The sequence below is a fragment of the Phaenicophaeus curvirostris genome, chromosome 18 (assembly GCF_032191515.1).
Source record: "Phaenicophaeus curvirostris isolate KB17595 chromosome 18, BPBGC_Pcur_1.0, whole genome shotgun sequence".
In the NCBI taxonomy this organism is placed as follows: domain Eukaryota; kingdom Metazoa; phylum Chordata; class Aves; order Cuculiformes; family Cuculidae; genus Phaenicophaeus; species Phaenicophaeus curvirostris.
Genome location: NC_091409.1, coordinates 11,298,917 through 11,443,095, shown reverse-complemented (window position 1 = coordinate 11,443,095; position 144,179 = coordinate 11,298,917). Strand labels below are relative to the sequence as shown.

At 40.6% G+C, this 144,179-nt stretch overlaps 1 long non-coding RNA gene across 1 annotated transcript; it reads left to right on the top strand.

Annotated features, from left to right (window-relative positions):
• The first annotated feature begins 60,118 nt into the window (after nt 1–60,118).
• LOC138728524 (uncharacterized) lies at nt 60,119–107,054 on the top strand. The gene is made up of 4 exons (XR_011338717.1): nt 60,119–60,289; nt 99,377–99,609; nt 105,014–105,111; nt 106,376–107,054. It is a non-coding gene; the product is annotated as an uncharacterized lncRNA (long non-coding RNA).
• The last annotated feature ends 37,125 nt before the right edge of the window (nt 107,055–144,179 follow it).

The window sequence follows — 144,179 nt, the reverse complement described above, 5'->3', positions numbered from 1 at the left end:
AACCCACAGCTCTCATTCAACAAGTCAGTCCTACCATCCTTCTTACCTCCAACTTGCGTGTTCCTACTCCATTTTCTGTGTCCATGGTCATTTGTGAGAGAAGCTGGGCTAAGGAGTTAAACTGGCTGAGAAAGATCACTTCAAAGAGACTAACTCTCTACCAGTGCAGGCTGTTGGATCCAAAAGAGGAATCTTATTTACCTTAAAGTGTACAAAGATGATTAGAATGGAATCTTTTTCTGCTTGAAGACAGAAGACTTATAGGCAAGATACAGTGAGAAAAATTGACAGCTCTCTCTCTCTGATCAGTAAGATTTCCAGAAACTTGTCCCATTTTTTTAGACACTGTGTGAAGCATCCTCCAACAATAGACCTCCTCCAGAAAAGGAACTGAAGGCAAACCCTTTTGAAGCTTCTTGATGTTAGCATTCTCATTTCTGAAAGGTTTGTAACACCTTTTAATGTCTTGAATAGAATCAGAAACATTAAAGAGAGGGAATAGGCTCAGAGGACAGGAACTGTCTTGATGCTCTTGGATGTTCAGTTGCCTTGTTGGTTCTTGCGTATGTTTAAGTCGATGTTTGTTTATGCCAGTTTCATCTCATTTCCCAAAAGTACTTCTCAAGCTGTGCTCAGTCAGAGACCATGGGAAGGGACCTTCTGACTGAAACGGAATCCCTCGTACAAAATGAAATAGGATTTTTTTTTTTTTTGGTAATCTGCTTCCTGGCAAGGTTTCCCTGTGACATTTGCTGGGAGGGTAACCCATTAAACTCAATCCAAGCACCAGCAGGAGCTAATCTGGATGACACTAGATCATGCTTGGCATTTGTTTCCCCACTGGTTAGGTGCCATGTGAAATATTTCCAGTGTTGACCCACGTTTCCAGCTTTGGAAGCTGTGCTGGAAAGTGCAGTTATGACAGAAGAGTTGTTTGATAATTTTATTTTATTTCTCTCTCTTTTTTTTTTTTTATGCATAGTCCAATGGAAATGGTAACCAGTTCACAGAAGATTCAGATGTAAGCACAATTTCACACCTGTGTCGGTATCCAGACTGAGGAGTTGGCACACGATTGTTGTCACTGGTTTTATTATGTTTATTGTGGAAACGCTTGACTTCCTAGTTAAATATTAAGATTTCACTCTGCTATATCTACAAGTGCAGCTTAACCTGCTCTTGAACCTCACAGAATGCCTTGCTGCAGCCATAAAGAACTCCTAGAATGATCTGTTTGAGTTGTGGTCCTTGGGGAACGTTGCATAGCTATGCCTGGAAATGGTGGGTCATGCTCAGAGCTGGCACTCTGCATAGCTCTGTGTAGATTTAAGAAGTAGCCAAGACTTACATACTGAGCAGGAAAATATTTTGATTGTTCTGTGTTCATGTCAGCAAGTAGCTGCTGGTCTGCTTCTCGTGGGCACTAATTAAGTTTCAGTGCTCTTCCCAGTAACAGAGTCAGGGTACGTGATGAGAGAAAGTTTTCAAATTATGTGGTTACATACCAGTTTCTTACTTGTTCTGGTACAGTGCAGACCAGTTTGGTTCTGAGGACATGATGTTAAGTATTTTTATGTATTCTAATTTCTGTTCAAAGAAATAATTATCAGAAATTTACCAGGGTGATAAAAGACAGGTGGAAGAGAAAATGGCTAAAGCAAAAAAAAACCTTGTTTGGACACTTCAATGAGCGTTGGCGTGCAAGTGTGGACTGTGAAGGTGTGATGTCTTCGGGAAGCATATTTTGTGTCTGTGCTCTCCATTTTGCAGTACCTAGCATATGGGGCTTTTATGTGATGCTGCGTTATAGATAATGAAGGACCACGAGAAGGAAAACTGGAGCAAGAATAACAAGGAAGTTGAGGCAGTTACCTGAGAGGGCTGTGTTGTTCTGGCAGTTGAGCATTGCAGAAAAAACAGTTTTCTCAGTGTTGGAGAATTGCCTCAGGTTGTGGACAGGACATGGGCAGAGAAGGGAGGCAGGAGGGATGCTTTCTTGTCTTAGTGGCTGTTATTTGTGTCTGGCAAGTGATACTGGCTCCTACATTTGAGGAACTGATTTATCTGGGCTCACAGAAGCAGGAACATTTCTCTGACGTGCAATCTTTTCACTACATTCTCTATTAAAAAAACCCCAAATATACCAAACAAAAAACCAACAAAAAGTCCCAAACCAACAACAAATAAAAGCTCCCCGGCCTCCTGCCCTTTCAGAGTGAAGCAGCTTTCCTGTACTCTTACTTTGGGAGGATGGAAGGAAGGAAAAGACTGAGGAAAACTTCCTGGGAGTACCAAGGCTGGAACAGACCAAAGCCCACTATAGGCATTCTGAAGTGGATTTTTAGCCTGCAGTATTCAGCCTCTGAATTTTTGTCTATGTAATTATCAAACCTAGACTGAAGAATATAATTTTATTTCTTGAAGTGTTATAAAGGAAAGATGTTGGGATTCCAAGGTGTTCTTGCATCCCAGGGTAATTTTCAGAGCAGAGTTAGATTTATGCCACTGCCAGTTTTGGGATCTGGGAATTCAACCTCCTTAGCTCTAGATGATTAGCCCAAAGTATGGTCAAGATTTCTGAGCGACAAGGTAAGCTTTAAAAAATGCTCATGAGCTTTGAAAGACGCTGGAGTCTGGATATAAAAGGATGTGCTTTTGTTAAAATAGAAGAAATCATGCAACTTGTTTTCCCTTGGAATTACTCCAGTTCTGAATTCATCCTCAGTTACAATCAATTGACTCCTAATACCAGCGGTTGCCTTAATTGTAAATTGAAACCTCTATTTTTACCAGATTTGGTTATCTTAGGCTTGATCTAATGCCTTTTGAGATTAGTAGGATTTTTTCCATTTACTTGAGTAGAAGCTGGGTCAGACCAAACGTTAGATGTCTGTTACATTGATACCTAAACATTTTGTAATACTAATGATACCTTAGGTTTGATTAAGAAATCTTTAGTAAGGTTGGTTTTGTGTTTAAACAGCCTATTTGTAAATGCGGCTTTCCCTGCAACAATAGTCATTGGATATCCTCAGTATCCAGTCGCTTCATTGCAAGATGTTTCACTCTAAGGAAATGATTTCCAACCAGTGTTTCTTTTCTTCTTTTAACTTAAAAGAGACTCTTCTCTTCTTTGTGGTCAGTGCAGTCCATTTGTAACTGACTGATACAAACTGAAATCTGTTAGTTCTTATCTCCCTTGCTTTGTTTTTCTGTACCAGACGTAAGCGAGCCCTGAAGTTTGTTGAGATTAGGGATCAAACACTGAATTTCTATTTCTTTTCTTGTAAATTCCTGGGGTGAGGGGGGGAGAAAATCAATATGCTAACACTGTTGCATCAAGCTTTCAAATCTATGCAGACATCAATAGGCAGCTGTTCTGTGCTTTTTAGCATTTTGGGCCAAGTTTCTGATTTCAAACAGATTGATGTAAAACCAGAACAACTCCATAGGAGCTTCTCTGATTTACTCTGCTCAGACAAAGTCAAGCTGGTAAACCAATCCCGGGTCAAAATTTTGATAATTGGCTATTAATATAATTAGAATTGGATTAGGAACTGGGGCATCCGCATGTTCATAGCTATTCCCTAGGGAAATTAAAACATAATTTTGTGACATTGTGTGCTGCCCAGTATATCTATAGCTATTATTATTTGGCACATGTATATGAAATAGTATTTGCTACTTCACCAATTTAATACAAAATACAATCCTTTGAAGTTGGAGTAATATTCTCTGCTTTATATTTGAAAAAAACAAATGAATCCCATGATACACTGTGATTTGCAATAAAGTTGATCAATGGGATCTGTTTCCACAAATTGCAGAACATACAATTCACATTCTTTTGAGTAATACTGTTGTTTTACCTTGCAGTACATTGCTGTTGTGCCTGGTGTTAAGTATAGCATCCTAAGACTTTTTAATAGAAAGAAACCAAATGAAAATTGATTGATAAAAGCTCCATCAGGGTGTTTATTGTTTTTGCCCAGGGGGAAAGTAGAAACTTTTCAAAGCAGTGCCATTTGTATTAGATACTTTTTATCAAAGTGTATGGGCAATGGAGGTGTGAACATAAAGTTAGGAAATTGCTTTTAATCATTAATAACTTGCACAGGGATCTTGTAGCATGAGGTATGGTGTCCACTTTCGTGATGGATAATGATTCGTTACAAAAATTGGTGTACAGAGGTGTAGTGGAAAATCATGTATGCAATTATAGTACTGATGCTGGCATCTGCAGAAGCCTGAAGCATATGCAAATGAAAGAGAAAATACCTGATTAACAAGGGACAATGTTATATTCCAGCTACAGTAGACAAATTACAGTAGTAGAGACAGGATGTGGTTTAGCAGCAGTTGTATGTAGGGCTTTTGAAATTCTTAACCCTTCGGAGCAGACCTGAAACAACCGCCTCTCCCTGATTCTTGGAGTATTCTGGTTTAATCGGGAAAGAAACAATCCCATTATAGCCAGTAAGAGAACTTTAGTAAAGGTAAGAACTGTCAATTGTTTTGTTATATAGGGAAATAACATCCAATTTGAGAGCCCAAAGTAAGAAGGACAATGATGTTAGTGGAAGGCATCTTAAGAGAATTGTGGGAAGACAATTGTTCTTGGCTGTTGTGAAGGGACATTGCAAATGCCTACTCCACACAGTAGTTTGCTGCATTACTGCCTTTTAACCCCAGCTGCCAAGGCAAACTTGAGTATCCAGCTCAGCTGTGTATGAGTGAACAGGCTTGAGCCAAACATGTTTATTTGTTAATTTTATGCTGTGGAGAGGAACATCTTTCCCCAAAGAATCACAAATTGAAGTGTCTCTAATTCTGAAGAACTGTGAGGTCAGAAACTTATTTCCTGCTCCCCATCACCTGTGGGGGCAGAGAAGCTCATCAAAGCTTCCTTCTTTGGCTGCTCACGATAATTTTGCACTTTCAGGTTTCCATGGGCCTTTTAGCTCTTCAGGATCATTAAGTGATTTGAGCTGTGCCCAGTCATTACATGTTCAAGGTAATTATTTGGAAGATAAAGAGCTGAAGTGGCTGTGGGTTTGTTGTAGTCAGATATGCAGAGAACAGCTCATGTTGTCTCACCCCAAACGTCATGCCAGCTACTGGGACCATAGTGGAGAGCTGACCCTTGTTAGTAGTAAATTCTGGGCACACAAGTCCTGACTTGAAAAGCAAAACCCAAGTAGGAAAATGTTTGGGAAAATGGCAGGTGATGTGACCTGCCTAAGACCTTGCAGAAAGGAGTTCTGGAATCCAGTACAATGGATTAACAGGCTGTATTCTTTACAACACTCTAGTTGAATTTCTCTACTAGTTTTACTCTGTTCTCAGATTGAGGTTGAAGAATATTCTGCATTGGTTCATGATGGTTTGAGGGTGTTTTTGTTTTTTTCTTGCTTGTGCACCATAGACACCTTAGAAGTGGCATACGTGCTAATACTGCTTCCTAGGACCTATTGGGAAGGTAACTATTAAAACTGACTAGGAAGTGTTCCAGCTTTCCCCTCTACTTAAGAAGAATTTCACTTTTTCCTTTTGAGTGGAAGAAAAAAAAAAAAGGCATTTTTCTGTGAATTTTTCTGTGAATTTTTCTGTGAATTTTTCTATGGAAAAATGAAAAAAATTCTATTGAACAACATGCTACTCTTTTTTTGAATTCAACTGATGAGTAATGTCATATAATTTTGGTTAAAAAAAACCCCAAACTTTAATTCTAGCAAGGACACTTGTGGTCATAACACTGTTTAAAAAAAAAAAATCGGTAATGTAAAAGTGGAAACATGAATTCTTTGTTTCCATACACTACATAAATCCACGTAGACTAATAGACTTATTTTTTTTATACTTGGAGAAGGAAGGAAGGAACAGTTTCATTGGAGAAAGTTCAAACACTGTGGTGATAAAATCCATGTTACTGTGTGCGCAAGCAGTGTGTGTATTTGTAATGTTGTTCTATTGGCTTTACTGTCAATGTGCATATGTGCTTGTTTAAGAAAGAATAAAAAGGATTTAACAGAACATTTTAGCTATGTTATACAATATATCTTTTATGATGGGATATCAAGTAAGTCTTTGAGAGATAGAAACTTTCAGGCATAATTGCTGTGTGTACAAGTAGTTGTATTGGCTGTGCACAAATTAAACAGGCAAGAACGCACAGTTCAGATTACACTCATCCAAGGTCAGGCCCTAGGAACACACTGTGTATCAGCTGCATGAAGAGTTGGCAATAGGACTCGAACTAAACATATGACAAACATATGGAAAATATATTCCTTTGCTTTGTATGTTTAAAAAATGGATCATACTCAATGTGCTACTGCCTTTGAGGGCTATAAGATGAAACGTTGAAAGGTTCAATGACTTTGAGATGGGAATCCTGGGTACAGACCAGATGGAGGCCTGATACAGAAAGCTGCTCTTGTCTTTGAACATTATTGGTCCCAAAGACTTGAAATTGCTTTTAGGTTTCCCTCCACACCCTTTAAAGCACGGTGTGTGCAAACGGTTTCCACTTGGTTTTGTCCCTCTGACAACCTGCGATTTAATCCCTGAGGAAAACTTATTTCAGGAGAGGAGTGGCTTACAAATCCTTGTGAAGTCAATGGCATGGACTATGAACTTTTCGAAAGTGTAAAAAGCTCATCTTAAACTGCTCTGAGGTTGCTACAGCGCAGCTATTCTGGTGCTTGGAGAAAAGATGATTTAAGATACTTGTGGCCCCCATGGCCTCAGTCTCAGTGCCATGCTGATGTTTCTCCTTCCTCACTCTGTCTGGGCTGGTGTAGTCATCTGATCCTTGAGTTAGATCTTGGAGGTGACCAGTACTAATATGTTTACTTTCCTCTTTTCATTTCATTAAGTTTATTTATATGTAGCATTTTTTCATACTGATATCTTAAAAATACTTGCATGAGCAACTGTGGGTGGAAGGGCAGGTGAGAGCATGGGCAGGGTGGTGAAAACCAACCCTCAGATAATCATCCAGTATTTTGTGACACTTTTTTACACTGTTTTGGAGATGTATCAGCTGTTAACCTTGTTAACTTGGCTGGTGTTTGAACGCAAGGTGTGTGTTGCTGTATGATGATGAGTGTCTCCAGAGATAAACTATGAGAGAGGCAGGGTATGGGAGGAGTGCACTGACTTCTAGGATCCACAAGAGTGTCATTGCTATACAGAATAGGGTACTGTAGGCATTGCAATCCAGGTGACCTAAAGGCCTGTTGGCATCAAAAGGAACAGCTCTCTTCCACCCCCTCTCCTGCCTCTCCTTTATGCTTTTCTATTTCCTCCATTGGAATTCTGAGCTGAGCTCATTCAGGTATAAAAATACCCTTTTTAAGGCTTATTTTCATATTGGCTTTTTTTCCTAGACTGCTCATTGAGGGGATTCTGCAGTTCATTACAGGGAACCATGAGCTTAAGGGGGAGCGAGACCTCCCTTTTTGGTGTTAAGGTTAAACTACATGATGGTTGGAATACCTCAAGCTTCTGTTCTGGTCTCAGTTCTTCTGGTGGTTAGAGCACAGAAAGTAAAAAGATGCCTTAAAATGAGCTTTTCCTTTCCTCCTTACAGTCTTGCACCGAATAAGGAATGGAGAAATTGGCTCAAAAGCCTTTATATTTTCCTGCTATTTTTCTGCTATTTGCTGTGTTTCTTTTAAAGTAGACTTCCAAGCTGAATGTGATTTTCCTGTGGGAGTAGATGCTGTGGTTTATCTCTTTAGTTGACAATAATAAAAATTCCAAACAGCTTCCCCTGCATTCCCTGTGTTGCTGTTGTCATGTTTTCTGCTGGTTGACAAAGTCACCTCTGTGGCCTTAGTATTTGGGTACATTTATTTTGCAAAGTGCTGGGAGCTGCACAGCTTGTTGATGTTTTCAAAAGCTTTCACAAAAGCTGTTGAAACACCACATGTTGCGCAGTTAAGAATTTAGGAATTTTCCACTCCCACTCCCCAACTGTTTTTTAGATTAGTGTTTGTGTTTCTCCAAAGCATCCTGCAAACACCTCCTGTCGACAGGGGATGGGAGAGAGCCTGAGGAAATTGGTCATGCAGTCTTTCTTTCTATGAAGTCTTACTCATCCACTGGTATCCAGTAAGAACATCCAGGGAGGACCAAGTACGTCATCTCTTCTTGTGTGCACAGCACTTTCAAGGGAAGTGAAATCAGAGTAGTTGGAATAGCCTCCTTTGTGGAGTTGAAGAGTTGAATCCTTCTCTTTTCCCATTCCCCCTTACCCATTTCCTCCTTCAACCACCGAAGTATTACTTGCCTAATCAATAACTTCATTTTACTTATTTGAAGATGGAAAATGTACCCAACAACAACGAAAAAAAAGAGTAGTTTGAGAGATATTGCTTATGGGAGCAACTGAGACAACATGGTTTGGGTTAACTTTAGCCTGCAGCTGATCTGTGGCCCAAAGAGGAGCTGAGTCTCTTCTGGCCAGTGGAGGGAAGGAAAAAGAGATGATTCTCATGCTTTTTTACAGAAGCATTGCTGATGCTATTGAATCTGTGGCCTAGGGTCTAATTGACGTTTAAATGGTTTATTGAAAGGCAAAGATTTTACGAAGCATGACCGTTTCTGACAAATGTTGCAGTCTTTCCCTTCTAAAAGATCTCTCCACTGTTAAATGATACAGCAACGTTACAGCATCCTCTCTACTCAGTTTTCAGTTGAGAAACCAACAATTTCAAATCTTATTATGAAGGTAAAGCAACCTATTGCTTGAAAACAATACAAATAACACAAAGTAGAATTCTAGAATTAAATCCAGGTCAGATGGAACTTTTGTTCTTCCAGTTCCCAGCCCTGTCCCAAGCAAAGGGAAAATTAACCTCAGAATACTCTTCCCATTTTCTACGTCTTCAGTAATCGCAGTAAAATTCATGAAGACCATTCATTTTTTAGGCAAACGTCAAGCGTGAATAAAAGATACTTTACACTAAAGAAACATTTCTGATACATGAAATTCCAGGCTGCGTGTGTATAAAGCGGCAGTTGAGAAATTCACTGCCCTTCATTTCTTCCCCATGCTGTATGAATCAAATTGTAAATGAAGCCTGCATTTGTTAGATGATGCCAGCCATCTGACAGGGAGATCTTGGCTGGCTGCTTCTCCTCTGTCTTAAGGGGATGTAGGAAATAAATATTTGTAATTTTTATTACTCTTTGAAAATACCATTTTTTTAATGGTTTGTAAAAACTACTGGATCAGTTTCCATCTTAAAGTAATTCTCACGGAACATTTTCTCTTCCTGCGGATTGTTAGGCTTTTGTCTCTCTGACTTTATCTTAACAACCACAAAACCTACAACCCCAATGACCCAGAATAGAATCCACTTTGTTCCTTTTTGTTTTATTCGGTGTAAAATTTAGAAGTGTCTGATTCTGAATGGAGCTGTGACTGAGCATCTTATAGGATGATCAGAGGCAAGGAGATCATGAGCAGAAAGCTCATGGTACCTTTTAATTTCCAATGAGGTCAGCAATTTTCCTTGTGTTCAGGACCTTGGGATGCAGTTTCATTTTGTGTTTCCTTTGATGGCTATACTGCTTGGACTTTTGTTGTGTAAACAAATACAGAGAAATATATTATTTTAAACTTGGATTTGGCCCTTATCTGTTTGGTAGTGCACCAGGCTGTTACTGCTGGGAAGAAGGAGCTATGAGTAGCAGTGGGCAGGGCAAGGTTGGTGGTTCATGTGCTGGCTGTGCTTCTGAGGAATGGAGTGTGAAACTGGGGCTTTCATGTCTCCAAACATTCTTGCTTTTCATCCTTTTAGGCCTAAAAAATTGTCTGAGTTGGAAGTAAAAATAATTCATATTGCATTAATTTCTGTTTGGTGTTAATGAAGGTGAATTACCACGACGATGAAACAGATATTGTGTATTAAATTTTCACTCAGCTTGTATGAGGAACAGAGATTGTTGGGTTAAACTCCCTTAATTTTTTAATTTTTATAATTCTAGGACCAAGTATATAATTTCCATAAATGGAGAATTACACTAATTATTAAATGTTTGCTTAGTGTTAAAAGTTTTCTCAAAGTGTGTGCCTGCCATATGCTGATTGCAAGCTGGTTAATATTATTTATTCTATCCTACATGTTTCCTAGGAATATGGATTTTTAAAAAGAATTTTTTGTGTGAATGCCAATGTGTATTCATAGCAAGTAATTTTTCAGTTTCCTGTCATCTCTTGGAACCTGGTTGGAAGAAATGGTGTGGCTAGCAGGTCCAGGGAGGTTATTCTTCCTCCGTACTTGGCACTGGTGAGACCGCTTCTCGAATCCTGTGTTCAGTTCTGGGCCCCTCACCACAAGACGGATGTTGAGGCTCTGGAGTGAACGGAGCTGGTGAGGGGGCTGGAGAAGAAATCTTACAAGGAGAGGCTGAGGGAGCTGGGGCTGTTTAGCCTGGAGGAGGCTGAGGGGAGACCTCATTGCTCTCTACAACTACCTGAAGGGAGGTTGTGGAGAGGAGGGAGCTGGGCTCTTCTCCCAGGTGACAAGGGGACAGGACAAGAGGGAATGGCCTCAAGCTCCATGAGGGGAGGTTCAGACCTCCCCTTATCAGAAATAAATTTTTCATGGAAAGGGTCATTGGGCACTGGAACAAGCTGTTCAGGGAGGTGGTGGAGTCACTACCCCTGGAGGTATTTAAAAGATGGGTAGACAAGGTGCTGAGGGACATGGTTTAGTGGCAGATAGGAATGGTTGGACTTGATAATCCTGGAGGTCTTTAAAAACCTGGTAATTCTGTGATTCTATGAAGAGCTGTGATCTCTTATTGTGCCTGTAATCCCTGTTTGCTGAGCTTATTATCCTAAATCCAGACACCCAGGTTATGTTCAGGTTTATGGATGACACCTTCAGTCAATCAGAGCTTGGTCCTTTGGATGCTTTCTAGCACAAAGAATCAAACGAGAAGGGTATGTAGCAAGCAAGAGTACTGCACAGCAGCACCACAGGACAGGATGTCTCCACAATGATTATCATTATTATCAATGTGTAATTAATCCAATTAGCCAATTCCATTAAACAGCTTTGACTGACTTTCTCCTGCCACATTTTAACATGTTTATATCTTGAACGAGTGAAGGGACGTATTGTTTGACATGACAGCTTTCTTTGTGTGTAGCTACCTCTTTATTTCAATCCAATGACTGACAGAAGATAGGAGTGGGCTTTTTTGATGTAACATAGGGAATTATTTCCTGATTTGACGTCCTAATTGATTGAGGGTTTCTTGTTATATTAAGGAATTTTCATCCTGAATTGCTCAGCAAAGCAGCATCAGTGCATTGCAACAGGAGGATAAAAATGAAGATGTCAAGATAAATCAAAAAGGAACTCTTCTGCACATGGTTAATAATCTTTTCCCCTCTCCTTTTATTATTCACTTCAACCCTATGCTTCTGGTCTTAAGTGGCTGCAGAGATTCTTTTTAAAGTATTTACAAATAGTGCCAGTTAAAAAATATGAAACACGTTCATGTAAAAATCTGACTATCTGCATCTTTTCGCTGCAGAGCTAAAAACAAGTTTTGAATTTTAGATTTTCCCTTCTCTTCCCATGGCAAATGGAAATGAAAAGAGTTAGGACGGTAAGTGATTGGAGGCAGAAGGAAGAGAGGGGAAAGACACTCAAAGGTCTTTAGTAGCCAAAGAAAGGTAATGGTCAAAGTAAACTTCACTCACTTGGCTGAGCAAAATCTGGTTTCTTAACTTTACTGTAGGTCTACGCTCTCTTCCACATGATCTAGGCAATCCTGAACATCAGCTTTTTCTAAAAACTGTGAGAAGTCCTAGCAGCCTTCAATCAAATTGGAAAGCATTTGATTAATGGGATGTGATGTGCTGCTCTGGTGAGCTTTTTTGGCACTCACCTCTTTCCACTGGGCCAGGCTGGCTGCTGAGACTGGCATGGTGAAAACCAGCTCGACTAGAGCAATTAGCTTTTGTATAGCTGCGCTCTCCTTGCCCAACCACTCAGACTTTTTTTGGTGCTTGAGTTGGCATTGCCATCAGAAGACATATTTAGGAAATTATGTCCTTAACATTGAAGTGAAGATGCAGCCAATATGTTTAACTATTGGGCGGAAATAGTAATATCAATGAGAGCTAAGGCTGGTGAGATGCAGGCACAGGGGAGCGGAGCATGGGCTGAGCACAATGACATCTTAAATTTGAATAAATGAAGTGAATTGCTTCTTTTCACAAATAACTTTCTTTAGGGAGAAAGTTGCTTTGATTTCTGGGAGGAGCTGGATATTCCATCACATCCTTATGTTTCGAGAAATGGAAAATACAGTGATGATGATGCTGATTGTTTTTAAAATGAAACTGTCTGTACTTATCTCTAGAGATAATAATCCCCTGCTGGTTTAGTGCTTCCTTGATTTCATTTGTATAAATCTGGAGAATGAAGCATCGCAAAGCTGCGTCAGCTCCCCAACACCGCCTCCAAGTACAGTGTCTCATCTCAACTGCGTTTCAAAATATATTTTCAGAATCAATTCTACAAAGAGTTGCTGGGATGCTTTTGTTCTCTCATTTTTTTCCATACTAGACTAAAAGCTTGAATGTAGCATTTTTTTTCCCACCCCAGATTTTATCTTTTTATTGGAAGCTAATTAACTTTGACCCTCTGGTATGCGTCGTGTGTTGAGAGCCTGTGGTGTGACTGTTGGGCTGGTTTAGCACCTCGGAGGATAGAATGGGTGTGCTGCCTGACACCCAGATATTCAATTACTGTGATTGGATGGTGCTGATTTCATAGTGCTTCTCATTTGCCTGAGTGCAAATGGCCACATGCAAAGGATAAGATTCAGAATTTCTAGGCTTATTCTGTTTTAGCATGCAGAAACTTCAGTAAAGCAGCTTTTGATTACTAATTTGAGAACTATTCCTTCTTAGGGGTCATTTGGTCTTATATCTACCTCTTCAATTCTATGCAAAGATCTGAAAGTACTTTTTGATTATTTAGATCCATTATTTACATTTTAACAATATAGAAATGGGGAAAAAATAGTGGAGAGAGGCTAAACCTGCAAGTCTCTTGCTTATAATGACCTCAGGATCTAGACCAAGTTTGTGTAGCTACCACTCTTGCACACTTACTTTGAAAAATTTGTTTCATGTAAGATATTTGTTTATTTCAGGCATTTCTGGTGGTTACCCCAGTCTGGTGTTTTTTGGAATTATCAGCTGAATATGCTGAAAAAAACTCAAGTAACAAAACATATAGGACTGCTTTACAAAAGAAAGATTTTGCTTTGATCGACACAATTTCATGTAAACAAAACCAAAACCCTGAACCCCTTGTTCACAGATTAGATGGACATTTATAAAGTTGGCAGTAGGGGAGACATAACATAGTGTGATGGACATTACATTAGCAAAATATATTGTTACCTCTCTTGGAGGCTGGGCCACCAGAGGATAACAATTTGCTGCTGCCACCAGCTGATGGAGTTGGTCCTTCAGCTGAAGTGATGGATGTCAGCAAAGCTGCACTCAAGCTGTGCATTCATGGATTTCTACTGAGGCAACGTGTATGTGAAAATGAAAATAATGTGTAAAGTGCAGCCGTGTATAGGACAGGTTAGAATACATCTGGAATGCGAGTAGGGTCAAGTCCAGTTAGACCACTTTTTTTTCCCAAACGATGTCAGTGTAACACAGCTGATTTTAGAGCCTAAATATGACAGTGTCTCTTTGGAAGAAACATTTTCTCCAGATATCAAGATAAAAAGAGTTTAAAGTGTAATGTGGGGGGATAGTCACGAGGAGGAAACCCTGCAGGAGTCTGATGTGTGATCCTCTCAGTTTGTGAAAAGCCACCAAAGGGTTAATCTTCCCCCACTGCATATGAAATGACAACAAGCTCTTGGCAGCTTTCCCTATTCTTTATATAACACTTCCAAGCGCTGAAGCTTGTATCCTCCTAGTAATGCTTTTAATTTGTGCTTTGCTGGGGAGAGGCCAAGATTTAATCGAAATCATTAGAATGTCTTTGCCTGAAGTAGCTGAGGGCTTGTAGTGAGATGGAGGAGGTTACTTCAGAATAATTAAAAGAAATACATAAGGTCGTCATTGGTGTCTGAGCTATTCCAGACACCAGGTTCAAGGGGGAAAGGTTGAGTTTAATGACAACTCCTCTTAACTTAAGTAGGACGCCTGCACAGCCGCATAGTTTTAATAATTAAACTTTGCCTTTTTCTCTTCCCACACACCTACCCAAGTGGACTTTGTTTCTAGCTTTATCTCAGTAAAGATGAGCTTGAACTAAAGCCTGGGAGCCAGATTTCCCAGGGCTTTGGGGGCTCTACTGCTTAGATAGAAATCTAAATTTTGTGATTTATCTTTTATCTGTAAAATGAGATGAATTTCAGTGTGCCTATAAGAGTGCATGCATATGTGTGTGTGAGAGAACATGGTTGTGTGTGTGAACAAGTGTGTGTTTGTTTACAGTCTCATTTGAGGTCTGGTCTTTAATTTTTTCTCTGTTTATTTAAATGGGACTACCAGGATGCTGGTGCTGTTGCTTTCAGTGTGATATTGATGTCTACATATAGATTTTAGTCCTATATGTGCCTGGAAGGCAGTGTTATGCTCTGAGTGTGTGCACAGGAAAATAAACTGCTGAGGTAATTTTGAGGCATGATATGTATATTAATAGCATAGTGTAAATTTGAACACACATTTTCTTCCTTTAGTTGTATATTAAACAAATCTACTCAAAGGAAGCTTTAAAAAACTTTATTTTGTATCTCTTGTGCTGTACAGTTCCAATGTTGTACTGACTGGACTGGCAAGTGATGAATTTGTTTGAGAAGCTTTCTTGAATGACTTTTTATGCCTACATTTGAATACAGCTTCTTACAGCAGAGTAGGTTCAAATAATGAACTAATAGCGGATCTTAAAGATTTAGGGAATTGGCTGTGAACTTTTGACCCTGGGAATATAAGGAGGCTTGCTTTTCAGGAGAATTAGTCTAGCTGGGCTAATGGGTGCCAATAAGGGCTGTAAGCAGTGTGTCAGGGACCAAATCTTTTAATTAACCGCTGAGTGAAAAGTAGTTTGGGAAATGCAATAAGTCAGATTCAGGTCAGATCAAGCAGAATAATATGTGGGCAATGATGAAATTAACATACTAGGAAATGCAAGCTGAAAATCCCCAAACTTTCTTTATTAGACTGATAGAAAATGGGATTTACTTTGACTGCTTCAAGAAAACATTGCACTTACTTCTACTGGCTCGTTCTAGCAAGGTTTAGACTGTCCTGGCCAACATCATCTGCAGATGAAAAAGATAAAACTGGATTAAACTGGCGACATACCATGGTCCAGCTTTGAAAAAAACACTGTAGTACAGGCTGGCTCAGAAGCATTGGTTGTGTTCCAATGGTTTTGTTCAAGGCTGGGATGCCCCCAAAGTTACAGTTAGGATTAAATTGCTAATATAGCAATTTATTCTTGACAGATAATGATGTTGTCTCTGAATTTCTTTGCACTCTGAATTGTTTTGAGTCTTCTTTTCTCTGTTGCTCTGACAATCATACCATAACTTCTTAGAGAAGAGTTTGTCTTTTGTCCTATACTTGTATCGTTCCCATCACAGTTGCTCTGGTCTGAGATGGGTAGCACTAACCATGAGCACAACATGGATAATGTTGTTATAATCCATGTTGTCCTTCAGCCATGAACTTCTCAATTTTAATTATACTTCATTAACAAAATGAGTAGGATCAGACCTATACCTAGAGAGTTTGGAAGGCACACTTAGTGTATATCAATGTATCGTTATAGTATAAAGTTCAATTTATTTAATTCACATCTAATAAAATTTCTATCCTATTTGGATTGTTCTCTATGCACATCAGAAAGCATGAATTTGAAGAAGGACCATACCTTAATGTTTGATGCAGAGGGCTTTGAAATTAATGGGAAATCTCCAACTAAGCTCAATGGGCTTTGAATCAATCAGTCTTGAGTTGTTTGTATCAAAGCTAAATATGCTTTGAGAACTTTGATTGTGGGTACTTAATTTTCAAAGAATCATTATCAACAATGACAGTGTGGTATCTAGTCTCTCAAATAACTTATTCAAACCTCTGCTAATGCCTCAGCTGTTACTAACTACTTGAGTAATTTACCTAATTGGAAACTGCACTAACTGAAGTGGTGCGTGTGGCGCAGAGTAGTGAAGGATCCCGTAAGATCAGAAACAGCTTCCCAATTCCTGATAACGTTTCATAGACTCATAGAATAGTTTAGGTTGGAAGAGACCTTAAAGATCATCTAGTTCCAGCCTCTCCTTCCATGGGCAGGGACACCTCCCACTAGATAAAGCTACCCAAGGCCCATCCAACCTGGCCTTAAACACCTCCAGGGAGGAGTTGTTTCCTTCTTGTCTCTGACTGGCTTGATAGTTGCAATGCTTAGCTAGAATAATATTTTCTTCCTTCATAGTTGTTGTGAGATGCACCTCTTGCCAAAAATCAAAGGGCTAAATTGCATTCACTGACTTAAAATCAGTCCTGCTGTCAACTACAATACATATTTAATTGTTCTCCCTGTATGTGGTTGGGCTGGAACAGTTTCAAACAATCTACCAATCATGAGCAGAAAAAAAAAATCATTAGAAAATCAATTTTTGCTTAATTGAAGATCCTTCTTCCAAATGGGAATGAAGCAAGATTTATAACCTCAGTTTCACTGACTGTATAATGATGGCACTTGAGCTTGTCAAGGTTTACATTTAGTAGCTGTGGCATGGAGAGCATTTCTTTTTTCCACCTGCTGTGGGTCAACACAGTGGGGGCCCTGGGGAGCAAAGGACTATGGTGTGTACCTGATAGAACACAAGAGGCTACATTTTCCAATCAAGGCTGGAATAAAAGGTGTTGTATAGAAGGGAACAAAGTAATAGAAGGGAATTTCAAATGCATTGTTTACTTATACGTTTGTTCTGAATGTTGTGAGTGTAAACTCCAGTGACTGACCCATGGAGACATCCCTCTGGCATCTGACTACTGATGCCAATATTGATAAAATCCTGTATCCCAGAGCCATTGGGTAATTTGCTTTCTGCTTCCAGAACAAGGATTCCCAAAGGTAAAATCCTGTCTCTGCTTGAGACAATGAGAGTTTTGCCATTGATTCCAATAGGGTCATATCTTTGCTTCAGCTCTTTTAAAAACTTGGAGCTTAATTTATTGAAAATTGAACAAGTCTACTGAATAATAATGTTCTTAAATGGTAGCAAGCTTAGGAAAATGGAAAACCGATAGGAAAATCAGACTTGTTATGATTTTAGTCCCTTCCCTCTCCCTGGTTTATCCTGCTGTGCTGAGAAAATGCAACACCATTCTCCTTTAAGTTTAAAATGAGTAGAAGAGGAAGTCATGATGTAAATATCAAGCAGTAGCTAAAAGTGAATTTACCAAAGTTCAATAAACATAAAAATGATGAATTTAGATGTCATGTAATTAACTCAGAATTACACGAGCAATAACCAAGTAATTACACCTTTAATAATGCATTAAACTTGTCAGGAATACTTAGTCATTCAACTAGAATTTAACAAGATAGCCTATAGCAAGTTACAGTAATTAGATATCACGACTGAAAACATTGACAGTTCCTAATTGATACCTTTTATTATAAAGTTAAATGCCAAACATTTCTGTGAGTGGATTAAGGAATAATATTAGCTGTGTTTAAGACCATACTGCCTACTCTTATAAATTGCATGAAGGTATAAAAAAGCAGCAACAACAAAACTCTAATTAAAAAAAAATATATACCAGCTAAACCCATCAATCACACAAATTTGGTTCAAGTCTTCACTCCTGTGATATAAATTACAACCGAAGAATTGTAAGAGTCTGCTCCCTGCCTGGTCTGTCAGCAGCAAAGGAGAAAAGGTGATGGAAGAGAAAAATTTGAGAAACAGGTAAAAAGAATAAGAATTGCATCATCTGAAAGGCACAGGTCTTCAGTGTGAGTAAAGCACATTGCAGCCTTTGCAACAATGCAGCAGGTTGAATAAACATGCTCAGAAGTTTGTAAAATAGATATTAAAGCAGGACTTGGGCTTGTTAACATCTCAATCAGATCGTTTAGGCTAGAAGAGAGGGTTTTTTTGGAGGAAGAGTTGGGATAGAATTGAAACAATGTGTTTACTTGCTGTTTCTAAATGTAGGAGCTATTTTTGGTGTTTTTATGTTGTTCAGTCTATACGCTGGGCAAATAATTATTTTGGGTTTTTTCTTGTTACCAAATCAAACATAACATTTATTCCAAGGAAAATAGGAAAAATAATGAAATAAATTTTTTTTGGCTAACTCAATGTAGTTTTTCTGAAATAAAAATGTTTTGTTGAATTATGTATTTTTTTTAAACTTATAAACTACTTATTTACAATAACAATTCCTATATTTGGCCTGATTTTGCAAACATTTTTGTTTTTCTGAAGTTCATCTTTTTAACAAATTTCTTGAGGGAGAAAGCGCAATCGTGTTCTGAATATGTACTGGAATCTCTGGTGTGTAGTGGAACCATCTGAACTTCAAGCTGAACTAAACACATTAATAGTGTCTGCATGAAACAGTAGAGATCAGCTGGAAGGATCACGTACTTCACATACTTATTTTGTCTTTTTTTTTTTTTTTCATCTGTATAATTACAGTGTTATCAGGCTTCATGCTGAGCTACATCTGAGTGTCAATAAGATCTCTTGATTGCATCTTATATAAATATTCCAAGTCAATCTGTAGGATACACTTTGAGGGTCCAAACAACTATACCTTAGTCCACAGACGCAAGGTCCTTGGCCTTTTCTTAAGACTGATAATCAAATTAATGCCTAAAATGTGGAGTCCCAGCTACCAAGTGGTTAATTCCCCTGCCCTTTTAGCGCTACTCCTCTGCTCTGATGTATGCTGGCTCTGCTGAGCCTTCTCTCCAGATACACAAGATTATTCATGAAAATGAAGCTACTGCATCTATGTTTATGTGATTCTCATCCAGTTGCATGGCAACTGGAATTGTCTTTACTTTTATGCATATTAAGACTCAATAGATACCCTCTCAATAATTAATTGGTAATGAACGTAGAGGCTGTAGAATGCTTTCTCTGATGTGTTTAGGCTTCATGCGGTGGTTAAACTGGCTAAAGAGCCTTGTTTTCTGTGTTAGGACTTCTTTAACAGGAGATGCCATGTGCTGTTCTTAAAAGTAATAGGCAGTAAACAAAGCCCTAGAGGAGCTGATTGACCTGAACAGCATCAAGGCCAGCCACGTACGTGTTTTTGCAACGCGCAAAGACAGAAACTGTGCATGTTGCAGAACAGACAGCAAAATCTAAGCTGTGAGGCAGACAGCAGCAATTTTCACTTTATTTTCAACACCTCTGATGCTCTTGACACTCACTCAGTATGCTACATCTCTCCTTGGACTTCCCTAGTTTGCCCTTCCAGTATGTGTCTATCTCCTCAGAATGGTCAATATGAGAACAGCAGTGCTGTGGCAGGAAACACCCTGCAGGACTTACTCTTTTCTTAGTTGAGTATGGAACAAAGGGTTTCAATTACATAGAGAAAGTGAGCGTTTGTAGACTCAGTAAATACATATTTATTATGTTCTTTCTTGCCTTTCTCCTGACTTGCTCCAGGAGGAGTGGGAAGAAAAGGCATCTGAGCTATGGCTAGACTTCCCCATTCAACTGCATCACTTCACCTAGCAATTTCACCTTCCTGTTGTACCTATAGGCCTCTTTTAATAGAGAAATGAGGATTCCAAAAATAGCAGTGGCTGGGACTGGCCACCATTTCCTCCTTATTGGAAATGAGAACAGGACCTCTTCTAAAGAAAAGGCAAGGAAGCAAATCTCTGCCTTCTCAACGGTTTTTAGAACTATTTTAATACAGAATGAGGTAAGGTTTCTTCGCTCTCCAAAAGTCTCCTGACTCTTTTAACTAGACCTAAGCACTGATGGATTCACATGCTTTGTAGGAAAGTTGTATACATGCTTGTTTGTCCTTGCTCTCCATGTTAGCACTAGCTTGGCATGGATGTTCATGCACTGCACTGTTTCTCCCCTTGTCTGGAGCATATCAGGAATTTAAGTGTCACCATTTCGCCTCAATGCGTATTTACTTATATATATATATGCACACGATGAGATGGAGGCACAGCAGTGTACGCACTGATCCTGTATGTCATAGCAGCATGTTGAAGGTATTTTCTTGATGCTTCTTCCTTACTGTTACCACTAATATAATAGAGTAACTTGTATTGTTTTGTTTAACTATGCATATGTGTGTATGTGTTTATGTATATGCAATGCACTCAAACCACTTTCCTGCTATGAAGGCTCTTCTGTAGAACATGGCTTTGTCATTCAAAGTTAAGTGAAAAAAGACACTTGCAGGATGCAGGGTAGGAACTCACCCAGTGGATACATATCCACGTATCTGTTCATGCGGTTCCTCAGGTGGGTGCACAGTTACCATGGCTGCAAGATGCAATCATGGTAAGTCATATAGATGAGCAATACTATTGATCGTTCATTTTTGCACACACCATTACATGCACTCACTTTTGAAAATAAGGCTTGGGGCATAATTGGTTGCCAATGGAGCTTCACCAAGTTGGATGCATACATTCTGTTTCTGTTATTTGCACATTTTGGAGATGTATTCGTGCTGATTCTTATAACCTTTCTTATGGCTTTGAATTTCCTCTTTGATGTGTCTCTCTGTATTGCTCTTATTATGCATCTGAAACAGCTGATGTGTTTAACCTTTCATATATGCTGGTTGTGTTCACCCTTATCGCTACAAAACAAGAAATTAAGTGTTCCCCAAAAAGCTCCTTAAGTTTGTTACCAGAAGCAAAAGTGTGACAGTTTGTTGAAAACCTGGGACGAGAAATGGGTGGAGGCAGATTGGACAAAATAGTTGGTGAGGCTACTCTTGCACAAGCAGCTGTGGAAAATCAGACAAATTCCCTCTTGAGATCCAAAGATTAGTGTCTTGAGATCTCTCCATATGGACCCTGAGGATGGACAGCTGCTGGCAGGTGCTTTCCTGGGCTCTCTGCCCTGTGGTGAGCACAGAGGAGGCACCTGTATTCTCCCAGGCTGCCAACTAATGAAGTGACAATGGGGTGTGATAACTCACCAGCCAGTGCTGGATTATATAGAGTCACTGCAGCCTATTAACACTTTGTAAAAATCCTGTATGGCTTAGCTTCACTGAATCTGAAAGGCATTAGAATAAGGACTAAGAAGCTGAGGCCCATATGAAGTCGTGAGTGTTCCTGGGACAGCAAAACTAGAGGCTTTGATTTTTTTTTTGAGCCAGTCAGAGACTAGGGGACGTGCTTAAACAATTTTCTGTATGAACATCCAACATGCTGTATATAAGGGTTTACATGAGGGCAGATCCTTTGGGTTGCTGTAAAAGTGTCCTGCTCATGTCCCTTGGTGCAGACAGAAGGGCTACAGTGAATTATTACCTAGATAATTCTGTACTAACTTTCAGCTCTCCAGGAGGCTGTGGAGTCCAGCCTGTCCTTGCTGGTCTTGATCCTGCGATGAGTCTGAACCCGATTTGCCTTTCCACTGACTTTCCTCTAGACTCCACTTCAGGGTCATGGACTTAAGGCACAGTTATTGAAGAAATGCTGATGATGTTTGCTGTTGCAGAAAGGAGGAATATATTCCCCAGAAAAGTTTCTTCTGGGCTAGTTAACCGCTAGCTCCTGAGTCAGTGAGCTCAGATAGCTCAGAGAAAAGTTGGGGTTGGGGTTGTGCACTTAGGAGAGAGGAAAATGGGAGGACAGCAAAATTCCTGCCCTTATGGTGACAGTGGAGTATAAGATTTTGTGGGCTGAGTAAGGTCACATATAGACCTCTCTCCTACTCTGGCAGGCAGTCTTTGTTCTAGGTGTTATCAGCTCTCTGGGCTGTCCTTTTCTTGTCGTAATCGTTCCATTAAAAAGTAATTTTAGTGATGCTTTCTTACATTTATTTTAAAACTAATGTGCTGTACACTCAAATAATCACAGGAATCATTTCCTAATTCCTACATGCAAGCCTACTCATGGCTTTACAGTGAGGGTTGTGGTGCCATAATACCAAATGCAGCATTTCCCCAGTCTGCTGTTTGTTTCCAGGTATTTGCTGCAGTGTGTTGACCCTTTGAGTTTGGTGATAGGTCTCTATGACCGTGCAGTGAATAAGGTGACTAAATATATTTGAGTCAAAAATAACCCTGTAAAAAGAGGCTGAGTTTAGTCTATCTAATTAGTTGCAGGCAATTAAAAAGTCAACATGAAGAAGGGAACAAGCTGAGGAAGTAAGAGAAAAATGCAGAAAGAATGTATAGTTAAGGCATTCTAACACCTCAATCATTACAATCTTGAAAATTGTGTAGAAGAGTTTCTCTAGAGCTAAAAAAGTTAGTCCATAATTTTTGTTGCATATTAACTGTATTCTTGCTGCTGCATAAATTGTCCATTAGTGATGTGTACCGTATAATAACCTAGATAGATAGATACACCTTAACTATTATCTTTCCCAAATGGTGCAGGAGCACTGGACCGGTGCATTACACCACAACTGCAAGCAATCACACCATAGATGTTCAGTCTGAAAAGGTCCACAGAATGTATTTCTCCTACTGCCTACTTGTCACAAAACACTTTCTAAAGACTTATTTAAGGCTTAATGAAAAAGACCAAAATGCTGTAATACACATGGGGAAGAGTGCAGGGGAAATCAAAGTCATCATCAGTGTTCTAAGGTCTCAGAACTGAAGGTAACTTCAGATTCCCAGGTAATCCCAGGATGCTGATGGTGCAGGCAAAAAATTCTTCGGCTTGGAGAAAGCTCTTGTCTTTTTAATGTAACATCTTGTCACGCATTGATTTCTGTGTACACAAGTAAGGTAGCACAGAACAATAACCAATGGCCCTGATGTGCCCTTCCAGGTGCCCTGTTTCTGGTTAGGGCAGCCTTCAGTGAATCAGGGGAAAGGGCAAATTTCCTCAGAGTCAATTTACACATCAAAAGGGGAATAAAGGTCTTTTGTGATCCTTGAAACTAGTGGAAACCCTTGAACATGGGATTAACACAGTGGTGGCCATGCTGTGAAAAGATTTGAAGAAACATATTTATTGTGACCTTATTGAAAATACTAACTTTTTGTGAGAGGACGAGGAAAATGAAGTTAAGATGTCCTAGTTGTTTTATAACTGTGTAAGTACACAGTCGGTACAGATATGGCTGTTTCAGATAGCAATGGGAGTTTTCACTGTCCACAAAAGTATAAATGTCTGTCTTACTAAAACCTCAACAACGGTGTTGTTTTGCTTTCAATTATTATGCACAAATTTGCTTAGATGTTTTGGACTTCCAGCTTGATTCCAGGTAAGATAGAAAATGACAAAATTTAGAGCATGGAACCAATAGGTGCACTAATCCTCCAATGTCCTTGGTGCCAAGATGCATTTCAAGGTGGCCCATGTGCAAAATATCCTCTTTTTTATAGTTATCGGGGTGTTTTTGACAGAAATCAGCAAAGTATCCTGAAATACCCAACGTGCTCTGTGGGGTTGTCCCATGGTTTGTGCAGCTTTCCCATGCAGAAGTTATATAAAAGTGTTCTGTTGCTATGTAAACTGAAGGTTTGTTTTGATGTAGCATCAACACCCAGGAGAGGAGAAGGAGGTGGGGGGAGGGAAGAGAAGACAAGACACTGGCACAATGCCATCCTTTGGAGTTTTTTGTGATGATAAATGGTTCACAAGGAGTCAGCATGACCCGCCAAGTAAACCCAAATACTCTCAAAGAGCCGTGGGCTTCAGATACTGCTGACAGACAAGTACTCCTTATCAGCTCTTTTGTTTAAACTTACATGCAGAGCATGCACATGTAGGATATCTACTCTAGCAAGAGTGAAGGTGTGACAGCAAAGTAGACTGCACTGCAGTCCACTCATGTGCCCAGGTGGTCTGACTTCCACACACCATCCTTTTACTTCTATAGAAACTTTGCATTTCCTCTCAGCTAGAGGCACATATCCCGGTAGATACCCTCTGCTCTTGCTGGTGATGGGCAAGTTGTGGAGTAAAGTGAAAGCCTCATTGGTTTCTAAACAGAGGAATTTACATTCAAAAATTTTGGCTGAGGTAGAGGGTCTCATGTTGCTATTGAAGCTAGCTGCAAGGTAGAGCTTCTCTTTCTTTGGTTTGGGATTTATTTTGTTGTACTTTTTGGTTAGCATTGTATTTGGCTTAAGTGAAAGATATGGGAATTACAGGTTGGAAAATGGATTTTGTGTTTATTTCCCATGTTTTTTTAATTTATCCACTCTCTCCTAGAAAGTATCCATGTCTTCCTGATGGTCAGGTGAAGGTATGAGCTCAGTGGTGGTTTGGAGAGTTCTTGTGTACCACCTATAGAAATCCTGCCTGATTTTATGGAAATCTACCTGTACCTCTAATCCTTGTGGTGCATCAAGGAGCTATTTGCTAACAGAGACTGTAATGCACACAACTTTGTCTTGCAGGAAACAACTAAACTACAATAAAGATATAATTAATGTAGAATAAGTAGAACAGAATTGACCAAGCTGAAGAAAACTGGTTTTCTCCAATTACTCTGAGGGCAATTCCAAAGCAATGAGTGTTCTAATGTAATAAGACGTATTAGAAAGATCCCGCCTTTAACCAAAGGGGATCCATTCAAACCTTCTAAATGTAAATAAAAAAAAATATTGAAATAGGATAGATCAAGAAATTAAATATTTAAACCAAAGGCAAAATATAAAAGGGTTGAATCATGAGTCTTCCACTGTTTGAGTGAGTTGAGGCCTCTCTTGTCCAGTTTTCCTGTGTATACAAAGGGCAGACAAGAGGGAGGGGAAACAAGAGGGTTATTACGAAGCATAAGTAGCAACAGAACCTTTGAAAATATAAGGTGTTTTAATAGTAGTAACAGTGAGCAGAGTGGTGGAATAAATAGGTGTGTTGTTGACTAGTTGAGTTAAACAATCTGCAGGCTGGGAACTGTGAAGATAGAGTCTGATGGTGAGCAGGTAGGAGACACTTCCTAGGGGAGCAAAGAGAATAGAAGAAATACTTGGAACAAGTTGTGCTATGTATCCCTAAGATAGCTCTGAGCGAGCTGAAGCATCTGCGTTGTGTAATGATGTGTTGGGAAGAAATACTAGCGTGGGCTTTAGGAGTGGTGTAGCTACCTTAGCTTTGTGCCTGTGAATTAATAGCTCAACAAGCTAGTGGGGCTGATTGGCACCACGCTGGTGAGGCTCTTTTCTTTCTGCACTGGAATTCCCTTTTTCAGCATTAATGAAGATTTTTCAGTGCTGCACTTTGCTGTAAGGTGGCGATGAGTTCTCAGGTCCTGACCACAAACTTATTTGATCAATCTGAATCCTCTGCGGTTCCCATAATGCACACGGAGCTAATGGAATAATACATTATAAGCACAATGCAGACCCAAGTCTTGATGTTTGTAGTCTATACCTGGCTTTCAACATGACTGATTTTGTTGTGACACTTTGTCACTTTGTGCATCTGTAAAACAAGAATATGTGGCAGTAGATGTCACCTTTCTGATATGATTCATGAGAAATGGGAGTCAGATATTGGAAAGGAGAATCAAGGAGTTAGGTTGACACAAGTGGATGTGGTTTCCTGGGCTAAGAAGGTGGATTTCCTGATGGGGTAACCAATTGCTGCCTCTATGTTTTGTTATTGTTGCCATCAACGTGAAGACCCAGTGTCTGCCATACATATTGGATTTTGTGAGTGGATTTGAGTAAACTGAAAATGAAATTGGAGCCCAGAACTGGCTTGAAGGCGGAACATCCTAATGCAATGTCTTTTAAAGAAGAGATTTGAGTACTCCCTGTGGAACAGCTTCCCTGCCCACTGCCACTGATGCAGTATGGACTGGTTTCCCCCAGTTTGCAGGAGACCAAAGAAACAAAATACTATTCCATCAAAACCAAAGTGCCTCTGAGAAGAAGATGAGGAGGGCTTTGGAGTTCTCTATCTTTTATGGTTGATTTTTTTTTCCTGTTTCTATCCTGCGTTTGCACTTTAAGAAGTTGTCATTGGAGAGAGAGAGAAGCAAACAAAAGTTGACTTTTGTTAAGCGCCTGAGACTTGGCAGTTGTGTGGAGGTCATGGTGCTCAGTCAGTGTCAGCCTCCATTCCCCAGAGTTGTATCCTGTAGTGTATTTATTTATCATTACAGACGGCCAAATTTTTTTTTTCCCTTTCAGTTTGTTCTGTCCAAGGCCGCAGGGTTCCAACAGAGATCAACAGCATTCCCGCAGTGATGAAGCAGCTCGTCAAAAGCTGAATTAGATGTTAAATCTTTCTGAAGTGGGGAGGAGGTGGAAGGAGGGGAATCACATTGTGCTAAGAATTTATCATGTGTTGTTTCCTGTGAGATAATGTATAGGAGAAGATTTGTTATGGTGCAAGTTTCAAACTGCTGTTTCAGGGCTACAGTGTCTGCCAAGCTTATGATGTATCTGATCTTTTCTGAAAGTCCTTTCCTTTTTTACCTTTTGTTAAGCAGTCTGTCTTCCATGTTGGTAAATACTTAAAATACTTCACCTACTGAAATATGTACAGGTAAGCATCACAATCTGCATGGACAAGATGAATAAGTGGAAATCTGCTAGATTAGACTGTGAGATTCTGTGTGGCTTCAGCTCCCAGACAGAAGTTTAGATGCTCATATCCAATTGCAAAGGTGAGACAATGTTAGATAAGTCATGTAGGCACACCTTTTAGCAAAAACTCTTACGAATTTTGGTGCAGACCTTGAAGAAGATAAGGCCTTGCTTTTCAGAGGTGCTGTGTGTACCCAGGGTTACTTAAAGCCAAAAGGAGAAACAGTTTGACAGTACCTCTGAAAACATTTACTGAACTGTTCTGCAACAATGATGATTTTTTACAGTGCAGATCTCCAGCTTGCACACCTGTAACATGGTGGAAATGCTCTTTGTGTTCTTTTGCTCTTTCATCACACTGCTTTTTTCCTCAGAAGGAAGTATAGATGAGTTTCATTCATTTATACTTTCTTATATAATTGTTCCTGCTATCTGCAATCATTCAAAAGATCTCATAGGCAACTTGTGGAGCTTTTAAATGGACTGTAAAATGCACTCCTTTTGAATCTAAATTGAGAGGGGGGGAAGTGTCAAAGATTTTTCTCTCACATCCACTGAATAAATATGCCAGTGTAAGAACCTTTTGAGTAAAATAATTTTGCTCCGATTCTTCCATAAAATGTCAAGTGCAATGATAGATGAACTGGCAACCCTGCAGTTTACTCAACATTGTTTTGTTCCCAGTATCTAGGTCAAGATATTTCTGGTTTGCTTGGATCAGACAAAATTTCCACAGATCTTAAATAACACTGTTAATATTATAAGTGGTTTGGATATCAGGCAGGCAGGAAGCTTATTGATCAGCAGGATAAGCACTGTGTGCATATGAGACATCTTTTCCTGCCTGGCTGTAATGGATCTGAAGACCAAAAGCAGGCATGGCAAGTCCCCTCTGCTGACGCTTGTGGGAAGGAAGCTTGTGACATACCTGTCTCCTTGCCTTACGTGCTTCCATGGTGGTCTTTACTAGAGGCACTTGAATAATCTTTTAATATCATTTTTCCATAAAGCAGTCTGGGAAGTAAGTGCTACTGTGTACTTTGCAGAGAAGGGAATGAGGCGTAGAGAAGTCTGCAATTCACCTACTCTTGAGTGAATTTGGGCCTTGGCTTTGGATTTGAACTTAACCTGCTTGCTGGTTTTGGTCTCCAGACTGGGTCAATGTGCTTTTCAGATGCTGGTTCCCACCTCAGTGTCCTTATGGTAAAAAGACATGACTGGTTCAAGCCTCTAAGCTCAGAAAACATAAGCAGGTACCAACTATTTCATGGCTGAGTGATGGCTTTGGCACTTCAATCCATCATTTCATCCTGGGTATGGACCTCAATCAGTTACTTCTGTCCATCCTTCCTTTGTGATGTTGCAAAGAAATCTAAGCTAACCTGACTTTGCTTAAGCCGGAAAGTACATGAGATGTGACATCATCTTTCTTAAGAATGGCCTCCAACATTCACATGATATTATGTGGAAACAGCTCATAGGACAGTAGCAGAAATCCCTAAGTGAGCTTTGTGGTCATGAGATGAAAGATGAAATCATGGTGTTTCCTCTTCCTATTCACTCACTGAAACTTGAACTCTTTCTGTGAAGTAGCTGGGCTTTGACAGAAGGAGTGGAGAACACCTCCAAGAAAAATGGGTAGCCAGGGAGTTACAGAATCATTCTGAGACACGAGAAATGTTTATTTGAAGTCCTCTGGTTGAGAAGTGTAGCTTCTGCTGGAGCTGCTGAGTAATTCAGTGAAGCAGCAGCGGCATCTGCGCGGTGTGGTTTGGCCTGAAAAGAGGCCCAGGCAGCCTGCCTTGGGAGGAGCACGCCCCACCTAGAAGTGCTTGGCATTCTCTCACAGGTCCTGCAAGGGATTTAGGTATATGAAAGCCTGTTTTGTGGAGTCCAGGCAGGGCTAGGTGTGAGCTTGGTGTGCAGCCCAGCTCAAGTGGTGACATGGGCAGCAGCCGGATGCTACTGCTGGAGACAAAGATACGTAAAGAGTTAGGGATTAGGCACGTCTTCTTCTTCAGTGAAGGTGCCCAAAGGGCATGTTGCACAAGGTGGCTGAGCTGCTCTAATTGTTCAGTCCAGCCAAAAGAGGGAAGTCTCTCTTTACCACCCTGCTCTTGTTAGATCTCTGCTGAACTAGTTCCCCACGCTGACTGCAGCAGTGGTGAGCTATCAGAGCAAGTATCTCTTCATCCTGTCAGGTGTTTGCAGGAGTTCACAAAGCAGCAGAAAACTGAATCCTTGCACCCGGGGGGTGTTATGCTAGCACCACCTCTGCCAAGCAACTTTTTATATACAACGTGTTCCTCTTTCTGAAGGATCTGGAAGAAATTACAGGAGTGATGGTTATGAGAGGGGACGTACTCCAGGCTGAGGAGACTGCTTCGTGCGTTGTTAGAACGTTGCCTCCTCCTAGTAAAATGGACATGCTGGTGGTACTTCCTGACTTGACAGCTCATGTTAACTCTGGTAAGTTTGTATAAATGGAAGAATGAACATCGTACAGCAAATAACATCTTAGTTTTCAGGTTTTTGTGGAAGGCCTGTGTTTTAGGCTACAAAATGCCTATGCAGCCCCATTAGATGGGAGTGTTGCTGATTACTTTTTGTGGTTTTTTTTTTATTTTCTCTATATTACTTTATATTTTATCAAGCTGTTCATCCTGTATTTTGGGGAGGGGATCTGGTCCTCACTCTGGCACTGCAGGTCACATAGCAAAGCTGCCTGGTAAAGCAATGTATCTGTCACAATAACATGCTTCCAGTGCACAGAAAAGAAACCCAATAGAGAAGTGGCATGATGAACGATTAGCTGCTTGAAACAAAGACATTTTGTGTGTATCACATCAAAACGCAGTGTATTCCATAACACAGCAGAGCACACTTCATCAGAATCCCAGGGAAGAAGCAGAACTGCTAAAAGAATAACATTTTGGTGCCAGGGAAGTTATGCATTTAATAGATCTCTGCTGTATTTTTCAGAGGCTTGCAGCTACATTCAGCCTTGGCTACAGTGTAATGACAACATGTTGTAGAAACCACTTCTCCTTAGGGCTTCATATTACAACAATGGAGCTATAAATGATGTTATTGAAGTGGTAATTGTCAGAAGACAAGCAAGGTGTCATTTCAGTTGGAAGGTGCTTTTGATTAATCTTCTTGTTAAATGTTGAGCTATCCAGGAGAAAATCTGGTCAGGTTGCTTCTTAGAAGCTTGAGAAGGGGAGGAAGTTTGACTGTGCACTACATGCCTGGTTGCAATGCATTCTGCTCCTTATCCAAATCCTCTCTGGGTAGAGCAGAAACTCAGGGAGAGAGTTGGTTTTCCTGCATGCAGCTTCCCCTAACCACTGGCAGCTGCTGATGTGATGCATGCCTTGCTGAGAGGCAGGGTGGATGAATGGGGTTGGGATTTGCTGGTCTTTGCTCAACCTGTTTCCTACTGGCATTTCTTGCCCAAGAGTAACCTCAACTCACTGTTTTAAATGGAAACCTTTCCTAACATTGTCAGCCTCTAGTGAAAAAAAAAACCAGACGTGGTATTTCATGTTTGCATATAGGGTTTGGAAAATGTAACCTACAGCGTGTCAGAGACTGACAATCCCTTGCGAACTTTCTTATGGGTGCTTCCTTTCTGCAGCATTCCAAAGAGTTGATCCTCGATTACTGTTATGTTTGCTTTGGAAGGGATCTTTCTGTAACAGAACTGGGATTGTCTCTAAGAGACCCAGCTGTCTTGTGACTACATGAGAAGAAAAGCCGTATCTATAAAAACGTGCCTCCCACCTCTGCCCTGGCCTCCCCACACCTACCTGTGCCCAACAGGAGATGGAAAGGGAATGAGGTGGCTGAGTGGGACAGTGAATAGTGCTCTTGGCTGGCACCAGAAAGGATTGTGCCAGCAGCAGAACTGAACTTGGTTTGCAGGGCCCTTCTACTTTGCTGTAGAAAATCCTAGTAGTGACTTGTTTTGTACTTGGAAGTCAATAGGTTGGTTTTCTCTTCCCTGTCCTATTTTTGGAGTCATAAATTTACTATTTTCTAACCAAGAAAGGAGGAACGGGTTTAATGCAATTACTCTGTAATGTATGAGAATGGAAGATCAGCCTGGGCTGGTGGGGATGGCTGGGGGGCATGTGCAATAAGTGAAGGGGAACATCAGGCAGCGGTGGGACCTGGGTCTGCAGAGTGCTGTCCGTGTGCGTGGAGTGATGACTAGGAGTTTTCACCATTGACACTTAACATTGGTGCTCTAGGACCTACACTGTGTCTGTGGGCTTGCGGGGGAGGCTGAAATAGGTTCTTGGCATAAGGTCTTGGCTCTTGGATCCTCTTTGCTTAATAGATTGCTCTGTCTCCCTAGTGATACCACTGCAGCTGCAAGCCACAGAGGCATTTTGGCTAAAGTCCTCTCAGTTTAAAGAGGAGAATACTGGATAGATCTTCTTGTCAGAAGCATGGCTGAATGCTCTTTTTCCACTCCAGCCTGGGAGAATCCAATTCTGTTGACCTGAGGGACACATCTCATGTCCCAGGCTCTGGAGAAGAGAGAAATAGTGTGTGTAAAAGATTTCAGTTTATATAGAAAGATTTGAGGTCTCTGGCCGGAGGCTTTTTTGTGCCTTCTTTGGCTTTAGAAAGTTACTGAGTTTATTTTTGTCTGTGTGAGTTGGCCTGTCTTTTTAATATATGGCAAAGGTGGCTAAAGTCCTGGATAGACAGTTTTTTATATTTTGTATAAACCTAAACAAATGCATTAAATAAAAGTTCTTTCACCCCCAGGTTGGTGGTTCAAATCCAGTCGTGCTCGGGAACAGATCTGTTCAAGCAGTAAAAATAAAACATCTCCTGATTTATGAATAGAAGTGTCAAGTTTTGACTTGTTCTGATTACTGGCATCACGTTATTTGTGAACATTCAGACCACTGCCAGAAATTCATGAAACACGTTTGTGAATCCCAGAAGCTTCATAAACTTCAGACTGAGTGATTATTTGGTTTCTGGTGAATAAGCAGGCAGGGTAAAGCGTTATAAAAAGAGCAGCTAACTAATGCTCAGGTCCCATAGTAATAATAATGAGATGTAAAGGCTCTTATTTCTGTTACAAATAAAAGGATGGCAATTCTGTTCCAGTTTACACTAGGCAGTTGCTATTTGCTCTGGGGAAATGTTGTTACTGGTTTGAGAAAGTAAAGGAAGAAGGAATCCAACTTGACTTTCAAATCTTACATTGTTTGCTGGGCCAGTTGTTGAAAACATGTTCTCTGCTTGAAAGCTGAATTGTTATATTGGAGAAACCATAGCAATAATAACACTAGGCAGTGCTTGTAGAGTACGGGAGGCGAGGAAGAAGCGAGGCTGTGGCTCAAAACCCTGTGCAACACAGGGCAGGGATCTGCTGCCTGACATACCAACAGATCAGCAGGTCTGTGAATTTGTACTAGCGCTAAAGTACCTTAAGAAGCATGAGGATTTAGGAGATCCATATGGATTTCACATCATGAGTAGAGATGCCACAATTACAGCCTAAATTCAAGGTGTAGCTGTGCTAAGATGACTCTCTCCCTAGCAGTGTCTGCCATGCACCTATTTGCTGGGCATTCAAAAGCTCTCCGTGAATACTAGGCAGTGGAAACTTGGCTAAAAGCAAAGGCAATACGTGGCCTACGGTATTTCAGAGCTACTTGGGGACTAATTGCAAATTACTTTTTAAACGTGGTTTTTTATGCCCTTTTCCTTACGCTGTGTGAGTTCTCTTACTGCTCTCTCTCCATCTGCAGAAAGTAAAATTTAGAAAAGATTGTTATAGATGCTTTGTCCCAACACGTAGTACTTGCATGGGGAAGTTGCAGGGTAGGGACAACACAGCACGGTTTGCTTCTCCAGCTGCTTTGCCTGAGTGTGACTTTAAGACGCTACTTGTAATTTCTACTGGTATTAGGAATAATAGATCAGGTCAATAATTTATTTGCTAAAGGTTCCAACAGATGAGGTGTAATTAACAGTCTGTGTTCATTAGGTTTTGAAGAAATGGTGACGTATCATTTTGTTAACTGCTTTTCTGCTTAGGAATACATCCAAGCAGTGATGCCTCCAGAGGGATGTGCACATGGATGAATGTACTTTGTGCATGCCATTTTCTATATATTCTCACTTTGCTTTCCAAGTATTAACATGTGTAAATCCCTTTGGCATGTGCAGATACGTGCAAGTGGGTTGTGCATCTGTAGCATTTATTTGCATATGGAAGAAAACATGTGGAATTGTGTACACTAAGTTATACTTGTACCAAAGTTCTTTGAACATTTGACCTTCTGTACTATCTCTTCAAATCTGCAATTTGGTGATTCAGTTCCTTTTGCTTTAAAAATAAAGGCAGGGTGACTTTGTGTGGAGTAATAATGATATTATTTTAGGAAATAACAGGGTGATATGCCTCAAAGATTTATGTGTCCTTTAATCTAGTAATATGAAAACCACACAAATGGTGAAACCAGTTTTGGTGGACAAGTACAGGTTAGCTCAGTGGTGCAGATATCAAGCTGTTAGCCAAGCCTCCAGTGAGCACAACCCATTGCTGCCAGGGAGATTTTCTCTACCCAGGAAAAGCATAACCCTGTGGCTGAAGCACAGAACCACAACCTCTCTACCGTTTTGGGTCCCATCTGTTCAATGGACTCATCCAACAAGTTGTACTCAGCTCCTGGTGTCCTGGAGCAGGAGGGAGACTGTGATGCTGTGACACCTGTTCCCCAGAGGAGCATAGGACATGGTCCAAAGGAGTGAGAATCATACAAGTGATTCAGGACAGTAACTGTAATTAGCTACTGGTAATGTTAAAGTGTGCTTTTGAGTTTGAGAATGGTCAAAATATGGAAAAAATACCTTGGAAGAACTGCCTTTCCTTAATATTTTGAGTGGGGTTCTAATGTTTTCATTCAGTAGCTCCTAGTTTTGCCAATGAATTCTTTTCTTTGTGCGTGAGTGTTCAGAGGATGGCAATATTTGAAAGCATTTTCTTGCAATGTCAGGTAAAAATCAAGAACTTTTACCAGGGATGCAGCTGAGACTCTTGTGGCAAACTGGCAGGTTTTTCATCTCCAAACAGCTACTATAAATAAATAAATAAATTTAAAAATAGGTAAAAGAAAGTACACCTGCTTACCCCTGGCAGACAAATGTGTTCAGAAGGATTTTTTTTCTTTTTTTTTTTTTCCTATATAAGAGAAATCGGGGCTTTAACTTGTGTCTTTTGCTGCTTTGATTCAAGTTTCCTACTGTTATATCACTTTATTTAGGGACAGTGTGGGAAACAGGAATTTGAACTGACTGCCTGATGCTTGAGAAGGTGAGTAATGACTTGGAGGAGACCTTTTGCGTATCTTTTGATCTTTGAGCTTCAGACACCCCTTCACCCATAATTAACTTGTGTGTTGACTGATCACCTGAGTGATCAAGAGAGACTCAGTATGTCAGTGGAAACCAGGAAACTATTTTTCTATGGCAAAACAGCAATCAAGGCAGCTCATCTATGATACAAATCAGATACCTGCAAGAACAAGTCACGTAATAGCAAGCTGTACTGGAGATGGATGATATCCTAAATCATTATCTTCAACAGCATCCATTATGTTTACAGGGTGAGTAAGACTATGGCATCTTCATGGCAAGCCCTGCATCCAGATAGCAGCAGCAACAAGAAAAATTAAAATTACAGCATGAATTTCAAGAGGGGCAGTGCGCATGACTAGACAGTAAATCAAGACCATCAGTGGATTAGATGGAGTGGAATGGTAATGGTTATCATTCTGTTGTATAAAATGCACAGCTTAGGGTATATACATCATGTAAAATATATGAATTTGAAATCAGCCAGAATATATGTCAGGCATTATTCTTCTTAGAATTATGGTACGTTTTTAAAGCGTAAGTGCTTTTCAGGACAAATTCTAGCATGTTTTGCATTCAAATGAAAAATCTACTATATGTGTGAAGCCTTTGCATACACTGCCTGTGAGAGTGGAGGGAATCGTTGGATTTATAGGTTCTTTTGCACATTCTGTCAAAGTCAGCCTTTCTGCCTAATGTAGCACATGGACTAGGAAAGGCTTTCATTGCACAACTTTCCATAAGAGAGATAGCATTTACTGTCTGACACATCACAACGTGTAAACAAAGACTCAAAATAAGTCAGTATTAAAAGGCAGAACTGCAGCTGGGAAGGGTTTAAGTTAATAACGTTTTCTGTAATCTCTTTATCAGCATTTCTGTGGCCAGCTCATGATAATAAACAGACAAAAAAGATCATGTTTGAGATAGAAGTAAATTTCAGTCTGATATGAGTGATGTACCTCATAACTAGTTATAATTAGAAGGGAGGCTTCTTACAGCACTGCTCCTCCATAAATCATGGCAGATATTACCCCAACTTGTACAACAACCATGAAACATGCTATGAAAAGTAAAACTAATGAAATAGGTTTTTTGTTGTAATTTCATTCTCAGAAAAGATCTAGTTTGACACAAGCTTATGACTTTGTTGAGGGGTTACTTAAAACATAAGGTAAACAACACCGACTCCCTAGGAAAAAAATATATTAAGATTTCAATTTTGGTAATGACTGTTTTGGTTTTCATCGTCACAGTTTATGCAAATGGGAAACATCACATTTTTGTCCTTTCTTGGAAGAATTGATCAAAAAAAATACAAACGAAACTTTTCTATGGCACAAGCTTCACATTAAACATGAAGTCAGAAATAGAGGATGGTAACTAGATAGATATCTATTTTCCTTCTCTCTTCTGACAGGGTCAGTGTTGACCTGGCCTGGTGCCCATCCACTTTATTCCAGATGTGACCATGGAAAGTCCATAGGGGAGGTAACAATAGGGAAAGCAGCCTTGCTGGCTTGATGCCTAAAACCAAAACAAACCCCAAATAATTAGATTCCCTGAGTCTTTTTCTTGTATTAAGGTCTAAGTTTTTTTCCTATGACATTTTATTATATTTTTAATAAAAAACGGATGGGTTTATTGCGGAAGCATGTTCTCTAAAAACCTATGAACCTCTCAGAACTGTTGGTATGGTAGGGCTGTAGCTGCCTCTATTGATCCTAAATTAAAGCTGTAATTGTAAATAAAAACATCATTATATCCCTCGGCTCCCTTAATTGAAAGGATTGATTCACAGGAGAAAGCATGATAAGAATGTCTACGTGGGCCAAGTACTTATGGACATTTTAACACCTTAATTTTTGTCTGGCCTGGATTCATTCTTGAGTGGAAAAATACCATAGGTATTGGAGAGAAACTTGTAATATCTGACCTCATTTCTTGGGCTCCACTTACAATAAGGCAGGGGACCATCTACCTAGGGCTCCATAGGCAGCAGGAAAGTCATTGACTGGGTCTCCCAGGTGGCATCATTGTCCAGAAAAGCCACATGGATATCAATATGTCAAGGATATGTGCTCTAGTTGTGTCAAAGTACTAACGTAACAGGCTCTGTAAGCGTAGTATGAATGATATTATGGCTGTGAAGTGGAATAACCATTTACATCTTCACAAACTGTTTTCTTTTAATCATCTCCACGTAGATAGAATTTGAGACTTTTAACTTTACAATATGGTTTTCTCAATGCAAAGTAGGATGAGAATGATGTCCGGTAATTTTCTTCACAGCATCAATCAGCGGTGTTCTAGAATTACTTGTTATATTCTATAATATCTCAGGCTTAGGCCTGGAACCTGAATAGTCTGCAAAATCACTGTCTACACCTCTTAACCATATGTTTAGTCTGTATTCTAGCCTCTTAGCTCTAGCTTACCTACTGTCTTACGCAAAAACTTCTCTGGTCTTAACTGGTATTACAGTTCATTAAATAGGTCCTTCAATTATAAAATTGGCATAAACAGATGGAGTATTTTGCAAAGTCTGCGTCTGAACAAATATATAAATGAATCCAGACAAAAGTGACTGAGGTGAATATAGCCCCAATGTAAATGGAACAAGCTAGAGGTGTCATAGTGATGTATTAAGCCATATGCAAGCTGGTGCTACAGCTACAGAGCTTAGTCTCTGTGCCCCCTTTAAATCCCTTTCTAAATAGCTATTTTATAGAGCAGCTGATGTGAGAAATTTGGGGATGACTTGGAAGAAGACCATGTTTCCCCTCCTCTCAGGGCAGTTTTTCTGAATGAATGTGGCTAGACGATCTGAGAAGGAATAAAAGTAGATGATGTTTCCATTGTAGCTTCTCCTCGCTTCTGCCCTAGTACAGGAGCAAGGCATGCAAAGCATATTAAATATGTCCAAATATTGTGGCTGGTTATCAGAGAAGATGGAAAAAATCCTTTTTTTAAAGGAAATGGTGAAGGCTTAAGATACTGAATCACTCTTTCAGAGTAGGAATCTGAAATAGAGCAGAGGGTATTCCTTGCACTGGCCTGCAAGAGCACGACTTTCATAACAGCTCAGGAAAGTGGACAATAAGAACCTTCTAACTACCAAAATGCTTTGGGGGATCTCAGTCCAAGAGATTAGCTCTTCTTTAGCAACTCAGATTATTTTATCCTTAGAGCCAAGTAACTCTAGTTATGGTACAGTACAACAATCCAGTCATTTCTGCTTAATGTACTTAACATGGAGGAGTAAATCTGTAAAGCAAGAAATATTTTTATAAGTCTTAGATTGAAATCAACAGGGGAAAAAAAATGACCACTATGATTGGCTGGAAACAAGAGGGAGCTATTACTCAAGGGGATATATTCTGTCAGTCAGTGTTCAAATATGCGGGACAAACTTAGCTTCTTTAAAAATAAATCAGTATTTTTAAATAATTAAACAAACCTCTTGTTTATTACATGAAAATATTAATTGTTTTGTCTTCCAGAGGTAAACAGAGAGCTGAGGGAGTCTCAGTCACTCAGTCTTATGACCTTATGGTCAGTGTCCAAAATAACAGCAGTAACGTTCCACGCAGTAGAACTGAGAAGAAGAAAAGCAGATACTCAGCAGGGTTAGCCCAGTGTCTTTCTAAGTAATCCCTTATTTTTGCAAAACATTTCCATATGGGGAACTTGCTCACTGAGCAGAAGCACTGAAAATAGCATGGCCAGTTCTTTGTGTAGATAGTGACATTGATTGTTGAATACCTAAAACAATTGAGAGCCTTTAGCAGTGCTATTCTGTGTATCTAAATGTAAAACTGATGCCTGGCGCTGAAAACTGATCTATAGCATTAAACTCTAACCACGAAGTGGGTATCATCATGTGGAAGGGAAGCAGATACCTGCTATTAGCAGGTCTGGTGAAGGCCAGTAGCTAGAAATGGTCTGAAGAACTGTTTCAGATATGAAACCCTTACCCTGAACTTTGTGAAACATTCAAAACATGAAATTGCAGCGTGTACTTACGCATGTACAGCAACTGGCCTGGATGTAACCCCAAATGTGGATCTTTTCTGCTGGGCAAAGTTGGGATCTAGTTCTTCACGAACCCTACAGGTCTGTACGCAGCTAACTAATCCTAGAAAACAAACAGACTTACTCTTAAGAAAAGGTCTCTCTCTTTTTATTTCCCCTTTTTTTAGGGGAAAATGTGTTGCAATAATACAGACTCATCATGCTCTCTCTGGTTACAGCTGAGTGACACTACATCAGCAGAAGAATATGTACAAATTAAACTGTAACAATGTACCAGGGAGAGGCACAGCAATATCATAAAAATTATCCACAGTACAATATGACTAATGTTGTGTGAAATGCATTCGTTGGTGAAATGATGTCTAGGTGTATCTTAAGGAGTTATGCTGATGGAGATAATGGTTATAGAACAGAGATAAAGGAAAGAAAGGCAAGTGAAAGACAAAAGGTTGCAGCAAGGGCAGATGGCTGGGAAAAGATGCTCAAGTAGATGTGCTTGAATGGGGAGAGCTGTGTCCCTGTGGAATATACAAGAGTGTGATAAGAACTCAGTTGCACCTTTCCTACTCAGGCACACCTGGTGTGGAGGTGTGCTCACTGTTTCAAGCACGCACACGCATTCCTGGTTTTTTTTCCTCACTTCCTTTCACACATACTTTTTGTAGGCAAAAGTTTATCTAGAAATACAAGCTGCATGTGTGTTAAACATTCTTTAGTAATGTTATTTATAGAAACATATTTTGTTCTCCCTTTCTGAAAACAAAAGCCAAAAAAATTCCATAGACGAGGGACTGATATTTTATTATCATGTCTAAACCAAAGATATCAGCTCAGACTTACTGGAAGGGATGGCTAAAGCAAATACTTCATTAAGGTGCATTCAGAAACCACCAGATCCTTCCTTAATTTGAGAATCTTTTTGAAGGGAGTAAAAGTTTTGCCTGAATAAGGAACTTGGGTATTGGTAAATGAATTTGATTTTCCTCTTTCTCTGTTTAACATAGGTTTGGAAAAAAGTCTGTCTAGTTGTCCCATTATGTTTACCCACAGATGTTTATGTACACGTTTATGTACGTAATCAGGACCAGGGAAGTGATTCTACCCCTGTGCTCTGGACTGGTGAAGCCACAACTTGAGTACTGTGTTCAGGTTTGGGCCCCTTGCTATAAGAAAGACATCAAGGTTCTGGAGCATGTCCAGATGAGAGAAATGAACCTGGTGAGGGGGCTGGAAAACAGGTCTTAGAGGAGCAGCTGAGGGAACTGAGGTTGTTTAGCTTGCAGAAGAGGAGGCTGAGGGGAGACCTTATTGCTCTCTACAGCTACCTAAAAGAAGGTTGTGGAGAGGTGGGTGTTGGTCTGTTCTCGCAAGTGATAGGTGATAGGACAAGAGGGAATGGCCTCAAGCTGCATCAGTGGAAGTTTAGATTATACATCAGGAAAAATTTTTTCACAGAAAGAGTTCTCAAGCACTGGATCAAGCTGCCCACGGAGGTGGTTGAGTCCATGTCTGGAGGTGTTTAAAAGGCGGGCAGATGAAGTGCTTAGGGACATTGGAGTCAATGATCTCTAAGGTCTTTTCCAACCTTATGATTTTATGCAGTTCGTGGAACTTTTATTTTCAAAGGAACTTGGGGATTAGCCAAGTAAGACCTTTTTCTTTTTTTTTAATTTAATATAGCTAAATTTCTTTTTCTGAAGCAGCTGGGGTGCTTGAGAGCTTACAGTGTGTAAGCTAGAGTGCAGGGCCTGGTCTTGGGTGCAGTCAGAAACTTTTGAATTACTGAAATGTCTTGTTATGTTGTTAGTTTGCTACCTGGATGGTTACAAAGAGAAAGCTTAGGCCAAAACCATGCACCAGTTCCTGTTTCTAATATGTTGGAGTCAGGTTAGCTAGGGTTCTTTTCCTCATTCATTGATATGTACAAGAACTGGAGGTAAACTCAGTTGAAAATGTGGGCTTCAACTCTTTTCAAATTCCTAAGGTATCCAGAGGTAGGAGTTTGTTTTGTCTTTTGGTGAAGAGTGTCCCCTAGGAACATTTCCCTGGGATTCAAAGCTCTTTGTAGACATTGGTTGGGCTGGACTGAGCATTTGCTCCAAAGGCTAAGGAGGAATGTGATAAAATGATTGTTTTCAGCCCTAAGTCTGACTTGGATCTGGGGGTTCTTCATGAACCTCATAAAGTGGTTTTTTTTCCTCCAACCAACCACCTCCACTCACAGCTGAGCGCATGCCAGGAATTCCCAGCTGAAGGAAGCTGCCAAAACTCACGGAGCCGTGATAACCCTCTGCTATTCAACAGCAGAAAGCTCCTCCTCAGTACTGCACTTTCCCTGTGCAGGCAGAGGCATGGTGTGGCCCAGCTGGAATATCCTGAGCACGTAGTCCAGGCTTAGTGATTTTACTCTCTCATTGCGCTGCAGTTTTCTGTTTTTACAGGTCTGCGATGGCTCTGTGAAGAAAAAATTCTGCCTGCTCCTCTTCATTTGGGAAATAAACTTCAGCCATTTACTCTCAGCACGGGAAAGCACTCTTCCTTCACTTTGACAGGAGTGTGTGCAGTAATACAGCAAGATCAACCTTGAAAAGGGAGAGAGGCACTCTGGGAGCTGGGCTGGTTTATATCTCAGCTGATTCTCTTCTTTCTCTCTTTCGTATCCCCTTAATAGCTTGACAGAAGAAATACAGGGAAGATACAGCCATCTGATTAACAGTGCCGGGGGCTGAGGGGGCAGGGATGGATGACAGGGAAAGGGAGCGCAGTGTGGCTACCAGCCAAGTTCCAGCGAGAAACAGAATATCTGGCTTCCTCTAATCTCTAGAGGAAAATTAAGTTACAAAAACCTTTAGTGGAAACTTTGCATACATTCACTACTATTGCCATGCCTGACAGAAAAAAAAAACCCAAACCCTGATGTATTATTTAGTTTATAGTTATAGAATTAAAGGCATAAGCTTTCCCACCAGGAATGAAGAAAAAAATCTTCTTGAAAACTGAAGACAAGACCCCTTAAAAGCCCGTGAATGTTTTGTGCTATCAGAAATCTTGAGAAATTCTCTTTGTTGTGTTGATGGATGGTCATGTGTGAGTTGTGAGTCTGAACATCTTCCCTTCCGGGTAAGATAAATTTTTGCACTTGCCCAGAGAGCTCTTCTTGTTTTACCTGCCGTGTGTGCTGCCTTCTGCAGGAGCACAGCAGTGCAGGTGAGGGTGGAGAGGAGGCTCCTAATTGCCCTGGGCAGACACCACTGGCTCAAGGGACATAAGCTGCTTGTGCCACCTCCGAGACAGAGAGCCAAGACCCTCACCTTGGACAAGTGCTCCTCATCTTGGTGTCTGTCAGAAATGTGCGTGTTACGCAGAGAAAGGAATGTCTCCCCTTCTTCTGTGTCTGTCATCAAGATGTTGATAAAAAAATAGGGGAGTTTTATTTAAAAAAACAACAACATAGGCATAGCTGTTAAGTGAGCAACAAGTTGAGACCTATGCACATGAGATAAATCACTGATTAAAATTAAATAGCCTTCTTATTGAACGTTACATCTAAAGCAGTTGCAGTAACCAAGATGAAAGTATTTACTTGCTTGTTATTCAGTTTTATGAGAGGAAGAAAAGAAACTAGATTGGCTGGTTAGCTCTTTCCTTCGTTTAGTCCTATGTCAGGTTCATATATCTGTGAAGTGAGATCTCTTTCATGTCTGAAATGTAGACCAAGGGTCTGAAATGACATCATGTGGTTCCGCAGCACGCCTTCCCCTGCCTGGCTGTGCTCCCCTCTTGCTAGTTGCTCGGGCTGGTGGGAAACTGTCTCCGTTTGCTCAGAGAGGAGAAAGCACAGATGCATTCTGCAGTCTTTCCCTCTGCCTGGTTGCAAGCAAGCTTGCTCTCAGCCTTCACACTAGCAGGCCCTTTCTCACATGATTCAGTCTGTAGGGAACGTTTTCCATGCAAGTGAACGCAAGAGCCATGTTTACATGCCATTTCCCCTCCAAGAGCTTTATTTCTCTTCAGCCTCGGGGACCTCAATGCCAGCCAAAACTTAATATGGGGCTGAAATTGTACACTGGCCATCCCCATCCCTGGCTGTCCCTGCAGCAGGCAGCGAGAGGTGTGTTTGTGTTAGCATGTGTGTGCACATAAAACCAGATGCGTGCTGTCCAGAATAAATGAGGCTATTCAGAATGTCACAAAATGGACAATTTATGGCCAGTTTCAGCAATTAGTCAGACGGAAGAAGTGAGGGTGGGTCAGTATTACAACCTCACCATTTTGTTTACTTAAAAAAAAAGAAACAAGGAGTTCCAGCTGATGAATGAAGATACTGGGACAGGGTAATTAAAGAGAAACAATCTTTGACGTTTGTCTCATTACAGTTTCTCCCCATTTTGTTGCACTCCCTTTACTTTGTTTTGAGAAACAGAGCAGCTGCTTTCTTTTCAGGAGGGCAGAGCTTTTGTGGCTGCATGGGCAGTTCTGGAGCAGGAACACCTTATGTACCTCCTGCTGGGCTCCTACAACTTGTGGTGAATTAAGGTACTTTGTGTAGAAGTGCTGGCACCTAGCAGGACTCCTGGGTACTGGCTATAGTGCCAACCACTTTTGTGACTATTGTGTTATGGGGAAAAAACTTTCCTCAGAATAATAGCTTCAAAAGCAACTCCCCCCAGCCTAAACTAACTTCAACTGTATAAGCTAAGCTTTGACGGTGACCTGTGCCTCACAGCTGATCACCATATTTTAGTAAAAATATTCTGTTTCATTCAGATTAACTGTTTTATCTACCTTGGTCTCAGTTTTTCTGCCTTCAATACTTCATTTTATACCACAGTCATAAGGTCATGGATTTCATACGTGTTCTTTAATAGTCCTGAGCAACTCAAAGCTTTGGGCTGTGTGGAAACAAGCTCTATAACCCTTCCAACTGCAGGTTGTATGTGTACAGTAAGAAAGTAAATTTCTTTGCATGACTTATGTTTCCTGGTCCATGAGCAGCCTTGTCTGACTGGTTGACTACCCATCAGGGAAACTAATTTCTTGTTTGCACCTTACTAGTCCTTCATCTAGTATGTTTGGGATGAAGGAAGGGGTGACTGTCTTTTTGTGAGTCACCATGATGGGTGGACCCTCTGAAGCAATATAAAAAGCAGGGAGACCTCTTGTGGCTTGTGCATCGTGGGTGAGATTGGTGAAGCTGGCTCTTACTCAGGGATGCTTTCTTACGTGAGGGGATATGCATGAGATTGAAAGTGGAATAGAATGGTTGGGAGTTACATAATAAAAATGTTTTAATGAAACAAAATACGTATAAATATGTGGTTTATTTCACTGCAATTTTTTGGCAGTAGATGGGGCCCTTACTGTAATAAAACTCCATTGGGATGGAAGCCTTTTGGAGATGATGCCTTGATGCAGTGCATTAGTGCTGACTCCTGGAAGATCAGCTCTGATTTGACTCAGGCATTTGTTGTTTCGATGTAACTGCCTAGCATGAAAAAGAACAGGGAGGAGGAGGGAACCAGTGTGTGTGTCTCTCTCTATGCCCCCATCTGTTCACTCCACGCTGTCCTAATGCTTTCTTTTGCTGTCCTTCTTTCCCAAAAATCTGCGAACTCATCCCATCAATTTGGCCAGGCTGTCTGACTTGAGTCCTGCTGCCTGCGGTCAGGACACCAGGTGTGATCAGAGCAGAGCAGGAAGGGAAATGCCCATTGTACCAAGATGGGGACAGAACAAGAACCTCCTTTTCTGTCGCGACACTGTGGGTTTAACATTTCATTCATGCAAATGCGTATTTCCTGGCAGCACTGGAGTTAGCCTGGAATCCAGACCTGGTCTGCTCGAGGTAGAGCCATTATCCTAAAGTGCTTTTATTGATCTGTTGACTTTCTGTCTCCCTTCTTCTCTTCCTCTCTTCACCCTGCCAGCCTTCTAAAGACTGATATCTTGTCTCATACAACCAAGGTATTTTAAGGGGTGAACAATGATTTTGAAGTCGGATTAGACAAACTGTACTTGACCAGTGAAACCAGATATCCTCTGAATGATGTCTGCAGAAGGATCTATCTACACTTACAAACAGTCCTTTCTCTCCTCTCATATTCTTCCCCCCACACATGTCCTGGTGATCTTGAAAAAATTGGAAAATATCTATAATTAATTTTAAGGCCAAATACATCTTCTTTGTAGCAGCCTGTTCTCCAGACCGGCAATGCCATGTTGCCGTGCTTTACTTTTAGTTGGTCAAAGAGAGTTATGATAGTCAGTCTATATAAGTGCTGTGATATTCAGTGATATTAAAAGCTGAAATTTAGAGAGGCCTGAGAGACTTAAGAGTAGATGCTTATAGAAAGCCAAAAAGAGCTGCATGCCTTACTGGAAATTTCAGGTGAAATGTGTTAGAGTGCAGTATATGACGGTGACCTGAGCTACAAATCCATTCAAGCTGGAGATAAAGGGAGAAAGAATAACACTGGAGAAAACGTTTGCACTGCTGTGTAGTAACAAATACTAAGAGATGGGTTTGAAGTTACTTGATTTATTTTGATTTGTTATTTGAGGGTTCACAGTTTCTTACATTTCTGGAAAATTGTATTTCCTTCCTAATAGTATTTTCCATTAACTAATTGGTAAACACATGATCATTTAGTTAATGATCTGAAAAATATATAGGTAAATACAGAACAGTAAAAAAGGGCTAAATTTGGTTATGAGTGTGCATTTAATTCAAAATAAGTTCTTAATTGCAAGATCTTTCATATAGCTGAATACATCACTATTCACGGGTATAGTATTTGATATATAAGGAAGCTATCTTGTAGTTTATAGTCAGGTAAATATAAATGTGCATAAATGATTTATCAGGGAATAACTGTCTAATTTTTGAAGGTGTAAACAATATAAATAAAGCCAAAACATATTTGAGTAAAAAACATGGATTCACATTGAGCTCTCTTTCATTAGGCTATAATGCTTCTTACCCTGTGACCCTATGAGGAATTTCAGTGAAAACAGCATGTTTTCACTGAAAAGTCTAAATGAGATTAAGAACAGAGACTTCAATAATCACATTTGTTCCTTATCCATTTTATTTATAACACCACTAGTTTTCTTTTTATGGAAAATCACAGAGAAGTTAAATTAATCAGCAATGCTAATGGAAGTGGTTACCCATGCACTACAGAAACTCTCATTTCTAACATAAACTCTTACTTTTGCAAGTCAGAAACAGCTCAGTGTAACTTAAGTGAGCAGTTGTGCAGCGCAGGTCATAGATCACGACTGGCACTTCAGTCGATAATCAATGTAAAAAGTTTGCAAGCAATCTGCTATCTGAAATGTGTGTGTGTAAAGTATTTATCTAAGAAATGTGAATATAGTCAAATGTGTGTGTTGGGGGTGTGGGGGGGAGGTGGAGGTAGAAATCAAAGCCTGTTTCTCTCTTTCTGGGGAAAATGAAACAATATTGGTAATAAGTTTCTCAGACATTGAGATGCCCCATTATGCACTGAAAACAAGGTACCTTGATTGGTTTGGGGCTTAATGTAATGAAAAGCAGCTAACAGTTCATTGCAGATGATTTAGCGGTTTCTAACCCTACATCAGGAAGAGTAAACTTGATTTTTGCTATCACAGACAGTGAGAAGGGAATGGCAGTCCTGGGGAAAGAGAATCTTTAAAGTTTGAGGCTTGGCAAACTACCCTTAGTCATTTACTTTCTTGGAGAATCTACAGCAGGAGCACAGCCACAGCTTGATGTGCTCTTGAGCTGCATTGTTTGGGAGTAAATTGCACAAGCTTCGTGTAGTGATATGAGCTAGCAGATAAGAGCCAGAATTGTCTTTCCTTTCAGACAATAGTTCATGTTGCTGCTGATGATGAAAAAACCCATAATTCAGCATATTCCAAGCTGGACTCTAATTTGCATTTCTTTGTCAAAACCTTACAGATTTTGAAGCAATATGTTTGGCTAATTCTGTAGAAATCTTTATCAAGGCACCAGCTCAGCCTCTGAGATGCTCCTGACTTCTGCTATAAGTAGACTGAGAATTTTATTTATATGTTTCAGAACCCAAGTGCTGAATGAAACTACCTGAGTAAACAGGTTTCAGGGCTAGAAAAGGTTCACAATCATGCTTGTCTTGTAAGAGATCTTACAAAGATAATTCTGATGTGAATTCTAACAAGTAAACATGTCTCTAAGGATTTGTAGACTTCCCACCTGCAAGATGCTATCAGAACAAGCCGTGTAGCTGGATGTCTGAAAAAGATTAAGATGATTTTGTGAACATTGGTACACAAGCAAGCGCTGTAAGTAATTTGTGAGCTAGGGAAAGCAAACCAAAAATCACATTTTAAGATATAAAGGATGCCTGAGCAGAACCATGTAAAACTGTCTACCGAGACAGCGATGCTGATACAGGTTGTGGCTGCCCCATCCCTGGAGGTGTTCAGGGCCAGGTTGGATGGGGCCTCGGGCAGCCTGATCCAGTGGGAGGTGTGTCTCCCCATCACAGGGGAGTTCGAACTAGGTGATCTTTAAGGTCCCTTCCAACCCAAACTATTCTATGATTCTATTCTATGATTCTATAATTCCAACAAGTACATTTTGTGATCTGGCACTGCTGAGCATGAGCCAGCATGGAGGCAGGATCTTGAGCAGGTGAGCTGATCCGCTGTGGGAAATCCTGAATCCACAGCAATATTTTCATTGTAGTCTCTAAGGCTTTACGTAATAGAAGTTTTCTACCTATCAGAATGCAGCAACTGGTATTTTCTATTGCCCAGGGTTAAAGGCAGTCCCAGTGAAAAGGCTTATGAGCTGGGAGCTGGCTGGCAGTTTTCAGTCAGTATCTGCCTGCCAGGTGAGCCAGGCAGCTATGTGAGGCCTGCAGGATGTAAGATAAAAGAAGAATAAGAAAGAAAGGAAACCATCTCGGTAATTTGGGGGAAGGAGAGAAGAGGAAGGAACCCCATGCACTTTCCAGCTCGCATCAAATCTGATTGCCAGCAGAGCAGTTTTGAGCGGCTAGGTGTGAATCCCACAAGAACCTGCTGTAATTAAACATCCTGTAAGGTGAGGAGGGGTGTGAGTGCAGCGATAAGCTCATCAGTGGCTTCTGCAACCACTCCCCACCCCCCTTGGGTACCCTTTGGAAATTTTCACCGTGTTTTGTATTTGTTTCGGAGCCAGGAACAAATGCTGGCAAATGCAAACGTGTTAAATGTTGGCCAACCTATCCCAACATGCCCTACAAGGCACTGAAGGGAATATTACTCTAAGTGGATGATGAGCTCAGTTCAGAGGCTGTTAAGTTAAAGCTTATTACCCTCATTAAGAAATGTGTGTAATGTGGTTTCGGGCTTCTGATATGGGAAAAGCAACATTTTCCAAGGGTTTTGTTGTCCTGTCTGTTTTGCTTGGAGGGGAATTCAGTTTCTGTTTTGTGCTGGGTCAAATTCAGTCCAGAGATAAGATTTCTTCACAAAGTTTAGAGTTTTGGATCGCTTCTGTGAGGTTGAGTCTGGATCAGTGTGCTTTTTCAGAACCAGTAGGAGTTTCCCTGTGAACAGAGGGAAAACAGAGTCAAACAGAGGTGTTCACCTGCCTCTGACAGGAACAAGTCCTGCACAGAAAGTACTAGGGCTGAAACGCAGAGTCACGCAAGTGTCTCTGGTCCATGATCCCCAGTGCTCTGCATGCCAGGAGATCAGGTTGTATTGCTCCCAGAAAGGTGTAATTGCAGAAAGCCATCCTCAGTTCAGCTTTCCAGGCAATTTGAAAAGCCCTGCCATACCAGGAGTGCTGGGGTGGGTGGTGGAGGATCAGGAAGTGGTTTAGATTCACCAGGTATTATTAGCTCTAGATCAGGACCAGCCTTGCAGGACTGGGCTTGTTCATACAAGAAGACTTGAGTCTCTGCCATGTGCTCCTCATCATCTCCATTATCTGAGCTTTTCTTTTATCTGAGGTACCACAGCTCCTCCCAATGATGGAGCTTTGGCTCTCTACTCAGCTTTAATCTCTAGTTGTCTTTGGAGGGTCAGGTCAGGAGAGGTTTGAGGTTCTCAGCCCCGAAGTGAAGCCCTCCCTGCTTCAGACAGGGCTGCAATTGAAACCAGCTGATTCCAAGTCCCTTGCAAACATTTCCATTTCAAACCACTGAAGTTTTATGTCTTCCTAGTAAATTTTTTTTCTTAAACCTCATAAATCTCATAAATATCTGGAACAGCTAGTAAATTTGGCCATTCAGATACACATTTTCCAGTAAAGAGGATAATGATTGCTGTTTCTGATGCCACCTCCCCTCCCCACCCCCTCAGCCATAGGAGCTCACCTCTTGCCAGCTGACTGCTCTTTGCACGCAAATAGGGCCGTGTTAAGAAAGGCAAAACATACAGGTTCTATTTGCATGAAGGACTGGGGAGTTGATGGACCTCTACTAGCTTTGTCACTGCCCCTATATGTGGCCTGGGAAAAATAATTTGTCCTGTTCATATCACAGATCAGAAGGATCACGCTGATGCTCAGCTGCTCAGGGGGTTGAAATCTTGTTCAGTTCAGGTTGGGCTGCCCATCAGTCCCTTGGATAATCTAGAGAGGAGGCTTTCTGCATCATCCCTGCGGCACCAATGGAAAGTCTAGCCAGGTCTCTTAGGCTTGGATTTCCAGGTAAGCTTGAAAGGATATGAACCCAAGGACAATATAAACCCAGGTCTTCTGAGACTTGCACTACAAATGCCAGGCAAAAGTACTGAAGCTGTTTAGAAAAACATACTATAGAAACAGAATATTGTAAGCATATTTTCTCTTTTATTTGTTGTCTCTCAAAGCCAAACAAGCTTATTTCCCTTCCTGTGACGCTGCTTTTGATAATCTTGTGCCAAAGGCACTGAATCTGTTCTTATTGCTGTCAATAGCAAGATGCCTGTTGCTTTTAATGGTTCAGCTATTAAAACATCGCATCCCAGTTGTCTGGCTGTGAGCAATCCCAAGATATTACAGTGACAATATGGAACCTTTTTCCTCTTTGTATGTTTCTCTGCAAAGTTTGACCATTTTGGCTAGGGTAAAACATGTGTCTATCTGGGATTCTTTCCAAGGATGAGATTTTGACAGCTGTGCTCATGTTGGCAAAAATCCTGACATCTTGTGCTCCGTTGAAATAGCAGATTCTTAGTGGAGAGGGGTGGGAATCTGATTTCATAGATGAACACTTATGAATTGAAGACTGTGAGCTTGGCCTAGCTTTTTTATTTTCTCTTGAGGAAAGAGGTTGAACCCATCCTTTGGGAACAGGGTGGATCCTTTCTTTCTTTCCATCTTCACCTGTGGGCACAGATGGCTGATGGGCAGTGAGGCTGATAGGAGCCCTCTGTGCCTCTGCCAGCTTTGTGCAGCAGTTTGGGACATGCCTTGGACTGCACCCATGAAAGTGGGTGTCAGCCTCTTTGGAGTACGTGCCTAATATTTCCATTTACATATCAGATGTTTGGGCATGACTGGTGGGTGGTGTTAACACACTTTCAGTGAAAATTCATCTCTGTAGCTGTGATCAAAGTCTGGCCTGAAACTTATGCTGCACTGCTTGTGAAGAAAAAGAAGCTTTACTATAGTTTGAAATAGCCTGTTTTCATTTTTTATTGTTACAATTATGATTATGACAATTGAGTGGCTTTTTGTTTGGGGTTGGTTTTTTTTTTTTCTGGAAACTGTCTTGGAGAATTATTTCCCACAAAAGGTGTAATTATTCAAAGCCGATGTATTTCTGCAGTAACCTTCAATTTGATGAACTGTCAGTTTTCTGATGAAAAATCACTTATTTGGAGACTAGAATTCCTATTATCCCCACAAATAGGAAATGGTGGTACAGAAAATTGTGTCACAAGGTCAGCCAGGAAGGAGCTCCACATCAGAGCCAAGGATAAACTGGAACATGTCTGGTGGAAGGTCATCACAAAGTTTTCAGAAGGTATTTTGCAAATACTATATTTATTTCAAACTTTCCAGTGGCCAAATAGTTCTCTTATATTTCACCAAGAAAAATAAAGAAAACATGGGTTTTTAAAACCATGTCAACAATAACTTTTCATTTCTGGTATTTCACTGAAAAACAAGGAAGAAATTTTTTTTTTAAAATGAAAACAGATAGCATTCAAACAAAAAATCCCCAAACAAACCGTACCTCCTGATGAAAACAACTCAAACAGCTCTGCTCAGTGAAGATTGTGGCTTAGGGGTAGACGTACATAATCAGACAGTCACGGCTTTTGTCCGTGGCAAATCTGAAGTCTTTTATGGTGCTTTAACTTTCAAGGAAAAACAGATCAACTGGCTTAAATTTATACTTGCTGTGTGTTAAATGATGTATACAGATATTTCATGGAATCGTAGAATCATTAAGGTTGCAAAGGACCTCTAAGGTCATCCAGTCCAACCATCAGCCCAGCACCAACCATGCCTGTTAAAATGCATCCCAAAGTACCATGTCTACATGTTTTTTGAACCCCTCCAGGGATGGAGACTCCACCCCTTCCCTGAGCAGCTGGTTCCAATGCTTCACCACTTTTTTGGTAAAGATTTTTTTTTCCAATAGCCAATCTAAACCTCCTCTGTCGCAATATGAAGCCATTTCTTTCTTGTCTTATCACTTGTTACTTGGGAGTAGATCCACAGATCAGCAGCAGTTGGGTAGCTTTTTCAGGTGTTTAAATGCTCAATTAAGCGTTTGGGTGGCTGTAGGTCCCAGTCATATGACAGTCAGAGTCAGATTTAAAATGGTTAAATTTGGGATAGTCCCAGAACACGAAATCAAGCACGTGTTAGGGACTGCATCATATACTGTGATTTCAGCCAGGTGCACAGGCAAGCTAGAGGTGAGCTCAGATCATATATTAGTTATCTGCACATAGCCATGCTGGCAAAATGGCCAGAAAAATGACTGGTAGTTACAAAATTATATTGGAAAAGCTGTACCCTGTATACTTCACTTATGGGAGATGGAGTTGAAGAGTATAATGAAAGGCACTCTGTATTACATGGGAAGTTCTGTGAGTGCAGCACTGACCGATGGCCTCAGAGACCCTTTTGAAGCCGTGCCTTTATGACAAGCTCTCCCTTCCTCTCCCACTCTCTTGAAAATTACGGCAAATATTAGCACACCTGTGAGTTCTGGGTTGCTGTGTTTAGAGTGCTTCTAGCACCCGTGTTAGCTTGATTAAAACTAACATGACTGTTTCTACTTCAATAAATGCCTGTGGCATGTCTACCATAAATTAAACTGAAATTCCAACTTTAAGTTGTCTTATAGTTCTGCAGCAGATCTGTTTACTCTGAAATAGCATAAGGCAGATGTCTTGATCTTTGCTGATTATTAACAGGTCACAGGCATAAGTAAAAGCCTTTAAAATCATTTTAAAACATGCTTTCCATGGTTTACAGACCTTAACCTTTAGTTGGCATTACCCAGAAACACACAGGATAATATGATTCTAAACCAGACCATCATAAACTGAGCAGCAGCTTTAAATAAATAGTGTGATCATGACCTGAAACCAGTGAAGAGGTTGGAATAATTATTGCTCATGTTTACACTGGTGTATCTCAGTGGGTTGTGTTCAGTCCCTTAATGATGATGATTAAAAACATACTGGAAACACGTAAAAATTATAGAGAGCACTTACCATGATTCTGAAAGCATAGAGGTAGCTTTGAAGTGGAACTGGACACAGGGACTGCTGCCAAAACATTGTGAGAGTTAGGAGCACTGTGCAGCAGGGAGTTGGTAGTTGTACATATGATAACATGTCTGTTTTGGCACATGAAATATCTGCCTTCAGTACCAACCTTAGAATTGCTTCTTATAAGTCAGAGAGACGTATGCAGCTTTGAAGAAGGAGCAGGAGGTTGATGGAGGGTGGAGGATCATATAAATGCTTCGCTTTCTAATTTATGTAAAGCTAAAGTTGAACTTTGGTTTGTTTCTTCTTGAGGGACTTCCTGGAGGCTGAAGTAGTATTTAGGGAGAGGGAAGGAGGAGGAAGTTTGGGGTGGCAGCAGAGAACAGGGGCTCTGGTTCAGGTGCTTTTGCCCTGCCAAGCTTTCAATGTGGGTTCTGACATGAAAGGGAGTTGTCAAGCAGTGAGCTGTAAACCTCATGTTTTAGGAGTGTTTCTGTGGGTGTGGGATGGGGACATATTTTGTGGAATGTATTCCTTTGTTTGTTTTTCCCTTCTAAAAAAACAATAATACTCTCATTATAATAAAAGAAGAAGGGAGGAGTGATGAGGCTTGTGCCATAAAATCATGTTTGCTGGAAAAGTTGTACTGTTTTCCATTGCTTAGTTTTAGCTGAACGGGGAGGGTGTGAAGGTTGGAGAAAACACAGCTACTTTCTTGGAAGTGTTTTTATGAGCACTGGAATTGAGCCCTCTCAGGAGGGAACAATTTAGCAACATGTAAAGAAAGAAGAGGTAGAAACAGGTGCTCCCTAGAGTTCCTTTAAGGCTTACAGAGACTCTTTTTTGGTCACTGTCCTTTTGAGCTTCTGCACCGTGTCTGTTGGCAATTTTCTCTGCAAGACCACATTCAGCTTCTGTCCCATGCTGATGCTATGGGGACCTACCTGCTTATACCACGTCTCCCATCTCACTGGTGTTCCTGTCCCATTGATGTCCCCTCGCAGGTCACCCAGCTGTTGGCTAATACACAACATGCTTAAAGCAAGGCTCTTCCCCATAAATCTGCTCTTTTTTAAAGTGCTGTGGATGCTGTTAGGATTGTGTCTGTCACTTGGACTTGTGAAGGTTTTCATTGACTTAGATGTCTCTCTTGGTTCACGCCACCAGGCGGTGTTAAACTTTTACCACTTGTTTCCCCATAGCTTCTCTAATATCCTGCCACTTTTGTCCTCTCTCGTGGCTCACACGGTTCCTTAGGCTGTCATTATCATACTCAGTCATTGTTACAACACTGCTAATTCTGGCCCTGGCAAATCAAGTCTCACCCTGTACAAACATGTTCTTTATGCTGCCCAAACCAATCATCTACCTCACCAGCCTGTCACCTCTCAGCCTGTATCTCTATTTCTGTTCTCTGCTTTTGACCATATTGAGAAGAATCTGCCTGTCTTTGTTCCGAAGGCCTTTTGTGGCCTTTCTCCACCTATATAATATTTTTCTTTCATGGTTAAAATGTCAGTTTTGGCCTCTGATCAGCCCATCATCCCTCTTCCCATTTAGTGAAATTTGGAAACACCCTCACGTGTTTTCCTGTGCAGTTAAGGCAGCTTCATAACTGTCTTCCCAGCTGCTCTTTAAAACTCCTTTTCTAAGACACCTATAAAACCTTCACAACCATCAAGTTGTTGGTGTGTGCTGAGATCTGTCATGACTGTATGAACCTTGGTGGTTTCCAAAGGCTCCTCTTGTCTGTAACGTCATCTGTCAGGTTTTGGCTTGGAGTGAAGACTCCCTGATTCAAGAACCGTTTGTTTCTGCTGGCTTCACATGGTGTCTGTCACTGTGGGTTACTATCCCATAAAGACAATCCACAGGTGCTGTGGTAATAGAAAATAATAGCAATAATTAAAAAAGCAAGCATTAATAGCACCTTGTGTCTCTTCACTGCTCTGTTGTTACCTGTATGACATTTGACAAACACTGATCCTGGAGAAAGTTGATGGGCTTTCCTTGCTTCTGGAAAGTCATGGAAGAGTGGATTCCTGTCCATACTCTGTGCCTCTTGCACAGGGCCCTCTCACTGCTCCATTGTCCGTTATAATGGAAATAAAAGGCTTAGAAACCAGGACGGCAGGTGGTGGAACCAGAATTATGCAATTCCACCTTTGGGTCTTCTGTCCATTCTGCTCTGAAATCATTGTCAGTCGGTAGATAGTCTGCAGGACTAGCAGAAAATGAGCTGGAGTTTGTTAATGAGAAGAGATAGAGCAATGTCTTGGTCTGTGTCCAATTCCACTCTTTGTTCTTGTTGGGGTGTGTATTGGAGAAGCCTGTTGTTGTACACAGAGTCCACTGCTCCCTCTCACTAGTCCTGGCCCATGCAGGATACAATCAAATGCGAACTGATGGGGTTTAGCACTCACTGCTCTCTGCACCTACACTTCATCCCACAGTCTCCTGAAGCTGCAAGCTGCATGAAACCAGTATGAACAATGGACTTAAATCCATTTTCTGAATAGAGTATTGCCTGCAAAAAAAAAAACAACTGTCTGCCAAAATGTTAGGCTGCAACCCCCAGCTGCTGAGACTTTTTTTTTCCTGTGAGAAGGAAGAACTGTTGAAAACTGAAAAAAAAAAATAATCCAGCCCTGTGTCAGGAACAAAGGTCGCTGCCACTGCGGCAGCCAAGTGTGTAGCCCAAGGCCAGTCAACATCTTGAGCCTTCGACCGTGGCTTTGGGACCTTTTACAAAAGCTGGGCACGTTTCCAACACTGAGTTGTAAGAGGGACAGTTGACCCATGTTGCACCTGGGGCATCTCGGCCTTATTTCAGTCTCACATAAGGCTTTGTCTAGGCTTATTTTATTTAATAGGCTTTTTTTTTGTTGTTCTGGTTATACTGTCGCAGGAAATTCTCACTGTTCTATTACTTTTTTCCTGTTGGAACTAGCCTTAAAATAAAATGAATAAATAAATATATATACATACCTGTAAAAATATGCAGACAGGAAAGCTATTCAGATCTGGAGGGGCCTTGATAACGCTGCTGATGAGGTTGCCAGCTTTCCCTGAGTCTGAGTTGAACAATTCCCTGCTCTCCCCACCCCCAAACCCCTGGGAACCTGAGCAGTGTAGTTGTGAAGCTTCTAATTCTGACTACAGGTGTTTGGTTTGAAAGACACCACATGCCATGTTGTAATCTCATTTAGGAAAAAGGTAATTAAATAAAAATACAGATGTATTACAGTCACAGTTCCTGAACATCTGAAATACCCATCAGTTTGAAAAAAGTAAAGAATTAATCTCCCTAAAGGAGCACTATCCTCTCATCTTTTGTAATATTATCCAGTATTAGTATTTTAAATTAAAAAAAAATTATAATATCAAAATCTGCTCTTAACCTTCTCTTTGCACCAGGAACATTGTGTTTCTAAACAAACAAGATAGGAATGCCTAAACTCCCCTCATTCTTCGGCTTTACATATCCAAATATTCTTGACAGTGGTTTATTTGTTGTATGTTCTGCTCCTTAATTTAGTGTATTGCCCTATTTTCTTAAGGTACTACAGATTATCAAAACCTTTCTTTGGGTGCAAAGTAGTAGGTAGACCTGCTCAGCTTTGTCATTACAAGTTGGATAGTTGCTGATCTTACTCTCTTGAAATATTTAATTGAAATTTATAAATGCCAGTATATTCTGGGTAAATTATATGAAAACATTACTTTGCAAATGTTAGCCAGTTTTAATATGCAGTGTTCTCTGTTCAGTACTAATGATGATTGTAGAAACGATAACAATAACTACTGAATTCATCTGGTCTCAATCCAGCAAGATATTTAATCCCATGCTTAACTTTTTAAGCATGTGTGTGTGTTCCTGTTCATCACATTTAAGCGAATGCTTTAGCTCTTTGCTCTACTGCTTCTTGATTCCAGCACGTGCCCTTCACATATTTTGATTGAGATGGGCTATTTCTGGTTTTAACTAGCTGGAATAAACCCTTGGAGTTAGCAAATGCTGAAGAGCGGCTGATATATTTTTTATCCAGTATGCTTTTGGGGGTTTGCAGCAGCAGCTGAGGAGTTTTAGCCTGCTTGTTCGCTACATATTTTACAAGATTGTTGGTCTCTCTTTGCTGTTATTCAACCCTTTTTCCGTAGTGCTGCACAAAGGTAGCAGATCCTCAGCTGTGGGGAGGAGACTGTTGGCCTTGGAGGAAGAGTTTGAAGGTACCAAGCCCAGTACCATTATTGTGAATCTTTCTAGTAAGGCTTGGGGTTTCTCTAAAAGCTGAGCTCTTATAATCCTACTATTTCTTTGAACTCTCGCTTTTAAAATACAAAAAAAGCCCCAAACAAGCAACTCAGCACATTTCTTCTTTATAGAGGTGCAAACCCATGCATTTCTAGTATTCATGGTGTGGTGGAAAACAGCTTGAAACATGATGTAGTTTTTATGTTCTAGGCTCCAAAATCAAAAAGGAAATAAAAAGTCCTCTACATTTCTTTTTTTTTTTTTTTCCCCCACAATTTTCAAGCCTTTCTGAGACTTGACAGGATTTGAGTACTTAGTGCTGGCAATTTCTTGAGGCCCTGAAGCCTGGCTTATGGGGAATCAGATTTTTTTATTGGACTCTTTAGAAAATTCATCCTTCCTTGCTGTGCTGAACATTGTAGAAACACCATATGAGAGAGTGTTGGGGCTTTAAAGTCTGTGCTATCTAAAATGATCGCCAAAGAGTAGTCTGTGCTATCTAAAATGATTGCCAAAGAGTAGAAACTACGACAGTAACTAGTTCCATCTTCTCAGACTGCATTTTGCAGCATTCATGTAGGACCAGAACACTAACACAGCACCCGGATCCTTGCCTGCACAGCTAAGTGACATTGTAGGTCCGAGTTTCAGGCTGCCAGGGGATTTCTAGGAGCTGACATTGTCAGTTCATGCAGGGATCCTCATGTCTGTGTGTGCAGCCCTGTGGAAGCACTGGTGAGCAAGGGGAGCACACTGTCAGCAGGCTCCTGAGAGCAGCGATTTTCCAATTGGACTCACTGGTTTATTATTAAAAGCCTACAAAATCCATGAGAATCCTGCCATTGTCCCAACTGGTCTTTGAATAAGGAGCTCTTAAACAGAGGATATGTTATTCTTCTTCAGAATATTATTCTTCTTCCACAGTCCCATAATGCTTTTTAAGGAAAAAGAAAAAAAAAAAACCAAACAAAAACAAACGTGAAATGTCAGTTTTACCCTGAAAGCCAAGGATGGAAGGGATAGTTAGCCAAGACTGAAGTCCAAGCCTGTGCAATTTCTTTATGTAAGTTATGACTGTATTTCAGTAGCAGTAAGCAAAGCAAAATGCACCAGCTAGACTGGTGTTCTGTTCAGTTGCCTGGGGCCCCAGCTGAGATTTAATAAACCAAGATAAGGTTTTAGTGCTTTGAAATGGAAACTTCATGGTAACTTCTTTCTGCAGTCCCTCTTTAAGTGATGTATCACATGTATGGTTTGTGCAGTGCACCTTCGATGCTGAACCAAATTTTTCCATTGTGCTGGTCATCCTACCTCTTCTCCCTGAGCAGGACACCATTAGCGTGGTACCACACCTGGTTGTTGCTGTGAGGTGGCAGACCAGGCTGGATAAGCTGTGGCCTTCCTCTCAGAGGTTGGAGCCAGATGGAACCTTTAGGTCATAGAGCGAGCTCGTGTAGAATAAAATTATGGCTGGAGTGTCTTCCTGCGTCTCCCATTCACTTGGCTTCTGATTCTAATGGTTAAGGCAGGTGGGAGAATCTCTACTGGTGATTTTTTTTTTTAAGTGAGGGGTTACCAGATCATGTTCAGGGCTGACTCATGGAGTGTACATATGTCTTGGGGGATGGGAAAAGGGGCATGACTTATTGTAGTGCTGTTTCAAAACACAGAGGTCTAGTATGGGATTCTCTGATTTTTTTTTTTTAATTTTTTTTTTTTTTTTGCAAGGCACAAATTCATTTGTTGCTCACGGAGTTGCCTGTCAGAACGTGTTTGGCTCACCAGCGAAGATGCAGAACCTTCTCATGAGAAATAAGGAAAAAAGCTCCTAATTTTAAATATCCAGTGTCTCTGTTGCCTGCACAGCAGTAGGTTAGGAATATATACTCTCTTCTGTTGCGAGCTTGGGCTTTTTTGTGTTTGATATTTGCGGTTTCTTCATAATGACAGTTCATAGACACTTATTCTGAGCTGTTCTTCATCTCTCTCCAAGCATCAAAATCTAGTTTTGAGGCTTGTGTTTGGAAGCATATCATAACAGTAGCTGTTGGCAGGAATGCACCAAGAGACTGAAGGTAGCTTTAATCATTCCCCAGCTCCGTACCACTCTTTCCCATAAGTACCAGCTGGTACAGCCCATTTGTCTGGGATTTTCTGCATGTTACTCAATATCTCTGACATCCATTGTTGTCTTTAGGAGATGAAGAAGGTTGAACAGCTCTCAACAACTTAGCATCTTGAATTCAGTCTAACCAGGAAAAAAAAAAAAAAAAATAATCCTTTTTACCTTGCCCAGCTGACTATTCCAACTTTATGTCCTAACAGCACGTGCAGATGGTGTGCAAAAGACCAGTCAGATTCCCTTTCTATGGAAACATATCAAACCCAGCCATGCTCCTTGGGTACCTCTTGTATGTTTTTCCTGGGTTAGGGCCCAGGATGAGGCTGTTTCACTGAGCATAGCCAGCCAGAGTTATAGAAGAAAGAAATTATGCATACTCTGTTTCAAAAATCATGTCCTCAGAGTTCATCCAGTGAAAGGTGCCCCATGATAACAAACTACTGTTCATTCCTCTTGTCTTCTCCCGCGTGTGTTTCTATTTGCTCCTTTCTTTTTTGCAGATGGCAGATAAATCTTGTCAGTGCTTTTTTGGCTTTGCAGCCTTTTCTCAATCATCTTCCCTTTTGTATCCCCAGCAATGCGCAAATCTGATGGTTTGCTATTTCTGCTAAGCGTATTTCTTTTTCATGCTGTCTCATTGTCTAATTCTTTTGCTTTTTTTGCTGGGTGAAACAAGAGACAAATTTCCAGTAAGCAAAAAATAAACCATCCCCAGCTCATTGAAGAAAGGAACCGTTTTTAATCACTGCTATAAAATGTAATAGTTTGATGTAAGTTCCTTGTCAGGGTTGGAAGACTGACCAGCAGGTCCACGAGAAACATCTTTTGGTGCGTCTGTTGAATCAATTGGAGTTGTATTGCACACAAGGAGAACAATACTGCACGAGCCCTTGAAGTGGTGTGAACACAGATGACATTTTTATTCATTCTCAGCCAGATTGCTTGGTATTGTGTCCTTTCTGTAAAAAATGACACTCTGGCAACAGGCCACTGACTGCAAAACAACTTGGCATGGGTCTCATGTTTGTCTCAGCCTGAGATGAGCATCACCAGAGATGCCAGACTGCTAGCCACAAGCTGAGACAGTTAAAGCACTATCTTTATTTAATCAGCACCTGCGATTTTTGGTGGAAAATAATTGAAGGAGAAGGGGTAGTTTCTGACTGTTTAGATCTTTGGTGGCAGCAGTGATGGGACTTTATTGTCACCTGAACTACTGTAGTTACTGCAGCAGATACCAACATAGCCAAACCCCTATGGATTTTCCTGGGACTTTCCAGGGGGCAGCTCCACAGCTCGTCTGTGGGTGGGAACACCCACAATGACTGGATGTGCTGTGGGCAAGGTGACACTTACCTGAGGGTTGTAGTGATACTGCAGTTTCGGCATCAAAATCAGGTGCAATACCAGGTATTTCCATCATTGTCTAATTATCCATATCGTAAGTGATCTTTCCAGAGTCCCTGTTGGATCTTTCTAAGTAGTTTAAATGGAGAAAGTGGAGGAAGATAGTCCTCTTCAAAGGCACAAAAGTTTAACTATTAATTTCATAGGGTGGCCAGATATTTTATTCAAGTAAATGTTTTTAATTCCATCCACTCTGAATATATATAACAGACACCACTATGCAGTAGAAGATATGAGACTGAAAAACTGGATGTGATTTTCTGTTCTGCTGCTGGAACCAGATTTTCTCAGTGCCTGCTGCTGTGGAGTGGGTATTTCCCTAACTAAACAGTTGCTTTTTTTCTGAAGTAAGGACAATATCTTTGCTTTCAGCTCTGATGCAGTGTGACATGTACAGTAGGACCTGTCATAATTCATGAAGTCAGTTCTGTTTCAATGTTAATAAGTCCTTAATCAAGTCATTTGTTTCATTCAGGATGTCACATTTAGCAGTGGATTGTGAAATGCTTGAAAACTGGATCATAGGAATATTATTTAATGCTAAGTGTTATCCGCATCATATCTGAAGCTGGAACATGCCAGGAAAAACATCCTTCATATTCTGCAACTAATATATCCGAGCTTTCAGGATTAATCGTGAATTGGCTGGGTATGTACACCATTTTTCTCTCTTTATGTGTGGCATAATATAAAGTGCCATATTCAGGAACTCATCCTCACTTTGCTTTTCTGTTACCTATTTTCTGTGTCTACTTTTTCTTTCTAAAGTAATTTTTTTCTGAAGTAATACTATGCAGGATGGGACCAATCACTTTAAGCCAAGACTGGCACTTGAAATCCAACAGAAAATAACTGAAAATTCAAAACTAGTAGTCCTCATTCTAGTGTGTTTGTGATATGTAAGGAGAAAGAAGAGGTGTGAGCCAAGCAGCTGCTGGTGGGATTAAGTGGAAAGCTATTCAAAGAGACCAGGTTTATGATTATTGTCTCCTGATCTTGATGCTGTCTTCAAGTGGAACAGAGTGAAGGGCTGAAATTGTGTCTTTAATATCTAGTTCCTGTAATTCTTTTCCATTTGCAAAGACAAAAAGGAAGTCACAGCGAACTCCTGACAAATGTTGTCCCAGTGCATTTTCCTTCTTTATTTAAATTACATTTAACATCATGCCATTTTTTCTTATAGGCTTTTTTCTGTCTGCAAATAGGTGTTATATACAGTTAGGGATAATATAAAACATACTATGTACAGCACGTATACGTGATATATGTTGCTCTACAGCAATGTCAATACGTACAAAATTTCTGCAGAGTGAAACACTGAAGAGTCATATTTTTGCCTTAGGGAAACATTTGGATTTATGTTGTAAATCTCTGTTCTTGTTGCACCCTCCTGGTGGTAGGTATTGTGAAGGTACAGAAGGAGGAGTCCTGGTCACATCTGTCAGGAAAACATTCTGGTTTTGCTTTTTCCCCCAGTTTCTGTCATGAAATACTCAGCAAAGAAAGATGTAAAAAGGGAATTATAAACTATTTCTTCAGACTTTATTTTGCATTTCACGGGCTTTATGAAAATTAATCCTTCTTGGTTCCAACCGGCTCATGAAAAATACTAAATGTTTTAAAGATCCATGTTTTCTACAAAAAAAAAATTGTGTTCTCCTAAAAGCTATTTTTCACCATAAAATGTTTTATTTGAATTTAGTCCAAGTTGTAATGAATGTTAGAGCAATTAAAGTATCAGCCGGTATAAGGAGTTTTGAGAGCACAGGAGAAATAAGGATCAGGGCTTAAGCTACTAAAATACCTTTGATGAGAAATAAAGGTTGCACAAGCCTCAGTTCCAAACAAAATAGTTGACATATGCTAAGCTCAAAATACTATACTTCTCCTGCCCTCTCCCACTAAACAAATAAAGACCTATAAAATATTAAAACTTTATATCTGCAGGAAGAAAGAAAACATTTTTATTCTATTTTATATTTTTTGGCAGGTGCTCAGATATTTATGATAACAGGCTCATAAAATGACATGGAAAGGTTAGAAGGAAAGGTGCAGTGGGAATTTTGAGTATGACTTTGTTAACTGTTGCATTTTTTAAATCTTAAACTTCAAATTCTAGCCAGCTTTTGTTCATTTTCATGTGTCATAGTGTAGATGTTGTAGGTTAGGAAACTCTTAAATCAACAAAGTATTTATGTGTAGAGCTGGATCATGCCTTCATAGCTTACAATCAATTAAATTCCTTTCTTTTAATTCTTGTAACCGTTACCCTTAAAAAAAACAAGAAAGAAAAAGCCTTTTAAATATTTTTCATTAACACATACTATTAAGTGGGTAAATGCCTTAAGTATATTTTAATTTAATTTAGATTTAACAGCAACATTTTTTCCATACTAATTAAATGACAGTTTGTTATTAAGAAAATATTTATTGAAGTTGAACTTGGTGATAGATACATATCTATCACATCTCTGCTAAACCTCATTAAATAGTGTTTTAATTGCAATTTGTTTTTAATTACCATTCATTAAGCATATTATTAAATCTAAATTGCATCCTTATGAAAGAGTGGTTTGCCAATATAAGTGGCTGAGGCTCTTAACTACTGCTTTACTTCTTGGTTCCCATAATTTGAGGTGTGCGAGGTGAAAGTTTCATACATTTATATTATTTGCAACTCTGTGCCCTTCCTCCTTTGCTGTCCAAGTCTTTCATCTTTATTAAATAGAATTAATGGCATCTGAGCCAGTCAACAGATAGTAAAGGAAAATAAAATATGAAAAATTGTGACAAAGCAACTGTTTGGGCAAGCAGCAGAGAGCCAGAAGGGAGGAAGCTGAAGCACAGAGGGAACACGGGCAGGGAAAACAGAAGTCAAACAGGGCATTGAAACCAATTATCTAAACTACAAGTACTAGAGGATGGGGACTGGATGCCTGAAGGATGCAGAGAGATGTGGCTGATAACTAGCAGAGCTTTTTCTCTTGGGCCTATCAGAGCAACCCTCGCCAGTTCTAGTCACTGTTACCTTCTGATGAGAAGCCTGGTGGCTTTTCAGCAAAATGAGTCGCTGGTCCTAGTCCCTGCAGTGTGCAGCTGCTGGAATGGGTAGGTTCTGTCCCCCAGATCAGGACAGAAGCGTCCTTCTTGGTGTTTCTGTAACATCATCTCACAAATAATAGTTAAAAAAAAAAGCCCAGTGCCTTTCCATTTTCTTGTGATGTGTGTTTGTACAGTTTTTCTGGAGGCAGTGCTTTTAGTACAGCCTTATGGGATGTGTGGACTTGCTTTTCTTATTCACGTTTGCCAGATTTTTCAGTAGTAGCCCATGAATCTAAGGCAGCTGACAAATGCTGGAATAAGTCTTTCCTTTCTAAGGATATCAATGTTTCAACAAAAAGACCTTATTGAGTTGTCTTCTTAAAGGCTGGGTTGTTTTTTAAATTTTTGAAGAAAAGGGTCTTTTGGAGCTTTTCATCTAGGAATGATGCTTTCTTTTTGCCAGAAAGGAGGAAAGGCTGGGAAGAAGGGTGTGAGGATACTCTTCTGGCAGAAACCCGCTCCCCATAACCAGTTAGCAAACTGGAGAGCCACTCCCAAGGCAGATGAGGAACAATAACAGACAAAAGGCAATGCCATAGAGGTAAAGAGGCAGTTATATGTCGGAAATATCTCAAGTAGCCTGAGGTATTGCAGGCTTTCCCATGGACTGGATAAGGAAACACAGTAAGACCTTGTACGTCGACGCTCTTTGGCTCTGGTTCTCCTTGCACTGAGGATAGTTTCATGCTAGATTATCTCCATTGACTCCAATGGATTATCTCCAATTCACAGTGCAGTTTAAATTAGATGCAGGCTTTTTTAGTCTTTCCAATTCATCAGCCTCTTTCAAAATCTTCTGCACCAGATATTACAATTGTAAACAAATCATCCTGGCAAACCAAATTATCTTCTCATATGTCTGTGTCACAGCAGGTGAGGTCCTAGCATCACTGCCTCTATCTGCCTCTGGATCTTCTGCTCATGAAACATAAGTTATACAACAATTTTTTTGGCAGATGAATATCTTCCACGAGAAAAAAACATGTCTATTCCAATACAACAGTGCTTTCATGTGCCCTGTTTCAGTCCATGTTGCGCAACCCTTTGCACAATGCTTCATTATACTATCTTGCTTCTTGATATGCTGAATCATGGGATGACACTTCGCCAGCCTCTTTGTATGCCAACAATAACTTGCTCGTGTTTCAAAGACAAAGAAGGCTGTAGAAATCACTACAGTGCAGGGAGCCTGAACATTTGGCTGAGGGAAGTCCTCAGCAGGCTCCAAACTCCTCCACATGGATAGGGAAATCACCTTTCAGCTCGTGCTCTCTTTGGACAGCTGTATGAAATTGCATGTGACTTCCACTTGTTGTTAGATAGCTGGAGAAAGCCCAGATTCCTGCTCGCTCTAAACTGATAGCAATTGGCCACTTCTGTGCTGTGGCCCGTTAACTGAGAGAACATAAATCAGTTCACCTGTTTGTGAAGCACCATCTGCATTCAAATGCTTGACTTAGAAGAAACACAGAACAGTAAAGAAGACTTTGGAAATATCCACATAGGTACATCAGGGTGTCGCTGTGGGATTTCCTGACATCTACTATTGGAGCCTTGTCATTGTGTCCTGCATGGCAGTGTGAGGAGGTAGCTAAATTAAACCTTTTCCTACTGCAGTAGCCCCAACAGCACGCATTTCTCCATGTGTTCTTCCATAGCTCCTGGGTACCCCGAGTGCTGGGTTACAGTGCAGCTCCTTATTTTCCATAACTCAGGAAACAAGTAATGATTTCTAAATTCTATTTAAAAAAATTAATTTACTTTTTGTCAGTTACTCTCAGGATCCTTGGAGAGGCAAATGATGCTTTTCCTTGGCCATTCTGGAATTACTTTTTTTAAGAGTTTGTAACTCTAGGTATATAGTTTGTAACTCTAAGTATATTCACAGCTGTTCTGAGAGAAGGGACAAGATTTTGGTCTCAAAGGACTACATTACACTGCTTGAAAACAGGGTTTTTAAAGGAAATACTGTTGTATTTTTAAAAGATGTTCTTCTTTGAATAGCGGTGGGTTTTTTTTCCCAGCGCATTTTGTTTGTAGCACAGCATAGTACTATGTGCGTTCTGTGATTTGGACAAGCATTTGAAAAGCCATAGGTCTTCCTATGAAGACATTAACACTGAATTCCAGTGAAAAATTCTACATTATGACGGTGGTGTCCTGATAGACCTTAACGGTGCATTTGCACATCTGATTTTTAAGTATAATTATTACAGCAATTTCATATAAAGAAGTATCCAATATTTTTAGGTATTATTGCCTGACTGGGACTTTTATAAGACAGGGAGCTCTGATGCCTTTTTTTTCTTTCTCTCTTCTGTGCTTATTGCATGCTGAAATTCTCTGAAAATCTGTCCATGTGCAGTTAAACTTTGATGTGAGATATAATAAATATCGTATTTTAAGTGCAACATGTACTTATTTGTCTGACACGTGTATGTATAGAAAAGGTTAAGAGACTTAGTGTTTTTATTCAGGGTTGTGGGTAAGTGAAACATTCTTCATATGGATGCTATATTTTCTATGATATTTATATCTCTGTTTTAGTATTTCTAGTTCAATCTCGCAGCCATTCTTAAGAATCTTGCATTATTTTTCCATATGTTTATACATTTATTAGCTTACGCCTTAATTCTTTGTGTGTCACCTTCTTGTCTCTCTTCCTTCTCTCATGCCCAAATGATTTTGCAGGGCTGTCCTGCGAATGGGTCAGGCAAGTTTCAAGAACTGTAGATTGGCTGGATGGGGATCCACCTAGCAACATCACCACACTAATGCTGGATTGGGAAATTTGCCCTACAGGAGTTTGTCTTGATTAAAGGCTTTGGTCTGTCTTTGCAACACAAACATAGGAGCCCCCATGCTGCTCTCCGAAATTTACAGCGTATTTTCTTTTTACTCAAGCATATTGAAGCAGAACAGAAGAAAGGATCAAAGGTACCGTAATGTTTCTATAAACAAGTACTACTTAGTTTGGGTTTTTTTATCTTTGGTTTATTTTTTTCCAAACAAATCTTCTAGGCACATTAGGCTCAGATTTCATTTTATTGCCAAATCACCAGCTGGCAACAAAATCACATATGTCTGTGTAAATAAAGTAGATGAGAAGCTGAACAGGAGATTGGTAGATGATTCAAGCAGTCATATTGGCTTCTACACCTTAAAATTTCACTGGTTTATCTGTCTATTCAGCAATGTCCTGTACAGACCCCCTTTCAGCATGAAATTCAGAATTACCCCAAGCTGAGATTTTCATCTGTGGTTTTCCTCCCTTCTAGTGAATTTACAGGAAAACAGATAATTTTTTTGGACTACAACCCAAAAATCCATTTTTTGTTTGCTCATCAAGCTATGACTAATCTACTTGCTGTTATTCAAATATAGGTGTAACTCCTATGATGACTGATACTATTATGAAGCATTTTCACTTCGAGGGCCAGATCATCCTTCCTTTGAAGGTAATGCAATTTTGCAATTGGCTTGAGGGCTCTATTACTGCCTTTTTGGTATGTTTGGGTTTACTTGGCAATAAAACCTCAAAAATGATTAATTTACCTTTAAGGTCAATGTTGCTATATAGACTTTCTCCATTCACAGAGAGACAATGGCATAGTTTGTAAATTTAAATTAAAATTCTTCCTGCCACCCCATAATTCCTTGGAAAGAAAAGCCTGACCAGTAGTATTGGACAAACATATAAAAAAGTTAGTAATCATCATCTTGCATGTAAGAACAGATGAACCAGACCATCTTTTCAGACCTGAGTTTTCCTCATGTCATCATAAAATGGATTCCTTTTGGCTACATTTATGCTCCTTTTGGGTCCCTACTGAAAGAAAATTTGAGTTTTGGATAAAGAATTAAGGTATTTGGTGATATTGATCTATTCGAATTTCTTTCATCCAGGGGAGATGTTCCTTGACAGAGGAGGGTAACAGGATTCCTTTGTCAGAGCACTGCAACAGCTATTAAGGATCTGTTTGCAGGGGCAATTTTGCCCTCAGTTAATAAACTTTAGAATAACTTAATTAATGAGTGGGGAAAGAGCTCCATTATATGGTAGGTGGAGGAGAGAAATGAAAGGTGTTAAGCAGTAAATAGGCTTTGTTTTGTGCTAAAACCTTTTAATCCTTGCCTTTTCCCTATCTTCCTCTTAGGACATCTCTTTCCCAACTAACTTCTTGAAGCTTTTACCCCTACTAGTCACATTTTTTTTTTTTCTGTGAAGGACTCAAATTCTACTCTTTCTTCCTAGTATTTCCCTCTAGTTTGTAATGCAGTCTCGGATGTAGTGTGGGGGAGAGAGGCTTCAGTTTGCGAAATATCAGTGCGTACTCACTAGCTGACTTTTTCCCCAAAATGGACAGAATAGAGAATACTTCCTGCCCTGCTCAAAATCATTTGTGTAGAAAGATAAAATGGGAGTTAACAAGGGTCAGGTTTATGACAGGGAAAGCAGGCTGCTAATGACCATTATCTATGCCACAGGTTTAACTTCATTACTTTTGCATTAAGTTCTTAATGCCCAAAGCAATAAGCAAACTGAGTCCTGTTGAACTGTAGTAACCTAATCTTCTCTCCAAACGAAATAGAGGGGAAAGCAGAGTCATTTGACATGGCCTTTATTTCATCTTCTTTTTTCCCATCCCCCATTCACATATCAACTGCATTGTGAGTTTCCTGTCCTCCTCACAGTCTTTTTTTTAATTTCTCTTTCCTTTCTTCTTGACTTTTTCTGGCTGTTCAAAGTGGTGTTTGGTGCAGGATTTACCCTGATCAGAGGTTTTAGGCCTTCCCTATTAGTGGGTCAAGGGTCTGTCCCATGGAGAAGTCTATCTTGATAATCTTCTAAAATACAGAAGTACACAAAATATGTCCAGAATCAAAAGCTTTTCATTTCAGAGGTCAGACAAACTTGAGCTGGCCATGACATTGTGGGTCCCAGTAAGTCAGAGCTCAGGTCTAGGAGAGTAAATTTGCTGGCTTCTTTGAAGTATGGTCACACTTTTGTAAGGAGAGTTGAAGGTCTTGGATGATTATATCCAAATGTAATTTGTGGGCAGTCTTGACTCCAATCATTAGTTCATCTTCTGCCCATTCTCCAGTGATGACCCCTGCTGACATTTTTGGCTGTGAACTTGCCCCACTAGATGTGCGAAAAGTTTAGGTTTAGTGAGCAATGAAAATACACAAACACACAATTAAATGTAACTCATGATTTAGAATGAGATCAGCATTTCCATTGTTTCAGCTCTTTTTCTACTCACTGTCAACTTTGTCAACTAAAAAAACAATGAATTGCCCTCTTCTGGTGAGACCTACAGACTTTTGCTCTGTAGCTGTAAAAGGAAAAGCCATTGAGTAAGAAGCAAGAGCACAAATGCGTGTTGTAATATGTGCAGTTCCCAGACTAACAGCCTCAGCTTTTGGCAAAGGATAACATGAGTGTGTATCTTTCCTGGGTTCCTCAAAAGAATGAGAGGGAAAGAACCAGTGCTGTCAACTGGTGAAATCAATTGTCCAGCACGTAAGGACCAAGTTGCTGCTTCTAGAAAATGGATCCCAAAGTGGCAGATGCCAAAGAAACACAGTAGATTAGATAGAAGAAAATAATACAAACTACAGAGAATTAAGCAAGGAATGTAAAGACCCTGACAGCAATTCACTGTAATATATTACCATAATCCAATATCGTATGGTGACCTCCATATGAGAACCTTGCACCTGAGTAATGTGCCAAAGGCTGAACATTTATTTTATGACCTGTTCCCTGTTCAGAATTATCAGGGTTACCAGATATTTGGGACTCTGAGAAAATTATCCCTCCATAATAAAGTTTACCTGCCATACAGCACAAAGGGGTTTCATTTCTGGACCCTTTCTGTCTTGGGAAGGACATATCAATGTGGGTTTTTTTTCTGTAGCCAGGAAACTGTGGCTACAATAAGGTCCATGAGTAGTACAGCAAAGCCTGATATAACAGTCTGACAACGATCATCTCTTTTGAGAAGTGCTATCTCCTCTCTACAGACCTGTCTGCCTCCTCACTGCTTGGCTTCACTCTCCAACTGCTTTGCTTGACTCTGCAACTACTTTTTTGGCTTGTACAGGTTACAGATTCTTCTTCAAATTGCTAACATTGTTGTCTCTTTTCTCCCAAACGAGATATTTCTTGTACTTTCTAAATGAGGGAGTATGAGCTGCTGGGATGGGAATGCTACGAGTAGGAAGGAGTGAATGGCAGATCCCACCCCCGGTATGTGTACATGCAAGCAAATTAAGTGGTCTCTGTTGTACTGACTTGCTGAGCTTTGCCTCCCTTTCATGGGAGGGAAGGGAGCGTATTGTATCCCTGCACTGGGCTTTTTAAGATTGCTGTCTCCCAATTTGATGAGTAGAAACTTACTAGGCCTTTCCTAGTAAGTTACTTCTCCCTTTCTTCTCCCTTTCTTCAATTTTTTTCCCAGTGGTAACAACATCTCTTGATGTTTTCCAGCTTGTCTGTGTTTCGTGGAGAACCCAGGTTTGTTCAGGTATCATTGTTGAGTTCTGCAAGAAACAAACAAAACCAAAATGCCTTCCACTCTGATAAAATAACCTACCCCTTCCATAAAAGAATCGAGAGGGTGTAAATTCTGATTGCTGTCTCCTTTCAAATACGGGAAACAATGTCATTGGATGCCAAATTGGGTATTAAGCCACAAAATGCCTATTTTTTTGAACAAACAAGTTGCCACGGTTATGAAGTTCAGGGTGAAGAGGGCTTATGGAGAAGCAACACTATTTTCTGGGAGAGCAGAGCAGATCAAGGGCCCTTGTGCAGTGAACTATATCTGATTCAACACAGCCTGCAAAATTCAATTTTGTTCAGCTTAAGCATTTAATTACTGCAGATGTTCAGGAGATACTCTGTGAAGCATCACCTACTGGGGCCCTTTGGACAGATGCTGTTTGCTTTGACACTCCATCTGTCACTTTGAAATTATCACTGAAGCTTTAACTAGGATAACCCTGCAGGGCTGGCATGAAGGCATGGCATGTAAGAGGTTAAAAATAAGGTCAAGGTTATTGCACACCATGGGTGCTAGGAGGTCAGTGACTAACGATTGCCCTTCCTGGCTCTCCATGTTTTTCAGCGAAGGTTTGTACGTATCATCACGTAGAAGATTTTGGTTTGCTTTCTGGGAGATCTTCAGTACCAATGATATGGCCCAGGTTATAAGTAAGTTATTGACTTTATTAGTTCCATTTATAATCTCAGAGAGCAATCAAATATTTTTGGGAGACTGGTTTTGATAAACTCATGTTGATTGCTTATAGGTTTGTCATTTCCATGCTTTGAGGTTCAAATTATTCATTTGGTTAGTTTGTTTTCATGAGTCTTAGTATAAGAGTAATGCACCTGTTCATTGTCTTTTAAGATACTGGCAGAACAATAGGTTTATTTTCTAGAACCTTCCTTCTTCCAAGGCATGGTGAAAACTTTTCCTTTCCTCTTAGGAACTCTTAGATAGGAAGTGCTTAGGTATATTGTCTTGAAAAATCTCCTCCTCTGGTGGCGGACTTTTGCATTTCAACATTAACTTTAAGTACAAATTCCACTTTCAGATCCCTAATAAACTTCAGATTTAGTCTATTTTACACATTATCCTATTGGCTATATAATTTTTCTCTGCTTTTTTATGGTTTTGCAATTTATTAGTATAGATGTTATTTGATGAGTATCATCTGATCTCTTGACTATATGGTTGTTGGATCTGAGGCTTTTAGTGAAGTCTTCATAAACAATTCCTAGTCACGTTTGGTCAGTGGGACTTTTTCCCTTAACTGAATCACCCATAACAGTTTCACAAAGATGAACTTTTCAGGGCTCCAAGTATAGATTATTACCAGTCTAGGTAGTTTGATTTTGTTGCCCATAATGGTTAATTGTACTTGTGTTACCAGTATTTGCTGGGTGATTGGTTCCTCTGTTTGTGAAAAGAAAGTTGGAGAGATTTTCCACAGCTTGGTGTCTTCTCTGCCACCTAGTTTACAGCTGGAATATCTGGTAATTCTAAGGGGGGCGGGGGCGGGTATCATCGATCTCTTGTGGGAGTCCTTGAGTTTAGTAGATAATCTTTTCATCCTACAGTTCATAAACAACCAGTTGTCATTATTAGTCACCTTGATTTCTAGCATGATGGTAGAGGATGTCAACTCACATACCATCTTATTGCTTTATTGGGGTCATGATGCAGGAAGCATTCAGAATACCTTTTTTAAAAAAATTTTTAGTGACTTGGTTATAGGTAAAACCATCTTTTCCACTCCTCGTTTTATTCTAAGACATGGTCTATCTAAGTAGATTACAACCATTGATTTAAACATTCAGTCATGCAAATCATTCTACTAGGTTCAGTTATAGCAGCTAGGTCAAATTAGTACTCATAAATGACTAATTCTATTTCCTCTTGTTTATTACCCAGGCTTTTGGCATTGGTGTATAGGTAATTAAATAATTTCTTCTTCCCCTCGTCTCTTTGCATTCAGTATCTTCCTGACGATAGTGTCCAGCAGAAATCCATCAAGGGCAGGGCTTATTGATGCCATTGTAGGTGGTGGTTCTCACTGCCTCTCTGGTGTCCTTCAAGAAAAAGCTGAGCATTACAACACAAGAAGCTGCTAGTGCTTCTGCTATTCCTGTCTTGCATCTAACCAGAGGCCCAAGAGGCTTTTCTTATGTCCTATAAAATACAATTACATCCCTGTTTCTCCTCTGAATTGGCAGATTATTGTGCTTTGACAGTTTTTGGTCCCTACCGTCTGTTGATGTCTAACTTCAAGAGATATGCCTTATATCAGGAGATCAGTTAGGCTCGTTCAGTCTCTTCTGGAACTTCTTTTCTCTTTGATCCTGGCTGATGCTTCTGTGTCCGATTTCTGTTACTGCCTGTTCTTTATATACGTTTTGTTCCCTTCTTCCTCAGGAGAATATTTTTTCCTATTAAGTGATGGCTGCTACTGCTCCTCTTCCCAGGATTTAAATAGACTAGCATTCTTCCCCCTTTCCCCCATTTTACCAGCACTAAATCCACACAAAATAGCAGAAAACCAAGCCCGTACACTGTCAAACTGAGACACTCTCACAGTGTGGTGACCTTCTTTCTGTCACCTGCCACATTTTTCATGCTCAACCTACAGCTGTGAAACCGTTTTTTTCCCACTTCTCAAACAACAAAGTCCAAAGAAGACTTCTCAGTTTGATGCCTGTCTCAATTTGCAAAACATCCTTGGGCAGAAATGACACTGATAACATCAAGAGAAGGGTCTTCATGAAAGCAGCAGCAGCAGCTTTTCATTGCCAGCTTCTCCAGTGGGTCCGAGCTAATGACAGCCATGCTGCAAACTTTATTTAATTTGTATGGTCCTGTTCCAGATCTTTCCTATTGACTTCAGGAGCACTGTATCAAGCTGTATGGTAGCTACAACTTTGCCTTATGACTCAGTATCACTACCTTGGAACAGTCTCTGCCAGATCAGTCAGATTTTCCATTAAAACATTCTCTAAAGAGAGAAATGAGTGTTCAGCTAGCTGTCTGCTAGCAGAAATGTCTGATTTTTCACTTGTATATTTTTGCCAAGTAACCTTCCCCTCTGCCATGAGAAACTTCTGTATTTCAGATGGGACAGTTCTGTGAGTGTCTTAGAGAGCTGAGAATATCTCTGTGAATCCTTACTAGCTAGCCCTGCTTTATTATCTTTGAATGATCCTTTTGTCCTTCAATATGTTTCCAAGTTGTTACCTGAAATGAGAAGAAACTGATTTTTTAGGAGTGAAATGTGCAGACCATATTTCTAGTTAATCTTCCACGATAGCACTTGGTATTGTGTGACTAATTGACCTGTGATTAAATAACTGTAATAGTAAAATAAATTTAGCCTAACACCATAAACCCCAAAACTAGAACTGTTACTCTGTCAGGCAGTATCTGTTATGAGCTGAGCATATACTTTCTTAGAGAAAAGGAGACTGTTTTTATTACCAGGCTATAGTATATACCTGCCTCTTCCTATATAAGTGAATTACAAAGGTTACTTTCTTTGGCTTGCATTTTTCTTATTAGTTTGTTGGGTTTTTTTCCTGAGGAAGAACCAGACCTGAGTTTTGTTTTGGTTTGCATTTTATTTTGGGTGTTTTGTTGCTGGAAATGATTAAGGGTGTGAAGCTAATCTGCCCATGTAACACACCTACTGCCACTCTGAATTGGTTCCTTATCTGCTCTGAGACTTTAGTTGCTGATCTATGCGTACTGCGCTCATGGCTGTTCAGCTCCAGGAAGGGAATTAATTCCTCTTTGTACAAATCAGCATGTTGGTCACAACTGCTTTCCAGCTGCTTGCTGTAACAGGCAGGGAGATGTTCAGATCTACAGAAGGACTTAAATCAACTAGAGAAAACGTGCATACGTATGTGAGAGTGGTGGCTGGAGACACACAAATACATAGACTAAGGTAACGACACCTAGAAATTCGTAAGTCATCTTCTGATATCCATCTGACCCTCTTACCTCCCAATGACAAGGAAAGATAGAACTAAGCAAATATAGGTAGTGATACAATAGAATCATAGAATGGTTTGGGTTGGAAGGGGCCTTAAAGATTCTCCAGTTCCAGGTTCCCTGCCATAGGCAGGGACACTTTCCACTGGATCAGGTTCCTTAAAGCCTCATGCAACCTGGCCTTGAACATCTCCAGGGATGGGGCAGCCACAACCTCTCTGGGCAACCTCTGCCTGTGCCTCACCACCCTCATAGTAAAAAAATTTCTTCTTGATATCTAACCTCAATCCCCCTTCTTTCAGTTTAAAACCATTCCCCTTCATCCTATCCCCACACTCCCAGATCAAGAGCACCTGCCCAGCTTTTCTGTAGGCTCCAGCTGACACACCTTCACTGTCTTCATGGGAGTTGGGAAAACCCCCACTAGTCATCCCTGGGAACACAGACTTTCACTTCTGAGATGGCATTACATCTGAACAAAGGAAAGTTGAGGTGGATAGACTGAAGTCACAGAGTAAACCATGACACAGCATGTCAGGACCTGAATGGAAAGAACTTCCCTCATGTCAGTGCTCAGAAGAAGAGAAAAAGTAAACTTAGAATTATTAGCAGTTTGTAATTTTGCTGTCTCCTCCTCTTGTTGGTTTTATTCTTCTCTGTTCTAGGAATTCTATAGTAGTGCTATGAGGAATAATCAATTAATGCTTAGAAAGCAATTATAATGGTTCCCAGTTTACACATGAATAAACAAAATGCAGCTTAGGTGAGTCACAATCATTTTCTGAGTCTGATAGGGCATGGGCAGCGACAAAGAGCCTGCTCAGCATTTGTGCTGTAATTGCTATTTTGCCAGAAAAGTTGGAGCTGGAGATCAAACAGACAGAAATGAGTTATAAAGCTCTCTGAATGTAAATTGCTGTGCACTGTTTAAAAAAATAAATTAAAAATCACTACAGTCTGTAGTGATTTCACAAGTCCTACATAGCTAAGGCTTGAGGTCTCATGGGACAGCTGTGGGTCATACCAAGGGCAGAATCCAGGCGTTGAGACTCTAATGCTGTGCTTAAGCACAAGACCGTCTTTCCTCCCTCTGCATGCTTGAGGTTTTATTATGAGTTCCTTACCATGTAAGTTCATATCTGATACTATCTTGTGTGTTCAGCCTGAAGTATGGTTAATGTAGAAATGTCCTTTTTATGTGCATCATAGCTCATAATGTCTTGCTTTTATTTGAAAATTCACAGCTTCAGTTCAGACATGTGGCCTGGTACTGTAATCACTCACTGATGTTATTCACAGCTCTGTATGTCCACTGAATACTGCCTTCAGCTGAAAAAAGAGAGGATATGATATCAGGATATGATATCAGAATCACTCTTTTCTCCTCCAGGGATGAAGGTGTTACCCTGATATAAAGCCAGGTCAGGATGAAGTTCTCTCTTCATGTTCAAGGACATATTTTTGCTATTTGAAAAACCCGCAGAGGCCATATAACTGCAGAAGAACAAGCACAAGTCTTGCTATCCTACTTCAAATACTGTCAGCCAAACAAAAAAGCCAGCTTTTGAGTCCTCTGGGGTCATTTTATTTTTAGGGCTGATGCCTGAAGCAGGAAGAAAACAGCTTGATCTGGAGGTTCTGCTTTGAGCTTCCAGTGCTGGCAACAAAAAGCAACTTCTTTTGACGTGCAGGCTGAGTTTAACCAATGGAAAAAGCTGTATGGGCCAGTGAGTTGCCATGTTTTGAGTGCTGCTGTTCTGAAGCACAGCACAGTTCCTTGTCTGTCATGCAGCTGATTTACGTTTGATCTCCTTGGTCTATGCTTGACATTCCAGCTGTTTTTCTGTCTCTCTATTTAATATCAGGCTTTTTCTATCCATGCTTTCTCAGGTTTTTCATTTTTCCTTGTTTGTCTGAAATTCATCTTGGAGACACTTGTTGCCCTGTTCTCTGATCTGTTTTGAGCCTCTGCCAACTGCTGCTGCTGCCAGTGGATAAAATGACTGAGTCACCACTTTGTGAATTTTGCATTTGCTTGTGGGGTGGCAGAGCCAAGGCCATCATGAACAAATCAAGCAACCACAACAAAGGCCCAAAACACAAACACTGGGACTTAACCTCAAAGCATATGCTGGAGCCCGATGAGGTGACAGCCAGCAAAATGCATACTGAAGGACCTCAAAGCATTACTCAATCTCAGTCCTGCTTTAACCACATCAGAGGCATACACCTCACAGAGCTTTGGATGAGGGGAGGGGGTGGAAGGGAAAGGTAGTAGTGACCAAAGGACCTTTTGCCTCCTTCTTGAATGAATTTATCAGAGCAGGCAGCAGATTAGGAAAAAAAAAACCAAAAAAGAGAGAAATATGCTCAGGGTTATCAAACACAGCAAAGCTGCAGCTGAAGAAAGCAGCATTTATATGTCTGAGAAAAGTCCAGCTTGGCAAACTGGCTTCTTATCGCCGCTATCTTGTGTGGCTGTGGGCACAAAGGATTATTTTCTCTTGCTTCATCTGTGTTGGGCAGCTCAACTCTCCAAACCAGCACCGCTCCTCTACAGGGGTGGCAATGTGCTGTTTGCTGCTTCAGCTTTGGCTTCCATCTGTACCTGCTCTCATGAACTTGTCCCAGTGCTGACTTGCTCTCAGTGGCTGTTTTTCCTCGTTTCCCGTGCTTTCTAAACATCCTGCTTGTTAGCCTAAGAAACATAATATCAGGAAAAAAAAAATCCTGCCTCTGGTTGACCTGAAGGGCCGGTGGGTGTTTAGGCTCTTCACACCTCTCTCTGCTGGGACTAGAGTTTGCCAAAAAGTAATTTATACCCTACGTGCCAGCAGTGATTAACCAAACATAGGGTTAACAGCATGGTGATGCTGAAGCTGGTGGAGGTTTTGTTACTTAATTTTAGCTTGATCGGGGTGATCCCTATGCTTCCAGCAGAGCCATGGGGTCATTTAATATAGCGCAGGCTCCAGGGCTCTGTGGCTACCTCCAGGTTTGGTCCCTATTGTTGACGACATATTTCATTAGGGATAGACAGGGAAAAGGCTGAAATGCACTCATCTAAGCTACAAGCAGATGATGGGACTGTATCAATGTGTCTTTTAGAATATTCTGGCCTGTTTGGCTTGTAATAGCCCTATAGTAAAACAATTTTTCATTCTTTAGTGCTGATGCAGAAGGGAAATGGGTTCCTATTTGCATTGTCCCCACAGTGTTTGTGTAATTAATGTACGTGGGGGTTCTCCCTCCCCTACCCTCTCCCAAGGTAAAAAATGACCTTGTCAAAACTTAGATTACAAAATCTTAGTTACTAAGCAATGGGTAGGGCCCCACTGGGATGGCATCCCAGCTCCTGAAATGGTATGTATAGTAAAAACTAATAAAAATGGTGTCAGAGGCTCTCAGGCTTCCAAGTCCCCTGCTGTGTGACCCTCTGATCCCAATTTATTAGCTGAACCCAGGGAAGCAGACAAACCTCACTGGCTCCAGACTGTAGGCTCCAAGAAAGGAAATAATGTGAGCTCCAGAGCGGTGGCTCCAGAGCAGGAGGGGAAGCGAGGAGGGAGAGAAATCCTCACAGAAAACAGAGGGCTGAGAGTAGGACTGGAGGGAGCTGCTGACAAGAGCCATCTGAGCAGGATAGGGAAGCGAAATTCACTCTGTGATATCTCAGTACCTTGACGTTCAGATGCTTTAAACATGTCAGAGAGGAAGGGAAGAAAGGGGGTGGGGAGAGCAGGGCTTGTAAGAGGCAACCAGCCAAAGTTCTTTCCTTTCATGTATTAGCAGCGTGCTTCAGTCTGAGATCACCTTGTGCTGGTAACTGAGGATTTAGCAGCTGGGGGTGGCAGATGGAGTAGCAAAGAATGTGCCCTGTGGGTCAGAGGGGGATGTGCCTTCCCCCTTCCTGCTCCCCAGTTGCAAGAATTTTCTCTTTAAAACATTAAGGATCATGCAGCTCATCACATTGCTGCTAGCCCCCTGGATTTCCTCTTTGGTGTGTGATAGAAATAGCAATTAAAGTGTGTTGCACAAGCAGAGCGTGATTTTTTATTTTTTTTTTTTCCTCTTGAAAAGCTGCCAGAGCAAAGTGATATTGATGAGGATGGCTCGCTTCGATTAGCGGAGGCTGGCTAAGGAACAGTCACCTCCAGCCTGTTTCCCTCCCCCTCTTCTGCCTCGGACAAGAAAACCCAGTATTTTCTCTGCTTTCAGCAGTTGTCTGTCTGTTCTGCACTCTTAATCTATGCCTGAATCGAGCTTAGGTAGGAGTAAGAAGTAAAACAATAACTCTCCTTGTTTAATGCCAACCATTGCATTTGAAGTGCTTTGGCTTCCCAAGGGTGATCTTATCAGGACAAGGCACTGCACTTTTTAAAAGGCATGATTATGCAGTAAAATCACTAATGATGAAAACGAACGGATCAAGGCTACGTGGAAGGTAAGCATGTGCCAACAGAGCAGGCCTGTCTCATTTGTGGAGTCTTTATACATCTGTAATTTGCTATTTGGAAATGTATATGGGGTTTCCTGAGGAGGGGATGGCCTGGTGTTCCTCCTACTCAGTGACCTTAATGTTTGTTTCTAAGAGCAAACAAAAGGGCAGACCCATAGCTTTGGCTGCCTTAGTGCCGTCTGGCTTATATGAAAAAGGGTTGTGGTTATACTCCCACTTACCTGGAAGTATCTTGGAGAAATACCCCTTGATGTAAGGCCAGTACAGATGACAAATTTGGGGGTGGGAAAAACACGTGTGTACAGGCAGGTTTTCTCCTTTATGCTATTAGGAAAGAGGCTGCAGCTCAATAAATCTGGGTTTTCTTGGCTCTGTTTTGTTTCTTTTTAAATCACTGCCAGGGTCATCGGTTTAAACAACCACATCATTTGTGTTTTTTGTAGTTGTGTACAGGAATTTTGAAGGATTGTCTAAAGGAGAGAAATGTAACCTATTCCTCCTCTCTCCCTGTAATCACACTGTAATCAGTGTGAGTCTGATGGTCTGCTGAGGTCCTTGGTAGCTGTACTTTTTCCTCTGGATACGCTCTGCAACCAAGAAGAGCTTAAACTTGCATCTAGACTTAGACTGAGCATTGCTGTTGGCATTATACATAGAGGAACCTGAAATGCCACTGTTTATCTGCAGCTCAGTGTTTGCCCCTCTGCCATGCAAAGAAATAGGCATGATCCTTTTGAGGGAAAGGTGGGTGATGAAGGCTGCTTCCCCAGGGGCAGAGGCTGGGAATGAAGTGGAGCATGGCTGGAAATGGTGCTGCGCCTGCACTTTCCAGTGAGGCTATTGTCCTGCCCACGGTAGCTCCTACATCCATAACTACTAATACTACTAATAAAGCCATCCTGCTTTAGGGTATGTGTTAAGCTTTCTTTTCCATTGCAGATGCATCATATGTTTACTGGTGTGGGGGTAATTGTCCGATGCAACCACAACCTACAAGTGCTCCTTGAAGTTTGGGAAGGGTGAGGCAGCTCCCTTGGATGAGTGCTATTGTGCAATTTGGTTGTGGTGGAACCTCAGTATCTACAATTTAAAGGCAATAGTCCTTTTGCCTCATTTGTGTGCCAAGGCAGTGTAGAGGTGGAGAGTCTGAGTTCTCCTTGATGTGGATCTCCCCATAACCTTGGGCCTCTTATATTCATGGCATCACCCTCGCCATTTGTGGCTGAGATATCATTTTTCTCAAGATAAGCTGAAATTCTCTTCGTTGCTGGATGACTTTTATCTTGCCATCATAGGCAGTGTGCACTTGAAGTGTGGAAGGAACTGCTTTGCTTTATAACTTGGTTGTAAGGACAGATTATATTGCAAGAGGTCATGGGAGAGTGAGAGGAGTCATGATCAAGTTGTGCCCTCTGGAACATAATGTGGGATGAAGATGTAGAGTGTGATATCTTCACTTTTCTTCCTTTCTTTTCTTTGCTGACGATTCAGAGCAGAAATTACCTGGTTCATTTTATGTCAGAGAAGATGCTGGGCTGATCTGAAACAAAAGGAGAAAAGCAAGTCACTGTTTCAAGTGCATTTGTGGTTCAGCTGAACGAAAGCCCAGTCTTGCCAACTCATGATTTGATCATCATCATAGCTCCAGATCCTGAGTTATGCAAGGCTTTAAAATATATTCCACCTAACCCTCCCCTCTTCTTCCTTCATAGGATTAATGATTTCAAAGAAAATATAAGAAATATGACCTCTGTGTACTGTTAGGGCTGAGGTACTGGAAACCGATGGATTAAGAACTGGTGTGGGCTGTGAAATGAGAAGATGGTGATATACAGTTCATATGGAAAGATAAAGAAAAAAATGGGTTTTAAGTATTGATGACTTAAACTTTGAGCAACACAAGAGAAGTTTCCATATTTAGGATCTGAAAAGGAGTTTCAAGTCATATGTTTGTGGCTCCATAGATTGAGCTAAATGCATGGGAGTTGATTTTGTTGAAATGTCATGGAGATCTGCATTGCAGGTGTGAAAGCAGGAGAGCAGCTTTTGCAAATTTTTACCAGCACTATGGTCTTGGCCACCTTTATGTAAATAAAGAGTAATAGGGTTGTCCTGCGTGAACTGATAATTTCATCGTATGTTGTGGAACAAACCAAAAGATGTGAAAAGAAATCCCGTTGTGCCTTTCTCTGATTCAAAGTGACGATAAGCATTTTGGGGAGTTTCTCTTTTTTCTTTCTTTTCATAGAACTAAGATTTGATTAAGGGGAAAAAATCTAGATATCTGTTCATAGTAGGACACTAAAGTATCCTTACTGCAACCAAAGTAAGGCGTATGCGTACATGTAGTAGATTTTTTTGCTTGACTACTATCAATGCCATTGGCTATTTACATACAGGGTCACTATCCCCACATAGAAAATGCATTAATCAATATATTAGTTACTGCGTTAACAGAGCTGAGAGTTGCACGTGGATTTGGAAGTATGGCAATGCAGCCAGATATACAATGCCAATGAACAAACTAATATTCCAACATCAGTGAAAGGTCTCCTTCTCCTATTCCTGACCTTGAGAACAGACTTGGGAGCATGAGAGGTATTTTGTCTTTTCCTGCTATATCAGTGGGTCTAGTAAAGAGATTTCCTTCGAAAGGAGAAAGAAGATGTATTCTGTAGTCAGTAAGTTATGGGTTGGTTTCTGGGTAGCAGTGAAGGGCAAGGTTGGGTTAGGCTATAGCAGGGCTATTTGCCAGGGTATGTTTGCTGACAGTGATTGGAGCTGTCAATGAGAATGACACCGGGGAGCATCCACCTGTAAGTTTAAAACATGTTCTGTGAATTCAGATGTCAAGCAGGCCAGAGAAGATATAGAAGATGCGAAAGGAGTATGTGAACTTCTCCCTAAGGTGAGATTTTGGATGTGATAACCTGTTTCTGTCAAGCTGTGTTAAAGTCAATAGGTTAATAACTGGTTTGGTTTTTACTATTAATCCAGCCTCTGCTTTCCACTTCTGTACATCTATAAGTTTGGCATATAGTTCCAGAGGGGCTGGTCAGAGGTGAATTTAGCAAAGAAAAAAAAATTTGAGTGAATCCACCGTAATTTCAATATAACCTACAAGAATGATGCGTAAACATTGCTGCTACTACAGAGTAGTGGTGGCCTACACCACATTTCCTTTATTTCAAACATAAGGGATAAAACCAAAGGGCAAAGGTGGGATTAGGAAAGAGAGAACAGTGATTTCAATGTAACCATGTTTTCTGCACAAACATTGCATTTCATACTCCCAGCCAGAACCTGCCACCTTTCTAAAGAGAGTACATCTGAGATATAGAGAACTGGAAAGATGAGAGGGACAGAAATGCCAAGAACAGGACAAGGATAAATACTGGTTACAAAAAGCCTGAAGTGGAGGGATCATCTAGTGATCAGACTATCAAGTCTTGGATCTATAAATAATGGTACCCTGTTTATTTCTTCCAGTATCTCATGGTCACAAAGACTTTTTGACCTTGAGATAGTGATAGTCGTGGTTTATCTGAGTGAGAACAAAGTATGTACCCCTTTCCCAGGGTTTACTGTAGCTGCAGGGATGAGGGTATGGCAGGTAAAGGTGCATTTCAAATGGACCTTTTCAGGAGGTGAACTCATTGTCACTTAATCAGATGATTTACAAAGTCCGTTTATTGGCAAAAAGTAACATCTTTCTCTATCTTTCTGCAGGATACTTGGGAGAGACATAATAGCCTGGTCATGTGCTGGAAATAAATGACTCATTTCAGATTGGGGCTGAGTGAAACTGATGTATTACTCATTTTTATGCAACTCTTGTAAATTCTACTTATTAAAAAGTGAGGGATGGGGGATGGAGGAGGAACAATTGCTTAAAGTCTAACCAATATGCACTCAAAAAATAATTTAGAAATATGGTTGACCTCAGCTTCCTCATAATGAAAATCTGCTGACAAATCATGTGATTTTGTTTCTCTTTTTAAGGCAACCCTTGAGGTTGCTAATAGTTCAGGTGTCAGGATCAGCTACTGATTCAGATTCTGTCTGTATGTTTTTGCCATTGTTCTTTCAAGGAAGGACTCCAGATTCAGTCATCTTCTGGGCTTTCTGCACTGCTTGTTGTGAAAGCATCTGAGTTCACCCCCCTTGCTGAGGTCTCTTGGTGGTGTCTGATAGAGTTCTGCAGGCTGCTGAACTGTGAGCACAGCTTTAATGGCTCTGAACATGGTGGTTGCTCGTTCTTCAGATGATAATAAAGTCCTGTGAAGTGTCTGTGCACCAAGGTAGGCTGATGCCTGCCTCACAGCCCCGTGTTAATTTTTTGCTGACTGTCTTGTGCTTAGAGCAAATAATCCAAAAGCCATTCTCATTCCCAGCACTGTATTTGTCATTGAATTCTAATTAATTGAAGCCACATATCCAGAGGAGCTAGGAAAATGGTAGCAATTTTCAATGTGAATATCCAGAACAACCTTGTCACCTCTTTCATAATCATTGCTTTTATTTTCAAAGGTTAAATAAGATAATTTTTAACAGTGCTGAGTGCTATTTTTCTTCAGCCAGGCTTGCAGTGCATGTGTGTAGAAGCCCCACACATCACTAAACTGTGATTAAGATCACAAAGAGGGCTCTGTGCTGTCTGGTGTCGATTTTTTCATTGGTGATTTCCATTCATATCTGCTGAGTTCACACAATGGAAGGTCTGTGGTACCTGGAGAAGCACGCTGCTGGGCACCTTACCCTGCTTCTTCCTCTCTCTCCATCACATTTACGGAGTTAGGAAGGAGCTGGTGGCTGTCACTGGCATTCAAAATATTGTGGCATCCCTTTGCTCTCCAGCAGCTGCACCATGAGGTCACCACACTGGCAGAAATCAAACTTTATCTGATGTTGATTTTGGTGAGAGTTTGACCTAAGGAGAATAGATATGTTATGTCATGAAAAGGATTGTTTTATTGTGGGTTTTATGGGTATTGTGTGTGTATGTGTTTATTTCTAAATTGCTCTTCTGGGCATTCATTTTCACAAATGAAACAAGAGGAGTCTGGGAGAAAGAAAAGCTACCAGAGTAATTAGACTGATTCTGGCTGGTTTAAGGGGTGGGCAAGCACTTCTCTGAAACCAGAGAGATCTAATTTTTGCCCTTTGGTCAAGTAAGCTGTAAAAAGCTCTTACGCTTTGGAAACAAAGACTGAAAGCAAACCTAAGCAGAGCCATGGAGCTCAAGGAGTCTCAGGTCTTAGTGACTGTGTAAAAGAGACTGGTTATGGAGTACCTGGAAATCTATCTAATTTTTCTAGCTATTCTGGTTCATCTAATGAAAGATCTTATTCCTTCCCACGAACACTGTTTTTCTTAGATCCTTAGACCTTCGTTGCTGAAGCAAAGCACTGCAAGAAAAATAATTATGAGACAAAATGGAAATACGTTTTCCTCCTTTTGTTGGTCCCAACTTTACCCCTATTCTCAGAAGGCTATAAAATGTTGTGCTTCATTAGCAGTCAAGTAATGATGGAAAAAATGTTATTTCCTTTTACAGGTTTTTGTTTTCACTTTGCACTTTTTCAATTAGGAAAAAAGGCTGAGACTTGCTGGTAGGCAAACTAGGCAAACACATTCTGAAAGACCTTGCTACGTAGCATAGCACTTTTGCTATGTATTAAAAGAAAATCAGACTTTCATCGTTGCCTTTCTAATTAAATTTCAGTGAAATGTGGAAGGTTTTACAGCAGAAAAAAAAAAGAAAGAAAACTCAGAAAAGGGATTAATAATCTAGATGGCTTATAGCTTAGAAAGTAACTGTGGACACATAGGGAAAATGAAATCAGTGTCCAACAAATTCACTCCTCCTTTATCAAAATCACATCTATGAGTCAATAGAACAAGCTCCTCTCTCCTATATTAGATGTTCATCTTGGAGATGTTTGCATCTGCCTCATATCCAAGCCCCCCAGTGAGGTGTGGCTGGCCCAGGGGTGATGAGGCACAGCTCTCTCCCAGAGGGGCTAGGGCTGAGCACAACGCTCCTCTTGATGCTTGCAGTGGAGCAGTGCTCATCGTGGCCATGGGAGAGTGGATAGAGCGCTCTGCTTCACATGCTCTGATGATTCACTGGGAGCTGCTCTGCACAAGCCTGTAGTTGCAGCTCCTTCAGATGCCTGACCCCGACTGGGCTTACCTCTTTGCTTGTAGAGGGCCTGCCCAAGTGGTCAGAGTGGTGGGTGCCCAGGGCTCACAGGAGGGTGATTTTGTATTGTGATGGCAGCTAGAGTTGCACCAGCCCTATGTTTAAAAAAAACCCAGAAATAATAACCCTTTATTATTCATTTTTTTATGAGTTCCTTACTCCATCAGCCTTTTCTTGGCAAAGCAGCCTCATGTCCTCAGCAGTGACTCAGGAGGCTCATTTTGCTGGCTAAGGCTTTCTCCCCCCTCTTTCATGTCACTATACACCCTTTCCCTCCTTCCTAGCCACTGCTCCTAGCATTTCTAGCAGCAGAGCGCGTTGAAAAACACAACCATCATCTTTGTTGTTGATCTGTCTTTTGACGCTTTTGTGACCCACGTTTCGCTGATCAGAATCTCAAACAAGCTCCTTCACCGACTAATGTAGCGTTAAGATGATCAGTGCTCAAATCCCTGAGATTTCTCCTTTTTCATAGAGGTTAAAGAGAATGATTTTTGAACACTTCAGCTTTCCGCCAAGTTAAAAGGGAGGAGATCAATGGGATCCGTGTAGTCGTGATACGGTGCCCTGGAGGTTACGTTCCCAGCCTGCTGATCGTATCCAGGCTGTTGAGCCCATCCAGCACTGCCTGAGGGTGTCCCATCTGGAAAACTTCAGGAAAAAACATGTGGGTTAGAAACACAGAACTACCTCATGTAAGAGAATTTGCAAGATTTTTTTGGCAAGGAAGCTGCTAGATAGCCCACAATCATGCACGACTCTGTCACCAACAGCATTTAAAGGGCTATTTGGTTGCTGCAAAGTGAGACCGTAATGATGGACACTGAACAGTGATGAAACAAGCAGAAGGAAATGAAGCGATCAAAACGCTGCCCTACTTGACAGCCACAGCTCAGCAGGTGAAGTGTCGTGAAGACAGACGCTAGCACTAGAGGAACCTGTGAGGAGCAGATGGTGTCATCGGCCACCATCTGTGGAAATGCTGCTCTGACATCGTAGCCACCATGGGATGGCGTGTCTCCCTGCATCACCTCCAAACACGCAGGAACTGGGTGCACAAGCAGGTTTTTGCATGTACTCGGCATCCTGAGACTGGAGAATTCACATATTTTTCTTGAGTTATCAAAGCTAGAAAAGACCAACCTCTCTTTTTTCAGTTAAGCATTGGCCTGTCAAAGAGGTCCTAGTGAAAAACAAACAAATGAAAAAAACAAACAAAAAGGAATATGAAAATACTTTCTAGCAGGGAATTTTGTCTGTTGTTTGCCAGTCTTTGAAAGTAAATGTTTTTTCTTGGTTCTTAGATTCAGGATGGAGCAGTTGGTCTCCTTGAAGGATGTTAACTCTGGGTTGGATTTCTGGTGTTTCCTCTTTGCTAGTAGCTTCTTTGTGCAGCAAATTTATTCTGTTTTTATTTGATAGCAGAAAAAGGTTTTGTGTGTTGACAAAAGAGTCTTTTTACACTTTATAGTATGTGTCTGTTGACTGATTACATTTCTGAGAACAGCAGAAATGCAGCATTACCTGGAAGCCTTGCAGGTTAGCCCCGTGGGGCTACAGGTACCTGAGAAACAATTCCATTGACGTTACAGACAGATGTTATGTATTTTGTTATGTGGTGGAAAAAGAGACATCTGCTTGTCTCCCACACTGTGGATGCAGGACCTCTGAGGCTTGCAAGCACTGTTCTTGTAGCTGTGCTGCTAGTGGGAGTTTGTGTATTTTCCCCAGTGATCTACAGGAGCCTGGAGTGCCACTGCAGGGCATTGTGTAGACTGGTGATAATCCAGGGCTAGTTGCAGTTATGCTGGATTGAAGAGTTTGTCCCATCTATGGCAGTGCCATGTGCAGGAACATCATAATTCCTAAACGTATTCTTCTTGTTCTGGATATCTTTGATATCAAATAGTGTCACTTCACATTGGTGTAGTTCTGGAACCAGAATCCTAGTTCTGGCAATGGGAAACTTGATGTCAAATTGCTGTTTCTTACAGCTAAAAACTTTCTATTTTGACCAGTAGCTAGTTGCTGCTATCCAATTTCTACTCTGGTCTGGGATGGCTGTGTGGCTGCTTTCCAGAGCTGATGCCACCCGAAGACATCAGGCATGAACTTTTTATCCTTTTGTGTTCTTTTATTAGCTGTCTAGTATTAGGCATGGAGAAGGTCAGTTGGGTCCTGCCAGTGGGTGCCATGAACTGTGGGCAGTGTATTGGGTGTGAACTTGGCTGAGGGGTCTTCCAGCAGCTTGACTGTCCTGGGGAAGGGCTCACTCAAGCCTGGCTGGTGCATCCATTGGCCTGGAGATGAGCATGTCTGTGTGCTTCTTCTATGTAGGTTGTGTCCCCTCCCCTGGCCAGCCCTCAGTGAAATCTTCAGTGCCTTCTCTCCCATGACACATCAGCTGGGTATCAGGCTGTGGCAGGGTGCTGGGTGCTGGACATAGCTGTGGGAAGAAGGTCCCAATACAGGGCTGTGACCCAGGGTTCTGGGGTGTGAAGGGACTGTGGGTGAGAAAGGGCTGCAGGATAGACATGGGGGTGTAGCGTTGGGAGGTAGGTGGGCATACCAGGAGCTCATGGTCTGGATATAAGCAAGGACCTTCACTGGGGCAACCCACAGGAATGAGACAATGTTGAGTGTGGGGGTGTAGCCTAGGAGACAGTGAGCTCATGTGCCTCTCTTTGTTGTTAGTCTCTTATAGGCAATATCTACTAACCACAAATAGGATGCAAAAAAAGACAAATGATAGAGGCTAGATGTAGTTTAAGTTAGTCAATGGCAGCAAAAATAGAGGGATCTATTTAAATTGAACTGCATTTGAAAGTCCATTTTAATCTAGCCCTTGTGTTCCATTCATCATGTTGCTGTCTGGACGTCGTTTCCAGGGCTGCTGACCTCCAAGCACGTAGATGCTTATGCAAAGCTGGGAGGTCTTTTCCAGAGTGACCATTCAGGCAATCGTGTTAAAACCCAGGATGAACTTAGGGGAAGGGCATGAGGGGGACAAAGGAACCCCACCAGCTGTGTGTGGAGTAATGTGAGCGCTCTCTCAGTGTATTATGGGGTTGTGTTTGACTCCCAAATTCTGTCTCTTCTGTTCAGATTAAAGCTAGATCTGATGAGTAGAGAGTAAAATGAAGGACTTGAAGACAGAAATCTGGTTTCTATTTCAGGCGATGCCACTGCAACATGGTTTTCAAGAGGGCTGGTGTATTATGTGTTTCCCACAACTAAAGGGAAATGTACTCAAAAGAGAGTGTTAAAAGGCAGCCAAGGGAAAGAGGAAAGGGGTGATGTGATCTGATACCCGCTGACCTCTCTTGTATAGGCATATCTCCCCTTCTCTTGGGTACCCTGAGAAACACACAACTCTCCATGGAATGGAAGTTCTCCAAATATTCCCCACACCCTTTTTTTCCCTTCCTTTACCCTTGATCAGTTTAGAAATTCCCATTTGTTTGCCTCTCTGGTTTCCATAACCCCACTGACACTGAAGCAATGAAGAAAACCTAGCGTTAGTGGCTTAGCAGTGCAAGTTCAGCTCAGTCCAGCTGTGGGCAGTTCAGTGTTCGCTCTTCCTTTTATTTTTTTTTTGTTTGTTTTGGGTTTTTTTTTTCCTTTCCCACTACCATGTCTATCTCTGCAGAAGCAGCTGACACCTCAGTCATAAGATCAGAGTCACAGACCTACCAAAGCTTTTAATACCTAGTTGTATATTTGTGTGTGCATTTTCTTTTTTCAGGGTAAGTACATATTTTAAGGATGGAATAACAGTTTGTCCAAGAATCAACAGTCTACAGGGAGCCAACTAGTCTAGCAGCCAAGGCTTATGCTGTTTCCTTGAGGGTTTGGGGATGAGTTGCTTGCCTGTCTTCTTACATAAAAGCATAGCAAATTGTCAGAATAAACACTTTTTAAAATATACGACCCCATCAGTCAGAGCTTAAGAGAAGCTCATTGGCTGGAAAAGAGATCAAGGCAACCAGGAATTTGGATGACCTGACCACACCGTTTCTTTTCATTCACTGGAGTTAGTATTTTTTTATTTTTTTGCTTTAGGTAATCAGCCAGGAAAGAAATAAAATATCTTCTTCCTTCCTCCAGGCAGTGAATCTGGAATCAGAATCCCATTGCATTATTTTATAATTTATTTATCATTTTGCTAAGGACAAATTGCTACTGGGTGTGGGTCTTTACCTCAGAGCATGCCAAAGAAAGAGCCAGCACATGGCTCTGCTGTCTGGGGTGGGTTTTTGCTCAACGATTCACAAACCAGTGGTTCATTTAGGCTAACTATGGGGATGATACCTCTGGTTTTACAGCCTGGGTTAGGTCAGCTTTAATCAGCCCTATCTAAGGAGGGAGATTGGGCAAGAATTACACTGAACAGAAGAAAAGCACTGTGCATTCCTTTTTGGGTGAACGGCATCACACTTCTGTACAGTTGGTTGAATACATGGGGAGGAGTAGTCCTTGCAGGTATTCTTTCTCAAGAGGTGCCACCAGGATTCTTTCAGGATGGATTCCTATGCCCTCGGCATTACTGGGTTTGCGGGTTTCCCTGTAATTACACCAAGGCTGGGGGACAGGCAAGATGGGACAGCTTGTTGAGTCATCTTTCCTATGCATCTTCAGAGCAGCAGGGCACTGTCTGCGATGAACGCAAAGGAGTGGTCTATGAAGCTTCATTAAATTTACAGGCAGCGATTGTTATTCCAGAGCAAGGAGGGGAGATGGAAAGAGGCTGAGGTCCAACTAGGAATTGGCTAGACTAATTCTTGGATTGTTTTCCGCACTGTGGTTGTCCTTATCTGCATCTGGAAACTGGAGTGTGTTGTATGTGTTTGTAAGAGCAAGCGGATGTGTGAAGTGTTCTGGCAAAGTCAGAAATCTCATTTTCTTTTCAATATAATGCAGCCTGATTAGATTGTTATTGACATGCTGAGAACCTGCTAGGGTTGTTACAGATGCCTTTCCACGGAGATGTCTGTTCTTCTCCTCTCTTCTGCCTGGAAGGATTGCAGAGCTGGAAATGGGAAGGACCTTTCAGGCTGCAAATCCATCTGTGAAATAAATCTGTTGGGAAAGCACGGTGCGCCTGCCAGCTGACCAGCAGTTTGACAATGTATGTGGAACTGTAAGCCAATTAACAACAGTTTGGAACAATTAGTAATTCCCTAAAGAGCGAAGGCTGTGGGGGAGAAATAACCTATACTAAAAACCTCAAAACAAAACTGCTGTAGTTTGTTGGATACTTTTCATCCCATAGATCATTGCTAACTTGAGTTACTGGCAGTGTCCAGGTGACCAGACTTGTCTGACTTGATTGACCCACGTCAAAATTGGGCAGTGTTGCATGATTTTTTATATCTTTGTTCAAGGTAGCATGGACAGGTGTTCAGTGTCAAGGGGAGGCTGTGCAGTGCTGTGCGGAGGTACCTCACCAAACTGCTCCTGCTGCAGTATCTGAAGTTGTATGGTATGGAACTCCACCTGATTCATTTGAGCAGCTCCCTAGGTCAGTATGTCTGTACTGCTCTTGGTTCTTAAGCTTGTTCAGTCTGGGTTAGCTTAGGTTGTTCTGCGTAGTGTTGCATGGTGGCTTCCAGTAGAACCAAGAGAGGGTATGGACTACCTGTCTTCAAGAACATTCTCTTTCCCAAAGATGGCTCTTGCTGATCTTACACCGTGAGATGGTCAGATAATGGAAATTCTCACATTCAAAATTTGCCTTTGAAAAGTGTGGAGTTAGTCAAAATATCTGGGATGTTGCTGTCTTTGATCACAGCTGACCCAGCCTCCTTATCCTGAAAGCTCTCTGAGGACGGATTTGCCTCCAAGCGTGATTTTGGGCTCAGTAAAATTGCATGTTTCTGTGAAATGATATTTCTTCTTGCCAGCTTATTTATATTCATCATAATTGTCTCACTGTAATGCCTCCTATTCATTTGCTGGATCCACTTGTCTTGCATCTTGTTCAGACTCTCAATGCTTCTTAGAGTAAGCTTGCCTTTCAAGAATATGCGTGATTGGTACCATAGTAATAGTTTTCATGTGCTTGCAAGACGTGCCTTGCTAAGCAAAACAAGCAGGGAAGTTGAGAGAGATGAGTGGAAAATAGCTACATGAAAAAGAGGAAAGAAATAAAATATGTGGCAAGGTGTTAATAAAGTAAATAAAAATTTCCTTTTAAAAATTTCTTGCTCTTTTTTAAAAAAAAATCAATCTTGTAATGATTGCACTGGCCAACCCTTGATACATTTCTGCCTGATTAGAGCTGGGTTTTAGTGGCCATGATGAGTTTCCACAACAGTCTCTTATTGGCATTGTTAACCAAAGTCCCTCATTAAATAAAACTAAAAGGGGAAGGGAAAAGACTCTTTTCAAGGTGTTCCTCAGCTTATAATTATTTAAATTTATTTTAAAGCATAAATTTATTGTAATTTATCAGGATGTCCTTGTCCTGAAAATAAAACCTCTTCAGTTTTGGTGTTTTTTTTTTCCTCCTTCTATAAATTCATGCTTTGAGGAAAGTTAATTTACTATGCAAGGAGTTTTTGAAGGTCATGTTCAGTGCCTTTAGCATTGTACAGAGGACCTTTGAGAGTATCTGTTTGTTTCTGCAGGTATTTCTGTGGCCCGGTGTTACTCTATGTACCAGATGCTGTTTATCTACCAGAACAGTAGGCACCTTTCTGTCCACTGTGTCTAGATACAGGTGAAATAAATGTATATTAAAATATAAAGATATCATAAGGGAACTGTTATTTTCTTCAGTCGTGATTTGCAAATTTATGATATGGGTGGAAGAAGAGTTCTAGAAGGGCTGGATCTTCGAAGGGAGTACTGCTTGGTGAGGTTTAGTAGAAATATGATCTGCTGGGCATGTTCTGTCTTTCATTCTGCAAAAGCCAAGTGAAGAATTAGGTGATATGTTTCTGCATTTGGTACAGAGGATGAGTAGTTTTCTTGAGGACACAGACCCATAAGGCAGCAGATCTGTCCAGTAATGAGGAAAAATAATTTGCTTCCACATAACACAGAAGCAGAAATTATGCAGAAAATACTTAAGGGTTCTCAGGGTAATAGCTCTTGTCCTGAAGACCTTTTAGTACTGTGTGACTTCCCCTCCATGACCACAGGTCCTATAAATTGCACTGAGGAACAACACAAAAATCTGTTTTTCTTCACAGGAGAAAAGCTGTAGGGGAGAACATTGAAGTCACTTCCAGTCCCCTACACTTTTGGCTATTTTATGTGATGTGGTTAAGCCGGAAAATTCCCAGATTATGTATGAGCATGTGATGTGGACAACAGAAGGTGCCAAATCCTTCCTTATAACCTTGAAAGAAAGGTGATGTAAAAAAGCAAAAACAGGATGCAGTTATGAGTCTAGGTTTACATTTGTGCACCAGTTGGTTAAGGAAATGAGCTGTACAATCATCTAGTTGCTTTTTTAAGTCTTCTCTGACTTTATTTTGTACAGAGTGCAGGTCTTCCCCTTCTGTCAGACAAACCCCGTTACGTGCTCCACACTGGTTCTGCTATGTGTCTCATGGAAAACAGCATACTAAATTACTCTGTCTTGTAACTTTCTTTAAAATCAAGTTCAAATTATATATCAGTCACCATAAACGAAAGCTCTGAGACTGGAACTATCTGTGTTCTTTAGAGGGGAAAGGTATTTTCCTAATGAATGCTACACCTGCCTATATCACTTTACTTTCACAACCTGTTTTTATTTACGATTATGGCTGCTCAGAAGAGTGGTTTGGTGCTGTGCTTTGTATTGGTTTACTCAGTCTTTTGTCTGAGATAGTTGAGTTATGAAACTTTCTTGTAGCACTTCTCTCCCACCATATTAATCTGTGATTACATGTGGATGGTCAAAGACCCAGCACTATGATTGTATGGATGAGGAAAGAAATTATTTGTCTAGTGTACAGATTATTGTTGTGAAATGGAAAAGTGCCCATTAAGAGCACTGGTACACCAGTCTGAAGTTCCAACTTAGTAGACCGAAGTGTAACAACTCAATATGAGGACTGCTAAGACTTCCTGAGCAAATAGATTTCCCAAACTATCACCACAGTTTTGGCTGTGAATAGAGTATGAACAGAGCGGAGACAACTAGTAACTAAAAGCCACTACCTGATGGAAAAAGGTTTCCTGTATCTCACTGTATATTGCAAGTCATGTCCTCACATCTAAGCCTGTGACTTTTCCTAGATCTAGTTATGATTTCAGAGCTGTTTCTTTTCTGGGTTCTGTTTGGGTTGCACTGATCTGACCCCCTTTTCATGTTCTTATATCTGCTTACAGCTTGTCTACTCCTTTCCTGCTTGAGAGTCCCAGACAGCAGCTTGTTCTTGCTTTTCAGATCTGGAATTGCCATCCAGCGAGTGGTTGTTTTCTCCTGGTCTGATGCATATCTGCAGCATAGTATGTGCTTGCCCTTGGTACCAGATCACAGCTATGACCATTGCCTAATGCATGGGAATCTGCTATGCTGGAAGTTAAAAGAGATGGACGTGGAAAGATAGAGGCAGATATTGAAATTGTTCCTTAATAGCAGAGAAACACTGCTGTGGCATCTTGAGTTCCTGTTTTCAAGTCTGTTTGACTTGTGTGTGGAAGCAGCAAGCTTGTCATTCTGTGGAGCTGGTGGTTTGGTACATGTTACCAACCACCCAGTATCTTAAAATGCAAAATGCTGCAAATACTCCACCTGCAGAAGTCATAAAGGGAGTGATTCGCAGGGCTGCTCTGAAGACACTGAATGGAGCCAGATGAAGGTAACCCGAGAACCTCACTGTAAGCCTTTTGATTCAGAACCACATTTGATCAATGTTTACACTTGATGCGTTGTGGAAATAGGTCTGAGGGGAATGCAATAACTCTCTTAAGATTGTGCTGTTTGTTCAGCAGTTGGCATTGAGCTTGTGTGGTTGAGACTTGTAGTCTTCTTGCACCAGATATGTTACCTCCAAACTGGTTGAAGGAGAAATCCAAGGAAACTATCTCTGATACCATCCTGGTTTAAACAATGTATTCAAAATTATAAATATCCTTGACTATTCATGTTGTTTGACATGAAAATGACACAAGGTGCAAATATAACATCTTGCAGTCTATTGATGATGGGAGAATAATCCCATCTCTACTTTGTATTTTGTTAGGTATGGGAGCAATTGAGTACTCGTTAATCTAAATAGCTTTGTTATTGATTTGATTTGATTTTATATCATGGAAGCTAAAAAGAAGAAACAAAAGTAAATTATCTACAGAATAACTTCACTGTTGCAGAAATAAACAACAAAAAACAATAACAGCAACTTAGAAATGGCAACAGCAGTTGTTTCTTTATAGTGGTAGATAGTTGGGCAATACCTAGAAAACAAGTCAGTAGAGCTTCTTTCCTCTGTGAACTACAGCTTCTGCCTTAGAAGTGTCTCTATTCCCAACTGCTTTCCTATCTGTTAAAACAAATGATGTTGGCATATGATTTGAGCCCTGAGACTTGAACGATGTAAGCGTGTACCTGAAATTAGGCATGTGTATGTGTTTTGCTGAGTAAGTGTGTCCTAGTTAGGTACTTAAATTTTGAATGCATTGGGGCCTTCACTTGTAAAGTAAGCAAATTTCAACCTAGACAGCAGTGAGAGGAATAAACATTAAGCTCAAAACAAACTTATCAAAGTAGCTCTTCAGACAATGTAGAATTGCACTTTAAGATGGGTAGAGCATCTTTAAAACTCTTTTGCAGTAGCTAAGAGCTTATACATTAGCTTTCATGAGAGGCATTACAGATGTCTGTGAATATTATATAAACACTAGCCTGTTTGCAACAGTTTATAAACCTAAATATTTTATAAGAAAATACTGAACATTTAACTCGCCTTGTATTTTTTATGCAGCAATAAAACCACCATTTTTATCAAAACATGTTGGAAAACCTAACTAATAACTTGACACTTTGTTATAAAGTAGGAGGAAAGTTCACTGGTCTAGAATTAATAAGGTGTGTAATCTATACATGAATTTCTACACTACAGGGAGAAACATCTTTCACTGTGCTTGCTTTTATATAAAGATCTATGTAATTTGTGAGGATGTTCACTGATTCTCCATGTCTCTGTGGCTAAGGAGGTTTAATTTGTTTCCACCTGGACATTGCTTGGAAAATGAAAACACTATGTCCACGTCTGATGTCCTGTACAAAGGGCATTGAATGTGTTTGTCAAGTGATCTTCCTGCAGGAGGCAGGAAACAGCAAGTTTAAGAATCATAGAAATCATATAGACCCAAACATATTCTCCCCAAATATAGGTGCTAGTTCCAAGGAGCCAAAAAGTATCCTTTGAAGAAGCTACAAAGAAATTCTTGAATCCAAAGCTCCCAAGTGGATTCCAAGAAGAATAATTCCCCCAAGACTGAAGTACGAAAGGCCTTTGTCTGCATTCACAAAGGCATTTCATTTGCTTTTTCATAGGTGGTATGGATATGCATCACCTCCAAGGATGTAGCAGGCCCCAAAAGCTCAGCATCTCCTCAGCAGAATTAACTGTTTGGTGAGATCTGAACGCTTGGGCAGAACAGAGTTAATGCTGGACAGGGAGGAGACACTCCAGGAAGGGGAGAATTATTTACCTTCTACAAGAAGAAGCTCTCATCTTCAGCATAGGAAGTTTAAGGGCCATTTTTGTTCTCTTACAGTTTGAGAGGGCAATCTAGAGTGGGGCATGTTGGGAAGTGAGTTCATGTGTTTAAAGGGGATCTACATTCCCAAGATGGAGAAGTGTAAATCCATGAATGAGTGAGATTTAGGACATAAACCTTGTTTTCCATGGTTGGTCTTAACCTTTCCAACAGGAATGCTACTTCTTCACTGGCTCCAAGCGGAGCAATTATGTATTTGTAAGTGAAAGACCACATAGGTTTCTGGGGGTTTCATGCTTTGTGGTAAGGTCATAGTTTTAGCTTTTTATGACTCCATTGATGATCAGTGCAATTGTTCTGATTTTGCTGATTGCTTTCATCATTTTTATTGGTTTTATTTCCTAAATATTTTTATCAAGCTTGACCTTTAATGCAAACATTCACTTGGCTTTCAATTGAAATTGAGCTTCTAATCGTATAGGTATTTAAAAGGTTGATTCTTTTCTGTACAGTTGCCCATGAGTGTTGTTCCATTAAAGACAGCAATGCCTCAAGAAAAAGGCTTTATCACCAAGTGCTGTTTGCCAGCTTAGGATGACACAGCCTAGAAATGCTTGGCCCTCTGAAATTGTCACCGCTGATGAAATGTGAATGTGTGTAAGAGCATGAGACCAATTGTCATTCTCTATAACTGGTAAACCTGAAAGGGTTGTAGATAAGGTCTAATACTCTTATCCTTTGTTTTCTTCAGAACACAGCAACCTATTTATGGTGTAATTACATTTGCAAGGCTAAGTGCATATTTTTCCCTTCCAAAATTTACATAACACTTGGTCACTTAGAACAGAAGAATTAACATCATCTGAGATTTCCATTTTTAATTATTTAGGAACCTACCTTTGCTCACTGAGTGTACAAGGCTATCCCTAAATGACCTGCCTGCACTAGGTACGAGAGACCTATCTTCTTGTCCCCTAAAATGAGACCACAGCATTAACTGTGAGGATCCAGACTTACAGGGTATTTGTACCTCTTAATTCATCCAGGAATCATGGAACTGGCTTTGCTTAATGGAAGGTCATGTGTATTGAAGGGGAAATTCCTTTCAGATCTGCACAGACATCAGGTCAGAAGTTTGTACTGGCCAAAAATGTTATTGCAGTTGACCAGGGGTTGGCTGAAAAAAGTTGGCCAAGAAAATGCATGCTCTGGATTAAATGATACAGTTGATGTGGCCAGATCTCACACACATATGTCAGAATTAATTCCTTGGTGGTCTATGGTTATTTCCACTTTACATTGGCACAACCAATGTAGAAAATAAGGTTAGCATTTGTGCCATCGACTGAGCAAATACCAGTGCCAGGTGGTGTATATTTTTGTGTCTCTGTTTTTCCTATAGCTTGAACAGAATTGTCAGAAAATCTATCATGAGGCTTTCCCCTATAGCTTGAAGTGTTTTGCAATCACTTCTTTCCTATAATTGCTTTTCTGCATTTCTATTTTGAATAATTCAGGAAGCTATCCAGGCTTCTTCGTTCAATGAGTATTTCAGGCCACCTATAAGTCATGAGACTGCACAGGGTGAGAGAGAGTTCTTCACCTCCCCCTGCCCCCAAGATTATTTTTTTGTTAACAAGGTTTATTACCTCCATTTGACAAGTTGGAAGCTGAGATACTGAAACACTAAATGACTTGGCCAAGGTCATACAGGAAATCTGGGATGGAGCACCAAACCTATGACTGCCACTGGTTTCCAAGCCAGCTCTCAAACCACTGGACATCCTTCTCAATTCCCAGTCTTTTCTGGAACTGCTACCAACTTTCTGGGCCAATTCCTCAACCACACTGCACCTCTTTTTCCAGTCCTTTTGTAAATAAAACCAACTTCACAAGGTAACGTACCAAAGAAATCAGTAGGCACATAGTAATTTCCTCAGCCAGTTTCACAACTTGTCCACCAACAAATTTATTCTTTGCTTGGGGCACTTCACTGCATCATTTCTAGTCAAAACTATCTGTTAGCACTTTGCTAAGCCTCAGACTAAACATCTTTGATCCACCCATTTCAAGATTAGATTGATGACAGAGCCCAAACTCTAGATCCAAAACCAACCATGTTTTGGAGGTATAGTTAAAGCTCAAGCCTGAATTTGGCTTTCAACATGGTTCCTTTCATCTGGCTTCAAATCTGAATATTGTGTCCTGTGACATCTCTGTTTCTAGCACAAAATCTTTTGTTCCTATCTCTGTGAGAGCACTTAGACTTGATGAGTGTCTCAGTGAACCTTGTGTGGGAAATTACACTTACTGATCCTGTGCAATGGGTTTTGTTTCAATGGTTGGTTGCCGCTTACTTGGAAGCCTAGAGAATCTGGTGTTTTGACAGAAGCAAGTGTGCAAGAAATCCCAGTGTTGTTCTTTCCCCCTTGCCTATTTTCAATAAGGGATGTATAAGTTCTCCCCTCATCCTAGAAACCAGATCACCACCACTCGTCCCCATACCTTTCCTGTGCACACATGATGAGAACATTGTATGGATTTTTTTCCCCACGGATAGGAAAGTCAGGGCAAACCGGGTACTGTGGTCTTTTGCACTAACAGCACTTCAGCAGCAATTCACTCTTTCCAGGGAATTATTGTAGATTTATTCACCACAAAACATCCAACAATAACAACTCAGTAATTTTAAGGCCTAAGGAAAATATGTTAACAAGATGTTCAAAAAATTTGGTTTGGGATAATTGGGAGATGTTTGTATCCTTGTGCTGCTGATTATGCTGTCATATACCACCGTAACTGGTTCTGTTCTCAGGAACAGAATTATCTTTGCTTGGAAACAAAGCCCCTGTTTTAACCACTAAAATTCTGTTTAATGTAGCTGATCAATGGGAAAAGAAGTACTCCACTGCTATTACTCGATCTACCAGATATTGAATAATCATAGTGATGTTGTTTGAATAAACAGATGGATAAATGAAAGATACTCACAGCAAGTTTTATGATAAAAATACTGAAGCACTGCAATTTTTCTCCAGAACATCTAGGGTTGAGTCTCCCCTCTTCACAGCAAAATACAGAATCATAGAATGGTTTGGAAGTGACTGTAAAGATCATTCAATTCCAACCTCCCTGCCGTTTGAAAAGACATTATCCACTGGATCAGGTTGCTCAAAGTCTCATCCAACCTGGCCTCAGACACCTCTAGGGATGGAGCATCCACAACTTCACTTGGCAACCTGTGCCAGTGCCTCACTACCCTCACAGTAAAAAAATTTTTTCCCAATATCTGATCTTGATCTCCCCTCTCTCATCTTAAAACTGTTCCCCCTCATCCTATGCCTGCACTCCCTGATAAAGAGCCCCTTCCCAGCTTTCCTGTAGCTCCTTTTCAGTACTGGAAGTCTGCTATAAGGTCTCCTCACAGCCTTCTCTTCCTAGGCTGAACAACTGCAAGCTCTTACCCTTCCTGGGTTTGAAAATAACTTTCTGTGCATTCAGATCATACCAGGCTTTCCAAGCTGTATCTTCCTTGGGTTTTATACCCTCCAATTATTTTTCTGCAAATCTGGAATTCACATCTCTGGCTCGTGGTTTTCCCCTGGCTCGCTGAAATGCCAGGGCTGCACATGAAGTTCATTGGATGCTTCTTGTAATGGAAATGTGTTGTATAAGATATGGGACTAGACAGTACTTCTTCTACTCAAGTTTCCTTTGACAGTTGGAGCTGGTATCTCCTACTATCCCATTGGAAAGGATTGTACTGAAGAGGCTGGGGCTAAATGCTCTTTACGGTGCTGTGACAGTGAAAAAGAAATTTAAGTAAAAGTTCCATTTGCAATAATAAGATTTTTTAGATTTCTAGAGTGACACATGAAAGCTTTACTGTGAGTTTTTTGAGGGGGCTTATTGTTTTGTTTTCTTGTGGGTTGTCTTTTTTAAGGGCACTGAACATGAATAATAAGTTCTAATATTTTGCACCAACTTCTAGTTTTAAGGTTTAAGCAGTAATTTCCCCTGATTTCATGGGAGCTGGGACATGGAAGGGAGAAAGCTAGATACAGTTTGTCAAGAGGAAGCATTCTCTGCTTCCAGAATTTTCATAACATCTAATTTAAACTGCATCCTGATTTTTTTTGGGGAAAAAAAATCTGAGCAACTGTAGGGAGGAAAATGAGCCATTTCCAAAGCTTGAACCTGCATGAATTAGTGGTAAAGTGTTGATCTCTAAGCTTGCAGTTTCTGAACCATAAAAGCTGTTTATTTCACCCTATAAAAGAACATTTTAACTTATATGGCTATTTAAGTTTAAAAGCTATCAGAGAAGTGGGTGGGGAGAGGAGAAGAGGAAGCCTGAATCAGTAATTCAGGCTTGCAATACAATCTTCATCTGCAGCATAGCTTGCATAGAAATCCCCTTCAATGTGGATTTTCTGTGCTTGTAACAGTCCCACTATACAGGAAATATACAGTATATATTTCTAACATTATCCATTATTGTAGTAAAGCATATAAAGCAACCCATTCCTTGTATATTCCCGGTGATCTGCAGTAACTGGATGTTCTTCAGAGTGCATTTAAAGAAGGAAAAACATAGTAAGAGCTGGCAGAAACTAGCATCTGCAGTGACTTTCCAAAGGGAGTTGGGCAGAAGGTCTTTATTATATTTTTACTGCAGGAACACCAACACCTTTGGAAAGCTATGTACTTGTGTTTTCCTTTATATCTGAATTTCTGGTTTGTTTTGTTTTTTTTGTTTCCCTACAGACTGAAAGTGCTGGGACTAAATATAGGCGATCAACGATCTCTTTGAGTGAGCAGAATAAAGTCACAGCACCCTTAGGAGAGAGATGATATGTAACAAGAAGAGAATATTTCATGCTGTAAACAGAGCAGGAATAGAGGAAACCTGGGTCCTGCTGCAGCACCCTCCCTGCTATGCTGTGTCTTGTTGCATCCTGAAGAAAGCAGAGAGATCCTTGTGCTGCTTCAAATGTAAGGTGTGTGTTTGTCCTTCATCCCAGGAAGGAGCACAGAGAAGGAAGGTTTCTCACACTGGCTCTGATGCTTATTCACTCTGATGCCATTTTCAAGCAGCTGTCTTGCTAAGCAGTCACCTTCAGCGAAAGGGAAGGGATATTTTGATTCTCACTCTGTAAAACTCATAGAAAATTGTCAGTGCTATGAGAGGCTATGCTCCACTCAAGCTGTGCAGGCCCTTTCTAAACTAACTATCTCTGAACTTGCAGTATCCTGCTAAAAATAGTTCAAAGCGTAACCATGAGTTCCCTGAACTGTGATCCTACCAGTTCTGTATTATTCGACTCACCATTCCTTTGAAAGTATTCATCCTTCCCCTCATAAAATTTAAATCGGCTCATACCTTAGTCCAAGAGTTGACATCATTATGATGTTGCATCCTATGTAATGGTGCGAGACCTGGAAAAGCATTCATAGCAAAACCACACGGCGAATTGAATTTGCAGTGCCCCAGCTCTTGCTTGCAGTCTAATCTCTCTCCTGCCCTCTGTATTTACTTGTACTTTTAAAACCTGTGCAGTTCCTTGGAAATACTCCACAGTAACACAGCAGTGTGCGGCTGAGGATCTATCAAGGGTCTTTTTAATATTCCCATTTTTCCTTCCATGACCCCATTTGTTTTACAATGTTTACGAGAGCAGAAGTGATTGTTTTACCAAATTAAGCTAGTTTCTTGCCAGGAACAGTGGCTAGGATCTTGTTGACAGATTTGGAAAAGATTACTCTTTCAATACATTTTGAGTGAATATTTTAGGATTTCTGCCATTTACTGTTTCTAAACTCAGACCACATTTAACTGTTTAATATTATACAGTGATAAGGACAAATTAGCACCTTTCATTTTCCTATCAAAATGAACACATCTCAAGATGACATTTCAAGAGCTACAGATCTCTTATTTAGAAATAAATGTAGGAAACTACTTAAGTATGTTGAATTCAAACTCTTGGCCCAAATAGAGTTTGAGAGTTTTGTTACAGGTTTCAGAGACCTCGAAATTTTATCCGGTTTGTGTATGCGTGTTACTGTTTCTCTCAGGTGTGTTTTATATCTTTTTTTTTTTTTGGTAGAAAAATCTCTTCAGAGTCCGTTCTTCTGAACCCCACATCTCATTCATTTGCTCGAGGGCTTCCTCCTGGGCATGAGAGGGGTTTCTTTTTTGGGTGTTTTTTTCCCCCTGCTTTCATGCATAACTTGGCCTCTGGGTTTGTTTGTCCTTTCATCTTCCTTTGAAGCACCTGGAACTGGCCACAAATAGAAATGGATTAATGGGGAAGGTACATAGATGCTTCTGGTGGTAGCAAGAAGCTCCTTAAGCTCCTGGCTGGTGTGTGTTGCCCGCGGTCACATTGGCAGGGATCACTGCAATTTGCTTTATTGTTGTTCCTCTCTCTAGTGAAGGACACAGCTTGCTCACAGGGCACTGGTGGCATTAAAGACTTTTAGTCTTTTCTGCTAAAAGTCTGAAGTTTTTTATAAGGTATCAGAGGTTCTTGGATGGTTTGTGTTCAGGTGGACGTTGAAGTTTTGAGTTTAACCTCATGATTGTTGTGATGACAGGGGGAAGGTGATTCGGGCAGTGCTTCCAGCTGTGTGTTGCAATGGTATTGGGGGATGTGATGCTCTAGTCAGACATTTTTGCCATCACTTGAAATGATTCTTTTGCTCATTTACATTCATTGAAGCTGTTATGCAATGTAGGTACATAAAGATTCACATTCTTTCTCCCAATTTTGTTCCGTGCAGATACTTTGCATTAACAGAAGAGAGAAAACGAATCCAAGTCAATATGTCTGCGTATTTCACTTTTCTGTCTGAAAATATTAAGGCCAGATTCTCGTTTATACTAAGCCTACTTGCAGTATTCTGGCAACGTAAAGATTCCTTAACAGGAATGTAAATTAAAGCCTCTTCATAGTTTCAGTCATGTTTGTAGTTTCTCTTGGCTGCGTTATAGGAATGACACACGTCTACCCAAATGGCATTTTTCATCTAGTCAATGGCTTCTGATGCTCTTTATGCCTTTACCCCGTAACTAAGTAATCTACCAATATGCTGCAGTCCCAGCTTTCCAAACTTCTTAAAATTTGTTTTCTTGAAACGTCTAAACTGTGATTTAAGATTGAAGTAATTTTTCTGCCCTTCCTTCACCATGCAATGACCTGTGTATGTCAATGTGAAGCACTACTAGGTGCCCAGTTCTGTAATGCCCAGCCAGGTTATTTTTACTGAGTATTTGGCTTAACTGGGGAGGTATGCCCTCCACCTCAGTATGCCTTCTGCAATGCAGAGCACCTTTTTCTTTTTTGGATTAAAAAAATTAAAATCTCCTGGGACGAAAGTTGTATTATGGGTTCTTGGAGGAAGAACCTCACATATTTTACATTAAATCATCCCAGCTTTTGCGTGCTCAGGTATATTTTAATTTCTAAGCCATAAGACCTTGTGTGCAAGTGCTTTGTCTTTCAAATGGATAGTATTGCCCTAGCAAATCTTACAAGGATACTGTAAGACTGAAGACTGTTCAGGAGACCAACAGTTTAATGAGCAAAGTAATAAGGGACCCAAAGAATAAAATTTGTAGAGAAGCTCTGTGTGAACTATATAGACTTAGGCACAAATGTCAGTATCAGCATCTAATTAATACATTTTGGAGAAAATATTGCTTATATGAGGTCTGAAAGCATGCATAAACATTAAATTAAGTCCTTGGTTGCGTTCAGACTAACTTACCACATGTTAAACAGCACAGAGCTTGGAAGAGTCACGAAAAACAAGAAGAATCCAAAATGATTTTTTGTTTGGAATTTTTGTTTTGTTTTGTTATACCAAATGATTTTTAAGTGATGACTGTGAAAAAAAAACATAATGTTGTTTCCCCTCATGAAAATCTGGAGCTTTCCAGTGGTTTGTCTCCTATTCCTTCCTATTTAAGGTCATGAGAACTTGGTGCAAAACCCTTTTGTGGTCTGGGACTGACTGTTAGCTTGTCAGTGGCTCAGTCCCTATCAACTTTAAATAAAGAAAATTACTCAAGGGGACAATAGGAGGAGAAAAAATTTCTCTAGAGTAGTAATATGCTGGTACTTGGAGATGCTAAGGAGACTAAGATTTTAAAATAACTTACATAGGGGAGAAAGCTTCAGGGTCTCAGTGCACATGTAATTGTGTAAGACTTAAGAAATGCAAATATTGATAAGAATCTGTAATTTAGTAAATGTATTCTTAAAAATTAGGAGATGATTAACCTTCCTATGTATAATAAAGAATGTGACAGCACTCTGCAAAGCTTCAGCAAGCATAACACAATGAATTTTCTGCAGAAAGCTCTTATCTCCTCTATACTTTTAAGTCCTCCCTTTATTTTTCCCATAGATGGTGCAAGTTTTCACTGCAATGTTTCTATCTAGACCGCCTGTTCACTATGTTTCTCCTTCCAAATATTATCTGAAAGTATATTTTTCTGCATTTCTAGATTAAATATTCTTCCTGTGTTGGTAGGTGACTCTGGAGGAATTTTCAGTGTGACTGATAAGATACAGCTACCCTTTTTGGGAGCAGATTGTGCGAGGAGCATTGTACAGCTGAATGGGGCTGTTAGAATTTAATCTGTCTCGTTCTGTCACTGCGGCTCAGCTGTCACGAGTTGTTTACTTATCACACTGCATTGCTATTTTCTGAAGGATAAATTATTCCGAACCCAAAGAAACTCATCATTCAAGGAGAAAGAAGATCTCTGCTGCGTATCGGTTGCCCTCCATGCAGAAAAGGGGAGCTGCTTGCTAAGATAGAGGCATCTCCTGAGCCCTCATTAGTTCCTTGCTTGTGGTGGTCTGGCAGTGCCCGGGCTGCTGAGCTCGGAGCCGATGACAGGGGAGATGATAAAGTGTCTGCTGGAGCTGTACGTGGCTGCGGGTCACTGCCTCGAAATGTGAGAACAAAATGGGTCCGAGAGCTAATGACTTTCAGGTGTGCACGCCAGGGCTTGTCAGGGCAGTCAAGGAATTAGTGCTTGGCACACGGCGCCGGCCTCTTGGCTGCCAAGTTAAACAGAAATGGGGCCTCGTGTAAATAAACAAGGGCAAAGTGAGCTTTTACTCACAGTAGATTGTATATCATGCTCGTACACATGGATCGAGCCCATCACGTGCATGCGATGCAACAACCCCCTCCTGGGGTGATAAGGCAGGACTGGAGGTGACAGCTGTGGAAGGGCAGGGGCGACGGGAGCTCCTCAGCACCATTTCTCATTTACAGGCAGTGAGGATAAGGCTCTGCTTTGCTAGAGGCAGTTAAATCTGCTGGAGAACCATTCCTTTCTTTGCTTCCTTTCTTGGGGCGATGGATCAGTGCTTACCTTGTAGGACATCACCCTCCTTACCTTGGAAATATTCTCCCAGATTTCTCAGGGTGAGTCCCCTTTCAGCCCACAGCCTCTCCTTTTATATTCTCAGCCCTCTCCAATACACACCGAGATTAAATTTCTGCTTTGGCCTGGATTATGTTTTCTAGGCCAATATATTATGCCACCTTCACATTCCCCTCCCTGCCCCATCTGGCTTCCATCCTACCCCCATAAAGATTATTAATATAGCCTGTTTCCAAATGATTTATTAGCAGGGGCCAAACTGATGCCATTTCCCGTTTTAGTAGAGCACTGAAAATAATCCTGAGGAGTGTGCCCAGCTATAAAAATGTACTTATACTGTCATATTTGCAGTTTCAAACATGCACCACTTGATAGTCTCAAAAGTGCAGTTTAATTGGGTTTTATGGGTTCTAATTAATTATACCACGTAAAAAAATTACTTGTCCCATTACAGCACTCTGTGGTTTACTCTGAAGAGCAATGTAATTTAGAGATAAATTGTCCTTCTTTATCCCCCGGCATCCCCTTTTCTCCACAAGTTTCAGAAAGGTTTAATTCTCCTTAAACCCAGGAAACAAGCTGAGAGAAAGCTACGTTTTTGTTTAGGGGATGCAACTTTTTCCAGTACCCATAAACATCCTTAAATATGATTCAAAATGGTTCCATGTTCTTTCTGCTGAATCAGGCTGGCGAAATCAGGTGTAATCCTGCAAATTTCCAAAGCTCAGGTCATGTTGTAGCTGTGATTTTGTGAGACTTTAACATGTTTGCAGCTTTATATGCAGTGGATTATTCCCTGTCATTATACAGAAGTAACAGTAAAGGAAGCTGAGCACGTGTGCAGGTTTTTTTGCTGGATAAAGGTCTGGGTTGAGATTTCTCTTCATGACCCTGTACAAAAACATTGTGTCAAAGGATCCAGCTGCCTTTACAGATTTTGGTGTGACTAGCAGCAGAGGAAACCTCTCAAGCTAACTTTCTATCTTGTCTTGCAGAGTCATGAAGCCTGGATTATTCAAACAAATTCTGGAGCAGTCTTCTGGCTTTTGAATGCTTCCTGGAGTGACTCTGTGAAAAATGAGGAATCAAGCAGGTACGCCTGTGGTTGTTTAAAATATATCCTTATATTATATCCATCACTGTAATAAACTGGATCTCGTGAGGAAAAGCATGAAATATAGTAGAACTGAAGTAGATAAACATTACATCCTGTGGTCTATGACTTTAACTGAAAACTATGGAGTCAGAACATCAATTAATAAGAAAAGACAGGGCAAAGAAACCTTTTTAATTGTTTTAGATGCACAACCACTACTTATTTCAGAAATGTCACATCAAACTTGAAATAATGTAAAGCTTTTTTATGTGACAGATACCTCCCAAACTACACTGCCCAACCCTAGGAAGGGAATTTGGTGAAATGTCCCAGGTCACTGTTATTACTCTTAGCACCAAAGGTTCTTGGTGGCTGCACAGATGAGTGTTCGCTGGATCAAAAAGTTTGTTAGTCATGCTTCACTAATTTGCTTATTGTATAAAATAAATAACCAGCATGTCAGCTGCTGGAAACTTGGACCATCCTGGGAGTCTGGATCTGTCTGCTTCATGCTCTGGAGCAGGAGCAGCAAGAGCTGCCAAAGAAAGGGAAAAAAAGAAGCACCACAGTCACAAACATTACTCATCAATCTGAAGAGGAGCAAGATTAATGCTAAGAACTGTCTTTATAAAATATTTCTCTCCCAAAGTAAAATTAGTTAAAAGAAATTTTAGTACATGTATCTAAATAGTTATATTAACAATAACTAAAACTGCAACTTTTTTTTTATGGAATGAGTTAGCAAAACAGAGCCCAAACCTGAATAAACCTGAAAATCTCTATGTAGTGTTTGGGTAAACCAAAAAAAAAATCTGATTATGTTGGTGTTTGTACAGTGTTTATGTTTGCTTTTACATGGCTTTTACTGTCTAAAAAAGCCATTTACAGAGAGGAAACAATGTGAAACCTGCTCTTCTCATGCGATTTTCATCATCCAGAGATGTAAATAAGTGGGATCTGCTCTTTCCATGCTATTCTGTCCCCATAAATTACTCCTGGAGGCATTAAAAGGGCTTGTGAAAAATGCAGTAATAAATACCCAAAGCACAAATACAAATGTTGCAAACTACTCACACTGCTGTGGCAGCAGCTCTGTTGTTAATTTATTGAGTAAAACTGATGAGAGACCTCAATACCTGGTTCGGTGCTGCTGTGGATGGAGCCTTATTTTATCACTGCTGAAACCGATGCTTAAAATGCCATTGGCTTTTATAACCAGTATTGTGATTGCTCGGAAGCTGAGTTACCCTGGCTGTTTCAGAGGAGCAGAAGAATAAGGAAAATGAAGGGAAAGAGGAAATATAAACTGCACAAGGGTCTTCTAGCTCATGTCACCTGCAGCAGCTCCCAGCCCCGGCTGGACTGTGCCTCTGGCCAAGAGCAGAGAAGTTGTGTAACAGGGCTGAGGTCTGCCAGGTCCTTTCTCCTGACACATCCCAGACCACAAATATGGCCCTTACATCTGACGGAGAGAAGCAGCAGGGGCACGTGTGAGTCATGGCCCTCATGACAGGGGAATTCCTCGCTGGCTACTGGCAGCTGTGGTGCTCAGTGGTTTCCACTGCCCGAGCATTACGGAAAGAGCCGTTCTCAGCTGAGTATTTAATTCCAACTTCTCACCTCCCTTCAAAATAGAAGATCCTGACATAGAGGTTTTTTGATCTAAAAGTTCTCATGCAGTTCTTCTTTGTGAACTAGGAGAAGCTCAGGTTCACAGCAAGCCCCAGGGTATCCTTCAAAGGCATCTGTATCAAGTTACATTTTGCACTCTACTTGTTCCCTGACAAGAAATCATGAAAGAACGAACTGTCAGTCAATGAAATAGCCGAACTGTCCAGATTTTCATGGCATTTAAGGCCTAGTTAGCCCAAATCCTGGTTTCACCTTTTAAAAGGACCTGGTATCTGCCCACAAGTGCCATTAACTGTGCTTGCAGCTGCAGGAGCTGCTCCATCTGTACAGGAAACTTGGAACTGCCATTCCTTGTTTCACTGGTTAGTGTTGGTTTGGATCAAAAAGGTTCAGATATGAGTCTTTTTTTCATGAACATATGAAACGAGGCAGGCCTTCGGATGGGAGAGAGTGGGGTTCCTCTCCTCACTTTGCTATGTTTATGTGGGGGAGGCAGTAAAATTATCTGGAAAATGAGGTTACTTTCTCTGTTATCACTGTCTTGAAAAGAACACAAAATGCATTCAGTAATTTTTTAATTACAAAATCTATAAGCTACTGCAGTGGTATCTTATGAATGGGTGATGTACCTGAAAACTTCTTTGCTTGAAATTTCTCCAGCTTCTTTATTTCCTTGCTCTATCAAACTCTGAACATTCACATTGAAATATCCCATGTTGGTATCAGCTCTGGTTGATTTATTTAGAACAATTTAACTCTACACAAATGAAATTTTGAGAAGAATTTGAAGGTTTGAGGCAACGGAGGCATAGGTATTTTCCAGATTCCGAATGAAATGAAATTATGAAATACCTGACTTTCCTGCATACTGGAAATTTAGAGATCCACCTCTATATATTCCTTCAGTAGTGAATGTTACAAAATAGAAGTGGTCCTGATTCAACCAAGCGCCTATATCCTGATACTCTGAAACTGAAAGACACAGGCAAAATGCTGAATTGAAACCTACAGGCAGATTTAGGTCATCTCTAATTTCAGCTTGAAAACTTTAATCATTTGGGCTTGGTGTTTCATATGAGGGACCTTTTCCAGATTTTGGAAAATTTCAGCTGACAAGACTCAGAAAAAATATCACTGTATACATATAAATTTTCTATTATTTTGCTTATAATATTTTTGTCCTGTGTATTACTTTTATATTATGTAATATACAAGCTATATATTAAAAAATTATATTCTTATATATGTGTATGAATAATGGAGACAGTGCTCACCTTGAAAAGCTTTTTATTTAGAAAAGGGTGTCAAGAAAACATGAAATTAAGTTTTCCTGCACAGTGTTTATTTGGCTTCCTTTTGTATATGTGTTTCATATAGTCTTTAATTACATGACCGTGTACAAAATATAGTGGAGGACCCTGGTCTCATTTGGTTCAGAAGGTGGAGCACCTCAGATGAGTCACAGCTGGGTAGGAGAGGAAGTTGGTCTCTGATGGACTTTGTATTTGGTAAAGAAATATGGGAAAAGTGTAGTAAGAGAAGTGCAGGAAGAGGCAGAGACATGATAGGAATAGGGGGTATCCAGTGGCTAAACCACCAGCAAAACCTTAATCCAGTCTTAGAGAAAATGATTTAAAGTATTTATTTTGTTTTGTTTCTTGTGCTCCCATTTGCAGAATACATTGTCAGTGGTATTTCTCCTGACATGTGATGCTGTAAAATGTTAAATGTACTGAGAAATCAGTTCCCAGACATCTTAGTTTAGGTACCCCAATGTTAGCAGAATGTTTTGACCTGAATCTCTGTGTTTCAGTTTCCCATCTGTTAAAAAGGAATAATAATATCCTCTCATCTTACAGGGTGTCGTTAAAAGAAATGAATGTTGTGAAGCACTCATATGCTGTACTGATAAATACTCTAGAAAATCTTACAAGAATATTAGCAATTGTGCCTTCCAGGCAGGTTTTGAACGGTATGTGGTAAATAAGGCCTCAAGCCACATGCTGAATAACGACCCTGTAACAAGATATTGAATATCTGCTTATTAAGTGAGCATTGTCCATCCTGAGGAAGAATCTGGTGGAAAACAAGACATAATACTATAATAAAAGGATGAATCATAATGCAGATGAACCAGGCTTTACGGTCAACTTAAGTTCTGACATTTTGATCACTTGGTTTTGCAGATATGTATGGTGTATGTGCAAAAGAATACCTGTGCCCAAAAAGAAACAAAATCTGAGTTCTAAAACGCTTCTTGTTCAAACAAATATGTAGGATCTTAATTCTTATCTCTTGTAGTTGAGATGCTTCTTGGGTGCCTGGTGGGTTTTGGAGATTAAGAGACATCGCAGCTTATGGTATTTGGAAAACAGTTTTCAAGAAAATGTTAGACTGTAGCTTGATGCCTCTTTGTTTTAAAAAGGTGGTAAAAGCTTTCTCTTTGGGAAAGCTGGTAGCATAAATAGTTTTGAAATTAGTACATAGACTCTTAAATGCATCTGGATGGGCTCCTGCAAAATTTGCATGGGTTATTACAGTACATTCTGTTATTAACACTTCTTCCTATGGCATGTGGAAGAGGAAACTCCTAGGCTGTAGCAATATAGCTTTCACAGAGCTAGACACACTACTTATTAAAGATTAAAGAATATTTTGGCACAAGAACAAATGGGTATTAGTTGGCTACGTATAAGTTCAGTCTGGAAAATAAGTGAAGTTTTTTAGCTGCCACAGCAACAGGATTCTTGAGTGACTTCCCAGTGCAAAGAAGAGTGGAGTTTCCTAGTTTCCTCGCACAGTATCTGATGAAAATAAAGAAGGAGATTGCAGATATGAAGATCTCAATGAGACCAGATTATGATTAGGATCCTAGGAAATTTTTTTCTAGGTCTGAATCTGCCGTTTCCTCTTCCTGCATACAGCCCTCACAAGGCTAACATTTACCTTCTCCATTTCACACATGGAAAAACTGACTCCTAGAGGGATAAAAGGGTAAATCCAGTCTACTCAGCTTCATTAAGGACGACTCATTAACAGAGTAAGGAATCAGAAAGGCATCTTTCCAAATGAGACAGCACTCTGCTTGTGGACCTCTCCAAATCCTTCCCCACCCTCTGAAGGATGGAGAGCTTCCATAGAAACAGGGTCTAGCATGATGCAGTGGTGGGATGTATTTATTCTCCTCTTCCTTGTTCTCTGCTGTTTGCAAAGAAGGGTTGCATTGGCTTTGTTGATAAAGGATCCTTTGCAGACACAAAGAAGAGAGAAGCAATTCCAGACTACTTTGCAAGTCACCAGGAACAAAACATAGCAGCCCCTGCAACTTGTGAGTGGTGTAAAGCGTATCTGATTGCTTAGACATCAGCAGGAGGCAGCTTAGGGTGAACCATTCCTGCTGGTTTGCCACTATTAACATCCAGCTGTACCTTGATGTTTCCTCACTGGCAATAATTTGCAGGATTAAATACTTCAAGCCACTCTAAAATTAGTTCCAGGAGGCATTTTTTGCTTTCATTTCAGAGCTCTCATGAGCCTTTCCTACTTTGTGAGTCTGCTACAGCTAATTACCTGATGGTTGCAGTGCTCTAGAAGATTTCAAATATCTGTCTTTTCCACTAGCCTAAAGACCTAAGTAGGGTGACCGTGTGGAACTTCTGTACTAGGATTGTTTGCCAAGCACTGTAACCAACTCAGACAGCTTTGTGAGATAGGCAAATAAACCACTGCAGACAAAATTATCTTTATTCAGTGTTTTTCATCCAAGATTCAAAGCATATTTATTTTTGAGCTTTTAAAAACACTTCAGAAACCCGTTGAAATAAACCCTTTTATGTATTGAGCATGCTACATCTGTTTGACCCATTAGAGAGTCTGTAGAATCACAGCAGAGATTTTCATACAGAGATGACTGTATTCAATGTTGTAATTTAAGAGTTTGCAGGGAATATTTCAGCTTTATTTTGAGAACACCTGAAATGCTGCTGTCTGTCCTATGCAGGTATGTAGCTGCCAGTGACAGAGCTAGAATACTTCTGGTGGAAGAAAGAAATCGTATTACATGAGTAAAGAAGCACGGCTTGAAAAAGGCTGTGGGTCCTCAGTCTGCAGAAATCCACTGGTAGTGTATCCCCTTCTTGAAGACATAGTTCCTTCAGCTTGGTGATTCTGGCCACCTTTATTGGCCCACACTGGCTATTGCCATCTCATGATCCTTTTCAATTTTCTCCCACCCTTTCCTGTCCCTTTTGAGATGATTCACTTTCTGAATATATACATGTGTCATTTATAAAAAAGTCTTACTCTCCTGACCACAGCAGAAATCCAGAGGGATTTGTTTCCTTACTTGTGATTTCATGGCTGATTTTTTTTTTTTTTTTGTACCTGGCACCATGCCCAAAAGGAATGATCTTTCTTTCATGTTTCCCACGATCGACACTGCTGTTAGCATCTTTTAAAACCTGCTTGCTCATTGCTTCTGAGGCATCAAGGCAGGCACAGCTTCATCCACTAGTTCCCAGCCCTATTTTGGGGTTTGTTGTTGAGGCTGTCAAACCCAGGGCAATTTGAAACCTTTTGCATGCATCTGAGTACCAGTAGCAAATATTTTTATTCTTCGAGCCATCACCGAACATTTACTCTGAATGAAAGATATCTATCACTTTCAGGTAGATATTCAGAGAAGCTGTTTACAGCTGTTGTCTAGTGTCTTATCAGCCATTGCTGTGAACATCTAGCACAGCATCACAGCACAGCGGAAGCCATGTGGTATTCCCCAGGGTTCAGTGTTGGCACCAGTTCTTTTAACATCTTTATCAATGGTCTGGAAAAAGGGATTGAGCGCACCCTCAGTAGGTTTGCTGCTCACACTAAGCTGGGCAGAAGTGTTGGTCTTCTTGAAGGTAGGAAGGCTCTACAAAGGGCTCTGGACAGGCTGGATTCATGGGCTGCAACCAGCAGTATGAGGTTCAACAAAGCAAAATTCTGGGAGCTGCACTTGGGTCACAACAGCTCCATGCAATACTACAGGCTGGAAAGCTGCTTACTGAAAAAGGACCCAGGGTCGCTGGTTGACAGCTGGCTAAATATGAGCTAGTGTTGTGCTCAGTCCAATGGCATCCTGGCCTGTACCAGAAATGGTGTGGCCAGCAGGACCAGGAAAGACATCCTTCCCCTGTACTTAGCATTAGTGAGGTCACACCTTGAATCCTTTATTTAGTGTTGGACCCCTTACTACAAGAAGGACATTGAGGCACTGGAGTGTTTCCAGAGAAAGGTAACAAAGCTGGTGAAGAGACTGGAGCACAAATGTTATGAGAGGTGGCTGAGGGAGCTGGGTTTGCTTAGCCTAGAGAAAAGGAGGCTGAAGGGAGACCTTATCACTGTCTACAACCACCTGAAAGGAGATTGTAGTGAGGTGGGTGTTGATCTCTTCTCCTAAGTAATAAGTGATAGGATGAGAGGAGGTGTCCTCAAGTTGCACCAGGGAAGGTTTAAATAGGATTTTAGGAAAAAATTCTTCACTGAAAGGGTTGTCAGGCTGCCCAGGGAAGTGGCTGAGTCACCATTCATTGATGTGTTTAAAAGACACGTAGAAGAGTTGCTCAGAAATATGGTTTAGTAGCCGACAGGTATGGTTGGACACGATGATCTCAAAGGTCTTATCCAATCAAACGATTCTATGTTCCTGTGTTTCAAATATAGTGACCTGACAGGAAACTTGTAAGTTTTAAATACTGAGACCTGATCCTAGTCCAATAGTAGGGCTTAGTTCCTTCAACATGATTTTCAGTGTTTACGTGTGGGCACGATGTATGAAAACTCTATTCTAAATAGAGACCTAACTTCTTTTGAAGTCAATGGGAGTTTCAGCTTCAACTTCCACAGCAGATGGGTTGGGCTCTTTGTTCTTTTCTCTAGAGCAATTTGCAAGTAATTGCTATGATCCAAGCATGAGGCTGGATTTTCTAGCTTGTTTCCAGATTGTGCTCCTTCTGAGACTAGGCTTCTCTTATGCCTCTCCCAAAACAAAATGCTGAAGGAGCATGGATAGAGGAAATCCGTTCAAACTGAGTAAACAGCTCGTGAGGGTAGGCCAGCAGAATTCATTCATGCTCATTCAGCCCAGGCTGGCTGGTTTGATTCCAGTTGGAGCACTCTCTTCATTACAGGCCCCCTGGGGAATGTTAATCTGTACAGTATAAACATTTATAAACATCTACTAAATCATTACACTTCAGCTGCCCCATAAACACTCCTGAATGCTTTCCTTAGGCAGCATTGGTTGGGTAATGTGTGGTTTTTTGGAATGAGTTTATGGGTGTTTGGCACTGGTAGAAATATGAGGAGAGGGCACAGGAGGTTAAATAACATTGTTTAAGCTCCATGACTTATTTAGGATAAAGACAGAAGCTGTTTGTGAAGGATTAAAATGGGTCTAGCTGCTAGATGTTGAGGAAAAGCCCAGATTGTAGAGTGGCTTGAGACAGCCTTTTAGCTTTGCATACTGGATTTTAGCATAACCATTGCCAGGAACATCACAAAACACACTTATTCCTAGTCTGCTTGACACTTCTGGACCCAGGCAATCCATCATTATTCACCTGTGACTGCAACAATAACTTCTTCTGATGGGACTGCCTGATGCAAAGTGAAGGGGAGACATAACTTCTGAAAACTGAGCCAGAACTAACATAACCCACAGAACTGTAATCAGCTGGACCACAAGTCCAGGTCTTACTTGTATGCACTTATGGGATGTGTAAGTATTTATATATCGGTAAAAATAAGTATGTTTATGAACAAAAATCAGCATGTATATATACGAGCGTCTCTGATGTCTAAGAACAGTAATCAGTTTTGAATTCACACCTAGCAAAGCAAACCTTGTGCTCTTGGATGTGATCTATTCCCCTGCCTGAAGGTGCCGGTGTGAACGAGCATTACGAGGACTGGGGTCATAGTAACTCTATACTCAGCTATGGAAGATGTAAGTGAATATAGAAACAGTAAGTAAAAAACAAAGCAATCCTCATGACCTAGTCTCAAATGGATAAAGGATAATTCCCTCAATTATTAATTTTTTTGTTTGTTTGCAGGGGTTTTGAAAAGCTGGGAACTGATAGAGATGTCATCCAATACTGCAAGGATTTCACGAGTAATGTAACTCGAGCAGAAGTTAAACAGGTTGCATGTAAGAGAGATGTGTTTACTGACAGTCTAATGAATGGATTACAACTTAATATCTAAAATGCATCTTAGGAGAAATTATTTGTCTATAATTATGTTGTATCTCACTCTTAAGCAAATATGCTTGTGTGTCTAAACCTGTTTCAGTTGTATATGTCACAGGTATGTGGCTGGACGTAATGTCTCAGTCTTCAGAAGCCATTAACAAGAGCCTCCTTTTCCATCTTCTCTTTCTTGTATTCATAGCACACAAACACTGCCTTCCAGCTACGACCACACCTACCTGTGAAATGAAGACAAAGAAAACAAGATTTTTTCCTAAGTGAATCTGGATACACAATACAGGCAAATCAGAGGGCAGAAATCCTCCCTGATAGACACTGAGCCATGGCTGTAGCTCTCCTTGCCAAGACTCTCAGCACTTTTGTTACCAAATTAACAGCTGGAGTGAGAACATAGAAATGGAACTGCTCCAGAATCATTGGCAGACACCTCAAGTCTGTGGGACAGCAGACTGACATCTCTGTGACATCCCACCTGCCCAGGGAGGTGGTTGAGTCACCTTCCTTGGAGGTGTTTAAAAGATGGGTGGATGAGGTGCTGAGGGCCATGGTTTAGTGTTTGATAGGAATTTTTGGACTCAAAGATCCTGTGAGTCTTTTCCAACCTAGTGATTCTGTGATTTCCAGTCATGGTCCAGTCTGCCCTGACCTGCTTGGACACCAGCATCAGCCTAAAAGGCCTTCCTTGATGCACCGTGGCCCTTGGTAACTTGCAAGAAAAGGGGACAATGAAGACTAGTTTTAGCACTCACACTCACCAAAACTTGGTAAAACTTGAAATCGGACAATACCCACCATAGACTAAAGGTGACTTTACCATATTTGCACTTTCCGGCTTACCATTCTTCCTCTGTATTTGTGTATATAAATATCAGTAGTAGAGGATGATTTTTCCACAGCTTTTCTGTGGCATGTAATGAGGTGAGCAATTAAAAATCTGTTCTGTAGGGTCAAGGATCCAGCTCACAAAAAGCATTACACATTATTAGCTTCAATTGGTCTTTTAACATCCATCTTAAAGGGTCAATAAATGAGTTTGCCCAGAGGTAAACCAGTTGTTATCGTGCGTAGGGTTATGGTCACAGCTGGAGGGCACAAGCAGGGACAGGCTGTCTGTCTGCTTGCGTATGAGACTTCAGTCTCTAGAGTCAGTGTTCTATTAATTTTACGGTGCTTTAAATTCATATTGTAATTATGAGAAATAAGCAGACAAAGAGAGATATCTCCTTTTAATATAAAATAAGTTTTAAAAAATCTGGAATCTATTATGCTAAGTTCTAATTATATTCCAGCTGGACTTATATCTCAGTACACTGCAAATAAATCCAGTCCAAGGTAGACTGAATATACGTTTCCCAACTTGACAACAGGAATCTGTGGACAGGAGAGGAAAGGAAGCAGAGCAAAAAACACGAAGCTTCAATAGTGTCAGATTTTGTATTTTAGTTTTTCATCTTTAAATATATAGGTTGAAATTTGGTCATTTAATTCAAAAGCAAAACCAAATTCAGTGGTCTCGTACAAGCCCCTAGCGGACATCACTTATGCAGTTGAAAAGATGACCATGTGTTTTAATATGATAAGGTCTTTGATTAGAAAATAAATCTTCCTTAGTTAGGAGGATTGGGAGACAGGGAAATTTCAAAAGTGGAGGGTGATTACATCACCCCACAACTTCCTGGGATGAAATGTGATTCAATACAGCAATTGCATAGATGTGGTGGCAGCGAAGAGGGAGGGAAGAGTGGAGATCAAGATTATAACTTCTATCGGGGCTTTACAAGGAGGACAGTTTGAAGCACTGTTCCTGCATGGCTCACAGCTCAGCTGCCAAGGGGCACATGTACTTTGCTTTCGAGTAGTTCAATAAGGGATGGCTTTACAGGCAGGAATATCTGTGGAGATATTTTTTTTCCTTACATGTAAATATGAGAAAATGTTCAAAGAGTGCACTTTTGTAATCCTGCATGGACATCTGTGCCCATATAGCAGGTTCTTGAGTGTTGCTCTTCTAATTAAGAAGCCAGAACATGAGACTTTCATCCAAAAATGACAACTCCATTTTGCCAGTCCTTCTTGCTCCTACCTTGCCTTCAAAGTGGAGACTGTGTCTTTCACAAGACACATTATTTGCCAAATAATTTAAAATAGTAAATGGGCATATGAAAAATTGAAGATCATGCATGAACAGCTAGAAAATAGGAAAAGAGGGAAGGTCAACTGGACAGACCCTTTTGTTCCTGTTGAGGAGATAGATAAGTTATACATAATCCTTATGCTGACCCAATGCATGAAAACAAACCGTGCAGTCAGCTTTAGAGATAAGCACAGCTTCAGAGATCCCTGGACAGTGTTTTCCAACACTAATGTACAGTTCAACCTAGTGATTTCAAGCAAATGAGCAGATTTGGCTGTGGAATGAGTTTTACTTCCTTCTTTCCTTGTAATATACTTGGGCAGAGGGAGAACTACTCTTAAAAGTTTAATACTAGTAGTGTGATTTTACTAAGTTATTGTATCTGTATGTTAACCTTCAGCAAATATTACACAGTAAAAGAAGAGCACGGGACCTTGTCTGACTTCACCTTTGCTTTCTTATGCCAGTGACTGAGAGGAAGCCAGAAGCATGCCTGATCCAGTCATGTGAGAGATGTGAGTCTCTCAAAATTAGTCCCTTGTAGACTAAACTTTTCCCTATCACAAAATCTGTATCGTGCTTATCCTGAAGTAGGATAATTCTTGAAGGAAAGGGAATAACTATACAAACCTTTGGTTTTAGGAAGGCTCCTTTCTCCTAACTGCAGTGGATGCATTTTGGAGAAAGAGACAAAGGGAACGGAGTGTGAATAATGATTTTGCTGAAGTAATATGTGTTTCTTTAGATTTTCTTTCCAAATATGTTGATTCAGGACCATCCTTTAACAAGAAATGAGTAAATGATTTGATCCAGAAGTTACTTGTCAGTAGGAATCTTGTCCATTGAGTCTATTGGGGTTTCAGTTGGGATCTAAATCCTACAGCTGTGCCTATTAATAATTAAGCAAAAATGGTTGGCAAAGTTTTCTATCCACTGTAAACAAACATGTTTCCCCTATGAAGTGCATTTAATGGAGTTTTGCAGCATTGGTCTCCCGGGCAAGTGTATTAGTCTCTGCTTTCCCTCCCTGTACTAATGGCTACAGCCAGGAGGGGGGCTGGTTTTTATCCACATTGAGTGGAAAGGCATAAATTGGCATTCCCTATCATCATAAAAAAAAAATTCCCAGCAATTATTAAAAGATTCTTATCTCTTGCTCCCTACATGGATAATGAGATCCCTCTCTGCTGGACTGAGACAGCCTGTCTCTCAGCTCACTTAATGAAATGGACCCAAGTTTGCAAATTAGCATGGCCCTGACTCCAAACGTAACCTCTTGTTGTCTAGTTGTACATCAAGGCCCCTGGCTTATGTCTTTTCTTATTAACACCCCGTAATCATGTCAACACTCTTTAGTTTTCATTTCCTGCTTCCTTTTACAAATTCACTTTTGAGTTCTGCACATGTTGTTGGATGCCTTTGGATGAACTGGCATTTTATTTTTGTCTTGTTTTTAACATTATTGAAGTACAAATTTATCTATGGGTACTGCTGTGGATCTAGGGAATCTGTTTTCCGTTTCATATTTTTGCTGGTTTTTTGCCATGTGATCTTAAAACAACTTTTTTCATATGTTGGTGCTCATTTCCCTCTCACTTTTTCATTTTTAAATTTTAGTCTGTGAGATCTTAGGGGCAGAGACTCATATATTTGGAGAGTGCCTTACACAGTGCATTTTTTTCTTCTATGAGGATGTCCATGTAATAGATTATTAAAAATCATGATCAGCAATAATGTATTTTAGGAAGCACAATATGCTAAAGGGTTTCTTAGAAGTCAAAAAGGATGAACCCTTTGAACCTCTTTTTCCTTCTGTCTCCCCTGATGTGAAACTTGATTGTTGGACCTTTAGAGTAATAAATCAAAACAGCCAAAATAAATGAATCATGATTTCTTTTGCCCATGTGTAGCTGACCCAATCTGTTTTTGATAAGGCAGTGGCCTTCCAGTTTAACCACTACCCTAGTAATTATCTTTCGCTTTCATGAGCACTAAAATCCACTCACACATTAGAATACAAAAAGAAACAGGGAAGTGAGTAGTTGTGTACAGACAAAAAGCAGCCCACAATGTTAGCTGGATAATAACATTTCTTTAAGATTTCTGGGTTTTTTTTTCTTCTGGAATATTTTTTCTCTCACATCCTTTGCAGTAAAATATAGTTACAGTTTCCAACACAAAAGATAACTTTTCAATGCAAAGCTTCGGTGTACGTCTTTAAAAGATTTATTCCTTTATCAAGTATTAATTTAAGAAGGGGTGCCTTGTAGGTAAGGCAATGACATCAGTGGTAGGCTACAGGGCAGCAGATTTATTAATTTAATAGGTTTATCCATTTTACAGCTTGGATAATCATATTTCACTAAACTGGTACACAAGGAGGCCTCAGCCCATCTGACAGCTTTATTCTTGTGTGAGTTAACAAGCACATTTTGTACTCATGACCTTGTGAATTGTAAAAGTGCGAGGAGCTAGAGAGGAATGACAGACCAAATCCAAGAAACGTGTTAGCATTTCAGTTTTCCTGAGTGAAATTTATAAAGGGTGCAGTGAGGAATCTCAGCTGCAAAGATAACTTAAACATTTGCTAATTTATTTGGTTTAAGAAAACATGCAGAATTAAAAAAAAATAATACTAATGGAATGTTAACTTTAAAAGTATGGATCTAATTTGTTTATCAAAGACATCAGTTTAACAGTAGAAATGCTCCCCAGACAACAGAGGAGTTGTTCTTGATCTTGGACAACTAGAAAAGAAACAGGCTGTTACGTCTAAGATTAACGTGTTTGCTACACATCCATGTTTGTTCCTGCTTTACTTGCTGTGGTCACTCAATTCTTCCTAAAAGTGGAATTCTTGGAACTGGCTGAGAAATAATGAGATCAAGTAAGTAATGGAGCTAGGCTTTTAAAAATGCCTAGTTAAAAGCCATTTTATAGCGAAAAACGTCATGTATACTTTGCAATTTTAAAGTATTTTTTTTGTTTTTTATATAGGAAAGAAAGAAAGAAAACATGCACTCCTTTAGGTTTTGGGTTTTTTTTTTCTCTTATTGAAACTGTTGGTAGAAAAAGAAAATATTTTTCTATTTGTGTAAAAGCTTGCACTTAAAGTTGGACTTCTTGTAAAACCCATGTTTCAGCTTCGCGTTGAAGAGATATGTTCAGAAAGAAGATATTTCTGTGCAAAATAACATTCAATTGAAAACTAACTTCTCTTTACAAAATTTAACATAAATTAGTGGCCTGTCCTACTCTGTCCTTTCAATGAAACAAAAGATGAGCTACTTACATAGTATAAACTGCAAGCTCTTCAAAGAAAAGAGCAAACACCTCAGACCTCATCATAAAATGGTACATTTGGCAACAGTGAAAGAACTGAAAGAATTGTAGACCTCAGGGACCTATTTTCATTTATATTCAAACTCCTTTACACCATTCTGGGTGTGTAAGAATGAATGTTATGTGCAAATCAGAGCTGAGCCATGAAGACAGGAATTTCAAAAGCTTGGATGTTAGTCAAACATGACAGGCCAGCACTGAGATACAACAGGCTCTTAATTCACTTTCCTCCATGTTCCTCACTTTCTGCAGATCACTCATTTTTGGCAGCAGACAATGACTGTTCAGCTCTTCTTAGAAGGTGTCAAGGTGTCTGTTCACTTTCAACACAGAGTAGATGTGAATGCTTGCCCTGCAAGGGCCAACACCTGAGTTTTACATGCAGTGCCATGCTGGGATATGCAGCTGGGGAGCTGCCCAACCCTAGAAGTTGAACGCAGCTTGAGAAACTCCCTAGCACAACCCAAGGGGGTAGTGGTGTTTGGGGAGCTGCAGTGTGGTCTGTAGGGCTTGTTTAGAAAACTTTGTGTCCTTTTCCAGTCATTTGCACTTTCTGGTTGGTACAAAGAATCATAGAATCATAGAATCACCAGGTTGGAAGAGATCCACTGGATCATCGAGTCCAACCATTCCCATCAATCACTAAAGCATGTCCCTCAGTACCTTGTCCACCCATCCCTTAAACACCTCCAGGGAAGGTTTTTTTTTCCGAATGTTCAGCCTAAACCTCCCTTGGTGGAGCTTGAGGCCATTTCCTCTTGTCTTGTCCCCTGTCACTTGGGTTTAAAATGTTGTACGAGAATATTTATGTTTGCAAGAGCATTCATTTTTAAAGACTATTTTATAAATCTTTGTATATTTTGAGCTCCTATATTTACACAACAACATCCGAGCTTTTGCTGTAAGGTATACACTGAAGTGTAACACAGGGAAAGCATTCCTCTTCTAAATTATTGCTAGAAATTTGACGCAATTAAATTAAAAAATACCATGCGAACTTACTACTTGGCCCTTTTAAAATTTGCATGGCTTGAAATTCTTATTATGTCATGCTGGTAGCTGCTTCCTGCAGGTCTGGCAGGATTTCTCTGAGAGGTGTTCCTTGGCCCAGTGAAGGTTGGTTGGTTTGGACCCTGTGTTTGTGCTTCTTTTCCTGGGCTGGAAGTCTGGGAATTTGGATAATGTTTCCAAAGCCTTGTCGTGTAAACGAAGGCCTCTTTTCATTTCCTACCATGTGAGGGACACAACCCTTACCATAATAATGGCGAAAAAGCAGCTTCTTTTTAGATGGGTTGGCATGATCCCATCATGCTTCAGAGGCTTTGATCACTCTCTTTCTTTCTCTTCAAAAGGGAGGAACTTTGTTAACAGAAACATGCTCAGTCTCAGGGATGTTTTATAGTTGGCTGTGGATGCATTACCGGTTGGGATTCCTAATTATTATCAATTTGCAGTTTGCCTTGAATGTCTTATTAAGATTCCTGCAGAATGATTGATCATAATCAAAAAATTAATCACCAATCAGCCCTGGCAATTAACATTAGCAAGTCTATTTGCATATATCTGATAATTTATGCTGCTGCTGAAAGAAGGGAGTATTATTGATTGGGGGAGAAGAGGCAGATGCTTCTGTCACTGGGACATCAGGCTTCATTAGCTGGGACTAGTAACGTGTAAGAAATTGAAGGGCATTCCTGAAATCTGTGATAACGTGGGCATCTTCACGTTTCTAAAAGGAACTTCTTAAACAGTGAGAAGTGGGATATTGTGCTTTAAAGAAGCTTTGTCTTTTGCCTTTTATTTACTACGGATGCCCTCAATATCTATTATGAGAAAAATGCTTGATACTCTCAGGCCACACTGCAAGATACACATTACAAAATTCTGCTTGATATGTGTAATTAGTTACTCTTATGCATAAAAAACTTGTAGCTTGTGATGAATTTGACTAATTGTTGTACTATTTAAAGTATGAAGAATTGCATAAAAAGTCCTTGAAGTGGTTGAAAATAGTCTAGCCCTTTACAGTCAGTACATTTTATTTCATGAATTTATCTTCTTTCTTTACAATTTTTTCTTCTGAAACAGATACTTTTATTAATACATTTGTAAGGAGGGATTTATTATCTATATCATCAACCCTGATTTCTTCTTCAGATTGTCTTGAAGTTGCTTGTGGGATAACAATGTGTTTAAAATGTTATGAGTCTGGTCACATTTGCTGATATTTATAATAATTTTTGCACTGTAGCCTTTGGCTTTGCTTCAACATATTTCAGTGTCTCTCATACCTGGTGCTGTAACTGCATCAACGTGAAAAAGCAGTCTGCTACCATATATTCAGATTTGGCTCTCATTTATAGCTGCTTAAAGATTAGGAACAAATTCCATTAAGCCAATAGGGAGAGTGATAACAGTTCATCCTCTTTAGCCATTGCAGCTCTAGAAATGATAGCTGAATTAAACCTAAGTCCGCTAAACAGAGGTGGTAAACATTTTAAGTGACAGAATTGTATTGAAAACAAAGGCCAACAAAACCAGGATTCCTCTCTCTCATTTGTGAACTAAAAAGGTGGAGGAATTGAAAAGATGATTTCATTTAAAAAAATTTATTCTTTTGATCGATTTTTATTTCCAGTTACAGCTTTATTGCAAGCTTGACATCTTTGTAGTTCATATAAGATTTTAAAAGAACTTCTTGTCCTGAATTTCTAAAACTCTGTGCTGATTTTAAAACTAAAAAGTGCTCTTTTTAAAATACTTGAGTAAATTATGGAAAACTTTATTCTTAGCATAGCTAGATTGTTTTATTCTCTGATGTCAGCTCTGTGCTTATCTCAGTCGTTCTTGAAAAAAGATTTTTTTTATTTAGCTGTCAGTATACAGTAATCTGTTTTGCAAGCTTTGAATGCCTCTGTCCTTAATGTCATTAACATAAGGGCATTATGTTATGGCGTTGTGTAACATTAAGGGCAAGCGAGCCCATGAGGGCTGGGAGCTCTTCAAAAAGGAAATCCTAGCAGCTCAGGAGAAAGCCATCCCCATGTTCCAGAAAAAAAGCCGGCAGGGCAGAAAACCAGCTTGGTTGAACAGAGAGATCTTGACTGATATCAAGAAGAAGAGAAATGTTTATGGGCTCTGGAAGAGGGGACAGGCCTCTTGGGTGGACTACAGGAGGGAAGTGAGATTGTGTAGGGAAAAAATCAGAAGGGCTAAGGCTCAGCTAGAAATCAGATTGGCAGAGTCTGTGAAAGATAACAAAAAATCCTTCTATAAATATATAAATAGTAAAAGGAGGACTAGGGAGACCATACAGTCCCTATTGGACACAGAAGGAACAACAGTGACAGGGGATGAGGAAAAGGCGGAGGTACTTAATGCCTTCTTTGCCTCAGTCTTTAATTGTAAAGAAAGTCGTTCCATCTGTGTACAAACCCAGGAGCTAGAGGAGCATAATGAGGCTCCCGTGATCCAAGAGGAGGAGGTCAGAGCCTTGCTAGCCCGACTAAACATCCACAAGTCTATGGGGCCGGATGGGATTCATCCAAGGGTATTGAAGGAGCTGGCGGATGTGCTGGCCAAACCCCTTCCCATCATCTTCCAACAGTCCCAGTGGACTGGAGGCTGATGTTGTGCCCATCTACAAGAAGGGTCACAGGGAGGACCCAGGGAACTACAGGCCTGTCAGTCTGACCTCAGTGCCAGGGAAAGTCATGGAGCAGGTGATCTTGAGTGCTATCATGAAGCACATGCAAGAGAACCGGGTGATCAGGCCCAGTCAACACGGGTTCACAAAAGGCAGGTCTTGCCAAACTAACCTGATCGCCTTCTATGACAAAGTGACTCGGCTGCTGGATGAGGGAAAGGCTGTGGATGGATCTTCCTGGACTTCAGTAAAGCCTTTAACACAGTTTCTCACAACATTCTGCTTAGGAAACTGTCAGCCTCTGGCGGGGACAGGCGCACACTCTCCTGGGTGGAAAACTGGTTGGCTGGAGGGCCCAGAGAGTGGTGGGAAATGGTGTGAAATCCAGCTGGAGGCCAGTGACAAGTGGGGTTCCCCAGGGCTCAGTGCTGGGTCCAGCCCTGTTCAATGTCTTTATCAATGACCTGGATGAAGACATCGAGTGCACCCTTAGCAAGTGCTACAGACTAGGAGAAGTCTGTCTAGAAAGCTGCCTGGAGGAGAGGGACCTGGAGGTGTTGGTTGACATCCGACTGAATATGAGCCAGCAGTGGCCCAGGTGGCCGAGAAGGCCAATGGCATCTTGGCTTGGATCAGAAACGGCATGACCAGCAGGGCCAGGGAGGTTATTCTCCCTCTGTACTCGGCACTGGGGAGACCGCTCCTCGAATCCTGTGTTCAGTTCTGGGCCCCTCACCACAAGAAGGATGTTGAGGCTCTGGAGCGAGTCCAGAGAAGAGCAACGAAGCTGGTGAAGGGGCTGGAGAACAGGCCTTATGAGGAACGGCTGAGAGAGCTGGGGGTGTTTAGCCTGGAGAAGAGGAGGCTGAGGAGAGACCTCATTGCTCTCTCCAACTACCTGAAAGGAGGTTGTGGAGAGGAGAGAGCTGGGCTCTTCTCCCTGGTGACAGGGGACAGGATGAGAGGGAATGGCCTCAAGCTCCGCCAGGGGAGGTTTAGGCTGGACATTAGGAAAAAATTCTTCACAGAAAGGGTCATTGGGCACTGGAACAGGCTGCCCAGGGAGGTGGTTGATTCACCTTCCCTGGAGGTGTTTAAGGGACGGGTGGATGAGGTGCTGAGGGGCATGGTTTAGTGTTTGATAGGAATGGTTGGACTCGATGATCCGGTGGGTCTCTTCCAACCTGGTTATTCTATGATTTCTCAACAGAGCCTTCATTTTCTTCCCATTAATGAATTCTGCAGTTGATTTGAAAAGGGAACAGAATCACACCCCAGCTCTGATACAATTAATAGACTCTAATTCCAATCCAATAATGGTATTAAAGAAGTCTGAAATGGTAGTCCTTTTTCTTTCGGTGAGCATTGAGTGAACTGAAGAGACTGTCATCGAATCCCACCTATGAACACTTTGAGGTCTTGGATTAACCAGTTATAACATCTGTTTTTTGCTGAAGTTCGTTGGTAACCATGAGATCTTGTCACTGCAAAGTTCAGAGGTTAATTGAAATCAGAGAGGCATAACCCATTCAATTGTCCCATTAATTACGCCTCGCTCCCATCACCCTCCTCCACCCTCTCATAAACATCAGCCGCTGACCACTCGCTGCTGACTGAGGGAGAAAAGCCATTGCTGGCCTGCTGTCATTCAGCTTGATGGCTGCGAGATGTTTAACAGCCGAGTCACTGAAGCCGATAAAAAGTGCCTGCAGTAGGGGAAAGGGGGACGTGCGTGTGAAGGGGGAGTTGGTGACATACCCATACATCATCCCCAAGCCCTAATGTTACCATTTTTGCTGAAAGCTGGTAATGCTTTGAGATTTATGGCAGATGTGCTTTGCTGAGTGCGTAGCTGTGGTTGGGAAAATTGGAGAAACGTTGATTTGGGTCCTGCAAAACTGGTAGAGATTTCTGGCAGTGGTTTACAACAATGGTCTTTATGCTGCAGGAGTCCGTATTGCATTGAACAAGTAATATATTCTGGTTAAAATATATATACATTTTCATTCTTCTTTCACCAAACTAATATGAACACTGGAATTTTGCTAATAACTATTAATTATCAGATGTTTACTGTGATGGTAACTTTCTCCGGGGTTTCTGCAGTCAGCAGTTATGCACTATTTACCCTACAGTAACCAAGCAACCACAGCAGATTTCAGAACTGAAGGATCATTAAAATATTAAAATGGGTCTGAATCTTGTAACCCCATTCTGACCTTAGGGAACAACAACAAAAAAAATCTCTGTTGCCTTCAGTGGGAGCTGACTTGGATAAGGAGAGAAAGAAGCCTTCCTACTTGAGGTAGTTTTAAAGTTTCCATCTCAAGGGTGGAAAATAACTTTGAGATATATTACTTAGAACTAGGTGGACTAAGGGTGTCCTTGAAACTGGAATATTCAGATAGTGAGTCTAAATATCTCATCTCACATGTTTGTCCAGATTTCTCTGGTCTAAGACCTAACCTTAATGAATATTAAGCATAGACCTGCAAAATCCCTTCTTTTCTTCTTGCAGCTTCACTCTTCCAACAAATTCCTGTGCATTCCAGCCAGCCTTGAGAAGAGACCCTGGTCCTTGACTGGTTTTTGCTGTTGTGTATCCCTTGGGAAATGCAGTCTGGAGTCAGGACTCCACTGTTGTGAGCTGCACAAACCCTAGACAAAACTAGCCTTTGTCTTGAAGCTTTATTCACTGATTTTAAAATCTGTTGTCTTTATTTGAGATTCAAGTGACTATTCTCCTCAATGCTACATTCAACTCTGGGTAGAAACTGAGAGTGTTGCATCCTGAAATTAGGTCCTTGTTCCAATCACAAGAAAGTATCTAAATCACTCAAGTGATTCTTAAAAATAATTCTGCAATGTCTTGTTACTCATCCACCAGAAATAACAATGTAAGAGTGCTAGTAGAGTATTTTCTGTGAACATGTTAAAATGAAAATGAAACATATTGGTACCTTCTTTCAAAAAGCCAAAAGCAACATTCAAACTGTTGAAATATTGTTAATGAGAAATGAAAACTGGTTTTGAATTTCCCAGCTTTTATTTTTTTGCAAAAAAACAAATAACAGTCTCCTCAAAATTCACTTGTTTTTACAGCCAGCAGCAGCATTTTCTGTTTGTTTAGGTAAAAAAAGTATTCAATGTTACTTGGTTCTACTTTCTTCCAAAACAAAATTACTACTTAGAAATTTGACTTCATTTTTTTGTCGAGCAACTGAACACGATTGTTTCTATTCTGTGTGTGCTTAGAGCTAATACTTCACAAAAGCTTCTCCTCTGATGGGGTGACGATGTATATATGTGCTATACATGACCATGAAAGGTGTTTTCCAAGCCTATGGCTCAGGCACATAAATTACAGAGCCCATACACTACCAATGAGGAGAAGCTAAATCAATCAAGAGTGATTTCCAGTGAACAGCCATATCACATCTACCACCCATTTGTTCTTGGCTGGCTGAGAAATGAAGCAATTTAAACCTATCGGCTCATGCTGAAATGGGGGCCAAAATCTTGTCAATGTGCTGCATGCAACTGAGCCTTATTTCATCTTCATTCCCAGGGGTCCATGGGCTACAGCAGCTCCACATAGTCAAACAGTATGCCTGGCATTTCATGCTGGCTTCCTGGGTGCTGAGCTGATGCCAGAGGTGGGGAAAGCAACTTTTTGGTTAGAGTGAGGGGGCTATAGGTTTGAACTCTTTTGATCTACAGAAAAATATGGAGGAAACCACACTTAATCTTCAGTTATGATGTGGATATGAAGGTAAGCTTGAGAAATCCAAGCTTGCTGTGGAGTATAAGATGGAAAAATAAATGTTTTCCATTCATTGCTTAATGTTTCATACAATCTTGGAAATGTTCCACGGCCTGACCCTCATGTTTTGAGATTATTTCCACATCTGTCTCAAAGCTAAATGCTTGTCAAATGGACCAAGCAGCCACTTTCTTAGTTAAAATACTAATAATATCTTGTAAGAACACCCCAAGTGTGCTGAACATCCCCATAGCATAGAAAGAGAGCACCTGGAAAGGCTCAGATGCTGGCCCAGGCTTGCAGGCAGAAGTAACACACAGCATGTGCTCACTGCTGGGTTTTCCTATTTCTTGTTGTTTCATATTAAACATGAAATTCCGTATGGACCTTTTAATAATTGCTTGGAAACTGGATGTCTGTCACCCCAGAAGGATGTATTGGTATTCAGCACCTGATTGCATTTCTCCCTTTTCCTCCACAGGACAAGCCAAAGGTTATGATTCAGAGGGGAAGAGGTTTGTCAACAGCAGACCCTCCTCAAGCTGAGAGCAGTTTTTTTCCTCTTTAGCAGCACGGGTAAAGTATGCGAGGATGTAAATAGTTGTTTGAGTTTGCATCTGTGAATTTAGAAATATGATCCAAAACAAACTCACGTGTATAAGAAAGTTGAGACTGACTCCAAAATAAGTTGTTCTCATCCTAAACATTGGCAAGAGGAGTAAAGCAAAAGAAACAGAAATAAAGAAGCGGTTCAGGACTATGCACAGATTTCTACCCACATCTCTTCTGTTTTCTTCCCATGCTGCAGGAAAGAAAAAAAAAAACAAAAACCAACAAACTTTTCAACTTTCCTGAACTGTAAAATTTTTTTTTTGAAAAATTCAGAAATTTAAATATTTTCAGTATTTCTTACAATTTTGTTCTTTCCAGCCTGCAGTGCTATTCTCCCATCGGGCAACGACACACAGCAGTGCCTTACCCAACTGATCTAAGGTGGAGCCACCTCATGAGTGTAAGAGTCCACAGAGTGCTTCTCCACCCTGTTTCAGTCCAGGTTCCCTGAGATGGTATTTCTGCACCACATTTTGCCCTTCATACACATAAGCTGTCTTAAGGTGAGTATGTACCAGCCTCCCCAGTGATGTCATGATGTTTTGAACTCCATTACATTAATTACACATTTGTTAGTGGTTTACAGCTTCGCAATGCTACATTTTTCCATTTCACTGTTGGGGAATTCAAGCAGAAGAAGTCAAGGTCCAGATCCTCAGACTAATTCTCCCAAGGGGCCTGGGCTTATCTGTGTCAGCCAGGTCACATGTGATGGCTTATAGCAAAATCTCACACCTGAACCTTCCAAAATACATTGCAGCACCCTGGAATGATCAGCCTTTCAATTCCTGCAGTGATCTTTGCATAGAAGGAGAGGGTAGGAGACCAAGTGCCAACAACTATTATTGAAGCTAAGCTGCAAAAATATGGCTCTACAAGTTATTTCAATAAATCTACACTCTTAAATTAAGTTAGAGAGACAGAAGTCTATCCTTGGATCTGCTTGATGCTGTGTGAGACAATGATGAGCAGATAGCAGTGTTTCCAATTCCAAGTATTTAGAAATCGTGAATCAGGTTTTCCATATCTCAGAAATAATGAAACAGGATTTTTTAAAAGGATTTTTCAGGATATGTCCTGTTCCTGCTTTCTCAAGTTTTTGGGTGCAATTAGTTTACTTGTGAAGTATTTCAACAGAAATACATAATTTCTAAGGTTGCTTTTAAAAATCACACTCAGCTCCTGATGTATTCCTGTGCTCTAGATCTGGGCTTGAACAGCAAGACCAAACATTCCTGGTAAATTTATATGTGTTAATTAAATACAAACTCCTTGCCAAATTCATATCCTCCACAATATGCAAGGAGCGTCAGAAGTGAAAAGTAAATTAAATCTGTGTCTGTTTCCTAGTTCTGCACTACAGGTTGCACAGATTTAAAGCAAATGTAAATTACAGTCAAATTTTGTTAAATGGGTTTCATTCAAGATAACTTTGCTGCTGTCAGCTAGCCAGTAATGTCTACTGTAACATGGTTACTAAAAATTCAAGATGGGTAAGAAATAATTACTATAATAATCTTTTTTCTTCAACTTGTACTCTGTGTTTCTATAGGGTTTAACCTATTTTTTTCCTTTTTTTTACTTTTAGGTTTTCCTAGTTTGTTTTTAATACCATTTCCCTGAATGGTGACAGCCAAAACTTTAAAAAATGAAAGTGGAGATTCATAACATTCAACTAATGACTGAAGACAAGGCTGTAATGAAAGCATCAGTCATCTTGAGACCTGTGATATATTCACTAGAATTAATCATATGGCTAGAATTAGCGATGAAGGAGAGGCTGCCTTGTAATCAAGTCGCTCTGGTTGTATTTTATTTTATTTAAGACTGTTGTTCGGTTCCTGAGGTCTTTAAAGGCTGGTAACCAATTCTGATAGACTCTCTATATACTTTTCCTTTCAAAATATGCTCTTTAAAGTACATTTGTACGGTTGATTGCACACAGACAGGACCAATCCACCTTAAGCCTTGTGTTATTTGTACAGGGACACAATCCTTATCCTGGACCTGGCTCTCCCTTGGGTAGAGGATTCCCCCATCATTGCACTTTCCTGCACCCTGACATTTGTGACCTGCTCTCCAACAGAGTAAGTGCAGACAAGGTTCAATCCTCGGTACAGAGAGGTGGCTCTAGTTCTGTTGAAGGCAAAAAATAAGCTTCACTTGAGTTCAGTGAAGTAGTTGTAAAAATTTCCAGATACTGAAGACTTAACTGCCTTCTGGATATTTGAACTTCATGGAGTTTGTTGGCTTTTGCAGGAGTTTGCCTGCTCCAAGGATCCGTGCCAATGTTTAAAGGATGTTTTTTTTAAAAAAAATTTGTATTCCAATTGCTACCCATAGTTGAGATAATATTGTAAAAATCTGTGCAGTTTATTTACCTGACAGAAATTAAACAGAGTCTGGGAAGCCTCCTGGCATGAAATGTTCCCGCCCTTGTATTGTTCTTGTGCACAAAGTGCATAGAGAGCATAAGCAATAAAATTCCAGATGGATTTCCTTTGAAAAATAATTACTATCCAGGTGCACACCCCACTATTCAGAGTCAAAGATTTCCATCATTTTAATAGAATCATAGAACAAGTTGGGTTGGAAGGGACCCTAAAGGTCATCTAGTTCCAACCTCCCTGCCATCAGCAGGGACATGTCCCACTAGATCAGTCTGCCCAAGGATTCTTTCAGTTTATAGTATTGACATCTCCTGAACTGGACTATTGGTCAGTGCGCTGCACATATGGTACTGGCAAAAAAAGAGAGGGGTTCATCTCTCAGACCTTTTTGGCCACTGACCCTTTTTCCTGAGACTAATAATGGAGATGCCAGTGCCCACCCTGGCAGCGAGTTTCTGTAAGGAGGACACCTGGAGCTGTACTGAATCTTATCGGTTCTGAGCCAAGCAAGAACATTTTTCTTTTTTTTCATCCTTGTTTCCTTGCAAGGGAGCAGAGCAATAAAATAATAATAATAATAAAAAGGCCTAAATAGTCTCCCCTTTGTTCTGACATGTTGAGTGCCAAAACTCAGATCAAGTCCTTAAGGTGAAGTGAGAACGCAATGAAAACAAGGGCTTTATTATAAAGGCAGGGCTGTGAACTTTTTAATTCTCGCAGTGCTCCCGGATGTGCCTCTTCACACTGTACACAGCTGCTGAAGGCTTCCAGGGACTGTGGGTGGTGGGTGAGGAAAGGGGAAGACGTGGTTTAGCTATGCACAATATTTCCCATAAGAAATAAAGTAACTGAGTCTCACCTCACTGCCTGTTTTTCCACATATATTGAGACTGGAATGTATTTATATAACCCTATTAAAAGGGAACACTCAGTAGCAAACTCAGTCTTTAAATAGCTACTGTTCTGCATTCTCCAGTCTCCAAACTCCTCAATTTCAACTCACACCCACTTACATTCTTTTGACATATTCCTCAGGTTTTTTTGTGACTTTGGGGTCAAATCCAGAACTTATTGAAAGCAGTGGAAAGACAGTCAGTGAATTCAGTGGAATTTGGATAATACTCTTAGAGCTTAGATACCATGGTGATAAATGCAATAAATTAAATAGACAAAAGTTGCTCGTTTTGGACTAGTGCTGCTTCTACAGAAACAAATTAAACTGTTGCTATTAACTGCAACAGGAATCAGTTCTGCCCCTTCCCTCTTGGCATTTAAACAAATCTCAAAACCTTTTGCCTTTAAGGGGAATATCTTTATCTCCTGTTTACAGATGAATAAACTGAAGCACAGAGCCACAATTAAACCTACAATTCAGTCAGGCAGTGCGAAAGAGTGAGAATTAGACCCAGCTACCAGTTCCTGGACCACACAGAGGAAAAAGAGAGTCTGTTAGCTTCTAGCAGTCTAATGGGCTCTCTCGGTGCTACCAGGTACTGCTATTGCCAAGAGGAGTGGAGGGCAACCCACATCCTCCTGTAAATGATTGGGCATTAATATACTGAGCAGTCCTTCAGAAGTAGTTTGTTTTTACCACCAAGATGCATTATTTCACCTTTCCCACCCCCAGCATTCATATTTTCCCTTTTACTCCTGTTATTTTTGTTCCACTTAGCAAATACATTCTCGCATTTTTTTCCCTTGTGTCCCTCCAGCCACCTTAGTTTGCCTCTTTTTCCTTCTTTCCCTTAAAAACTTTTTTCCTCATTCAGTGCACTAAGTGGATTTACGACCCATTTAGGCAGCTTACAGTGGCATTGCTTTTACAGTTCAGAGGCAGAAGGGCCATAAAAAGATTTACAGTTACAGCAAGAGTCAGTTGCATGGAAGTTCGACATCCAAATTAGACAAAGGGAGCGAGGCTGTGTGAGTGGCCAGTAAAAGAAGCTTGGAAACAAAAACAAATGAAACTCCTGTTAGAGGAGGAGGCTGGGGTGGGGGCAGAGAAGGAGGAGGAAAACTTGCCTGTTAACTTCACTTTACTATTGCAACAGCTCTGTTAATTCTGTTATATAAAGCCCTTTTTCCTCCTTTTTTTCCCCTCTCTGTGTTGTTGTTGGACAGATTTCCTTTACAAACTCAAATCTCAAACTGGAGAGCACCAACTTCACACAGCAGTTGAGATTCCAAGGCAGATATTCCCCGGACTTTGGCAGCTGGATTTGCTGCTGCTGCTGCTGGAACTACAAGATACAAACTCCAGAGGAAAAAAAACAAGTGGCTGAAGGAGTGGGACCTGTCAGAATGGCCAACTTCAGGTTGCAACACATAAGGGTAATCTGACGTTTAAAAGAATTTAGAGACTGGGAAATAGATTTTATCCTCTCCTCCACTAGATTTTTCCAGCTGGCTTCAAAAGAAGCAAGACCAGGCTTGACCCAATCTATAACAAGCTGAGGCAAAAGAGAGATTTGCCAGTGACACTACAGGAACTTGTCTGGGCACATAGAGAGTGACTGTAGCTGGAATCTGCAGAAATTTGGAGTCTGCGCTTCTGTGAGATTCGGACCATATCCCATTTTGTCAGAGCTGTGGACAGAAACCACGTTGGGAAGAAGTGTGACCTTTATGTGCAGCCTGAAAAGATGCCACCTTTGTTTTAATCTACAGGTGTGACCAGCTGAATGGATACAGCCACATCTGCCCTGTTAGAGGGCTGGGTTGGTTTTGATGCAGGTCAGCTACGGTCTAGGTGCCACATAGTCTGTATCACTGCACTGCAACTGTGTTTAACAGGCTTTTTTTGAGGGTTCTGAGCTTAACAGTTCAGGGAAGATCCCACGCTAACACAGCACCTGGGCTTGAAACTGGTTGGAGTGCAGGTGGAGGAAGCTCAAGATAGTCTGCATTTATCCACAGAGATAAACTCTGTTTGAGTGTGGTGTGAGAGTGTCTCCAATCAGTCTATGCTTGAATTTTTACTCAGCTTTGTTGGGAGTTTATTATACCTATGTAAGCATATTGTGTGGAAGAAATTGTAAATAAGCCATATATACATATGAAAGCTATAATTCCCATTTTTGCTCTGAATGTGAAATTTGTTTTTCGATAGTTGAAAAGCACACTACTCTTTTGGTTTCCTTCTCGTTGCCTTATTTACTCTGCAGCTCCCATTTCTAACCAACTTCCTGTTCAAAATATTGCCTTTATTTTCACACAGATATGGCACTCCTCGCTTCCTGAAGTCTGTCACATGGAAACACTATACAACTGCCTTCTGAGCACCCCTGGTGATGTGCCTGTTAATTGCCTTATTCTTATTTTCTGTTGGTTATCATTATGTTGTTCAGGATAGCAGCAGCACATGAGTTTTTATTTCTTAATTTCTTGTGTATTTTTCATGAGCTTTATTGGTGAAATTCTTGACGTTGCTCTTGAATTTTGTTTCCTCAGTGTCTCAGCTACTTTTACTTAACATGTGCTCATACCTCTCCAGTGAAATTAGTATTAATGGTGGTGCAGAGGACACAGGGATTCTCTGGAAGAAAAAATGCTCCATAAATATAGATTATTAATCCTTGTTCTTTGCTCCCACATGTACGTTAATGCTCAGATTTCAGGTTATCTGTAAGAGGAAGAAAGCAATCACAATGCTTTCCCTAGACTCCTTTTCGATCTAGTTCTTCCTCCTTCAGAAGAAAAATCTAATAAAAACAAGGGCAATATTTTAGAAGGGTTTGCCTGGTGGTTTGCTTTCTAGGGGCAGAGGCAGCTAGCCTCAGAGAGACAGGCTTCAGTCTAAAGCAGAAACAAAATATCACTCATGACCCTATTAAAATTTAAAAGCAAATTGACAACAGCCAGTTGGATACCTCTTACCTTTTTGTCTATGCCAATCTCTATCTGCAGCCTTCCTCCTGCAAGCTGTGGGCACACAAATGCGTGGTGTTATGTGTGCTTCATACACTTTTGCGGTGCTGGGCTCTGCAGCTCTGCAGTATCAGCTGTCCTGCCAGCTGGCTCCCTTTCTAATTGATGTTTTGTGTGGTGCTGTATAAACCTCAAGTGACCAGGCATCCAGGACACTGATGGATTTCTATGGTTTCCATTGGAGATTTTCAACAGGACACTGAACTGTTACCAATTCTGCTGTGTCAGGGCTGTTCCTGTCTCCTTTTTGCATTCCCCCTAAATCCCCCGGCTCTCACTCTCGCTTCTGTCTTGTTCTCCCCATTTTTTTTCAATGAGAAGGGCCTTGAACTTCTGGTAGAGACTTGACATATGAGAGAAAGCACTGAAAAGGAAAAAAAGACATTCATTTCATGAATGATGGTTAAAATGTATTCTTGAAACATGACTTTTTAAAGTCGAATATAGTCTTGTGGATAATACAGCACTTTCTATGATAAATTCTTACAGTGGTGACAGGCTTAACTTTTTTAGGGGGGAAAAGGATTGCAAATGAAGACAGTCATCTTGCAGGCTTATCACATCTTTATTTCTGCTTGATTATTTTCCCTCTCATTCCCTCCTTTTGTTCTTTTCCTTTTCCTTCCATTTTCATAAGATGAATAAATAACAAAAAAATAGTCAAGCAGTAACTTTCACATTTTATTGTGATCCTATTAATCTTAAAACCAAATAAATGTTTTCAATTTTAATCCAATTGGTAAAAATACGGAAAGCATTTCAGGAATATTTTGGAAAAATGTCTACTATTATTGAGTTTCTGTACGGAAATGAGTATGCATTTCCCAGGGTGAGGGGAAGAAACCTTCTTCTTTCTCTATGAAGAAACTTGGAAAGATTTTAAAAGGTAGATTTTAATGGCCATTGATGTCATAGGTCAATACAGCCGGGATCCAATGCCTGCTCTGAGATCCTCAGGAAAGTTAAGATGATTTTTCCATTGTTGAAATTGTTTTAACTCCTTCCCCCTTCTGATTGACCTTCCACTTATCACTTCCTTCAGAACTGAACATGGACCATACTCCTCTGCAGAGGACTTGGCCGCCCTCCTCATCACCCTCCTCCATCTGCACTGAATGATGAGATGTAGCTGGGGTGCAGGAGGTGCTGCAGTTCTCTCCAGCCCCATGCATGGGCACGCATGGGGCAAATCCCATGTCTGCAGCAAGGCTCAGCCTGTCCAAATGAGCTGCATATCAGAAATTACTTTTACTGAACCTAGGAGGCCCCCACATCCCCTGTAAGCTGTTTTTGACGGTCTCTTCGAGGGTGTAATGTGCTCCGTAAACAAATAACCTGTGTTTTTTTAACTGGGTCATTACGAGTTGAGTTGTACTTCTAACACGGGACGTGGGGAGGAAGTGGTGGGACCAGGAGCAGAAGGAGAGACAGCAGCAGCCTCAGACCCAGAGGACTGGAAGGAAGCAAAAGTGTGGATGGTTGCCAGAACAAATGCAGAAGCCTTTGGGAAACCATTTTGAGGCCTCATGGAAAAATCAGGGAACAAAGAGGTAAGGCAAAAGACAAATAATGTCAGACCTCCAGGAGAGCTGTTTGTGCAGGTAGCTCCAGCTGGGATCTGCCCATGGTTCCAGGTAGCACGTAGCTGTCTTGCTCTATTATTACACCTTTGATGAGGTTGTCTCTGGACACCAAGGCCAGAGCCTCTGAACTTTTACAGTCCAGAAGCATGAAGCGTTACCCAAATGAGGGAAAACAAAAAAGAAAAGAGTTTCAAAATAGCAGCAACTTTGTAAATCTCGACATGCAGGCTAACTTTGGGGGCTGGAATGAGCATCCTAAAAGGTATTTATGTGGCTAAAATTCTGCGAGGTCTCGTCAAAGCATAATGTTGTGTTAGAGAGTGCAACATCTGGGAAAATTCCTGTACATGTTTTCTCCTATGTTGATCTGTGTGAGTTTATAGCCCTCTGGCTTGTTTATTAAATTTTACCTTTTGCATTTAAATAGCCACGAAAACTCATTGTGAGAAAAAAAAATGCACGTCAGCTTCTGTTTACTCAAAACCAAATCAAAAAAGCTTGTATTTTCACACCCTGTTTTTTTGATTAATTTTAGTGTAATAAGTCCTTTTTTATTCCTCAGATTATTATGTTCAGCTTTGTTTTGGAATAGTTGTTAGTAAACTGCAGTTTCAAAACCTGCAGGCGGCACCCAAGAGCCCTGAATATGACTTCCAAGCTTTTTATTTTTATTGGCCACATTCTGATCTCAGTCATGTTACAAAGCTTTTCTAGCTGATGGAGATGAGTATCTGATCCCTCATTTTAGTAAAATGAGACTTCACTGAATTAAGGCATAATATATATATACTTATCTGTCCACCTTCTTTTTCCCAGGGGTTGGTGACTTCATTTTGCTGTTCAGTGGTCCATGGAAGGCGTTTTGGGTGCTGGCTTTAGGAACAGGTATAATAGAGACTGCTCGTAATGAGCTGGGGAACTGCAGAGCTTCACTATCACTGACAGGAACAAGAGAAATGGCTCACAAACATACCAAAGCAAAATATGCAGTTACAGGGATACAATAGCGATACAGTAGATAGGAGATCCTGCCAAAAAAGCTGTCTAAGTAGTCATTAATGGACATCTGAGTTTTGCTAAATAATTAATGTGTCTGTTGTATTTTTTCCTTATAGATCTTTCAAGGAATTTAGTTTCTATTCCTTTGCATTTAGTTTCTGATCCCTGAAATGCCTGTCTTCCCAAGTGTTTATAGACATTGTCTGTAAGGCAGTTTTCTAATAGTAGCTCATGTCTGTTATGGCCTAAAAGCATTTAGCCCCAAGTATATAACAAGATAGATATCTCTCTTTGTTCTCACTATATATTTTGGAAACTGAGTCTGCTGAAATGGACTTGCCAAAGGCGAGCTAGAACTCTGTATAATAGGCAAGAACAAGCCTTGTCATTTGACCAGCACAAAGGAAACTTTAATAGAGTTTTAAAGACCACTAAATGAATTGTCTGAACCCTAGCACTCAAGGAGTCCTAAATAATACACTTTTGTCCATTTCCATTCATGAAAAATGGCTATTCTGGCTTTGCAATCTCACTTCACAAATCCAGGCAATACAGAAATCTCATATAAATGTTAGGGTGTGGAAATGCTTGTAGGAAGAACCATCCCAGAACATAAACGTTTCTTTTCCAGTTTTTCTTTGGTGTCTCTGTGGTTGGGCTGGCTGCCCCAGTTGACTGAGAAAGGCTCTGTTCCTTGTTTCTCCCAGCACCTGAACAGCTGGGGAGTTTAGCCACCTTGGTTCAAAATCTTGGCTATCATTGCAAGGGGGGTGTCTGGTGCAATACAACAGCTTGTATTCTTATGTTCTTATAACCACTTGTTTTCCTTGATCACTTTGGCTTCAGTTTGCAGTTCTCAAAAGGAAAGAAGTCAGTACAATCATAGTATTAGCAGCTAGATTAAACATATCCCAACAACTAGGGGAGCAAGCAGGACTGAGTTTTTAGTTTGGCCTTTGCTGAAGGTGGGAGATGTTCACTAACTTGAATTGCAGTAGTGGATGTGTATCAAGGCAGAGCAGGCTGCATGTGTGGGGAATTTGGAGGCAGATGTTGGATGCGGACTGCTCCAGTCCTTACAGGAAGAATACGGCTCAGAGTGCTCCTCTCTGCTCTTAAGAATAGCAGGTGGGCCACAAAGTAAGGTGTGAGCTTAGCGCCAAATCACGGTCAGTTCTCTGAAACCACCCAAAACTTTCAGCATATCCGCTTAGGACAAGGTGTTCTTCCTCTTCTGAAGCACAAAGGAAGGAAATGTATCTTCAGGAAATGTTTATTTTACTCATGGATTGTCTGAAGCAAGGTTCGACAATACCCGGAAAAAAAAATCTCTACAAAATTAATATAAAAATAGGAGGGGTTATTGACAAAATGCATCATTTTTATGAGCTATAGAAAAGAAAATGTACTGTAATGCTCTATGCCAGAGGCTAAGAGTGCAACCGGGCAACCGTAGTGCAGCTGACGTGTGACCCATGGACCCGTCTGTCTGCGGGCCAGGTGAGTCAGGAGGCAGTTCCCTGTCTCCATCCTCTCAGCTCTTTGCATGTCTTCAAACAGCCATTAGAAAACAGAGCAAGAGAGTCAATTAGCAATATATACGTCTACACGTTGGAAGAAGAGATGCTATTCAACACCTAACTCAGAGGGATAATTTAAATCCCCGAACCTGTACGAAGCCGCCTCCTTTCTTCAGACACGGTGTTAGACACATTGCTTCTGAGTACTGTGGTTCAGCTCCCCCTCCTTTTTTCCACCCTTATTTTTCCTAGCCAAGCAGTGCTGTAGAGGAAATCTTGAAGGCAGCTGGTCTCTGGAAATGAAACCTATGAGATTTAATGCCATAACTAAGAATGCAGGAGTTAAAAAGAAAATAAAAGAAATATTTAATTTAGAGCTCTGCCAGTCCCTTCCTCCCACATATGCACATTGACAACCTACCACAGAAAACAAACCCATCGGTTATTGCATAAGCCCAGCCCAGCACGCCCCTGCCGTCTGCCGCAGACCTATAACCCCCTGCTCCTTCAGGCTGGCTCCAGCGTGCTACACTGTGAGACTGAGTGGACTGAAATAAGCATGGAGCGAGGCTTCCACAGAAACCTCTAAATGGGTTTTAATGTCTCCCCACTGTAGGTTTCCCGGAATTAATTTGTGTCTGGCTTTTGAAATCAAGGATGCTGTGTTAAGGAAGATGGATGCCCCTAAGAAGCATTGAAAAGAATGAAGGGATGACAGTAGTGGTTTATGAAGCAAGCCTGGCCATGGATGCAGAATAGTAAATGTGGTTGGTTGACTGATATCAGATATTTTATTTTTTTTCCAGTGGCAATGCCCATATAGTTTATTTATTTATTTTCCCGTTTCACTTCAAGGGATCTAACAACAACAACATTATATTTTATAAATCCCTGTGATGATAAATGTAGAAGGCTGGCCTTCTTGGTTTCTTCAGAGACCAGGAGTCTATACCCACAGGAGGTGGGTAGGAGAAGCCAGCAAGCTTTCTATATTATTGAGGAGAATTTCAGGAACTGGTTTTGGTTTATACCGCATGGGGGAATGCAAAGGCTGCACAGAGCATCTCCATTTACTGCTTCCTCTGTGTGCAGCCAAGGCAGGATTGCTTACACTCCCTCTGCACAATTACTGGGGAGGGAATAACATCGTGTCTGCCCTGCAAAGCACACAAAGCCACTGCTTTGCATCAACTGTTTCCGTTATCCTGCTGGTAGGATGAGGCCTAAAAAGATTAGAAGTGTTTCACGTAACAGTGCCAAGCTGGTGTGAAAGTCCAGGCTGGTTCAGCTCTTTTCTCCACTTCAACTTCTGTGCCTTGTGACAGCAGAATAGCTACAATAACTGTATAAAAAATATGACCCCTTACTTTATTTTACATTGCAGCAGTGGCTGATGAGACTTTGCGAACACCAAGATTTGGATACTAAATACAGATTGTTGCTGTAGGATGAGCCAGGTTGTACTGCAAAGCTAGGAAGTGTTTTTCTCAAGTTTAGAAGATGATTTTAAAAGTAGGGGATTTAGTTTACGTTTTTTCATGGGCCACAAGGTCAGCAATGGAGTAAGAGATGCATTTAGATTTAGAGTCATCTCTGAGCTTTGAAGAAAAAAAAAACAACAGGCATGTTTGATTTTGGTGCTTTGCTTCATCTTCTTGCTGCCTTGGTAATGGGCTGCCTGTGGTGTTGTGGGGGCAGCCCCACAAGGTCTCTGATCCTTCCCTCCTCTTCCTATCATTCACCTCCTCCCCAGATCTACCAGAGTCAAATATAAACTTTCTTAAAATGCACACGAGATTCATTCCACTTGACCAAGCCTGACTTCCCAGAAAATAAACAGTGAGAGCAGAGTCAGCCAGTCCCCTTTCCCAGAGCTGCCAGCCTCCAGAGAGGCAATGGATGGACCCAGAGCAATTCAGAGACTTTTGTGACAGAGAAGGGGATGCCAAGGAGAGGGATCTTCCTGAGGTCCACTTAAAATTGCAGTATCACTAAGTTCTGATTTCTTTTTTTTAATCTCAGTTATATCCTGGATAACTGGACACAACTGTGTCCCTGCCCTGATAATGGATCAAAAGGAACTCACTCATTAGCACATATTAGTGCTTTTGATAGAGGAGTGTTTTTCAGAGCTCAGCACTTAAACCAATATGAATGGGGCAGTAGCCGATTCCCTTTTAAGGTAAATTTTACTGTTGCCCTTTGTTTTCTTTCTATTAAATTGAAAAAAAATCATCAAAATTATGTATATTCATTAAAAGTATGGCTAAAAAAATAAAGAATTAAATATGCTGAACAGTTTTCCAACCCAATTTTGCCTTCAGAGTGGATTAAAATCTTTTCTGCTCTGTAGAAGTCAGTACGACACTGAGTGGGATGTGCTAGTACCGTACCAGATGGCCGCAGAGGTGAACTAGTGAGTGGACACTGGAAAGACTTGAGTTCCCCCTCTCCAGGGCAGCTCTCTCAGATGCTGGGCATCCCCCCAGCTACTGTGCCAAGTATCATCTGCTGGGTTGCTCTGTCCCTTGGTGTCTGATAGCACACTCAAGGCAGCAAAGCTCTGTGGTGCAGCTGCCCTAAAACCACAGGACCAGCTGTGACCTTGTGGACTTGAAGTTCATGGTTTCTCTTAGACTCCCAGTCCCACGGGCATTCTCTGTATAATTCCTCAGGAGCAGCCTGTGTGCAGGTGTTGCCTGCAATACTAAAATGATTCTCTGAAACAGCATGGGAAAGAAGCAAGTGTAGACAAAATAATAAATACACCTGTGTAAGACTCCTTTTTCTTTACCAGCAGTAGTTGTTTTGGGACCTAGGTCAGAGTTATCTGATATGTCCCGGATTCCCTCTTCCTGCACTCATCACCTTCTCTAACTCATGATTTTTATCTTCCTTTTCTTTCCCAGGACAGGTATCTTTGATCTCAGCTGGCCTCACTGTGTCTCTCTTGCAATGAAAGCATGAGATTCTGATCCTCTCAAATCCCAAAACATCCTGTATAATTGTGTGAGTCTTTCAAGTTTCTTCGTCCTACCAGGAATACCTGGCTTGTTATTTAAGGGAAAAAAAAAGGTGAAAGAGCCCTTACACTGTGCCAAACCTCCTCTTTATGGAAGATAAAGTCTTAAACTAAGGAAGCTGAGATGTTCTTTCCTGATGGATAATGGTACCGAGCAGTGGTAGTCACACTCGCCTTCCTCTGTGGGTCTTTTTGCTTTATGCTGATATTCAAAGGCAGCCTTAATGAGGGCACATGTAGTTAATGAAGACTGGCTGACACTTCTGTAAATTGCATATGTGCTGTTAAGAATAACCTTAAAAGTCTGAAAAATAAAAGTAACAAGGAAAAACTATTTTCATGTTAGGTTTCAATTTGCTATTATTTTTCTCCTTCCTATCAGCTGTTTTCCACTCTAAGCATTATCTTTTCAAACCAGAACAGATTAAAACTAATTGTTAGGCCCCTCTGTTTTTCCTTCATAGTGTTTTATCTCCTAAGTAACTTTATTTGGTACAAGACAAATAATCTGGATTCCTGAAGTCAGAAACAAGGAGTGGGAGTCCGGGAAACTGGCTGCTGATCTAATGCAGTTTTTGCAAATGTGGTTATGGTTAGAAGCTCTAAATATGGCACCGTGTTACTGTACACACGGTAACTGCGCCCTGTGTGTCAATGTCTGAGTCACAGGAGTGTAGTTTACTGACAAAAACATGTTTGACTGCTCTTGGCTGCAAGGAGTCAATAGAGCTGGGAGTGAATGAGTTGAGCTTGTAGCATCAAGTGTTACCAACTGAATAACCGGGCTTGGTGCATACCCAGGGTTTGATCCTGATGAAAGGGACTTAAGCAGCAGAATGGACGTAATTTGGCAAGGAAATATAGAGTCAAGTCTTGTTTGAGTGAAAAGGAATAGTTCATGTCAGATGAAGATGCCAGCAGAGGGGATTCCTGCCTGGCAACCCATGGGGAGGGGGATGCCCTGGGGGAGCGTGGTCAGGAGACCTGTGTGATGGCCATGGGAATGAATCAATTCTGCTTCTGAGAAAGTGTTTGAAAAGCTTTGTTTTCAGCACAGTGCAGAACTGAATTGTTTTGAAGCCTTGATGCCATGACACAGAATTACCATCCTGTGGCTCCCTCTCCCCCCACTGCAGGACAGGCTCCTTCCACCAGCAAATGAACTGCTAAAAGCTTAATCTTTTCAAATTTTGAACTGAACTGGCTTGATCTGAATGTTACTGGCAGAAATTAAATTAATACAATGCTTTTCTTTTAACAGAAGACCCTTTTTAAACATCTTTTAAATAATAAGTATCCACCAAGGGGACCGGCTGACATTCCCATACTGTAGTCATTCGTCTAACATTTACTATATACTGACTCATACAGCATGTATCTGCAAGAGTTATTAATGGAAAATATTAAATAAGTTTGGTTTACTATTTGGTAAATAGGACGTGTCTTTTCTTTGTGCTTGAATTTGTGTTTCAAATGTCTATGTTTATGTTATTTATATTACTATATTTCATGGGCTGTTTAATAATAGTAGCAATTAAGATAATAACAATAAATACTAATAATGCTGAGCTCTTCTGCTTTTCATCAAAGGAGGTCAAGACTCAAGGGTATACCTCTGGGGCTGGTACAATGTAGGTTGGATCTCCTCCTGGTGTTTCTTTTTGTGGAAAGTTAGTATCATTCAAAGATCAGATCGCCTGTATTTTGGCTTCTGGAATGTCTCTTAGGCATTATAAATGCCAGTAAGAAACATAAAATTGGAAAGAAAACAAACACCAGGACATTGAAAAATGTAACCACAAATACTGACCTATTTGTTTGGGGTTTGTTTTTTTTTTTTTTTTCTGATTTAGCAGAACGCTATTAATATTATAGTTAAAGCTATTTTGTAGCCTGGGGGCTTGAACACCTGGCTTCTATTAGAGCTGGATCCATAGCATGTGGTGGGGAAAAATAAGAGGACAAGAGAGGAGATGACCCAAAGAAGAACACAAGAGGGCACAGTGGCACCTGCGGTGTACTTTTTGCTCGCTGCCCTTTTGGAAAGTTGAGGGCAGGGTGGATTTAGGTCTCTATTTACATGACATAAGTAATTACAGTAACACAGTTGATTAGTTGGAACGGAAAAAATATGATTTCTTCAATAGGAGTGGACTGGTTATGAGAATTATATTTTGATTAGTTAGCAGGATCAGAGGTAAGATATGAAGATTGTATCATTTAAGCTTAATCTGACAATAAGGCCCACTGTACATGTGACAGGATTAACCTGAGCAGTCAGTACGAAAGGTACCTATTGTATTAAATAAAGTACAAAAAGCATGTTCCAGGCAGGTGCTTTCTGCAACTTTCTTCATCTATTCCACTGTTCTTTTACTATATTGTGCTAATTAATTCACCATACCCGGGGGTATTTAAAAGATGTGTGGATATGGCACTTAGGGACACGTTGTAGTGGTGAACTTGCTGGCATTAGGTCTATGTTTGGAATTGATGATCTTAAAGGTCTTTCCCAACCTAAGCGATTCTGTGATTCTGTAATGGAAGCTAGCTCTGTGATTTCAGAAGCAAACGATACTAATGCTGCTTTTCATTTTCTTTTCACAGAGGGTGTACGTTTCTGCAAACGCTTTTTCATGTGACTGATCAGAAGTGACCCAAGAAAAACCAGGAAGCATTAGCTGAACTTCAAGCATCACTGCCCTGATGGACGCTGCCGAATTGAGAGGTCAGTGGTGAAAATTTTCTTCTGAATGAGTTAGTGCTGTAAATAGATATTTTGAAGGAAACAACATGGAAGTAAGCAGAATCCTATTGCAGACCTTAACTTGAAGTTCAGCGATCACAATCTTCCTTAGACATCTCATGCAGAATGCTTGCTGGGGAAGCAAACATTCTCCTTGCCTGTGTTGGCTTTTGTGGAATGACAGCTGGAGTCAGAACCATTCCAGGGCAAGTCCAGCAAAGGGTCGCAAACAGTCATTTTTCATTTCACTCAGTCACTGTTTCTGACTTTTGTAGGAGGTTGCAGACTGGGCCTTTGCTATGGGAATTGTGGTGGAAACATCTGAATGCTGTAATCCATGATAGGACATTATTTCACAATTAAAAATTAATAACAGCCTCCTTATTTTGCCAAGAATTCCTCATCCTCAGGTCTCTCATACCTACTATTTTTAAGAGACAACTTCTCCTCCCACCCAAACAGCCTCCAGTGATTTCTTACCCTCCCAGAAATCAAT